The sequence below is a fragment of the Chiloscyllium punctatum genome, chromosome 33 (assembly GCF_047496795.1).
Source record: "Chiloscyllium punctatum isolate Juve2018m chromosome 33, sChiPun1.3, whole genome shotgun sequence".
NCBI lineage: Eukaryota > Metazoa > Chordata > Chondrichthyes > Orectolobiformes > Hemiscylliidae > Chiloscyllium > Chiloscyllium punctatum.
In genome coordinates, this window is record NC_092771.1 from 74402789 (window position 1) to 74546967 (window position 144179).

Consider the following 144179-nt stretch of genomic DNA (forward strand, 5'->3'; position numbering starts at 1 on the left):
AGAGGGTGGCATTGCATCACTTTAAGCACCACAGAGACTGCCAGACCTGCCCCACAAAAAGACACACAGATACACACACGGGAATTGTCAGGGCGCGGCGTGAAGCTCATCTGGTTACTTAAATGAAACGTAAAGAAATGTTCAATTCGCCTCGTAATCTGTTAAAATATGAGCGACAGCTCTGCCAAATTCGACTGTCTAAATAAAAAAACATCAATTTATTTTTTTCACTCTGAAAGTGAACATTTTACATCGAATCTGCACAACGCTCGGACCCTCTTTCTCTTAACTGCTTATTATCCGACTCTAGCTCTATAGCAATATACTGTGTCTGGGTCTGCCATCTTCTCGCATCACAGGTGCTTGTAAGCTCTCAGTTCAGAACAGCATTCCTTCTCTCTTAAAGGTACAGTACACACTTTCAACTACATCACATTATACCCTGATGAATATTGATAAGTGAGACCTATCCTGATTTATTTTGCTCTGTGATTTGTCAATATTTCATTTGCTCTGTCTGGTGTGTGTGAGGACAATTGTTGCTCCATTGACAGCATATTCGACTCTGTCCATAGGAATGTATCAGTATTTCACTTGCTCACACTCGTGTGTGGGGGCAGGATTTCAGTTGTTTCATGAGGACTGTGATGCTATAACAATCTCAATGGTTGTAGATGGCACCGAACCTGGAAGAACTCTGAAGTCTATGGAGGAGAGTGTGGTACTCGAACAGGACAATCACACGTTGATGTAGTGTTCAGGTTTATGGCAGATGGGGATCAATGCAGAGCAGTTTGAGGTGATACACTTTGGTAGGAAAGACAATGAAAGACAGTTTAAAACAGGCTGTGCCATTATTAAGAGGGTGCAGGAGCAGAGGGCGCTGGGTGTATATGAGCACAGATTGTTGAAGATGTCAGGACAAGTGGGGAGTGCAGTAACTATCACAGATTAGTTTCTGTATCTGAGCAGTTTACAGGAGGAGGCGTAGGAGGGAGACTCCGTGCTCCCTTCCTGGGAGGTGGGGGTGTCGATGTGTTGTGAGACCACCCTCCTGCCCACCGGGACTGTGGGGATTCCATTTGTACCAGCTCGACACAAAAGGGAGATGGCATCAGGGCCATGACTTCTAAGTTGTGCCTGGGGGAAACGGAGCCGACAATGGGTTTAAAGTGAGAATTGTCCTTCACTGAACATTGCTCCTTACTCAGTCGGTGGGACATGGATGTTCCAGAATCTCCACACGAAGCATCCCGGCCATCTCCGGCTCCTACCAGGGTCGTCCCCATGTGGCGGGGGGGGGGGGGGGGGGTGTTCAGGGAACGGATATCGGGCACTCCACCAACCACCTTGGCCCTTTCTGTCCTATTGCAGTCTGTTTCTCCTGGAATGGGAGAAGGGGAGGGAGGGAGTGAGGGTGGAAGTGGGTGGTCCTGCTGTTAGTGTTATTGTAGGTGGGGGACATGGGCATGGTGAGGTGTCCGGACGGAGTCAGTCCACAGTGTTGTATCGATGCAGTGTTATTAGTGTGGGGGTGAAATGGAGGGGGGAGAGAGAGAGAGAGAGAGAGCGAGTCAGAGAGAGACAGAGAGAGAGAGAGAGAGAGAGAGAGAAGGTGCTGCATGCGGCAGTGAGTAGTGGACCATGAACATTTTTCGGGATCGGTGCTATAACAGATGTACAGTGAGTCTGAGGGAGCAGAGAAAATACGGTGACACTTATCCTGACAGAGCGGGAAAGGTTATTGATGCTTGTCCCGTGTTGCTGGACATTTCTTCAGACTGCAGATACTCCACTGAGCTGGGTGGGGAGCTCAGACCATGCTCAGTGGGCCTGGTGGTGTCGCCCCCTCTGGGAAGAGAATGGGCCCCCTCTGTACCAGTCCATCCACCAGGACCTCCGTGTCCCTGTTGACAAACCGTGGTGTATTTGTCACTTATTCCCCATGCTTGGGGTAAACTATGGAGGGCAGCTCCAAGCTGAGAAAGCTCAATCGTGTGCCTATTCGGCTTTTAAAGATGACATCAGTGTCAGGGATCCCGGAATATCCAGGGGCATCTGGGTGATGGTGTGTACCTCCAGCCATGAAGGACTCTATTTACAAAACTGTAGAACAAATGCTGATCCAAAACTCTCCATCATCTGACCTCACACCAAGATCACTTTTTCCCATCTTTCCTGGGAAGACAGGCTCATGTTACTGGATGCTATCGAAGTGCCTACATTTCAGCATTCTACAATCTGGGAACACATCCTTCCATGACACTGTCCCTTAGTCTCCACCTCTCTGTCTATTTCCCAAACCCCTCCCAAGTGGTGGTATTTAAACTGATTCCCCCGCCATCTCTCTCTGGCAGTGATGTTCACACCCATAGCACGCCCTTGACATGGCACAATGGAGACATCGAGCTGTAAATGGGTGGGAGCTGCATAACCTGTCACTTCCAGCATGAGCTGCAAGTTTACCCACGCTGGGCAAGGATCTAACACAGTGTTCCTGAGCAATGCACGGTGGTGGTGTACACAGTCCTACAAGCTGGGAGTGTAACTGCTCCTGGGTTACAGATCAATGCAATGGGGTGGGGTACACAATCCTACATGCTGGGAGGGTAACTGCTCCTGGGTTCCAGATCAATGCACTGGGGTGGTGTACATAGTCCTACATGCTGGGAGTGTAACTGCTCCTGGGTTACAGATCAATACACTGGGGTGGTGTACACAGTCCTACATGTTGGGAGGGTAACTGCTCCTGGGTTACAGATCAATGCACCGGGGTGCTGTAAACAGTCCTACATGCTGGTAGGTTAACTGCTCCTGGGTTACAGATCAATGCACCGAGGTGCTATAAACAGTCCTGCATGCCAGAAGGGTAACTGCTCTTGGTTTGCAAATTTATTCACGGGTGATCACTGCACAGATCGCTGTGCTGGTCAGTCATTCGCTTTGAGGTTTGTAGATACTGCAATGATGTGGTCGGTGCAGCTCCCCATTCTGGATGGATATTTGTTTCAGGTTCACAAATTAGTGCCCTGCTGTAGTCTGCATAACTCCCAGTGCTGGAGAGATATCTAGTCCGGGTTTATAGATCAATGCACTGCTGTGGTCTGCACAGCTCTCGGTGCTGGGCAGATATATGGTCTGGGTTTATAGATCAATGCACTGCTGTGGTCTGCACAGTGTTCCACTCTGGACAGATTGCTAGATTGTACTGAGCAGTACATTAGCCTGGACTACACAGTGTTCCAAGGTGAACAGATATCTCCACTGGGTTTATGGTGTCTAGGCTGGTTCTGTGAGGTGGATTGAGAATGTAGTATATCTCACCATTTCAGCTGATCGGGGGATCTCATTCCTGTGATTGGACCCTCCGTCTCTCATCCCATTAATGTTACAGTGTGCCCAAGCACAGTACATCATTTTGGTGGGGTGGGTAACGGGGGAAATGTCATGGACACGTCAAGGGGTTCCCCGGAATGCTCTGTTCCCAACATTCTATAACTGACATTCCCCGGAACGTTCTGTTCCTGAAATTCTATAACTGACATTCCCTGGAACGTTCGGTCCACGACATTCTATAACTGACATTGCCCGGAACGTTCTGTCCCTGACATTCTATAACTGACATTCCCCGGAACGTTCTGTCCCCGACATTCAATAACTGACATTCCCCGGAACGTTCTGTCCCTGACATTGTTTGTGAACGGCCAGACGTCAGTGAATTGAACAAACGATAAGATGCCGAGGGAACAGATCCCGTTCCAGGGAGAAGAGACACTGTTCCGAAGGCCCCTCAGGCAGTTAAAAGGGTGAATATGTTTTCCCTAAGTTTACATTTCTTCACGACACAAGATCGACCACAAATTAGAACAAAATACATGAATTCCCAAACTCCGCTTGTCTTCAGGAAACTGGGAGAGAATCCTTCAGGACAGCAACGTTCCCACCCTCCGTATGAGGAACTGGGAAGGAGTGACCTGTGTCTGCTCTCGAGTGATCGAGTGTGTGGGAATGTTCTAGAAAACATCTGTCCTTATGGATGTGTCTCTGTGTGTTTGGGGAGGGAGGGTTCTTGTTGTTTATGTCACATTTTTCTCAGGAATTCCGACCTTCCCATTTGTAATTCCAGTTCCAATTATTTTAATAAATCCCTGAATACAGTGGCACATTTGAAAATCTCACTGGGTCCCCAATCAAACGGGTCCCTTTCCCTCCAGGCTGATGGATAATGGGTTTGTTTTCCTTCCTCACAGTTAACGTAGTGACCATCTACGTCCTGCTTTATAAAGATTGTGGATTGTCTCCATGTGTCAGACGTTACCTGGGGGCCATGGCAGCGGCGGATCTCCTGGTCATTATCCTCGACGTGATCCTGAGACACATTCCCATTGTTTATGATGAACAGTTTTATTTCCTGAAGAACTCCGTCCCCGTGTGTAATATCCACGCCGTCCTGGTTTATGCAGCCACTGACTGCTCTGTCTGGTTCACCGTCACTTTCACCATTGATCGGTTTGTGGCCATTTGTTGCCAGAAGCTGAAAAGTAAATATTGCAGTGAGAAAACGGCGGCTGTGGTTCTGGGAGCAGTGACTGTGCTGAGCTGTTTAAAGAACATTTCCTGGTATTTTATGCTCAAGGCTCGGTATTGGCTGGTGAACGGCCCCTGGTTTTGTGATGTAACAGACGCTGTTGCATCCTCCAAAGTCTGGGTCACAATCGAGTTCCTCCACCACATTCTAACCCCGTGTGTCCCATTTCTCCTGATTCTGCTGCTCAATATTCTCACCGTCAGACACATTTTAGTGACCAGCAGAGCGCGCAGGAGACTCCGCGCTCACACCAATGGGGACACTCAGTCTGACACTGAAATGAGAAACCGAAAAAAATCCATCATTTTACTGTTTGTGATCTCGGCCAATTTCATCCTCTTATGGTCAATGTTCATGCTGAATTCTATATGGGTGCGGATGTGGGATATTGGGTATCGGTCTGTGAGTCTCCATCCCGTTGTGGGGGCATTGGGCTTCATGCTGCAGCTCCCCAGTTGCTGCACAAACACCGTGATTTATGCCGTGACCCAGACTAAGTTCAGGCAGCAGCTGAAGAATGTGCTGAAATATCCCTTCACCCATATCCACCCATCAATCAAATTCCCTCATTAATCAATCCATCCGGGATTTTCTCATTTCAGTTCAGTGTTTCAGCGATGGAGCAGCCTGTCGCTATGGTAACAGACTGAGGGTAGTGCTGGTTTGTCCATCCTTATCCCACAGGGGGGTTACAGGGAAACATTTCAATGTTTCTCACAACTCAGGGGCCAGTGAGAAAAGGCACCATCCCACTGACTGTATCCATGACTTCCATTTGTAAACAATAAAAATGTTCATTAAAGCGTGCCGAGCAGCAGAGTGACCGATGGTATGTGTCTTTGTGTTGGAGAAGCTGAGCTGGAGAGAGACAGACTCAGCCCCAAGTCCAGGTTCTCAGGGAAGGGGAAGGCACCGCGCCCCGAGCCCAGGAGCTCGGTTTAACTCCCTCTGTCCCCCCACTCCAACCTGGCTTCACCATTCACTCTCCCCTACTCTTTCTCCTCGATTCTCTCTCTCTCTCTCTGTTTCAGCACACACTCTCTTTCTCAACCCTCTCCCTCACACCCCTCTCTCTCTCACACCCCTCCCCAACCACGGTTTCTCCACCTACCTCCACTCTTCCCTCTCCCTTCTCTCTGTCATGCCGTCTTTGTCAACCTCCCACAATTCCATCTCTACCCCATTTTTCCCACCTCCCACATCTCACCCCCAAACGCAGCCTCACTCCCAAACACTCCCAGTCTCTGGGTCAGAGGGAGAGGGAAGGTCCAGGTAGGCAGAGAATGTCCGAGAGAGAGAGAGAGGGAGGGAAGGACAGGAGGGAGAGAGATTCAGTCAGAGGGAAAGAGAGTGTTGTGGGAAGAAAGAGACACCGAGGGAGGTGGAGAGGAAGAAGGGGGAGAGAGAGAGTTAGGGTGAGGGAGAGATTGAGAGAGACACGGGTGGAGATTATGAGAGAGAGGGGCGAAAGAGAGAGTGAGACTGAGAGAGTGGCGATGGAGGGTGCAAAAGAGAGAAAGATACACAGAGAGAGAGGGGTGACGAGAGAGAGAAAGGGGGCAAGAGAGGACATGGAGAGAGAATGAGAGAGCGAGAGAGAGACAGGGTTTGGGAGATGGGGGCATGAGAAAGCAAGATGGCTAGAGAGAGATACACGTGGGAAGAGAGAGAGATAGAGGTGCGAAGAGAGAGAGGGTCGAGAGACGGAGGTGAGAGAGAGAGGGAGAGAGAGAGAGAGAGAGAGAGACTGGATAAGAGAGAGCAAGGGCGATAGAGAGAGAGAGATGGTGAGAGAGAGGAAGGGCACAAAGGAGAGAGGGGTGTGTGAGAGGGCGAGTGAGGGAGGGAGTGGCGAGAGAGAGATGGAGGTGGAGAGAGAGAGAGAGGGAGGGGCTAGGGAAAGGGAGGGGGCGAGAGAGAGAGATGGAGGAGGCGAGAGAGAGAGGGGGGCAAGAGGAAGAGGGAGAGGGCGAGAGAGAGAGGGAGGGGTGCGAGAGAGAGAGAGGGAGGGTGCGAGAGAGAGAGCGAGGGTGGCGAGAGAGAGAGGAGGGGTGAGGGGACGAGGGAGAGAGGGAGGGGGCGAGCGAGAGAGAGGGAGGAGCGAGAGAGAGAGAGGGAGGTGGCGAGAGAGAGCGAGAGGGAGGGGGCGAGAGAGAGAAAGGAAAGGGGCGAGAGAGAGAGCGAGGGTGGCGAGAGAGAGAGGAGGGTGGAGGCGAGAGAGCGAGAGGGATTTGGTGAGAGAGTGAGAGGGAGGGGGCGGGAGGGGGCGAGAGAGAGAGAGGGGCGAGAGAGAGGGATTGGTGAGAAAAAGAGGGAGGGGGCAGAGACAGATGCGAGCGAGAGAGAAGGAGGGCATGAGAGAGAGAGGGTGAAGAGAAAGAGAAAGGGGCGAGAGAGAGTGGGAGTGGGGTGAGACAGAGAGGAAGGGAGAGAGAGAGAGAGACGGAGGGGGAGAGAGTGAGAGAAGGGGCGAGAGGGGGATCGAGAGAGAGAGACAGGGAGGGGGCGAGAGAGAGGGCGAGAAAGAGAGGGGGGGCGAGAGAGCAAGAGAGAGGGGGCGAGAGAGAGAGGGGGACAGGTGCGAGAGAGAGAGGGGTTCGAGACTGAGGAGGGTGAGAGAGTGATGGAGGGAGTGGGAGAGAGGGAGGGGGCGGGAGAGAGACGGAGGGGACGAGGGGTTTGAGAGAGAGGGAGGAGGGCGAGAGAGAGAGGGAGAGGGGGGCAAGACAGAGAGGGGGCCGAGAGAGAGAGGGAGGGGGCGAGAGAGAGAGGGATGGGGCGAGAGAGTTAAAGGGGGCAATAAGAGAGGGAGAGAGAGGGAGGGCCGTGAGAGAGGGAGGGATTCGAGAGAGAGAGTGGAGGTGAGAGACAGAGGGAAGTGTGAGAGAGAGAGAGAAACAGGGAGGGGGGTGAGAGAGAGGGAAATCGAGAGAGAGTAAAGGGGGCTAGAGAGAGAGGGAGGGAGGGGAGAGAGAGGGAGGGTGGGGGCGGGAAAGGGAGAGAGGGAGGGCGGCGAGAGAGAGGGAGGGAGGACGGCGAGAGAGAGAGGGAGGGGACGAGAGAGAGAGGGATGGAGGGGGCGGGCGAGGGAGAGATGGAGGGCGGCGAGAGAGAGAGGGAGAGGGCGAGTGAGAGGGAGTGGCGACAGAGAGAGAGGGTGGGGAGCGCGAGAGAGAGGAGAGGAGTGAGAGAGGGGGTGAGAGAGAGAGTTGGAGGCGAGAGAGAGAGGAGGGGTGAGAGACAGGGTCTAATGAGAGAGGCAGGGGGCGAGAGAGAGAGGGAGGGGCGAGAGAGAGAGGGAGGGGGCATGAGAGAGAGGTAAGGGGCGAGAGAGAGAGGAATGGGGCTATAGAGAATGAGGGAGGGGGCAAGAGAGCGAGAGGGAGGGGGAGAGAAGAGAGAGAGAGGGGGGCAAGAGAGAGAGAGGGAGGGGGTGAGAGAGAGAGGGAGGGTCGAGAGCAGAGTGAGGGTGTGAGAGAGAGCGGGAGGGTGTGAGAGAGAGAGGGGGCGAGAGAGACAGGGAGGGTGGCGACAGAGACAGGGATGGGGCGACAGAGACAGGGAGGGCGGTGCGAGAGAGAGAGGGGAGGGGGCGAGAGAGCGATAGGGATGGGGAGAGAGAGCGAGAGGGAGGAGGCGAGTGAGAGAGAGGGGAGCGAGAGAGAGGGAGAGGGAGAGAGAGAGGGAGAGGGCGAGAGAGAGGGAGGGGCGAGTAAAAGGGGCAGGGGACTGAGAGAGAGGCGAGCGAGAGAGAGGGAGGGGTTGAGAGAGAGAGGGTTGAGAGAAAGAGAAAGGGGGCGAGAGAGTCTGGGAGAGGGGTGAGAGAGAGAGGGAGAGGGACAAGAGAGAGAGGGAGGGGCGAGAGTGAGAGAAGGGGCGAGAGAGAGGGGGCGAAAGAGAGAGATGGAGTGGGGCAAATGAGAGGGGACGAGACAGAGAGGGCGAGAAATAGAGGGAGGGGGCGAGAGAGCAAGAGGGAGGGGGCGAAGAGAGAGAGAGGGAGCGGATGAGAGAGAGAGGGAGGACGCGAGAGAGAGGGACAGGTGCGAGAGAGAGAGGGGTACGAGACTGAGGGGGGTGAGAGAGAAATGGAGGGGGTGAGAGAGAGGGAGGGGGGCGAGAGAGAGAGGGAGGGGCGAGAGAGAGAGGGAGGGGACGGTAGTGAGAGGGAGGGGGGCGTGAGAGAAAGGGGGCGAGAGAGAGGGAGGGGGATAAGACAGAGAGGGGGTGAGAGAGAGAGGAAGGGGGCGAGAGAGAGAGGGAGGGGCTATAGAGAGGGAACGTAGCAAGAGAGAGAGGGATGGGGTGAGATAGAGAAGAGTGGGAGGGCCGCGTGAGAGAGGGGGTCGAGAGAGAGGGGAGGTGAGAGAGAGAGAGGAGGTGTGCGAGAGAGAGAGAGACAAGGACAGGGTGAGAGAGAGGGAAAGCGAGAAAGAGTGACGGCGGCAAGAGAGAGAGAGAGGGAGGGGAGGAGAGCGAGAGGGAGGGGGTGCAGGCGAGGGAGAGAGGGAGGGCGTCGAGAGAGAGAGGGAGGGAACTAGAGAGAGAGGGAGGGTTTGAGAGAGAGATGGATGGAGGGGGCGGGCGAGGGAGAGAGGGAGGGCAGCGAGAGAGAGGGGGGCGGGAGCGTGAGAGAGGGAGGGGGCGACAGAGAGAGAGGGATGGGAGCGCGCGAGAGAGGGGAGGAGTGAGAGGGCGGTGAGCGAGAGTTGAGAGCAAGAGAGAGAGGGAGGGGTGAGAGAGAGAAGGAGGAAGAGAGAGAAAGGGAAGGGGCGAAGAGAAAGGGAAGGGCGAGAGAGAGGGGGAGGGAGGCGAGAGAGAGAGGGAGGGGGCGAGAGAGAGAGAGGGAGGGGGTCGAGAGAGAGAAAGGGAGGGGAGCATGTGAGAGACGAGGGGTGGGAGAAGGGAGCAGAGATGGAGGGAGGGGGCGAGAGAGAGAGAGGGAGTGGGGCGAAAGAGAAAGGGTGGGTGTGAGAGAGAGGTAGGAGGCGGGAGAGAGAAAGGAAAGGGGCGAGAGAGAAAGGGAAGGGCGAGAGAGAGGGGGAGGGAGGCGAGAGAGAGAGGGAGGGGTCGAGAGAGAGGGAGGGAGGGTGGCGAAAGAGACAGGGAGGGTGGCGACAGAGACAGCGAGGGCGGCGACAGAGACAGGGAGGGGGGCGAGAGAGAGAGTGGGAAGGTAGCAAGTGAGAGAGGGATTGGGTGAGAGAGAGGGAGGGGGGCAAGAGAGAGAGGGAGGGATGAGAGAGAGAGAGGGGGGAGAGAGAGAGATAAAGGGGGCGAGAGAGAGAGGGCGAGAGAGGGCGGGCGGCAAGAGAGAGAGAGAGGGGGACGAGAGAGAGAGTGGAGGAGAGAAAGGGAGGGAGGAGTGCGAGAGAGCGAGGGAGGGGGTCGAGAGAGAGGATAGGGGCGAGAGAGGTGGGCAGAGAGTGAGGGAGAGGGCGAGAGAGAGAGAGGGAGGGGGCAAGAGAGAGAAAGGGAAGGGGCGAGAGAGAGGGGGAGGTATGAGAGAGAGAGAGGGAGGGGGGCCAGAGAGACAGGGAGGGTGGCGAGAGAGACAGGGAGAGGGCCACAGAGACAGGGAGGGGGCGACAGAGACAGGGAGGGGGGCGAGAGAGAGAGGAGGGTGAGAGGGGGGCGAGAGAGAGAGAGAGGGAGGGGGGAGAGAGCGAGAGGGATGGTGTGAGTGAGTGAGAGGGAGGGGGCGAGAGAGAGGGGTGGAGGGAGCGAGCGAGAGACGGGGAGGGCGAGAGGGAGGGAGGGGAGTGAGAGAGAGAGGGAGGGGGTGAGAGAGAGGTAGGGGCGAGAAAAGGAGGGAGTGTTGACAGAGAGAGAGATGCGAGTGAGAGAGAGGGAGGGGATGAGAGAGAGAGAGTGTTGAGAGAAAGAGAAAGGGGGCGAGAGAGAGTGAGAGAGGGGTGAGACAGAGAGAGGGAGGAGGGCGAGAGAGAAAAAGCGAAGGGGCGAGAGAGAAAGGGAAGGGCGAGAGTGAGGGGGAGGGAGGCGAGAGAGAGAGGAGGGGGCAAGATAGAGAGGGAGGGGTGAGGGAGAGAGGGGGAGAGAAAGATAAAGGGTGCGAGAGAGAGAGGGTGTCGTGAGAGAGTGGAGGAGAGAAAGGGAGGGAGGAGTGCGAGAGAGCGAGGGGGGGTTCGAGAGAGGGAAAGGGAGGGCAGTGAGAGAGAGAGGAGGGATGAGAGAGGGGGCAGAGAGTGAGGGAGGGGGCGAGAGAGACAGGGAGAGGGCCACAGAGACAGGGAGGGGGGCGAGAGAGAGAGAGGAGGGTTAGAGGGGGGCGAGAGAGAGAGAGGGAAGGGGGAGACAGCGAGAGGGATGGGGTGAGTGAGCGAGAGGGAGGGGGCGAGAGAGAGGGGTGGAGGGGGCGAGCAAGAGAGGGGGTGGGCAAGAGAGAGGGATGGGGAGTGAGTGAGAGAAGGAGGGGGTGAGAGAGCGGTAGTGGCAAGAAAAGGAGGGAGTGTGGACAGAGAGAGAGATGCGAAGAGATGCGAGGGAGGGGATGAGAGAGACAGTGTTGAGAGAAAGAGAAAGGGGGCGAGAGAAAGTGGGAGAGGGGTGAGAGAGAGAGAGGGAGGAGGGCGAGAGAGAGAGAAGGAGGGGGGCGAGAGTGAGAGAAGGGGCGAGAGAGAGAGGAGGGTGAGAGAGAGACAGGGAGGGGTCGAGAGAGAGTGAGTGGGGCAAGAGAGAGAGAGGGAGGGGGCGAGAGAGAGAAAGGGAGTGGGGTGAGAGAGAGGGAGGGTGTAAGAGAGAGTTGGAGGGGTCGAGAGAGGGAGGTGTGTGGGCGAGAGAGTGGGGGCGTAAGAGAGATGGAGGGGGCTAGAGAGAGGTAGGGAGGGGGCGAGAGAGAGAGGGTGGGGGCGGGCGAATGAGAGAGGGAGGGGAGAGAGAGGGCGAGAGAGACAGAGAGAGAGATGGAGGGGCGAGTGAGAGAGGGGAGAAGTGAGAGAGGGTGATGAGAGAGAGAGTTGGGGGTGAGAGAGAGAGAGGAGGGGTGAGAGACGGGGCGACAGAGAGAGGGAGGGGCGAGAGAGAGGGGGGCGAGAGAGAGAGGGAGGGGCGATAGAGAGAGGGAAGGGGCGAGACAGAGAGAGGGATGGGGCGAGAGAGAATGAGAGAGGGGGCGAGAGCGCGATGGGGGCGAGAGAGAGAGAGAGGGATGGGGCGAGAGAGAGAGGGAGGGGGCGAGAGAGACAGGGAGGGGGCGAGAGCGAGAGTGAGGTGCGAGAGAGAGAAGGGAGGGTGTAAGAGAGAGAGAGATAGGCGGTGAGAAAGAGAGAGGGAGGGGGTGAGTGAGTGAGAGGAAGGGAGGCGAGAGAGAGCGAGAGGGACAGGTGCGAGAGAGAAAGAGAGGGGGCGAGAGAAAGATGGGGTCGAGACCGAGGGTGGTGAGAGAGAGATATCGGGGACGAGAGAGACTGGGAGGGGAGAGAGAGAGGGAGGGGGCTAGAGAGAGAGGGAAAGGACCAAGAGAGATAGAGGGAGGGTGGCGAGAGAGAGAGAGAGGAAGGAGGGACAGAGAGGGGGGAGGGGGCGAGAGAAAGAGGAGGGGTGAGAGAGACAGAGGGGGAGAGAGAGAGAGATAAAAGGGCGAGAGAGAGAGGCCGAGAGAGGAAAGGCCGCAAGAGAGAGAGGGGTACGAGAGAGAGAGTGGAGGAGAGAGAGGGAGGGAGGTGTGCGATAGAGCGAAGGAGGGGGTCGAGAGAGAGAAAGGAAGGGGAGCGAGTGAGAGACGAGGGATGGGAGAAGGGGGCAGAGAGAGAGGGAGGGGCGAGAGAGAGAGAGAGGGAGCGTAGCGAGAGAGAGAGAGGGAGAAGGCGAGAGAGAGAAAGGGAAGGGGCGAGAGACAAAGGGAAGGGAGAGACTGAGGGGGAGGGAGGCGAGAGAGAGAGGAGGGGACAAGAGAGAGAGGGAGGGGTGAGGGAGAGAGGGGGAGAGAGAGATAAAGGGTGCGAGAGAGAGAGGGGGTCGTGAGAGAGTGGAGGAGAGAAAGGGAGGGAGGAGTGTGGGAGAGCGAGGGAGGGTGTCGAGAGAGAGAAAGGCAGGGCAGTGAGAGATAGAGGAGTGATGAGAGAGGGGGCAGAGAGTGAGGGAGGGGGCGAGAGAGAGAGAGAGGGAGGGGGCGAGAGAGAGAAACGGAAGGGGTGAGAGTGAAAGGGATGAGGCGAAAAAGAGGGGGAGGGAGGAGAGAGAGAGGGAGGGGGCGAGAGAGACAGGGTGGGTGGCGAGAGAGACAGGGAGAGGGCCACGGAGACAGGGAGGGGGGCGAGAGAGAGAGGAGGGTGAGAGGGGGGGCGAGAGAGAGAGAGGGAGGGGGCAGAGAGCGAGAGGGATGGGGTGAGTGAGCGAGAGGGAGGGGGCGAGAGAGAGGGGTGGAGGGGGCGAGAGAGAAGGGTGGAGGGGGCGAGCGAGAGAGGGGGAGGGCGAGAGAGTGGGAGGGGAGTGAGTGAGAGAGGGAGGGGGTGAGATAGAGGGAGGGGCGAGAAAAGGAGGGAGTGTGGACAGAGAGAGAGATGCGAGTGAGAGAGAGGGAGGGAATGAGAGAGAGAGTGTTGAGGGAAAGAGAAAGGGGGCGAGAGAGAGTGGGAGAGGGGTGAGAGAGAGAGAGGGAGAGGGCGAGAGAGAGAGAGTGAGTGGGGCAAGAGAGAGAGAGAGGGAGGGTGTGAGAGAGAGATGGAGGGGTCGAGAGAGGGAGGTGTGTGGGCGAGAGAGTGGGGGCGTATGAGAGATGGAGGGGGCTAGAGAGAGGTAGGGAGGGGGCGAGAGAGAGGGTGGGGGCGGGCGAATGAGGGGGGGGAGAGAGAGGGCGAGAGAGACAGAGAGAGAGATGGACGGGGCGAGTGAGAGAGGGGAGGAGTGAGAGAGGGGGTTGAGAGAGAGAGTTGGGTGTGAGAGCGAGTGGAGGGGTGAGAGACGGGGGCGAGAGAGAGAGGGAGAGGGCAAGAGAGAGAGAGGGAAGGGGCGAGAAAGAGAGAGGGATGGGGCGAGAGAGAATGAGAGAGGGGGCGAGAGCGCGATGGGGGGACGAGAGAGAGAGAGAGAGAGGGATGGGGCGAGAGAGAGAGGGAGGGGACGCGAGAGACAGGGTGGGGGCGAGAGTGAGGGTGCGAGAGAGAAAGGGGAGGGTGTAAGAGAGAGAGAGAGATAGGCGGTGAGAAAGAGAGGGAGGGGGTGAGTGAGTGAGAGAAAGGGAGGCGAGAGAGAGCGAGAGGGTCAGGTGCGAGAGAGAAAGGGAGGGGGCGAGAGAAAGATGGGGTCGAGACCGAGGGTGGTGAGAGAGAGATATCGGGGACGAGAGAGACTGGGAGGGGAGAGAGAGAGGGAGGGGGCTAGAGAGAGAGGGAAAGGACCGAGAGAGATAGAGGGATGGTGGCGAGAGAGAGAGGAAGGAGGGAGAGAGAGGGGGGAGGGGGCGAGAAAAAGAGGAGGGGTGAGAGAGACAGATGGAAGAGAGAGAGAGATAAAAGGGGCGAGAGAGAGAGAGGGCGAGAGAGGGAAGGCCGCAAGAGAGAGAGGGGGACGAGAGAGAGAGTGGAGGAGAGAGAGAGAGAGGGAGGGAGATGTGCGAGAGAGCGAGGGAGGGGGTAGAGAGAGAGAAAGGGAAGGGGCGAGAGAGAAAAGGAAGGGCGAGAGAGAGGGGGAGGGAGGCGAGAGAGAGAGGAGGGGGGCAAGAGAGAGAGGGAGGGGTGAGGGAGAGAGGGGGGAGAAAGAGATAACGGGCGCGAGAGTGGGAGGGCGAGAGAGGAAATGCCGCAAGAGAAAGAGGGGGTCGAGAGAGAGAGTGGAGGAGAGAAAGGGAGGGAGGAGTGCGAGAGAGTGAGGGAGTGGGTCGAGAGAGAGAAAAAGAGGGCAGTGAGAGAGAGAGGAGGCGTGAGAGAGGGGGCAGAGAGTGAGGGAGGGGGCGAGAGAGAGAGAGAGAGAAAGGTGGCGAGAGAGAGAAAGGGAAGGGGCGATAGTGAAAGGGATGAGGTGAGAAAGAGGGGGAGGGAGGAAAGAGAGAGGGAGGGAGCGAGAGAGACAGGGAGGGTGGCGAGAGAGACAGGGAGAGTGGTGACAGTGTCAGGGAGGGGGCGACAGAGACAGGGAGGAGGGCGAGGGAGAGAAAGAGAGGGGAGGGGGTGAGAGATCGAGAGGAATGTGGTGAGAGAGAGAGAGGGAGGGGGTGAGAGAGAGAGAGGGACGAGAAAAAGAGGGAGTGTGGACAGAGAGAGAGATACGAGTGAGAGACAGGGAGGGGATGAGAGAGAGAGTGTTGAGAGAAAGAGAAAGGGGGCGAGAGAGAGTGGGAGAGGGGTGAGAGAGAGAGAGAGGGAGGAGGGTGAGAGAGAGAGAAGGAGGGGGCGAGAGTGAGAGAAGGGTGGAGAGAGACGGGGGGTGAGAGAGAGACAGGGAGGGGTCGAGAGAGATAGAGTGAGTGGGGCAAGAGAGGGAGAGGGAGGGGACGAGAGAGAGAGGGAGTGGGGTGAGAGAGAGAGGGAGAGCGTAGGAGAGAGAGATGGAGGGGTCGAGACAGGGAGGTGTGTGGGCGAGAGACTGGGGACATAAGAGAGATGAAGGGGGCTAGAGAGAGGTAGGGAGGGGGGCGAGAGAGAGAGGGTATTGGCGGGCGAGTGAGAGAGGGAGGGGGGAGAGAGAGGGGGCAAGAGAGATAGAGAGAGAGAGGGAGGGGGCGAGTGAGAGAGGGAGGGGCGAGAGATGGAGAAGGGCGGGCGACAGAGTGAGAGGGAGGGGAGCGCGAGAGAGAGGGGAGGAGTGACAGAGGGGGGCTGAGAGAGAGAGTTGGGGGTGAGAGAGAGAGGAGGGGTGAGAGACGGGGCGAGAGAGAGGGAGGAGCGAAAGAGGGGGGTCGAGAGAGAGAGGGAGGGGCGAGAGAGAGAGGGAGGGGGCAAGAGAGAGAGGGAAGGGGCGAGACAGGGAGAGGGATGGGGTGAGAGAGAATGACAGAGGGGCGAGGCGCGAGGGGGGGCGAAAGTGAGAGAGAGAGGGATGGGCGAGAGAGAGAGGGCTGGGGCGAGAGAGAGAAGGAGGGGGCGAGAGAGAGTGGGACGGGGCGAGAGAGAGAGTGAGGGTGCGAGAGAGAGAGAGGGGGTGGGTGAGAGAGAGGGGGAGAGACAGAGGGGTGAGAGACAGTGAGGGAGGGGTTTAGAGAGTGAGAGGAAGGGGGCGAGAGAGACAGGGAAGGGGCGAGAGCGAGAGTGAGGGTGTGAGAGAGAGAGGGGGAGGGTGTGAGAGAGAGAGAGGGGGTGAGAGAGTGAGAGGGAGGGAGGCGAGAGAGAGAGGGACAGGTTCGAGAGAGGAAGGGAGGGGGCGAGGGAAAGAGGGGATCGAGACCAAGGGGGGTGAGAGAGAGATGGTGGGGGCGAGAGGGACAGGAAGGGGGCAGAGAGAGAGGGATGGGGCAAGAGAGAGAGGGAGGGGGCTAGAGAGAGAGGGAAGGGAGCGAGAGAGAGAGGGATGGGGCGAGAGAGAGAGGAGGGGTGAGAGAGGTGGTGCAAGAGAGAGGCAGGGGGCAAGAGAGAGAGGGAGGGGGGACAGGGAGAGAGGGGCGAGCGAGAGAGGGGGAGGGGATGAGAGAAAGAGAAACGGAACGAGAAAGAGTGGGATGGGGCGAGAGAGAGAGAGGGACGGGGGCGAGAGAGAGAGAGAGGGGGCAAGAGAGAGAAGGAGGGGTTGAGAGAAAGAGAAAGAGGACGCGAGGGAGTAGGAGGGGGTGATAGAGAGAGGGTGGGGGCGAGAGAGCGCGGGATGGGGCGAGAGAGAGGGAGGGGGCGACGGAGAGATGGAGGGGTCGAGAGAGGGAGGGGGCACGAGATACAGAGGGAGGGGGCGAGATAGGAGAGGGAGTCGAGAGAGAGAGGGAGGGGGCGAGAGAGAGAGGGAGGGGGGCGAGAGAGAGGAACTGGCGAGAGAGAGAGAGGAAGGGGGCGAGAGAGAGGGAGGGGAAAGAGAGAGAGAAGGAGTGGGCAAGAGAGGGAGGGACAGGGTGAGAGAGAGGGAGGGAGGGGGCAAGAGAGAGGGATGGGTGAGAGAGAGAGGGAGGGGGCGAGAGAGAGAGGGAGTGGGCAAGAGAGAGAGGGAGGGGGCAAGAGAGAGATAGGGAAGGTGTGAGAGAAATGGGCGCGAGACAGAGGGAGACGGGGCGAGAGTGAGAGGGAGATGGTGAGGGAGCAAGAGGGTGTGTGCGCAAGAGGGATAGCGAGGGGGCGAGAGAGAGGGGGGCATGAGAGAGGGAGGGAGGGGTCGAGAGAGTGGGAGGGGGGACAGCGAGACAGAGGCGAGAGAGAGAGAGGGAGGATATGAGAGAGAGGGATGAGATGAGACAGAGAGAGGGAGGAGTCAAGAGAAAGAGAAACGGGGCGAGAGAGATGGAGTGGAGGCGAGAGAAAGAGGAGGGGTGAGGGGGGCGAGAGAGAGAGTGAGGGGGTGAGAGAGAGAGGGAGGGGACAAAAGAGAGAGGGAGGGGGTGAGAGAGAGGTGGAGGGGCAAGAGCCGGAGGGAGGGGACGAGAAAGAGAGGATGGGAGCAAAAGAAAGAGCGGGCGAGAGAGAGAGAGAGGGAGGGGGCAAGATAGAGAGGGAGGGGAAAAGTGAGCGAGGGGGCGAGAGAGAAAGGGAAGGGGTGAGAGAGACAGGGAGGGGGGCTAGAGAGAGAGGAGGGTGAGAGAGAGGGGGCACGACAGATAGTCGAGCGGGTGAGAGAGAGAGAGAGAGGGCGAGAGAGTGGGACGGGGCGAGAGAGAGAGGGAGGGAGCGAAAGATAGAGAGTTGGGGTGAAAGAGAGAGGGAGGGGGCGAGAGAGAGAGAGAGAGAGCAGGGCGAGAGCGAGTGGGAGGGGGCAAGAGAGAATGAGAGGGGGCAATAGAGAAAGGGGGACAGAGAGAGAAAGGGAGGGATTGAGAAAAAGAGACAGGCGGTGAGAGAGAGTGGGAGGGGGGTTGAGAGAGAGAGGGAGGGGGTGAGAGAGAGTGAGGGACAGGCGCGAGAGAGAGGGAAGGGGCGAAAGAGTGAGGGATGGGTCGAGAGAGAGAGGGAGGGGCGAGAGAGAGAGAGGGAGGGGGCTAGAGAGAGAGGGAAGGGAGCGAGAGAGAGAGGGATGGGGCGAGAGAGAGAGGGAGGGGGCGAGAGAGAGAGAGGAGGGGTGAGAGAGGTGGTGCAAGAGAGAGGCAGGGGTCGAGAGAGAGAGGGAGGGAGGGGCAGGCGCGGGAGAGAAGGAGGATGGAGAGAGAGAGGGGGAGGTGACGAGAGAGAGAGTGAGGGGGCGAGAGAGCGATAGGGAGTGGGTGAGAGAGGGACGGGGCGAGAGAGAGAGGGAAGGGGCGTGGGAGAGAGGGAGGGGGCGAGAGTGGGAGGTGTGCGGGCGAGAGAGAGAGGGATGGGACGTGAGAGAGATGGTGGGGGCGAGAGAGAGGTAGGGAGGGGGCGACAGAGAGCGAGGGGATAAGAGAGACAGATGGAAGGGCGAGAAATAGAGGGAGGGGGCGAGAGTGAGAGGGAGGGAGGGGGCGAGAGAGAGAGGTAGGGAGGGGGCGAAAGAGAGAGGGTGGGTGCGAGAGAGAGAGAGGGAGGGGCGAGAGAGAGAGGGAGGAGGCGAGAGAGAGAGGGGGGTGCGAGAGAGGGAGGGGCGGGCGAGAGAGAGAGGGGGACGGGCGACAGAGAGAGGGTGGCGGGCGAGAGAGAGAGAGAGGGGAGGGGGGCGAGAGAGAGAGGGGAGGGGGGTGAGAGGGAGAGAGGGAGGTAAGCGAGACAGAGAGGGAGGGGTCGAGAGAGAGAGGAAGGGGGCAAGAGAGAGAGGGGGGGCAAGAGCGATGGGGGCGAGAGAGAGAAAGGGAAGTGGCAAGAGAGACTGGGAGGGGGGCGATAGAGATAGGGAGTGGGCGAGAGAGCGAGGAGGGTGGGAGAGAGGGGGCGAGAGAGAGGGGGAGGTGGCGAGAGAGAGAGGGAGGGCGTGAGAGAGAGGGTGTGGATAGAGAAAGAGAGAGTGGAAGGTGGAAAGAGCGAGAGGGAGAGGGTACGAGAGAGATGCAGGGACAGAGAGAGGGGGCGAGCGAGAGAGAGAGGGAGGCATGAGAGAGAGAGAGGGAGTGGTTGAGAGAAAGAGAAAGGGTGCGAGAGAGAGTGAGAGGGGGTGAGAGAGAAAGGGACGGGACAACAGAGAGAGGGAGGGCATGTGAAAGACAGATGGCGGGGTTGAGAGAAAGATAGGGGCGAGAGAGAGTGGGAGGAGGTGTGAGAGAGAGAGGCAGAGGGCGAGCGGGAGAGATGGAGGGGGGCGCGAGAGAGAGGGAGTGAGCCGAGAGAGAGAGGAAGGGGGCGAGAGAGAGAGTGAGGGGGCGAGAGAGGGGTGGCGAGACAGAGAGAGAGGAGCGAGAGAGAGAGAGGTAGGGGGCGAGAGAACTAGAGGGAGGCTCGAGAGAGGGAGAGGGAGGGGTAAGAGAGAGCGGGAGTGGGGCGAGAGCGAGAGCGAGAGAGAGGGACAGGTGCAAGAGAGAGATAGAGAGGGACAGGTGCGAACGAGAGAGAGGGAGGGGGCGAGAGAGAAAGGGAGGGGCTAGAGAGAGAGGGAAGGGAGTGAGAGCGAGAGGGATGGGGCGAGAGAGAGGGAGGGGGAAGAGAGAGAGGGGTGGGACAGAGAGAGGGGTGGTAGAGAGAGAGGGTGGGAGAGAGAGAGGGGGTGGGTGCGAGCGAGAGAGAGAGAGAGGGAGGGCGGCAAGAGAAGGAGTGGGTCGAGAGAGAAAGTGGAGGAGAGAGAGAGAGGGAGACGGAGGGGTGCGAGAGAGAGTGGGCAGGGGTATGAGAGAGGAGGTGCGAGAGAGAGAGGGAGGGGGCGAGAGAGAGAGGGAGAAGGCAAGAGGAAGAGGGAGGGGCAAGAGAGAGGGGGCAAGAGAGAGAAAGGGAAGTGGGAAGAGGGACAGGGAGGAGGGCCAGAGATATAGGGAGGGGGCGAGAGAGAGAGGAGAGTGAGCGAGAGGGGGCGAGAGGGAGAGAGGGAGTGGGCGACAGAGAGAGGGAAGGGGTGAGAGACAGCGAGAGGGAGTGGGCGAGAGAGAGGGGGGCCGAGAGAGAGGGGGAGAGGGCGAGAGAGAGAGGGAGAGGGCGAGAGAGAGAGGGAGGGCGTGAGAGAGAGAGAGGGAGGGGTCAAGAGAGCGAGAGGGAGGTGGCGAGAGAGTGAGAGGGAGTGGGTGAAAGAGAGGGAGGGGGAGACAGAGAGGGAGGGGGCGAGAGAGAGAGGGAGGGGGGTGAGAGAGAGAGGGAGGGAGTGAGAGAGAGAGGGAGTGTTCGAAAGAGGGAGGTGTATGGGCGAGAGAGTGGGGACGTGAGAGAGATGGAGGGGGCTAGACAGAGGTAGGGAGGTGGGGCGAGAGAGAGAGGGTGGGGGCTGGCGAGTGAGAGAGGGAGGGGGTGAGAGAGAGGGTGCGAGAGAGATAGAGAGAGAGTGAGGGCATGAGAGAGATGGAGGGGGCTAGAGAGAGGAAGGGAGGGGGGCGAGAGAGAGAGGGTGGGGGCTGGCAACAGAGAGAGGGAGGGGGCGAGAGAGAGAGGAGTGGTTTTGAGAGAGAGAGGAATGGAGGCGAGACAGAGAGGGAGGGGGCGAGAGAGAGGGAGGGGGACGAGAGCAAGAAGGAGCTGGGCGAGAGAGAGCGGGAGTGGGCAAGAGAGAGAGGGAGGGGGCAAGAGAGAGAGGGAGGGGGCAAGAGAGAGAGGGGGCGAGAGAGTGAGAGAGGTAGGGTCGAGAGAGAAAGTGAGGTGTTCGAGAGAGAGGGATGGGAGGCGAGAGACAGAGGGACGGAAAAAGAGAGAGAGGGATAGGATGAGAGAGAGTGAGGGGGCGAGAGAGAGAGGGAGAGGCCGAGAGAGAGGGTGTGGCAAGATGAAAGGGAGGGGGCGAGAGAGAGAGGGGTTAAGAGAGAGAGGGGGGACAGAGCGAGGGGGCGAGCGAGAGAGAGAAGAGGGCATGAGAGAGAGAGAGAGGGAGGGATTGAGAGAAAGAGAAAGGGGCGAGAGAGAGTGGGAGGGGTCGAGAGAGAGAGGGAGGGAGCAAGAGAGAGAGGGAGCGGATGAAAAAGACAGTGAGGGAAGGGTTGAGACAAAGCGATAGGGGGCGAGAGAGAGTGGGAGGAAGTGTGTGTGTGAGATAGAGGGGGGCGAGAGAGAGGGTCTTGGGCGAGAGAGAGTGGGGCGAGAGAGAGAGACAATACTCGGGGCGATAGAGAGGCGGGGCGAGAGAGAGAGAAGGCATGAGAGAGAGGAGGGTGCGACAGAGCTAGAGGGAGGGTCGAGAAAGAGAGAGAGGGAGGGAGGGAGAGAGAGAGAAAGGGAGGGGGCTAGATAGAGAGGGAACGGAGCAAGAGAGACAGGGATGGGGCGAGCGAAAGATGGAGGGGGCAAGAGAGAGTGGTGGGACAGTGAGGGGGTAGGAGAGAGAGGGGTGGGAGAGGGGGGAGTGGGCAAATGAGAGAGAGAGAGCGGGAGGACGGCAAGAGAAAGATTGGGTCGAGAGAGAAACTGGAGGTGAGAGAGAGAGGGAGACGGAGGCGTGCGAGAGAGAGAGAGAGAGGGAGGGGTGGGAGAGAGAGGGAAGGGGCAAGAGAGAGAGGGAAGGGTAAGAGAGAGGGGGCTAGGGAGAGAAAGGGAAGGGGCAAGAGAGACAGGGAGGGGGGCGAGAGAGATAGGGAGGGTGCGAGAGAGAGAGGAGGGTGAGAGAGAGGGTAGTGAGAGAGAGAGGGGGAGGGTGTGAGAGAGAGAGGGGGAGGGCGCGAGAGAGAGAGGGAGGGGCGAGAGAGAGAGAAGGAGGGAGCGAGAGAGAGGCGGCGAGAGAAAAGGGAGGTGGCGAGAGAGAGAGGGAGGGGGCAAGAGCGAGAGGGTGGGGGTAAGAGAGAGGGGGGTACAGAGAGAGGGGGCGAGCGAGAGAGAGAGGGAGGGCATGAGAGAGAGATATATGGGTTGAGAGAAAGAGAAAGGGTCCGAGAGAGAAAGGGAGGGACGAGAGCGGAAGGGAGGTTGGGGCGAGAGAGAGAGGGAGGGCTCGAGAGAGAGAGTGAGGGATGCGAGAGAGAGAGGGAAGCAGCGAAAGAGAGAGGGTGTGGGGCGAGAGAGAGAGAAAGGGAAAAAGCAAGAGAGAGAGGGATGGGTGCGAGAGAGAAATGGAGGGGGGCAAGAGAGAGGGGGCGAGACTGAGGGGGTGAGAGGGGGGCGTGAGAGAGGGAGGGGGCGAGAGAGAGGGAGGGGGCGAGAGAGAGAGGGAGTGGGGTGAGAGAAAGAGAGAGAGAGAGAGACGGAGGGACGGAGGGGTCGAGAGAGAGAGAGGGAGGGCGGCGAGAGAGAAAGGGGTATCCAGAGAGAGTGGGGGTGAGCGAGAGAGGGAGGGCTGCGAGAGAGAGGGAGGGAGGGAGGTGAGAGAGAGGGAGGGAGGTGAGAGAGATGGAGGGGTGTGAATAAGAGAGGGAGGGGGCGAGACAGAGAGGGGGGCGAGAGAGAGAGAGAGGAAGGGGGCGAGAGAGAGGGAGTGGGCTAGAGAGAGAGAGGGAGGGGATGAGAGAGAGAGAGCGAGGGAGGGAGCGAGAGAGAAAGGGAAGGGGCGAGAGAGAGTTGGACTTCGGGACAGGAAACAGAGATAAGTGGCGGAGCAGAGGCTGACAGCTAAGTTTGGTGCCCAAAGGGAGGGCCTCAACCGGGACCTTGTGTTCATGTCACATTACAGGTGATCACCATTGCACTACACACGCATACAAATATTCCTACACACACACACTCTCACTTACACATGGATACAGTACACACAGACGGGCACACAGACACCCACACACACCGTTATTAACACACACACTCCCACACTCATGCATGCACCCCCTCACAGGCTTAAGACACTCTGCACTCACTACACACACGAGCACACACACACAGACTTTCTCACACTCACAACCCCCAGCCCAGACAGACACACACACACAGTCAAAGACCCACATGCACACATATTTTGTAGGGTGAATTTGTACTGGCAGAGCTACATTGTATCTTGCTCAAAAATTGCACGAATTTATGTAAAACTCTGTTATTTCAATTTATAGAATAGAATCAATCTTAACACCACAGAGACAGAGAACACAGGGGACCAACACCTTCAACATATTGTCTAGCTATCACTAAAGTTAACAGCTAACCCGAGAATGCAACTTTTTTAAAAAAAGGTTTTGTGATTTACACATGAAAGAAGTGAAACTATCACTGTATTCTAACAGATGAAAGGCTGAAGAGACAATTAATTTCTCAATGTATAATTTCAGTTACATCACACTGCAAACTTTTGCTATAAATTCTGTGTTACGATTGAGCCCTCCAAAATCACCTGATGAAGGAGCGTCTCTCCAAAAGCTAGTGTGCTTCCAATTAAAGCTGTTGGACTATAACCAAGATTCACTGATGTTTCCTCAAGTCATTCGGTGTGCTTCGAAATTCAAACAAAGTGTGCATTTGTTTTTAAAATGTAGCATGGCTGAGAGTATAGCAGAACACTGATGAATGGTGATTCTCAAGCCTTTTGTTTTGTGTGAAAGTTGAAAGTACCTGATTTAGGCTTGCTGTAGGATTCAGTAGGGGTGTTTTGTTATAATTTATTGTGATATGTGGGCATTGCTAGTTGGCCAGTATTTATTACCCTTCCAGAATTGTCCACAGAGTAGTTACGTATCAGTCAACCACTTTGCTGTGGGTCTGAAGTCACGTGGAGAGCAGACCAGATCAGGATCGCAGTTTCCTTCCCTGGAAATCATTATTGAACCAGATGGGATTTGTTTTCTCACAATCTAGAATGAATTCATTGTTTTCATTAGACTCTTAATTCCAGATTTTTTATTTTATTGAATTCGTGGTGGGATGATGACATGAGTTCTGTCACAGAAGGTTTTCCCTCTCGTTTTGCTAATTACTGTGTTGTCACCATCATTGAGGCCGACAGCCCAGGGTAAGTCAGCATACGTGTGCTAGATTGTCTGTTAACATCTAGTTATGTCAGTTTCCTTTGGAAGCTCTTGAGTTGAAACAGTAAGAGCTTAATACTGATGCTAGTTTGATTTCATTGGTCTGTAACTTCGGTCATGTTGCATCTGTCTAAATTGGAGAAAGAATCGGACCAACCTTTCAGTAAAAATAAATGCAATGGAAGATTTCAACAAAGAAAAATCATCTCATACTATTTTTGTCTCCCCAGCTGTATCCCTTTGCCAATCCAGCCTCCCATTTGCTATCCTCAACTGCTCCAAACACTTTTATTTCTCAGCAGCATATTCCAACCTCGAGTGAACCCAGCATTTACTGACCATAAATCTGTCTCTGTAAAGGTACATGTATCATGCCTCATCATCCATAAGTCTCACCAACAGACTTGATAATACCATCCTCTTTTGGTCAGGTGTTTCTCCTTATACTCCATAAATGTGAGCACTTCCAATAGTCTGCTGGTTGTATTCTGGAAAGAGCTCTTATTGTGAAAAGTATCAGCCTGTTCTTAATGACTTTTGCCTCCTAAACTTCTAACTTCTCGAATCTAATTTACACATTTTTGGAAGTCTTTCTTGATAATTCCCTGCCTTACATTATGACTTTTAGTCTAACATCGTCCTCCAATCTCTTGTGGTTTTAAGTTCTCTGACTGATGCACCTCTTCCAGAGTTTACCTAAATCCTGGCCATGTATAGTAGCCTCATTGCAGAATTCCTTTCTAAATCCCATTCTTCTCCTGCCCTTCAAATACATAGCTTTTGCAATATTTTAGTTTCTAGCTTCTTATTTTGGCTTTTCTTCCTCAGTATGTTTCTGACCGTAATTGCAGCATGCATACCGATGCTGACTGCCCAGATAGATGTGCTGTGTGATCGGCCTGTGTGTACGGTGATACTGCAGGTCTGATTCGTTGATGTGTATGGCAACACCGTGGCTGCCAAGAGGTCAGTGTGTTCATTGCGCGAGTGTTTTGTCAGTAGCATCGCAAGTTTGATTAAAGTTGTTGAACAGGGTGTGAGAAGTGTGACCAAGTGTTATGCAGGTTTGCATATATCTCTTCTCCACTAATGTTAGTGGCCAAATTGAGTTTGTTTTTAATGAAACATGTTAACATCCATTGGTTGGATCTTCTCCAGAAACTACGACAGTCCAGAGTGATGTGAGATCAGTATCCGTGCACTGAGGGACGAGCTTAAAAAGCCCTAGACCATCGTGGACAAGCTGAAGAAAGATCAGAAGAAATGTCAAAAGGAGCGATTGAAAGAATAGGAGGCCAGCCTCAACACACAACTAGAGGTGAGATTGAACCCACCACCACGTTGCAGATTTCAGCTGGGGATGTATGGGACATGCGATCTTGAAGAGATTGCAGTTTAGAACATTTCGCATGTTTCCATACTGCGTTCCCAACACCGAATCAGCATCCATCTCATTTAACTAAAAATTGTTGGGGGCTATGAAGTTTTGTTCTTGACATCTTAAGGAAAAGTGATCTAGCAGGTTTCGTTTTTCTGTTTTTTTTTTCTCTCTGCCATTAATAAGAGTTTATATATTCTGCCTAACATTCATTCAAACCTAATTTCTCAAATTCCTCTTCATAGCCTCCACTCTTCCGACTTTCAAGAGATTCCTTTTTCCAATCGGGTATTGTATATTTCTGACCTTATACTTTCTTTTTCCTGACCAATGTCTCACTCTTCTTTAATAAAACCGCTTTGGGGCCTCTTTTTTGTTGAATGCTGCATATATGAATTGCTGCATTGATGAATATTGAGTGCAAGGGTTGGAGTGGAAAATCTGGAATAAATAAACTTGTTTTTGATCACATTCAACCTACTGTGCTTTTTGTTATCCCCTTTAATCTTTCTTATTTTTGTGTTTAATAGATTTTACAGACTGCTAAAATTAGATTTGTTCATTCAGAAATGTATTTGTGGTTTGTCTTGTACAGTTAGCAAAGTCGTGTCATGCCTACTTCTATACATCCCAAAGTTTAATGTCATCTTCTCACCATGTTGCTTTCAGTCGTATGATGGGTTTATTAAGTCGGCCCATGCTGAACTCAGTAAAGATCTTGATGTTGCCAGCTCAAGTTAGACCAAAGTGCAGATTAAAACTCTGTACTCTACTGCTCCTGAGAAGACAAAGATTAAACCGCTCTCTCTCTGCAGAGATACCTTCAGTAATGGATGTTAATTGTATAACCTTATGAAGGGATGCCTCTTTTATACCCTAGTAGAACCCTTTTTTTCCAAATTAGTAGGTGACTAAATGATTCTTTACTTAAGAAGACAAGGACATTTACATTGACTTTACAACCAGAGAAACGTGCCTTTTGGCCCAACAGGCGAGAGTATACTCATAGGAGTATACTCCCACTTTGTCTCATCCCATCAGGGTATCCTTCTGTATGTTTCTCCCTGAGGTACGGATCCAATTTCCCCTTAAACATATTCATGATATTCAACTTAAGCATTCCTGGTACTAGATGTCATGTTGTTCCATTTTGTCACCTTAGTCAGGGGAGAATGTTTTGTTTTGTATTTCTGATTTGATTCATTAATGTTAACTTCTGTTCAGGTCAGCCTCACAAGTGAAAATATTTCTCCTGCATGCAGTTTACGCACCTTCATTTTTAAATTTCTCAAAGAAATCTAGTTTTAAAGTTCTCCACCCTGTTAATATCTTGTCAAGTTAATGGTAGGGCTCTGGGGAGTATTGCTGAAAAAAGAAAGACATCTCGGGGTGCAGGTAAATAGTTCCTTGAAAGTGGAGTTTCAGGCAGAAATAGTGGTGAAGAAATCATTTGGCATGCTTGCCTTCATTGGTCAGAACATTGACTGTAAGAGTTGAGGCAAGTACACAAGTCCCCTGGGCTGAATGGGATTGATCCAAGGGATCTCTGGGAAGATAGGGAAGAGATAGCAGGGTCTTTGGATTTGATATTTGAGTAATCATTATCTACAGGTTTGGTACCAGAGGACTGGAGGATTGCAAATGTTGTTCCCTTCATCAAGAAGGACAGTAGAGATGACCCACTAAATTATAGACGAGTGAGCCTTTCTTCTGTTGCAGGAAATGTGTTTGGAAAGGATTATTAGAGATACGATTTATAATCATCTAGCAAACACTATTTTGATATCACATAGTCAACATTGTTTCATCAAGGGCAGATAGTGTCTCACAAACTTCAATGATTTTTTGACAATGTGACCAAGCATGTATATGAGGTTAGGGTAGTTGACGTGGTATGCATGGACTTCAGTAAAGCCTTTGTTACGGTTCCCCATGGTAGGCTGTTGGAGAAAATGCAGAGACATGGAATTGAGGGTGATTTAGGAGGTTGGATGAGAACCTGGCTTTTTGAAGGAAGGCAGCGAGTGGTGGTTGATGGAAAATATCCAGCCTGGAGTCCGATTACTAGTGGTGTGCCACACGGATCTGTTTTGCAACTACTGCAGTTTGTCATTTTTGTAAATGACTTAGACGCAGGCACAGGTGTATGGATTAGTACATTTGCAGACGACTCTAAAGTCGGTGGTGTAGTGGACAGTGTAGAAGAATGTTCCAAGTTGCAGGGGGACTTGGAAAAACAGTTGAATTGGGCTGAGAGGTGGCAAATGAAGTTAAATACAGCTAAATGTGAGGTGATGCCCTTTGGGAAGAATAACAGGAAGGCAGAGTACTGGGTCAATGGAAATATTCTTGGTAATGTGGGTGCGCAGAGGGATGTTGGAGTCCATTTACATAGATCCCTGAAAGTTGCCACCCAGGTGGATAGTACTGTCAAGAAGGCATAAGATGTGTTGGGTTTCATTCGTAGAGGGGTTGAGTTCCCGAGCCGCAATATCATGCTGCAACTATTCAAAACGCTGATGCGTCCACACTTGAAATATTGTGTGCAGTTCTGGTGCCCATACTTCGGGAAGGATGTGGAAGCATTGGAAAAGGTGCAGAGGAGATTTACCAAGATGGTGCCTCGTCTGGAGGGAAGGTCGTATGAGGAAAGGTTGAGAAACTTGAACCTGTTCTCATTAGCAAGAAGGCTAAGAGGGGATTTGATGGAGACATACAAGTTGATCTGAGACTTAGATAGGGTAAACAGTGAAAGTTTTTTTTTTCCAAGGATGGTGACATCAGTGTGTACAAGGGCCATAACTACAAATTGAGGGGTGATAGATTTAAGACAGTTGTCAGAGGCAGGTTCTTTCCTCAGAGAGTGGTTAGGGCGTGGAATGCATTACCTAATGTAGTTAACTCAGTCACATTAGGTCGATTTAAACAATCCTTTAGTTAAGCACATGGGTGAGTTTGGGATAGTGTAGGGGTCGAGCTGAGAATAGTTCACAGGTCAGCGCAACATCAAGGAACGAAGGGCCTGTTCTGCGCTGTACTGTTCTATGACTATAGTGCTGCAAGAGATTTCTGCTGTCGAAACCAGAGTGAAAGATCTTGTATTGTGGGTTTATGAAATGTTATTGATCTCTACCAAACATGTACGAGTTAGAGCCATTGCAATAATACGATGCTGCCACAGGAGGGGAACAGCTAGATCCATACAAAACCTTCTCACATATTTTAACCTCCAAAACCGAGCGCCTTCCACAAAAGCACCTCTTTCTCCCACCACAACACTTTGCACCACAATCGTGGTATCTGTTTATTCACTCGGAGTGCAACCGTCTGTTCAGGAGCCTTGAGACACTTGGTAAAGTCTAAAACCACCTGAAATTGAGAGCCCCACCACATTGCATGCATTTTCTATTGTTTTAAATCTGTTCCTGACTTTCCTTGTTTATCCTAATGAGCCTGTTCAAAGTTATTATTACACACACCTGCATAACCTGTGAATTGAACCCAGGCCTCTCTGTCCAAGATTCGACGTATTTTCACCGCATCACAAGGCATCGACTTTAACTTTCGTTGTCCCTTAGCCTGTGAGTCACGCCTGAATCAACTCTGCAATTGGGAGGAAGGAGCGGAACTGGAGGACTGAGCAGCGGCCAGTCCTCATACCAGAGTGAGTGAGGAGCGGGGTCAACGCATTCTCGGGGAGTGTACGCTTCAGGATTTGTCAGAAAGCAAACTTTCTTTGCAGGATTGATCATTTCAACTGCATAGTGGAGCATAAATCAATCTGAGATTTTGAGAAATAGTTGAGATGTTAATCTGATAACGTACATGTTTCAAATCTATATTCACAACTCGAGTAAAAACTTCTTTTCAAACTCCCAGAACGATTGGTAATTTACATACCTGGTTATGGTTGATTTGGGCCGAACAGTATATTTGCATGCTAGACATCTCTATGACTATATCTCTAGAGAGAAATTGTTAATGTCTAAGACTTCACCCAAGATTCTTTGCAAATATGAATATTCTCTATAAACTCACCAATAACCTCAGACGCATGCGCGGTTTGATTTCTATGGAGAGCATGCACAGTGTCACATTGATCAGGACAGAGAGAGAGAGAGAGATGGAGCTGCTTTCTCCGGCAGCGGCTGAGATCGGCTTCAGAGAGCGGCGCCCAAAGCCGGTGTGTGGGAGCCTCACTGCGAGAAAGGAGCGGAGAGAATTCACAACTCCCGGATAAAGGTTAAAAAGAACTTGTACGCTCGGGTAAGGAAGTTGCGGTCTCTGATCAGGGTAGTGGCCCTGGCTCACGGTCGCCATTTGTTTGAGGGAAGATGGAGCGCGGGCCTCGGGACCGCCGTCTTGAGAAGGTCAAGGTGTGGGGGGGGGCGGGACTATCGGGGTCTGTCAAAAAATCAGAGGAAAGGAAGACTCATTTTTATGTATTAATTCCACGAACACAGCTTCACTGGGCGGTCCCGCAGGAATATCCTCTCTCAGTCCTGCTGTGATGTTTCACCCAATCAGAACCAGCAGCTCTCCTCCTCTCTCAGCTCCTCTTCTGTCCTTCCTGCTGCATCTGACCCCTGGAACATTGAGCTGCCTGTCCTGTCCCTCCCTAGCTATTGTTTCTGTAATACCTTTGATGTCCCAGTGCCATCTTAGATTAATTCACTTAAGACTTGAATGCACCTGATGGATTTTTCTTAACATCAGCAATTGTTTAAGACTCACTTACAGGTTTTTAATTACATCGTTTTTGAAGCATTTAATTCGCATTCAATCATTTGCAATGATGGGATTTGAACATGTGTCCAGAGAACATTCGCTGAGTTTCTGCATAAATTGCCTCACAAAAATGCCACACAGCCATCACTTCGCGTGCTCGCAGGTTGCTCATTCCAGTGCAATATGAATCAAAACCCTTTCTTCCTGCACAATTGTTTGATACTGACACCTTCCTGCACGCTGGTGATATCACTGAGAATCTCTCCATGTGGTATCCATCATACTGTGGGTCTAATTGCTGCCTCTGTCAGTGCCTCTCGCTCTTGCAGCTACTCCAGATCCTGAGCCAACAGAATTCTCCACTCCAGAGAGATGAGGCTGCACAGGCCAAGGATGAAGAGTTGGAATTTCCAGCTCTCTGTGGGACACAATGCCGTTTGACATGTGTAGCTCTCACTGCATCAGTCTATTTTCCCATTCTGTCCATTCCCCTGTCTCCTGTACTCAGGAAGTTCCTGACTAAATTGACTTCCCAGCTGCTGGGTGGCTCATCCATCACCTCATTGAAGATGATTGGTCAGCCAGAAATAGGAAGGGCAGGAAGATCTGGAGCCTTCAATAAATCCTGCAGCGAGGTAAGATCATTCACAGTGCACAGAGCAGAGAGCAATGAGAGGGCTCCAAATATTGGCTAACAAAACATGACACAGATACAGTGCTGGAGGGGGAGCACAGTACAAACACACACCAGACTCAATCACCACCCCTACTTTAAGTATTGTTGTACTCGGACAGCATCGGGAGTGTCACAGTTATCAATCCAGGCCTGTCCTGTCTTAGTAAGCATCAGTACAACAGAGGGGAAAGCAGTCCTCCCACGAGAGGGTCGGAATGCTGTCTGGGAACATTCTGCTCTGTGTTCCCTCTCCAACACTCTATCTCTGCATGTCTCGTGGATCAGTGACATTAATCATTCTAACGCCAAAAACATTTCCTATCTCTGTCATCTCCTCCTCTCTCACCAATCCGTTCACATATTAGAATTCTGCTCCAGTCCATGCTACCATCCACATCTCTCTAACTTGCTTCAATCTTGACAGCATGTCTTGATAGTCTCTCCTCCAATAACTGGAGACTTGCGGTCTGTTTCTGTGCTGCATGACACTTTGGCTGAACTTGCCCATGCTGCCCAACTTTCCTAAATGTGAAAAGTCACGTTTCCGTGCATTTGGCCCATGACCCTTCAAACCATCTCCTCTTCATGTTCCTACCCAAGTGTCTTTTCCATGTTGTCATTGTACTTATTTTTACCATATCCTCTGGCAGTCCATTCCGTCTTTGCACCATCATCTGCGGAACATGTTCCTCAGCCCCTTCTTTGCTCTCTCACCTCACATTTATACCCTTTAGTTTTGGACTCACTTACCCTTGGCTGTTCACCTTACTTATGGCCCGCACGGTTTTGCAAAGCTGTATAAGGTCACCCCGTAGCCTCCTCTGCCCAGGATAAATATTGATAACAATGTTACAAATATCTCCAACTCGTACTCAATGCTCTGACCCATGAAGTGTACCAAATGCTGCTTTCACCACGCTGTCCACTTGTGATGCCACTTCCAAGCAACAATTTCACTGTACCCCTTGGTCTCTCTCCATTCGATCACACTGGCCATGGCCCGACCATTAACTGTGTTAGTCCTCCCTGGTTTGTCTTAACAAAAATCCAACAGCTGAATTAAATTTCATCTTTCACTCCTTGCATTAGTGGCCCCGTTGATTAAGACCCCTTTCGATAACTGTAATCCCTGCCCACTATCACACTAATCCTGGTATCCACAAACATACTAACAGGGACTCCTATATTTTTATTCACATCGTTTATGTAAATGATCACAACAGTGGTCCCAGCACCAGCCTTTGTGTCAAACTGCTGGTCAGAGGCTTCCAGTCTGAACAACATCCCTCTACCACCACCTTCTGCCTCCCACTGTCATCCCATTTTGTATGCAGATGGCTAGCTGTCCCTGATCTCTTGAGATCCAGCCTTAATAACCAATATATCATGCTCAACCGTTTTCATTCCCTTGCTGAATCGAGAAACGACGTCTGTTGCTCTTCCTTTATCTCTCCCCTTGCTCATTTAGAATCATAGAGATGTACAGCATGGAAACAGACTCTTCTGTCCAACCCGTCCATGCCGACCAGATATCCCAAACCAATCTAATCCTACCTGCTGGCACCTGGCCCATATCCCTCCAAACCTTTCCTATTCATATACCCATCCACATCTTCAACAAACTTAGTTAAGTTTATGAGATATGTTTTCCCATTTCCATGCTGACTGTCCGTGCTCAGTCATTGTCTTTCCAAATGCATGGGTATCCTATCTCTCAGAATGATCTCCAATAGCATACCCACCCTGATGTCTGGCTCATCAGTTTGTTCTTCCCTGGCTTTCCCTTGCATTCCATATCAAATAATGATACAACATTATATTTCCAGTCTTACAGCATGGAAACTGTTCAGCGTCAACTGAATAAAATCTGAAAATAATCCGTCCCACCTGCCTGTTTCTGGATCATATCCCTTCAAACCTTTCCTATTCCTGTACGAATCCAACTGTCTTTTCAACATCTTACTTGACCTGACAATCATCTCTTGTTCAAAAAATTAATTCCACATACAAACCTCCCAATGTGCCACAATTTGCCCCTCATGTCTTTCTTTTTAATGTCTTTCTCTAAACTTAAAAATGTACACCGTTTTGAAATTCCCCTGTCCACGGTAAAAGATAACTATAACTATCTCGCTCATTATTGTATAAACTTTTATCAGGTAGCCTCTCAACATTCAGGCTTGAATGAAAAATTCCAGTCTATCCAGCCCTTCTTTATGACTGATATCTTCCACACCCAGCAGCATCCTGGTACATCTTACCTGAACACACTCCAGCTTAATAATATCCTTCTTATAACTTGGCGACCAGAACTGGACACAGTATTCCAGAAGAGGCCTAACCAATGGTCTGTACAATCTAAACGTGACTTCCCAACTCCTATACCCAAAGGACTAAGCAATGAAACCAAGTATGGCAGCACCTTCATAACCATCCTGCCTCTCCATGTACCTGAACCCCGAGGTGTCTCTGTTTTGCAACATTTATTAAATAGTGTTATTAATTTATTAAATAAGATCTACCCTTGTTTGTTTTACCAATTGCATTATCTCACATTTACTAAGATTGAACTCCATCCAAGTTTTTTCAGCCATTTCACCCATATCCTTAAGATCCCTTTCTAATCTTACCAAACCTCCTTCACTGCCCACTATTCCATCCTCCAGTCTTCCAGCACATCACACACAAGTCGTCACTGTTACAAATATCTTTGAACATCTTGCTGCAATTTCTTCCCAAGCTTCCCAAATGTCCTGAGATAGTATGGATCAGTCCTGGGGATTGATCTACCTTCGGGTTTTACAGCCTGCAGCACCTCCTCTTCTATCATGTGGATTCATTTTAAAACATAGAGTCGTAGAGATGTACAGCGTGGAAACAGACCCTTCGTACTAACTCCTGCATAATGCTTCCAGTCCCATTTGCCAGTTTTTTGCCAAAATCCCTGTAAACCCTTCCTGTTCATAGACCCATCCAGTTGCCTCTTAAATCTGTACCAGCCTCCATTACTTCCTCTGGCAGCTTATTCCATACATGTGCCACCCTCTGTGAACCAGCTGTCTCTTCCGTCCCTTTTAACAGTTCCACTCACACTTTAAAGCTATGCCCTGTTGTTTGGACTCCCGAAGTCGGGGGAAAATGTCTTGACTATTCATCTATCCACGCCCATCATGATTTTAAAAGCCGTTATAAGATAACTCCTCAGCCTCCCATATTCAAGTGAAAATCGCACCAGTTAATTAAGTTTTTCACTGTAGCTCAAACCCTCCAACACTGACAACATCCTTGCTCATTTTTTCTGAACCTTTTCAAGTTCCACAGTATCCTTCCGATGGCACTGAAACCAGAATTGCACACAGTATTCCAGAAGTGGTCAGCCAAACACTGTTTAGTTCCCAGAGCTCTTCTGTCTTTTTCCACAGTAAGTTCCAAAGTGAAGTATTTGTTTCGGATCTTGTGATTTCACACACTGTTGGTTTCGTTGATCATTATGGACACTGGTTTTGTCCCTCGCTATTCTTTTGCTCTTAACACAAGTGTAAACTCTCTTTGGATTCTCGTTCACCTTATCTGCCAAAGCTATCTCATGGCACTTTTTGTATTCCTAATTTCCATTCAAAGTGTATTCGTGCAGCTCCTGTGATCCTCAGGGATTCCCTTGATCCAGCTGGCTCTACCTGACATTTGCCCTCTTCTTCTTGACCAGAGCATGAGCAGTCAGCCAGTGTTTCCTAATTCTGTCAGCATAGAGCTGCACACAAATGGGAACATGCATTTTATCTCCCATATAAAATATTTCCACTTGCTAGACTTCCCTTTACCTGCAAATAGCTTCCCCTTTTAAAAATCAAACTGTCTAATACCATCAAGACTGGTCTTGCTCCATTTTCCAACTTGAACTTGTGGACCAGGCCTGTGATTTACCAAAGCTATTTCCAAACTAATACAATTGTGGTGACTTTCCAAAGGGCTCCCCCACTAACACCTCTGTCCCGTTGCCTACTTTGTTTACCAAGGGGCGGGCAGGTTTAGCCCATTCTCCAGTTGGGCCGTTTACATATTGACTGGGAGTTTCTGGAACGCACTTAATAAATTCTTTCCATCCAAACGTTTACCACGGTCGCAAACCCAGTCCAGGTTTGGAAAGGTTGAAATCCCCTACGTTTACAATCCTCGTATTCTAACAGATATCTGAGATCTCCTGACAGATTTGCTCCATCTCCCACTGACTACCGCTGTAGTACAATTGCCGTACAATCATAGCAAACTGAAGAACTTTTTTTTTCTCTCAGTTCCACTAATATTGTTTAACTGGGCGATTCCGCGTGAGTATTCTCTCTAAATACTGCTGTGATGTTTCCCCCAATCAAACCCAACACCGCTGCTCCTCTTCTGCCTCGTGTTCCATCCTTCCTATAGCATCTATTTAATGGAACAATGAGCTGCTGCCTCTCCATCTGTTGTGCAATTCTACATTATCTATTATATTCCGTTCCCAGGCCCCCATCCGTGCCCTGGGGTCATCGGCCTTAACTGTTGAGGGCCCCACAACCCTGCCAGATTAGTTTAAATCTGTTCAAGCAGCTCCAACAACTCACCCCATCAGGATATGGGTCACCCTCCCGCTCCCAGTTCAGGTGCCTTCCCCACCCGGTCTATCTGTGCTGACACCTTCAGGGATCTATGGACTTGGACACCAAGACCCCTGTGTTCCTCAATACTCCATCAGGACTTCTGTTCATTCTGTCTATTCTTCACTTATCATACCTTCCACAGGATTTGACCTCACACTGAGCAGAAGTAAACTACATCTGAGGTTACACTGCTCAATTTTTCATCTGATTGATTTTAGACTGGAGCCTGAGACCATCCTCCTGACTGTGAACAACACCCTCACCTTTTATGTCATCTGCAAAACCTACTAATGATACCTTCTGCTTTCACATCCAAATCAGTAATGTACATAATAACCAGCAAAGGCTCCTGCACAGGTCCCTGTGGTACACCGGCTGGTGAAAGGCTTCCAAATACAAAAACAGGCCTCCACCAGGTGCGGATCCAATTTGTCAACTTGCCTTGGATCCCATGGGCTCTTCCCTTTTGGACCAGCCTTCCAGGTGGGACATTGTCCAAGACCTTACTGACCTCCATGTAGCCCATATCATCGGCACTCCTCAATATTTTGAGAGGCCATTTCAAAAAAAGTCAACTCAATTCCTGAGGCAGCATGTTACTCTACCAAATCCGTGAAGATGCAGTGAAGTTGATCCCTGCCTTTCCAAGTGTTGATTCATTTTGTCCCTCAGAATTGTTCCCAATAATTTCCCTCCCCCTGTTGTCAGACTCTCTTCTCTGTAATTACCTGGCCTATCCCTTCTGCCCTTCTTGAACAACTGGACCATATTAGCGATCCTCCAGTCATTCTAAACTTCACCTGTGGCCAGCAAAGTATTGAATATACCCATCAGGGCCCCATCAATTTTCTCCCTTCCTTCCCACAGCACCCTGGGATGCATTTCATTGAGCACTGGGGATTCCTCCACCTTTATGCCAGTTAAAACTTTTAATACCTCCTCATGATTGATCTTAACATGTTCCACAACCTCACCATCCCAACTGAAATCACCAGCTACAATGCCATTCTCCTGTGTGAATACAGATGGGAAGTATTCATTGAAGGCCTCCCCTACTTCCTCTGGCTCCATGCACAGATTGTCAATTTGGTGTCTAACAGGCCTCACTGTTTCACTAGTAATCCTCTGACTCTAACTGTACTTATAAAATGTCGTGTGGCTTTTCCATAGCACTGCTTACCAAGGATATTTCATGACCATTGTTTGACCCTCTTTTCTAAGGACCCCCTTGCCCTCTCTATACTTGGAAAGGGCTTCACCTGTGTTTTCTGCACTGTATTTTCTTTATCAAACTCACGATATCACTTAATCAGTATTTACTGAAATTGCTGCCTTTGCCATTCACTCTTCAAGTCACAAACTGGCCATGGATCCTCACTGTATCACTTTAAAATGCTCCCACTTTGCAAATAAAGCCCCAACTGCAGGCATTTCCTCCCAGTCTCTGTTTTTCAGATCCTGTCTAATGATAGCGGTAATGACACGAGACTCGTTATGAAGGGGACAGACAGAATAATATGTGAATGCAGAATCAGGATGGTGTGCTGCCTCCCGGGTAACAGTGTCAATGATGTTTCTGAGCGATTACAGAACATTCTGAAGGTGGAGAGTGAACAGCCAGAGGTCATTGTGCAGATCGGTCCACATGACAGAGGTAGACAAAGGGATGGGGTCCTGTGAAATGAGTATCGGTTGTTAGGTAAGAAGTTAAAAAGCTGACCACAAGGGTAGTGATCTCCAGATTACTCCCAGTGCCACTCACCAGTAGATATAGAAATAGAAAGATAGATCGGATGGATGTGTGGCTGAGGAGCTAATGTACGGGCAAGGGTTTTCAGTTCTTGGATCATTGGGATCTCTTCTGGGTTAGGGGTGTCCTGGAGAAGGGATAGGTTAGACTTGAACTAGAGGGTCACCAGTATCACTGCGGGGAGATTTGGTAGTGTTACTCTGGAAGGTATAGACTAGTTAGCCAGGAGTTTGGAACTCTGAATAAGAGAGGGACAATTGAAAAGTCAGGGGAAAATGCATTAGCCATCAAGAGTAAGTTTCCTATTCAGGACATTCTGGGGCACAGTCAAGGGAGGGATAAGACATTTTGTTTAAAGGGCATTCATTTCAACACACGAGGCGTGGCTGGTAAGGCAGAAGAGCTCAGAGCATGGACTATCTCTGGGGACTGGGATATGATACACATAACAGAAACATGATTGAGGTAAGGGCATGACTGGCAGCTCAATGTCCCACGATACAGAAGCTACAGGCGTGACAGAGGGACAAGTATGTGAGGGGGGAGCTGTTCTTTTGATAAGGAAGGAAATATAAACAGTGCTTAGAGAGGATACTCTTAAGGGGTCATCAAATGAGGATATTTGGTGAGAAGGTAGAAACAAAGAGGGGATGGTCAGTCGACTAGGCTGGTATTCTAAGCCCCCAAAAAACAAGCGAGTACTAGCGGACCAGATGTGTAGAGAGATTGCAGGTACCTATAGAAATAATAGAATAGTACTGTTTGGAGATTTTAACTTCAATTGTATTGACTGGGACACTCAGATGGTAAAAGGCCCCCATCGGGTGGAATTTGTTCAATGTGTCCAAGAAAGTTTTCGAGATCAATATATAGACGGCCCCACTCTACTCAGGCGGGAGCAACACTGGACCGCACCTCAGAAACCGAAGTCGGGCAAGTGATTGAAGTGTGAGTCGAAGAGCACTTTGGGTCCAGTGACCACAACTGTCTTCGTATTAACATAGTTATGGAAGAAGATCACAGATTGAGGTCTTAAACTGGAGCAGGGTCAAGTTTGGGGCCATTAGGCAGGATCGAGCAGGGGTCGATTGAGTGAATTAAAAATCACACAACACCTGGTTATAGCATAACATGTTTATTTCAAAACACTAACTTTCAAAGCGCAGGTGATCATCCTAATAGATAAAATTAACACTAAATGTGTTTGTTATTACATTCCATGGCACTACTACCCTGTTGCTATAAATTCTATGTCTTATGATTGGGCTCACACCCACCTGATAAAGAAGCTGCGCATCTGAAAGCTCTGACATCTGAAACCTCGTGCCTCCAAATAAACCTATTGGACTTGAAGCTGGTGTTGTGTGATTTTTAACTTTGCCCACCCCCGTCCAACACAGGCTCGTCCACATCATGCTCCCATCAACTGGGTGAGTCTGTTTGAAGGAAAAGGCTGGCAAATTGGGGGCTGTTAAAAGTGTGATCTCAAGAATCAAGGGTCAGTGTGTCCTTGTTAGAGTTAATGGAAAAGCTATTAGGTTTAGCGATCCCTGGCTCATGAGGGATATTGAGACTTTGTTCAAGAAAAATGGAAACAGCATACATTGTTTTCAATGTTTCTGTATCAACGTAACCTCTTCCAGTCCTCAAGACGCGATCATTTGCTGGAGACTCGACAATCCCTTCATGACCCTGCAGCACTCCCGATCTGCAGAACCCAATGAGAGCCTGTGACTCTCCCAATTCAGTTCCGACAAGACTCACTGTCTGTGTGACATCATTCTGTACTCAGCACCCACCCTAGCAATGTAAATTCCTCCTTTATCTCTATGCATTTACTCATCTCCATAGCCTTCTTCAGCTATTACACACACATCTGTGTAAATGTCACCCTCCCCTACAAACCCTCCCACTTTGACCAAACTGGAGGAGGTTAGTTATGCTCCCATATCTGTGAAACTCTCTCCAACCAAAATTACTGTCCTTCTGGAAAATCCGTCAGACTCCACACCCTCCATGTCTAAATAATCTGTCGAAGTAAATCTTCCTATATCTATGAACATCTTAAGGCACGACTACCCTCCATATCTCTGTTTTGTCCTCCAGTCTATACAACTCACTTTATCTCTGTCATCTGTTCCATCCACCGCACTCTGAGGAAAAGAAAACCTCTTGCGATCCATCCTGTCTCAACACCCCATGATTTGGTAGACCTCAATCAGGTCCCCAGTCAACCTTTGTCTTTCTAATGATAATAATCCATATCTATTCAAACTTCCTAAATAACTAGCCCGTTCCATACCAGACAGCATCCTGGTGAACCTCCTCTTCACCCTCTCCAAAGTATCCACATCCTTTTAGAAATGAGGTGATCAGAACTTCATGTAATATTCCAAATGTGGTCGAAACAAAGTTCAATACAACTGTAACATGACCTGCCAATTCTTTTACTTAATATCTCATCCAATGAAGGGAAGCATGCAGTATGCCGCATTAACCACTTTACTGGCCTGTGTTGTCAACTTCAAGGAACAATGGACCTGAATACTAAGATCTCTCTGTGCGTAGGATTTCCCCAGGACTTTTCCATTTGGTTTGGTCTTGAATTGGATCTTCTGAAATGCATCACTTTGCATTTGCCTAGATTGGACTCCCCATCTGCCATTTCTCTCCCCATCTCTCCACTGCTGTATTCTCTGACAGTCCCCTTCATTATCTGCTACTCCACCAATCTTAGTGTCATCTGCAAACTTGCTAATTAGGCAAACTATACCTTCTTCCAAATTATTTATGTATATCACAAACAACAGTGGACCCAGCACGGATCCTTGTGGAACAGCACTGGGCACAGTTCCGCATTTTGAGAAATTCATTTTACTATAATCCATGTGCATGTCCAAAAGTGAAGTAAATGTCCCTAATGTAACTATGTCTACCACCAACGCTGGCACTGCATTCCACACACCCACCACTCTCTGCATAATGTACGTACCTCTGACATCTCCCATAAACCTACCTCCAATTACCTTAAAATTATGCCACATCGTAATAGTCATTTTCACAATGGGAAAATTCTCGGGCCACCCACTCTCTGTATGCCTCGCATCATCTCGTACACCTCAATCAAGTCAGCTCTCATCCTTTTCATTCCAATGGGAGAAGCCCTGGCTTCCCCAACATTTCTTCATTAGACATACCCTCCAATCCGGAAACCATCCTGATATACCTCTTCTGCGTCCTCTCCAAAATTTACAAATCTTTCCTATAATGAGGCGACCAGAACATACCACAATATTGCAAGACTGGACTAACCAGGGCTATATGGAGCTGCAGCCTCACATCGCAGGTCTTTAACTCAATCCCCCTGCTAATGAATGCTAAGACATCACCCGCCTTCTTAATACCCTTTCAACACGGCTGGCATATGTGAAGGATCTATGGACATGGATCACAAGATTCTTCTGTTACGCCACACTACCAAGGATCCTGCCTTTAACCTATTAGAGGTTCTCAGCAGAATCCTTCAATCTTAAACCCTACCTTAATTCCGTCCTCACAAAACGCATAAACTGTGAAACGTCTTCCAGTCCCTACAATCTGTGTAACCTCCTTCATTAGCGTGAACCGTCAAAATTATCAAAGCCAATTTTAGGCACTTCAATATTACTAATAACTGCAAAATCCTCCAATCCTTATATTCCTCCCTACATCTGTAACCTCCACTATCCTACAGTACCCTTCTAGGGAATATTACAGAGGAAGGAAGAGTTTTAGAGTCCGGGTCTTGTTACGAGGTAGGAAGGGCTGAAGAACCTGGAGAGTGGTCCAAATATAGGAGGTGATAGGGATCCTGCAAGACGTTAGAAGGAGCGAGATTCATAGAACTTGCAGGATGGGACCGGGAATGGGGTGTAGAACCTGAAGGATATTTTAGTCTGAATGACTGATTTATTTTTGATTAGACTGTTGGGCCGATCTTAATGACCTAATTGTGGAGATGTTTACCAGAATGACTGTGCACAGCTTCAGATTGCCAGGCTGGGAGATGTGAGTTCAGATGTGAATCTGTTTGCACATTCTGCATGTGTGCCTGATACTAACCTGGAGCTGCTCTGATAGAAAGCACTCTCCGTGCATCTGGTGGCCTCCAGATCTACATGACTGACCAGAGCTCACCTCATCAAAAACTTCATTTAGAATGTGCTTTATTTTTTCATTATTTTCAAATAGGAGGTTCGTGAGATGCTGGAATTGGGGATTGCGAAAATGAAACCTTTATCATTGGAAGATGAGAAGTCTTCAAAAATTAGATTACTGCTTTCCAGAGACAGTGTACAGTATTCCTATTAGGGTGGAAGGAAATGCTGGTGTGTGTAGGGTATGCTGGATGACTAGAGAACTAAGCTGTTGGTTAAGAATAAGAAGGAAACATTTGTCAGGTATAGACACGAAAAATCAATTGAATCCTCAGACTATATAGGCAGGAGTAATGTACTTAAGAGGGTTATCAGGAGGGTAAAAAAGGGACACGATATAGCTCTGACAAATAGGGTAAAGGAGAATGCAGAGGGTTCTTATAAATACATAAAGGACAAGAGGGTAAGGCGGGAGAAAATAGGGCCCCTCAAAGGTCAGCAAGGCAGCCTTTGTGTGCAGCCGCAGGAGATGGGGGCGATACTAAACAAGTGTTTACTGTGGCGAAGGAAATGGAAGAGAAGGAATGTGATGAAATAGATGGTGACAATTTGAAAACGTTCAATTTTTAAACAATTTTAAAAGAGGACATGGTGCTGGATGTCTTGAAACACATAAAAGTGGATAAATCCCCATGAACTGATCAGGTGTACCTTAGAACTTTGTGGGAAGCTAGGGAAATGATCGATGGGCGCCTTGCTGAGAAATTTGTATAATCGATCATCACAGGTGAGGTTCTCTAACGTGGTGTCTCTGTATAAGAAAGGTGATCAGGGAAAGCTTGGGAACTATCGACCAGTGAGCCTGACATCAGTAGTTGGTAAAGTGTTGGAGGGAATCCTGTGAGATAGGATTTACATGTATTTGGAAAGGCAAGGAGTGAGTAGGGATTGTCAGCATGGCTTTGTGTGTGGGAAAACATGTCTCAAGCAGTTGATTGCGTTTTTTGAAGAAGTAACAAAAAGGGTTGATGAGAGCCGATCATTGGATGTGATCTATATAGACTTCAGCGAGGCGTTCGAAAACATTCCTCCTGGAAGATCAGTTCGCAAGGATAGGTCTCATGGAATACAGAGAGAACTAGCCATTTGGATAGAGAACTGGCTCGAAGGTTGAAGACAGAGGGTGGTGGCAGACGGTTGCTATTCACACTGGAGGCCGATGGTGTGCCACAAAGATCGGTGCTGGGTCCGCTACTTTTCGGCATTATATAAATGATTTGGACGTGAACGTAGGAGGTACAGTTAATAAGTTTGCAGATTGCACCAATCTTTGAGATATAGTGGACAGTGAAGAAGGTTGCCTCAGATTACAACGGGACTTTGATCAGGTGGGAAAATGGGCTGAGGAGTGACAGATGCAGTTTAATTCAGATAAATGCGAGGTGCTGCATTTTGGGAAAGCATATCTGAGCACGACGTATGCACTTAATGGCAAGGTCCTAGGGAGTGTTGCTGAAAAAAGAGAACTTGGAGTTCATGGCTTCGTGAAAGTTGAGTCGAAGGGAAGCGGATAGTGAAGAGGGTGTTTGGTATGCTTTCCTTTATTGGTCAGATTATTGGGTTCAGGAGTTTGGATGTCATGTTGCAGCTGCACAGCACACTGGTTAGGACACTTTTGGATTATTGCGAGCAAGCATGGTCTTTTTACTATTGGAAAGATGTTGTGAAACTTGATAGTGTTCAGAAAATATTTACAAGGATGTTGCAAGGGTTAGACGATTTGCGCTATCGAGAGAGGCTGAAACGACTGTGACTGTTTTCCCTGGAGCGTCAGAGGCTAAGGGGTGTCTTGCATGACGTTTATAAAATCATGAGGGGCATGGATAGGATAAACAGACAAGGTCTTTTCCATGGGGTGATGGAGACCAGAGCTGGAAGACATAGATTTAGGATGAGATGAAAGATTTAAAAGGGACCCAAGGGGCAACGTTTTCACGCAGAGTGTGGTGTATGTATTGAATGTACTGCCAGAGGAGGTGGTGGAGACTGGTACAATTGCAGCATTCAAAAGACATCTAGATTCGTATATGAATTTAAAAAAAGGATTAGTGGGATATGGGTGAAGTGCTGGCAGATGGGACGAGATTAGGAAAGGATATCTGGTCGGTGTGGACGAGTTGGACCGAAGGGTCCGTTTATGTGCTGTACGTCTCTAGGTCTCTCTGGCTCTAAATGTGTTCCACTGTTCATTTACAGCCTGACATTTCAGCCTGTTTACCCTGTTAACTTTGGTCAGGTCTCTCTCAATATCATGTTACTGATGCTCTGGTGTGCTTTATGGTCATTTTAAAATGCCATAATCTCTTTGAATTCTGGTATAATTTCTTGGAGGATCTCGATGCAATATTACGTATTCACTCAGCTTCATCACCCAACGGTCTATCTGAGACAGTTACATCCCTACCCAGTTGCACAATTATTTATTCAAAGAAACAATGACTAAAACATTCAGAAAGGACCTCGGATAATATCAGTCTTGCCAATGTGTCTGTCCCAGATTATACAAAGATTGAAGTCTCCCAAAATTATCACACCACCTTTGTTACAAAGTGCAATGAATTCCTGTTTAATGCAGGGATGAGTAACGAAATACTGCCAGGTAGCTTAAACACTGTTCTCTTACTTTTGTTTTTGACACTTAGCACCCAGACCTTGCATTTAGGCTGATTCAGCTGCATAATCTGAGGCCAAATGCTTTCTATGTAATACCTTTGTTATCCATTAGTGTCAGGGTTCCCATCTTACTTTTTCATTCTGCCTGAGATCCTGTAAGGTTGTTTACTGTTGAATATTTATGTTCCACCTTTTGTTCACCCTGTAATCACGTCTGTCTGGTGACTAAATCTCATTGTTCTCTGTGTCACAAGTCACCATAATGCAGATAATTTGTCCATTCCAAAAAAACCCCAATATTATAATTTACATTTTCCCACAATGTCCTGTCACAATTTTATTCGTTGGTGTACAGTTTTAGTTCAACTCTGTCCCTTCCTTTTCCTTTCTGCTTATCTTCAGCCACATTCCCATGCTGTTCTGATGCTTCACCTTTTCTCTTTGGATTTGGAAAGCTCCTTTCACCTGAATCCTTTCGCTGCGTCTTCTCAGTCAGTTTAAAGCCCTGTCCATAAACCTACCGACATGATTGGCCAGGACACTGCTTCCAGCTGGGTTAATATTAATGCACTCATGGGATTTTGCGGTCTCTGGCTGGCCAGCATCTCAGGCCCACCCTGACCAACCTTGGTGCTAAGTGGATTGCCAGATTATTTCAGAGGGCATTTGAGAGTCAAACCCATTGCTCTATGTCTAGATTCATATGTAGGCCAGACCAGCAACCTGTAAACATATTTCCTTACATAAAGGGTATGAGGTAGTCAGATGGGTATCCCTGATACCGGCATTAAATTCTGGACGAACAGTCGAGTGAGAGTAACACGAGTCCATTGCATGGCCCACTGATATCTCCATCATCCCTGAGTATTGATCCCAGTCACCTTCTTCGTGATCGTGGTTTGATCGAAATGCCTTCCTGCAATCTTGTGATATCAGTCAGTATCTCCCCATGTGATCTCTGTCACTGTGAGGGTTTAATTGATGCCAGCGACTGCAGCTTTTGCAGCTACTCCAAATCCTGAGACAACAGAACTCTCCACTCCAGGGAGGCGAGGCAGCACAGGCCAGGGATGGAGACTGGGATTTTCCAGATCTCTGTGGTGCTCAGTACCATTCTCCATGTGAAACCCTCGCTGAATCAGTCTAATTTCCCATTCTGTCTATTTCTCTGTCTCCTGTAGGTAATCATGATGTTTCTGACTCAGCAAAATTCCCAATTCCTGTTTCACTCATCACCACATTGAAGATAGTTGGTCAGCCAGAGAGAAGGAGAGTGAGATCTGGAGATTGCAGTAAATCCGGCAACGAGGTAAGATCAGTCATAGTGAGCAGAGCAGAGTGCATTTAAGGGATCGAAGTTTGGTCCAGAAGACATGATATAGATACAGTGTTGAAGCACGAACACAGAGCATGATGGATCCAGGCTCAATACACATTCTCTTGTTTACTTTCATCACTGCTGTACTGAGCCTTCCCATGTCAATATGGGAAGTTGACAGTTATCAATCCAGGCCTGTGCTGTCTTAGTGAGAATCAGTACAACAGAGGGGAAAGCAGGTCTCCTTCAAGGAGATGACACTTAAACCTGGGATCCTTCTGTTCTATATTCCCCCCTCACACTGTCTCTTGTCATGTGAGAGTCATACAGCAAGGAAACATGCCTTTCAGTCCAACTCATTTGCGCCAGTGTCTTGAATGCTTGTACTTCCCAGAAAATTTCCTGTTTCTATAACCTCCACCCTTCCCATATTCCCGGTGTATATTTGAAACCTACTCCAATGCTGACGACTCTCCCTGTGTGTAAATTGCTTCAGTGTCGATATCATGCCCAATTTCTATAATCTCATCCTGCACTCAGTACAATAATCTCTATTTCTGTGGTCTTGCTCAATAATTACAGTGCTTCCGTCTCTGTAAAATCCTCTAGCCTGGACCAAAGTACTCACCTGTATACCTTCCTCAAGCCCCAGGAGAACATGATATCACTTTAACCGTCTGCAGGCCCTATAACACACCTGCCTCCTGGCCACAGCACCACGCGACCACAGTAACCTTCTCACATCCCTACCACGCTCCTTATCAATATAAACACCTCCAAACCCTTTTCAAACCACAACAGCACTCCACATCCCTGTTTGCTCCTCCATTCCCTGCAGCCCTCCCAGCACCTCAAACATTATCTGTTTGTGTAATTCTGCAATTTGGGGCAGCAGGGTGACTCAGTGGTGAGCAGTGGTGCCTCACAGCGCCGCCTCACAGCGCCAGGGACTCAGGTTCGATTCCAGCGTTGGGTGACTGTCTTTGTGGTGTTTGTACATTCTCCCTGCGTCTTTGTGGGTTTCCTCCGGTTGCTCCGGTTCGATCCCACGGTCCAAAGATGTGCAGGTCAGGTGAATCGGCCATTCTAAGTTGCCCCATAATGCTCGTTGCATTGTCAGGGAGACGTGGGTCTGGGTGGGTTACTCTTTGGAGAGTTGGTATGGACATGTTGGGGCGAGGTACCTGTTCCCAAGCCGAAGACAAACTAATCTAAACTCTCCCTCTGCGTTCCATATTTCTGTCCCAAAACATATCCCTCTATCCATAAACAGCCCCAAACCCTTCAAACCTCTGAGTCTCTGTGAACTCCCACCGCTCCAACATCCCTCCTTAACTGTGTAAACTTTTCCAGTCCTGAAACACTCTGAAAATGTGGACATCCTACAATTCTCCCTATCTGCGTAACCCTCTCAGGTCCCTGCAACACCCCCAATCTGTGGAACCAACTCCAATGTTTGTGACTCTCCAGATTAGTTTCTACAAGACTTACTATCTCTTTAACCGTCGCCCGTCGCTGTCACCAGCCCTGCCAATATAAGCTCCTCCAGACGCCCCACCAATCTAATCATCTCCATAACCTTCTCCAGCTCTTACACCCCTATCTGTGTAAACTTTCCACTACCCTACAACCATCCCTAAAGCAGATACCTCCTCCAGTGTGTGCAATGCTCCGTATCTGTGTTAGTGTCTCCAGGCTCTATTGCTGTTCCTGTCTCTGTAAGCTCTGACAGATTGTACAGCTTTCCGGTCCAATTAATTTCCAGAGCCTCCGCATCCGACATCAGCAAATGTTTTCATGAACTACAGCCTTCCATAGCTCTGTTCATACCTCAATTCCATACAACTTCATATTCTGTGAAAATAGCACCATTCCATAAAATTCTCCATGTCTGCGTAACATGGCCTAATCCTACAGTGAGAAGCCTCACTGTCCTTTTGATCACCTCTCGTCCCATCAGATCTCCCTGCATCTTTCCTGACTCCAGTGAATACAGCTTATCCCATGTTATAACTCCTCTAACTCATATGTTGCTTCCGATCTCTGTGATATTTTTCAGTTCCTGCAATTCTCATTCTTTATCTCCGGAGCTTCAAATCCCCCTGATCGATGTAAGGTTATTGATCCCTTCCAGCATGTTTAACACCTGTAGGAGCCTCCAACTCATCAATGCATCCTGTCGCTGTAACCTCCTCGAATACTACAGCTCACTGTCTGTGTATAATCTTCCAGTATCTGCAACCCTGTTGATTTCTGTAATCTCCTCCAGAACAGCACTCCACATCTCTGTGTAACTGATGGGAATGCTGCAAACCTGCCTTCACAGTCCTCACTAACTCTCTGAACTCCTGCAGCCCTACAACCCCCAGTATCTCTGGCTCCTCCAATCCCTACAATTCTCGCTGGCTGTGTGAACTGATCAAGCCCCTTCAACCCTTCCTATCTCACTCACTCATGCAGCTCCAACTTTTGTCCGTGTCCGTGTAATTCCCAGCACCAACAATCCTCCCGGTCTCTATAAACTCATGCAGCTCCAACTACCACACCAATCTGTGTCATCTCCAGTCCGTCCAATTTTTCCTTTCCCTATAAACTCCTGTAGATCTACATACCATCCCATTCTGTCTAATCTCCCGTGCCTATAACCCTCCCTTTCTCCAAAAACTTTTGTAGCTCCAACTACTACTGTGTAATCTCTAGTCCCTATATTCCTCCCGATCTCTGTAGATCCTTCAGAACTGATAACTCTGTAACTCTCCTTGAAATCTTTCAGCCCGACAACCTCTCTAACCACCAACAGTGATTTCAAACCACCCGAACTCTATAACATCCTCCATTCTCTTCAACCCAGCTTTTTTCCATTAGCTTCTCTGGTATCTGTATTCCCCTTCATCTCTGGTCACAGACCCTTGCTCAGGGAACCAATGTCTCAGTACCAAATCTGTAAGAACACAAGAATCTTTGGTATATCAATAAATTTGCCTTTTTTTTCTAAATGTTAACGACTGCAAGTTCAACCTTCTCCACCTCTTCTCATCAATATCCCTCCATTTTGAAGATCAGCCTGGTGAACCTTCTCTGGGGTGCCTTCAATGCAAGAACATTTTCCCTCTAGATAGGGGACAAAACCTGTTCACAGTATTCTCAGTGTGGGCTGACTGGAGTCCTCTACGTTTATTACAAGCCTTCCCTATTTTAATTCTCCATTCGCTTTGAAATCAATGCCAGCATTCCATTTACATTCTCTATGACCTGCTGGTCTTGTGTGCTACCTTTCTGAGATTTATACACAAGGTTACCCACGTTACTTCGTGGCGTAGCTTTCTGCAGTTGATCTGAAACCAAGAGGTGACAGCAATAATCACAAAAGTGCTGGAATGCGTGGTAAACTATATGCCAGAAATACTAACTGCACACTTAGAAACTTATGGAATGAGTGCAGTCCACAAGACCATCATGTATAGGAATAGAATTAGGCCATTCGGTCCATCAGGTCTATTCCACTGTTGGATTTTGGATGAATTGTTTCTTAATCCCTTTCTCTCATTCCCTGTAACTCCTCATTCATCCAGAACTTGCTTATCTCTGAGTTGGATACACTGAATCACTTCGCATCCACAGCCCCATGAGGCAGAGAGTTCCACAGGTCCATCACCCTCTGGATGAATAAATTCTTCCACGTCTCCATTCTGAAGGGTCAGCCCTTCACTCTGAAGTTGTGCCCTTGTCCCCTAGTCTTTCGTACTCGTGGAAACACCCTCCCCATGTCCACTCCATCCAGGCCCCTCAGTAGTCTGTCAGTTTGAATGAGATTCTGTCGCTGCCTCTGAAACTTCATCAAGTGCAGACCCAGAGACCTCACCTGCTCCTTATATGGCACGAATTTCATCACGGAATCTTTCTTGGTAACCCATTTCTCAGACCCCGTCACATCCTTTGTCCAGACGCTGAATGAATAACGTGTAGAGTTTCGTCCCAACACTGACCCCTGCGGAGCTCCCCTCATCACCAGTTCCCATCGTGACAAAGACCCCTTTCTTCACACTCTCTGACTTATGCCAGTCAGAGAAATCCTCTATCCATGCTCAGCATGTTGTTCTGACAGGGAAATTTCATTTTACACCCACTGCTGGATTTATTTTTCTGTCTGGCTGTAAACAGCAGAGTTTCCCCATTACCTTCCCATCTGTAATTCCCTGGAGAAGGTGGTGTGGAGCTGCCTTCCTCACCCAGTGCAGTCCTTTGGGTGTAGGGACAGACACAGTGCTGGGAGGATGGAGCGTGACTTGGAGGGCACCTTGGAAATGCTGGTGTTCCCATGCACCTGGAGCTCCTGTCCTTCCAGAGAATAGTGGTTTCAGGTTTGTGAAATCCTGTTGAAAGGGCCTTCCTGAGTGACCTCAGAGCTGCTTGTAGATCTTTTATTCTTTCATTCATTAATGAACATGAGCTTTGTTGGCTCGGCCATCATTTATTGTTGGTTTTGAATTGTCCCTGAGAAGGTGGTGGTGAGCTGTCTTCATGAGCCACTCCACCAGCCGTTGTAACTATTATCTGTGTACCCTCCAACAGGCGCTACAGGACTCCTCACGTCTGTAACTGCATCCAGACAATGCAGCTCTCCGTTTTATAGATGACATCCTGCCCGACTTATAACTCTTGCAGTTCCTCACAAAATGTCACCTCTTCCATTCCCATCTGTGCTAGAGATCTCTAACATTTCTTTATTCTTGTTTAAATTTTGCTCACCTAAAATCTCTCCCTTTCTAACTTTGTAACCCCTTCAGCTTCTGTATCTCTCCATATACCTGTTATCAATGTCACAACAGGTTTCCTTCCTTAAATCTCTGTTATTACAATGGTTACGTGAACTAAATTTGCACTTTTCATCCTCCTAATCCATCTCAGGACATCCAGCCCCCCACGATCCAATATTTGGAATGCTACCATTCTCTGCACCTCCTCATGTCTTGAGGGTCTTTGAACACCACCAGTGCTCCAAAAGTTTATATTCCCCCCAGTACTGCAAGTATTCTAACTCTGTAACATCCAACAGTCTCCAGTAGCATACAAAACGTGCTGGCTATGAATTTGCATTTGTTGAAAAATGTGTTGCTGGAAAAGCGCAACAGATAAGGCAGCATCCAAGGTGCAGGAGAATCAACGTTTCGGGGCTGAATGGGACTTGGCGTTGGAGAAACAGCAGAGCAGGAGGCTCGAAATCAGCACCGAGTCACAGAGGGAGTGACCGTGTGAGGGAACAACTTGGGGCAGGAGCATGAGGCTCACTCATACCTGCGAGTTACTGGGGCACCAACGTGGGAGGATATAAATCAGCAGTGAGGATCGAGACCTTGTCATAGCTGGGAGTCAAGAGACGGTTACCCTGTGAGGGAACAGACTGGAGTGGGAGCGGGAGAATTACGCATACCTGGGAGTCACAGAAACGGTGCCGCTGTGAGGGAGCAGAGTGGAGTGGGAGCTGGAGGATTACACGTACCTGGGATTCACAGAGACGGTGACCCTGTGAGGGATCAGAGTGTAGTGGGAGCTGGAGGATTACACGTTCCTGAGAGTCACAGAGACAGTGACCCTGTGAGGGAGCAGAGTGAAGTGGGAGCTGGAGGATTACACATCCCTGGGAGTCACAGAGGCGATGACCTTGTGAGGGGGCGGAGTGTAGTGGGAGCTGAATGATTGCACGTATATGGTGATCACAGAGATAACTTTCTGCTGTTGGGAACTGCATGCACTGAGTTTGAAAGAAGTGCAAGAGCTATCACAGAAAAAGGTGTAAGTTCATTGGCTGATAAATACACCGTTATTGGCGACTGTCATTTAATTGCTATAAGTTAGCAAATTTATTTTTTGAACTTCTGAAATAATGGTTGAACTCAGAAATAAGAAGGAGAAGTGAAATTCTCAGCCAATATAATAAATTACTTTCAGTAAGCCACAGTGGAATAAGAGACTTAACCATATTGCTATTTCCAGAATATAAACTTCGTTTTAAGTAATTAACTAAGTTACTCCAGACATGTTGCATTTTAGGACATGGCAGCAAATATTTGTCAGATGGAAAGTGTGTTCTGTTACATTGTGAAGTAATAGCCCCGGCTCGTGTCCGAGATGGACACTGGTTCTTGGACCTCAGACAGGGACGAGAGACTGTATAGGACATCTGTGATGCTGAGAGTTAGGGGGACCGCACGTAAACAGAGTCGATCACTCTGCAGACATGACCGCCTGGAATAATGAAGGGAATGGGGGATTAAGCAATTTAAGAGAAACAGTCAGGGAATACAAGAATATTCTGGTGTCTCCCTCGCAATTCATTTTCCCAGTTTGGAAGCAGATGAAGTTTCGGGCTGCTCAGTGGAGTGCAGTCGGAGCCATGTCTGTAGTACCACAAGCAGCCTGACTGTACAGAAGGGGAGGGAGAAGGAAGGAGCAACAATAGTCACAGGGCAGTCAGGAAAGTGAAGAATGTCTCAGTGTGTCTGTAATTCCAGGATAGCAGGGTTAAGAATGTCACGGTGTCTGCAGGACATTCTTTTGGGGGCCAGTGAGTAGTCAAAAGTCATGTCCATGTTGGTAGGAATGACCTGGGTAGGAAGGGTGAAGTGGTCTGGGAATCAGAATTTAGGGAGCTAGGTGGATGGTTAGCAAGCGGGACCTCAAATGGAGCAATCCCTGGAATAATCGCAGTGCCATTTCCAAGTGAGAACAGAACTCGGAGTTTTAGGTAGATAGGTGTGTGACTGGAACGATGGTGCAGCAAGAAGGGCTTCAGATTCCTGGGACATTGGCACTGTTTCTGGGGAATGCAGCAACTGTGCAACTCGATGGGCTAACGTGACAGAGCTGGGACTGAATTCCTCACGGGGTGTTTGGGAGGGATTGAAAATAACTTGGTGTGTGCTTCAGATCCAAAGAAAAGTAGAAAAGGAACTACTAGGATTCTCAAAATAATGGTATAAGCAGTTGGTGCTAATTTACAACAACAAGTTTAACAGTGGAAGATGGAGTGAGAAAGAAACCCTTCATCTGAGGTACTCTGCGTGGATGTGAATACTCAGAGTCTGCGGAGTGCCAAATGCAGATTCGTGTGTGGAAATCTGATGGACACCGAGAGCTGGCTCGAGAATGTCACGACTGGATGTTAAATATTGGTGGGTATAAAGAATTCCAAAATGATAGAAGGGAAGGGAAAGGATGAAGGTAGAAGTATAGGTTGAGATTAGCGTTAGTTCAGGGGTCCAAGAGAAAGGGGATCCATCCAAGGACAGAATGAATTTGGCTGGAGCTACAGAACAAAAAGTGTAAAATTAAACTGTTAGGCACAGTCTGTCAGCCAGCAACCATTGGAAAGGATGGAGAGAATAAATATGCAGGATCATTTCAGAGCGATGACAATACTACAGATTAGTTATACTGAGAAACTTAATTTATCCAGATATTGACTGGGTAACTGGTGTTGCAGGGTCATGAGGGGCCAGTATCCCCGGATTACAAGTAGGAGAGCGCACTTTAGGAGTATGTGTCCAGCCCAAAAGAGTATGTACTGTTGGACCTGGCCCTTGGGAAAAGGCGGGGCAAGTGGATCCAGTGGCAGTCGGGGAACGTTTTGGGGTGCAGCGATCATTACATTGTAATGTTCAGGATGATGATGGAGAATCATATGCAATAATTGAGTCTGAGAAACATTAGTTGACTATGAGCAGCCTTCAATGGGGCAAGAATGAAGCTGGGAACCTTTCAACAAGGCCAGTGAAGTGGTAGCTTTAAATAGTGTGCCCCAGGTCAGATTGAGCTGCGATTATGGAGATGGGGCTGCAGTGTGACCACGACTGAAGCCTGAATAATCACAGGTTTTCCCCGTTTCTACAGCAAGGATAAATAGGCCAAAACAGTGAAGTAGGATTGTGTATAAAGGATGGGATCAGTAATATTGTGATGCTAATCAATTTACACACTGCTCCTCCCTGCCCTCACTGCTCATCTCTGCGTATTGATCCTATCAGATATTGGCTACCTTTGAAAATTTCAGAAAATACCAGTATTTTTAGAAGATCACTCTGTCCACTGTCTGCATTGGACAAGATGTAATGTTGTTTTTAAAGTCCTAGTTCTGTCTCCCCGGATACTATAGGACTTCAGCTGCAGATCCCGACACTTTTTAAAAATGGTTTGAGAGTTTCTGCCTCTTCTCTACTTCCATGTGTGACTCCCAGATCCCGATCATAAACTGTGTTTTATAACAACTTTCCTCATCATTTCTCTAATATTTCAACCAATTACATTAAATATTTGCCACTGGTCACTGAGCTCTCTAACAGGAACAAGGTATTGTCTCCCTTTCTATCTAGGCTCCTGACAATATGTGTACCCCAATCAAATCTCCTCTCAGCACCCTCCGTTTCAATATTTCCTCAAAACTGTACTTCCACTGTCACCGAGTGAAGAATCTCCTCTGTACTATCTCCAGTCCAATTCCATTCTTCCATGTGATGGGGTGACCAGAACTGCACACCATCTGCAAGCTGTGACTGAGCTCATTATTTATGCAGTTCTAGCATAAGCTTCCTGCTTTGAAATTCTGCCCTTTGGCTGATAGAGGAAATGATGCTATTTGCTACATTCACGAGATTATTTATGTTTCCAGGTACCTTCATTTATCCGCCCATACAGACTATGCTCTCGTTTATTGTACATTCCTCTCTATTGTTGATGTCCCCAAATGCCTTGCTTGCACTTCGCTGGGTTATTTGCTCCATTCAACTGGACCCCACAGTTTCTGTTTTTAAACAGTCTGCCATGGGATCTCTCGTCGATTTCAAGTAAGTCACATGCAGTTACAAGTTACTTCCTCAGACCAATACAGTCAGATTAATTACACATGATCTTCCTTGAACAAATCCAGACAGACTGTCCTAGAGTCCCTGGGACTTGCTCAGTGACCGTTTATCCACTGTCTCAGAATTCCAGCCTCGACCTATTTAGTCAGTCCCTTGCTCCACAATAAACAAAGTTGCAGCATTAGCCGTTCTCCAGGCCTCCAGCACCATCCCTGCATCCAGTGAGGATTGGATAATGTGGGTTACTATAAGGCAGGGGATTTTCCCCGGCTCCTTTTAACAGTCTGGAATATTGTGTTACCCCTTTTTAAGGATTTGAATCTCCTTTGTAATTCTCTGCTCCAAGTTTGTTGCTCCCAGTAATTAACACTGCATCCCTATTTTGATTCAGATAGACAGAGGCCAAACCATCTTATGATTTGGTCAAGTCTCATTTTCGTCAGTTTGTATGGAGGGTTTCTCTCCACAAGGTGATGTGCATTTTCTCATGATACCATCCCCAATCTGCCTCATTAACTACACTCACTGCCCACATGGTTATCTTCTCAGCTGACACTAACACGGTGATTTTCCCATTCGTCATAACAACTGCACACTGCCTGGATATCCCAGAATGCACTACCCTCCCTGCTCCAGGTGCCATTCGTAAAAAGTCATTGCACTCTTAGATTGTCAATGTGAAACAGCCCAGGAGATAGCAGAGGGGTAAAATTGGGGCTTCACTTTGTGGACATGCCCCTGAGGTTCTGGTGAATGACATGTTGTAGGAGAGGGACATTATCTTCCTCCAGGACTGGCATGGGAGGCCATGGCACCGGACCCTGCCAGCTTGGTCCGAGGCTGACCCCTGGGTCAGTGAGGTGTCAGCCTTCTGAGTTAATGTCCAGCAGTTTAAGAAGGAGGTCAGTGATCTTCTCCACTCCACCAGGGTAAGTGCCACCATCTGTACTTTGTGAGATCACCCTCACTCTATCTCTGTTACTGCACCCACCTCCCACCAAGGCTCATGTTCTCCCACTCTCACTGAATGCAGCACTTCTCTTTGACTTTTTCTAACCGCTTCTCTGTCGCTCTGCCCAACTCTGCCTGGTGTCTGTACTGCCGACTAACTCACTCACTCAGAACACCTCGACACCTTTCAGCCAGCTGTGCCAGCACGAACAGCTGTACCAACCATTTCCATTTCCCTTAATACCACTTGTTAATTTTCACATTCCAGAAGGGCCCATCCACAATAGGAAAGAAATAGCCAAGAGAGGCATTGGTCTCCCCAACATTCAGCTCCTTTCCTCCTCGCAGGGGAAGGATCCTGATCCTAACATCCACGAGAGGCTGACTGACCGTGTCCAAGCTCCCGGACTGGGATCTGAGACTCCCCCTGACTGACTGTGCTTGGGCATCGTGACTGAACATGGACAATGATATCAAACTTCCTGCTTTTGTGTCTGTGCTAATCACCAAGACAATAAAGCAGGCGGGTGAGCCTGGTAGCTCTGGCTGAGGGGTAACACTGCTAAAGGCAGGGTAAGGCAATAATTCTGCCAGCATTCAAGTCAGCTCAAAGTGAATGTGTACAAACACGGAGTGAGCAGTCCAGAGGGACAAGCCATGAGCTGGGTGTGTGTCCCTGAGCACAGTGTTCTTGCAGCAGCATTGCAATAAGAGTTGTCAGTGCATCCTGAGCTGCAGCATTGAAATACAGAAGCGTACTGTCAGTGGGTTGGAGATGTGCTGGGATGGCATGGTGAGGCTGGCATGTGACAGATACCAACATTGGAGAGTGTGGAGTACGTGCAGCTTCTGTCAGTGTCGTATCCCCCGAGACATTTTGTCCAAGAGAGAAGGCCAGAGGAGCATGGGGCGAGATGGAGTCACCAGTTACCAGCCTCGGACTTGAAGATATGAAACTGCAAGTTGTTGAGAGATCCACTGAATGTGGCTGTTGTTCATCAGTAATCATCAGTAATCATTCAGTCAACATCTTGCCACTCCCGCACTCAAATCTTGTTTTCAAGAGCAGTCCAGCAGTTGAACAGGCTCTTCATGCCAGCAAGCCCACAGTGACACATGATGCCGTTCTAAAGTTAAAAAGAAAGATTTTGCTCTATGTCATTCTGTGTCCTACACCGTCTATGTCATTCTGTTCCCTACTTACTCATATTTGTGCCAAGATCCCTCTTACACCATGCTATATTAGCTTCTTCTCTTCGATCAGTGCATTTCAGGCACTTGCATATTCTGTCTGGGAAAGCAAAAAATAAACTTGCCGATTATATCTCCTAAACTTTCTCCCTTTTACCTAAAACCTATGGTGCTGAGTAATTGGTAGTTCTATTCTCGGGTGAAAAAAAAAGCTTCTAACTGTATTTCTATCTTTGCCTCTGATAATTTTATAAATATTTATCAGGTAGCCCCATAGCCAATGATGCCTATTTGGAAACAAACCATATTTGTTCAAATTCTCCTTCTGGCTAATACCCTCCAAACCAGATAACATGCTGGTAAACCTTTTCCAAACCCTCTCCAACACTTCCACATCGTTCTGCTGGTGTGGAAACCAGTACTGTACACAATATTCTCAATGTGCTCGAACTAAGTTTCTCTACAGCTGCAATATGACTTGCTAATTTACATACTGTATGCTCCGATGCATGTCTGCAACTTTGCCATCAGCCTTCTTCATCACTCTATCCACCCGTGTTAACACTTTCCAGGAACTGTGGAGCTGTACGCCTAGATTCCTTCGAATGTTGGTGTGGTCAGTAATTTTTCCATCCACTTTGTACTTCTCTCCTGCATTAGACCTTCGAAAACGCATCACGTCACAACTGCCCAGATTAAGTAACATCTGCGTTTTCTCTGTCCAGGTCTGCAGCTGACCTACATCCTGCTGTATTATCTGGTGGAACAGTGTCACAAAAACACTGTTCCACCACTACTCTGTCTTCAATGGCCAAGCAGTTCTCTATCCATCTGACTAACAGTCCGCTGAACCCATTTCACTTCACCTTCTGTCTGAGCCTACCATAAGGAACCACATCAAAGGCCTTGCTAAGGTCCAATCGGCCAACATCCAGTCCCATGCCCACATCAATCGATTTTGTCACTTCCTCATAATAATCAATCCAGTTTGTGAGACATGATCTTCCACACACAACTGTATTAGCTGTTGCTAGTAAGTCCATACTAGAATACTGTTGGAGCTGCACTCATTCAGACAAGTGATTATACCATCATATTCCTGACTTGAACCTTGGAGGTTTGATTAGATTCCCTACAGTGTGGAAACAGGCTCTTCAGCCCAACCAGTCCACACCAACACTCAGAAGTGTTACCCACCCAGACCCATTCTCCTGCACTACATTTAACCCTGACTAATACACCTAACACTGTTGCCAATTTAGTATGGCCAACTCACCTGACCTGCACATCTTTGGACTGTGGGAGGAAACCGGAGCACCTGGAGGAAACCCACGCAGACACGGGGGTATGTGCAAACTCCACACAGACAGTCAGCCAAGACCGGGATTGAACCTTGGACTTTGGTGCTGTGAGGCAGCAGTGCCAAGCACTGGGCTCTTGATAGTTACTCTACAGTGGGAGATAAGCCGGGCCGTGATGGTTACTGTACAGTGGGAGGTATGTCGGGCTGTGATGGTTACTGTACAGTGGGAGATATGTCGGGCTGTGATGGTTACTGTACAGTGGGAGGTATGTCGGGCTGTGATGGTTACTGTACAGTGGGAGGTATGTCAGTCCGTGATGGTTACTGTACCGTGGAGGGTATGTCGGGCCATGATGGTTACTGTACAGTGGGAGGTATGTTGGGCCGTGATAGTTACGGTATGGTGAGAACTATGTCTGGCTGTGAGGTTGCAGACTGTATGAGTTGTGCAGAGTATTATTCTGCTCCTGCCGATGGCCCCCTGCACCTCAAGGATGCATCATCTTTAGTTTCACAATCTGTTTAAAGACTGTACCATTCACTGTCCGGGGGCTACATATCATGGTGAGGGGGGATCTGCAAAATGTGAAGGTAGCCCTTGCTCCCCATAAGGACTGTGCAGTGACCATTCTTACCGAAATATGAAATGGAGAGGTGTATCTGCAGTAGGCAGATTGGTGATGATGTGGTCAATTATATGGTTCCCTTTTATTGATTCCCACATAACCTGGCGCAGAGCAGTCAGCAGCCACAGGATGCAGCATCAATGCTCAGCACTATACTGACTATATACCAAGGAGCTGCCCCCTAAGCCAGGCTATATCCTCTCAGTGGGACAGACCCCACCAGAGAGGATAGTGATGTTGCCTGGTACATAGTCCTGCTCACAGAATCTTGCTTTACAGACTATATCTGATTATTGCTTGATTAGTCCGTGGGAAATATAAAACAGGTCACTTTTACAATTTGTATAATGAAGAGTTAATATCACTTTGTTTCTTACATATTTTAAAATAAACCAAACATCATTATTTTTCAGTTGAATGCAATTGAAGTGAACAATAACTGAATTACCAGAGCACACAGGTAACTATTCCACATTTCAGTGACTGTAGTAAACAGCTGATTGAAGTTCAGATCAGTGAACACACCATCTTGCAGGCAGCATAGCTGTTGGAAATGACTTTGAGGAAAGGCCTGAATTCAGACATACTGTTACTGGACCTCACCATGACCACCAAAACACTGGCCATCTCCAGAATCTGTCCAGTGAGTTTCCAAACTGGAGCTGGGCAGTTACTGACATAATCCCTCACAATGGACTGGTTAGAGATATGCCTGAACAACGGGGAGATTGAGTGGGGAAAACTGGTCAATGGACTAGAGCATGGTGCCGATCGAGAAGCAGTTCAACATTTGTAACAATGACTTGTAAACAAAAATGTCTTGCAAGTATACCACTTCTTGCGTGCCACCTAAACTCTATAATTCTGTACCTTGGACCCGATCTTGAATGAGGGTGTTATAAAGGTGATGGAATCCTGCAGCACATGACATCTTACATTGAATCCTTCATAAACCATATCCAGTGTATGTTAGCCCCACAATGTCAGTATCCAAACAGAATTGTGCAGCTCCATTGATGGACGGCATCATCCGAGCCAAACGACCTTGTGTGTGACTTGAGCTGTGTGTAAATGTTTGCATCATTGTTCTAACCATTAACAGCAAAGTCTCTTTACTGAAGGTCTGACATCCTTTCATAATACCAACTTTTAGATTCTCCAATAAGCATTATATCCCCCATTTATTCCGTTCACTTTTATAACAACATTATGATGAAAACAGTGCACAACTCACAGTAAGGAGCATTGAAATGATAAATCTCATTCCCACACCCAAGACCAAATTATTATTAAGCACAAGGACTTTGAAAATATACAAATATTTTCCCTTGTATTAACATTGTGAACTAATATTCAACTCTCCTGCTCCTCAGATGTTGCCTGAACGGCTGTGCTTTTTCAGAATCACACTTTTTGATTCTGATCTCCAGCATCTGCAGACCTCACTTTCCCCCTGCTAATACTCACTCGTAATCATTTTCGTGGCAACAATATTACTGTGTGTTTAAAAATGTTAGTCAGATATGAGTATATTTTCAATTCCGTCTCTCTATCTCAGAGCTCAGTAATGTGTGATGTGACTGTCAGTGTCAGTGTGATGCTCGGTATGAAGGCCATGCCTCTGAGAGACTGTCCGATTGTTTCAAATAGCATATTCCTTCAGCTGTGTACAATAAATAGGTTACTGCCTGGACCCAACCAGCCAGAGCTCACAAAACCCAAAGTACAGTGTCCAGAATTGGGCAGGACTGGACAATATTGTTCATGTTAAATTATTCATGAAATATGATAAGGCCAGTGTTTATTGCCTGTCGCTTGTTGCCTTTGAGAAGGTAGGGGTGAGCTGTCACATTGACCCGCTGCAGCCCATGTGCTGTAGGTAGACTTACAATACCATTAGGGAGGAAGTTGAAACAGTGACAGTGAAAGAACGGCAATATACTTCCCAATCAGCTCGGTAAATGGCTTGGATTGGAACGTGAACATGGTGGTCCCATGTATCTGCGTCCCTTGTCCTTCTTGATGGTCGGGGGTTCAGAGGTACGTTGTCAGGTGCCTTGGCAAATTTCAGCAGAGCACCGTGTAGATGGCAGACATTACTGCTTCTGAGTGTCAGTGCATGAGGGGTAAAGCTGCACTCACACAGGCAAATGGAGGTATTTAATTACACACACATTCAACATGAGTCTTTTTGATGGGAGACAGGCTTTCCGAAATTTTGAGGTGAGTCATTAGTGGAGGATTTCTTGCCCCTGACATATTCCTGTAGCCAATGAATTAATATGTGTCAAAATGTGGCGCTGGATAAGCAGAACAGGTCAGGCAGCACCTGAGGTACAGGAGAGTCGACGTTTTAGCATAAGCCCTTCACAGGACTGGGTAATGAAATTATATGGTCTGTCCTGTTCTGGTTAACGGTAATCCCCTGGATATTGCTAGGTGGGTGTTCAGTGATATTGGTGGCATTGAACATTAAAGGATATAGTACACTTTTCTATTGTCAGAGGTAATCGTTGTCTGGCATGTGTGTAATGGGAATGGTACTTGTCACTGTTAAGCACGCACCTGCATAGTTCAGGTACCTGTTGCATTTGGACAAGGACTGCTCCAGTGTCTGAGTAAATCACGAATGGTGTTGAACATTGTCCAATCATTGGCAAACATCCACAGTAATGACTTTACTTGAGTAGGGATGGTCATTTATGAAGCAGCTGAAAATTATTGGGCCTAGGGCAGAGAGAACTCTAACAGCTACTGATGCTGTCCCTCTCTCTGAGCTAGGAAGCTTAATTCTAGTTCCACCTGCTCCAAAGGTGTCTAACAACATATGTGAACAGAATAATGTTACAGTATCTTCCCCAAAGAGTTGAGTGAGGACGTGGTTAGCTCAATCAGTTGGACGGCTAGTTTGTAATGCAGATTAATGCCTACAGTGTGGGTTCAGTTCCTGCACTGAATGTGGTGCCTGAAAAGGGCTGTCTTACACAACCTCTCCTTTGCTTGAGGCATGATGACTGCCCAATTAAACTGCTGCTAGTCGCACCTATCTAACAAGCGAACATCCCTATCATCCTGTTGGGGTATGGTGCCCTGCTTTACCATTTCTGGTCTACAGGTTTACCCAGAAACCCCTCCCCTGACACCTGTGGTGGAGCTGAGATGGGTGCTCCACATCCACCTTCCTTTGTACCAGGTATAACTTCAGCCAGTGCAGACGATTCTTATTTGCTCCAGTTTTGCTGTTAATTCAGGATACGACATTTGGTCAAATGCAGTTATGATGATGTTAAGTGCAGTCACTATCACCTCAACTCGAGAATTCAGCAATGTGTTCTCTTGTTGTACATCGTTAAACCAAGACTTCAATGTGCCCAAGGAATGAGAGCCCAAACTGAGCTTCAGCGAGCAGGTTGGTGTTGAGGCAGTACTGCGTGATCCCACTTTTGATGACATCGTCCATCACTTTATTAATGTTGGGAATTACAGCAATGGGGCAGTCATTGATTGTCTGATGGTTTGTCTGTGTGTGTGTACAGGACACACCCTGATAGTTTTCCACATTGTCAGGTAGGTGCCAGTGCTGTATCCCAGCAGGAAAAGCTTGAATGGAATGTTCTCAGGGTCCACAGCCTTTGCATTCCCCATCCCTTCAGCCGTTTGGAGTTACCAATCACAGTGAATAGACTTAGCTGATGACTGCCATCTGGAGAAGACTAAAATAGACGATCCCATCGATACTTTGGTCTGAACATTTTTGTGAATATTTCAGCCTGAGCTTTTCTGTTGTTGTACTGGGCCCTTCCATCGTTGAGGAAGGTGTTATTTGTGGATCCTACTCCTCCAGTGAGTTGTTTGATTGACCACACAATTCACACTGATTGCATGCGTCAGGATTGCAGAGAGTAGGTATGATTTGGTGGTTAGATCTGTCTGTCACTGGCTGTTTACGCTATTTGGTAAGTAAGTGGTCTTGTTTGGTAACGTCACTTCATTGTGAGATGTACCTGGTGCTGCTCTTGATCGGTCCTCCTGTGTTCCTCATAGAACAAGGGTTTAACCCCTGGCCTGATGGTCAGGGTGAAGTGGAGCATATGCCAGGCAGTGACAGTGAAAATTGTGCTAGAGTACAATTCTGCTGCTGTTCGTAATGAGCAGAATCACCTCACACAGGCGAGTGCTGTGTTCTAGATCTCTTTGAAATCTTTACCATTTAGCATGGTGATAATATTTCTCACATGTGCGCTCATGCGTGTGTGCACACACACACGCACACAGACTATTGACAATGTAAAAGTGGGACTTTCTCTGTAGAAATACTGTATGCCCTGTCACCATTCCCAATATGGTCCTCGATCAATGTGTCTGCAGCCAGTAGTTTGGTGCAGATGAGGTCAAGTATGTTTCTGCCTGTCAGTCGTTCCCTCCCGATTCAGTGCAGCCGCAGTCCAGCCGCAATGTCCTTTTGGACCCGACCATCTCGATCAGCAATGCTGTTGCTGAGCCATTCTTGGTGGTGGGGATTGAAATGGCCCACCCAGTATACATTCCCCAGTTCATTCACTCTGTCAGTGCATCCTCCAGGTGTTGTTCAATGTAGAGGGACACTGATCCACCAGCTTAGGCAGTGGAGTCATCAGGAGGTTTCCATTTCAGTGTTTGATCTGACACCATGAGGTTTCGTTATGTCACATTGTTGCTTGGGGAGTCTGTTGAATGCCTCTCCCACATCTCGCCCTCGTCCCCAGACATTAGGAAGGAGGGATTTCCAGTGTCTGCAGTGCTTTTAACTTTTGTCACTATCAATGGAGTGGCCTCTTCTGTACTGTATGACACTCACTCTATTACTCTTGTGATTGGACAGTCCAGGTCTCACTCCTTCAGTTCCTCCAAGTGCCTTGTCTATTCCACAGATTTCTACAATATTTTCTCTATTAAGACATTGCATAATTCCGTTTTTTAAACGATCTACGTGTATCTCTGTATCTTTCCCTGTCATCTCTTCCAGCCTCTACATCCATTTGTATCTCAGTAACCCTCCGTATCTCCACAATCTTTATCTCATACTTCAGCCTCACCTCTCACTGTAAATTCTGCCAGCCCCTGCACCCCTCCCTATCTCGCTAATATCCAGCTGCTAAACCTCTCCCCATATCCTGTGAATGAATTATAAAATATCTCATAAACATGTTCTAGCATGCACAGGACACGCTATCTCTCGACCACCTCCAGCCTTGCTTTCGCACCTCTGTAACATCCCCAGCTTTGCTTTTCTATCACTGTGTCATCTCCAGCCTTGCTTTGCTATCGCTGTAACATCTCCAGCCTTGCTTTCCTCTCTATTTATGACATCGCCAGCCTTGTTTTCCTCTCTAACATCTCCAGCCTTGCTTTCCTCTGTCCCTGTAACGTCTCCAGCCTTGCTTTCCTATCTCTGTAACATCTCCAGCCTTGCTTTCCTCTGTCTGTAACATCTCCAGCCTTGCTTTCCGATCTCTGTAACATCTCCTTCCTTGTTTTCCTCTCTCTGTAACATCTCCAGCCTTGCTTTGCTCTCTGTAACAGCTACAGCCTTGCTTTCCTATCTCTCTGTAATATCTCCAGACTTGCGTTCCTCTCTCCCTGTAACATCTGAAACATTGCTTTCCTATCTCTCTGTAACACCTCCAGCCTTGCTTTCCTATCTCTCTGTAACACCTCCTGCCTTGTTTTCCTCTCTCTGTAGCCTCTCCAGCATTGCGTTCCTCTCTCCCTGTAACATCTCCAGCTTTGTTTTCCTATCTCTGAAACATCTCCAGTCTGGTTTCCTTCACACCTCAGTGAATTGGTTATATATTTGCTCCTGCATTTTCATCTTTCTGGGGCTGTATAAAATATCCCCGGCAGTGTGCCTGTCATTGTTTGAAACATCACCTTGACCCATAATGCCTCATTTGAAGACACATCCAAGATATCGTCCCTCCTTACTGCAGTAACTTCTTTAATTAATAATCCAACACCAGCTCCTCTTTAATACCCTCTCCTGTCCTGCCTATAGTTCGAATACAACAGAATGCTGAGTTGTTAGCCTTGACCTCCCTCAAAAACGCCTCTGTGATGGCAAAAATATTCCACCTCCACGTGTCGACTCATGCCATTGTCACAACAGTCTGTCTGATATTGCTCCCAGCATTAATGTAAGCTGGGATATAACACCTGGAATACTCTATGTATCGGAATTCCTCAATCATTCTCTATTTGTTATCAGGCTGCCCAAACCATGAACCAAAATTGTAACTCTGGGACTTAATGAATATTTGTTGAATTGTAATTTCTTTTTTTTTTAAATGTATTCAGCAAGTGCAACTTTCCAGAACTGAGCAGTCAGCTCCACATACAATGAGTATCTGATGGTTAATTCCCCCCCTCAGTCTGCAGAGGGGACAGCCCTCAGTAATGGAGAAACTGAGGACTGCAGTTGATGGCGATCAGGGTCAAAAAGTGTGGAGCTGGAAATGCACAGCAATTCAGGCAGCATCCAAGGGGCAGGACAGTCGATAGTTCGGGCATGAGCTCTTTATCAGAAAGGGATTGGTGCATCCTTTTTCTTTGATTCCGTGATTCGCAAGACGTTGGGAACCATACTTGCTCAGCAAGGCAGCACTGTATATAGCACTGAAAAGGAAAGCAGTCAATCAATTGGTTGGACAGGGTGTAGACAGGTTGAGGGGAAATACAGACTGATTGAAGTACAAACATAAGGATGGATAAATCCCCTGGGCCAGATGGGGTATACACAAGGTTACTCCAGGAGGTGATGGCAGAGATTGGTGTGACTTTGGTAATAATATATGCGTCTTCACAGTTCACTGGAGTAGTGCCAGATGTTTGGGGGGGGTGACAGATGTTATTCCCTTGTTCATGGAAGGGAATAGGGATAACCCTGGGAATGATAGAACAGACAGTCTTACACCAAGGGAGGGCAAAGTATTGGAGACGATTCTGAGAGACAGGATTTACAATTACTTAAAAAAAAACCATAGTACGATCAGGGGTAGTCAGCATGGCTTTTTGAAGAGCAGGTCATGCCTCACAAAACTTACTGAATTCTTTGAAGATGTGAAAAAAAACATGTTGATGAAGATAGACCAGTAGATGTGGTGAACACGAATTTTAGAAGGTGTTTGATAAGGTTCCCCATTGTGGGCTCAATCAGAAGGTAAGGAGGCATGGGACGCAGGGAAACTTGGCTCTCTGGATATGGGCATGGCTGGCCCATAGAAGACAGAGGGTGGTAGCAGATGGAAAGTATTCAGCCTGGAGCTCAGTGAGCAGTGGCTTTCCACAGGGATCGGTTCTGGGCCTGTGCTCTTTATGATTTTTATAAATGACTTTGATGAGGAAGTGGAATGGTGGGTTAGAAGGTTTGCCGATGACATGAAGGTTGATGGAGTTCTGGATAGTATGGTGGGTTGTTGTAGTGGCTGATAAGTGGCAGATAGAGTTTAACCGTTAAAAGTGTGAATTGATTTAATTTGGAAGGGTTGCACTTGCATACAGGATACAGGGTTAAAGGCATAATTCTTGGCAGTGTGGAGCAACAGAGGGATCTTGGGGTCCATGCCACCGACGTTGATAAGGTTGTTAAAGAGTTGCATGGTGTGTTGGCCTTCATTTTGGGGGTTTGTGTTTAAGAGCGGCTGGGTTAATGCTTAGGTCAATAAAACTGAGGTTCAACCACACTAGGAGCATTATGTTCAGTTCTGGTTGCCTCCATATAGGAAACATGTGGAAGCCTCAGACAGTGTGTAGAGGAGATTTGCCAGTATGCTGCAAGGACTGGAGGACACGTCTTAGGGAGAAAGTTTGAGGGAGCTGGGGCTTTTCTCCCTGGAGCGAAGAAGGACGAGAGGTGACTTGATAGAGGTGTACAAGATGTTGAGAGACATAGAGAGATTGGACAGCCAAAGTCTTTTCCCATGGCAGAAGTGGCTATCAACAAGGGGCATAATTTTAAGGTGATTGGAGAAAGGTTTTGGGAGCTGTCAGAGATAGCTTCTTTACACAGAAAGTGGTGGGGACGGAATGCACCACCAGTGGTGGTAGTAGAGTCAGATACATTAGAGATATTTAAGAAGACTCTTGGATAGGCACATGGAAGTTAGTACATTGAAGATTATGTAGGTTAGTCTAATCTTAGAGTAGGATAAAAGGCTGCCAAAACATTGAGAGCTGAAATGCCTGCACTGTGCTGTACTGTTCTATGTTCCAAGTTTCACTCAGTTTGTGGATTCTCGTCGGTTGGTGAATGTGGGAGGAAGTGAGGCGGGTGAGGGAGTGAGTTGTGTGAGGTCAGGAATCTGGGTTGGGGCGTTAGACCAAGACTTCCAGTTTTGATGTGCTTTGTTACATTCGCCTGAATGTCAGCACAATATTTGAGGTTTCCAAGACCAGATAAAACTCATCAAGTCCATTTATTAAAACGATTCTTGGCTTGCCATTTGCTCCTGGTTTCTTCAGATATATTCTGTTGGATGACCTATAATTAGTATCTGAGCATCCATAGGCATGTACAATGTTATTTTGATCCTGGTTAATGTGAAAGTACCTTTAGTGGATATAGTTTCAGTGGGTTCACTGTGAGATACAAGATGCTGCAATAGACTGTCAATTGTGAACGTTTTCACCCAGTATCTGGTCCAGGGGCAGATGTATGGAATCTGGAGGTAATGCCAGATGTGATCACCATAAGTAACGTGTGCGATGTGATTATGACTCTCCATGTCCATACATCTGCTGCATGGGCCAGGCTCTGAATGATGATGAAGTTATAAGGCATGATTCCAAGTCAGTCATTGGTATCTAGTTTAGACAGCATTTGTACCTACACTGAGAGCAGTGATAACCTGTTGGCTAGTTTCCTTCTGCTCAAGGCGGATCCCAAATGAATCTCCGTCAGAGAATGTTTGAATGACTGCCCTGACCCAGGTTGGAAACTGTCTGGTCAGATTCAGGAGGCAGGCCAGTGTCTCACTCAGTGACACAGGCAGCTGTGAGGTCCAGTAGCACTGTACCCGAATTCAGGCCTTTTGCAATCCACTTTTAATGTCGGTCATGATGCAAAGTAATGGGTTTACTGATCTGAACAATGATCAGGAGTTTGCCATGTTTGTGAATTGGGCAATAATAAGATATGAGCTACAATTTTTCAACTGAACAATAACTGCATTATCTCTGAAAACAATTAAGTTGATGCTGTATTGATGGAATTAAAATATAAAGACGAAAAACCTTTTATCATACAAATGTATGGAATCACATTTTGTTTTGTATTGAAAACGAACATGTCTGGCTATTTTGGTGATCACAATTACACATTAAATCACAGTATTCAAATACGTACATTGTCGCTCTATCATTTACAAAGTGGCTGACCTCTAACTGATTACATATTCAGATTGAACAAATGATTGAAAAATCAAATAGACTTACAACTCTTACACGTTTAAATATAATCAATCGATTTAATTTCTCACCTGAAATATGTGAGCTTCACATATTTACCAACAATTCTATTAGTTTTAAAGTAATGATGGAAAATGATAGACTAGATGTAAATGTTAATGTTCGAAAGTGGAGAAATGCCAATTTTGATGGTATTAGACAATAACTTTCAAAATCCGATGGCAGCAGATGTTCGCAGGGAAAGGTATGGCTGAAAAATGGAAAGCCTTCAGAAAGGAGATAACGAGATTCCAGAGACAATATATTCCTGTTAGGATGAAAGGAAAGGCTGGTAGGTATAGTGTATGCTGAATGACTAATGAAATTGAGGGTCTGGTTCAGAAAAAAAGAGGAAGCATATTACAGGTACAGGCAGGATAGGTCGAGTGAATGCTTAGAAGAGTATAAAAGCAAGAGGAGGATACTAGAGTGGGAAGTCAGGAAATCAAAAAGGGGACATGAGATAGTTTTGGCAAATAGATTTAGGGAGAATCCAAAAGGACTTTACAAATACAATGAGGACAAAAGGGTAAATAGGGAGAGAATAGAGCTCTCAAAGTTCAGCAAGACAGCCTTTGTGTGGAGCTGCAGGGGTTAGGGGTGATACTAGTGAGTATTTTGTATCAGTGTTTACTCAGGAGAAGGACATGAGCGATGTAGATATACAGAGAAATAGATGGTGACATCTTTAAAAATGTTCATATTACAGAGGAGGAAGTACTGATGTCTTGAAATGCATAAAAGTGAATAAATCCCCAGGACCCTATCGATCAGGTGTAACCTAGAACTCTGTGGGAAGCTAAAGATCTGATTGCTGGGAGTCTTGCTCAGATACTTGTACCATTGATAGCCACAGTGAGGTGCCAGAAGACTGGAGGTTGGCGAACGTGGTGCCACTGTTTAAGAAAAGTGGTAAGGACAAGCCAGGGAACTATAGACCACTGAGACTGACGCCAGTGGAGGGCATATTGTTGCAGGGGATCCTGAGGCACAGGATGAACATGTATTTGGAAAGGCAAAGACTGATTAGGGATAGTCAACATGGCTTTGTGTTTGGAAAATGATGTCTCACTAACTTGACTGAATTTTTTGCAGAAGTAACAAAGAGGATCGATGAGAGCAGAGTGGTGGACGTGATCTATATGGACTTCAGTAAGGCATTCCATAAGGTTCCACATGGGAGACTGTTTAGCAACGTTAGATTTCATTGGAGTGCAGGGAGAACCAGCCAGTTGGATACAGAACTAGCTAAAGGTAGAAGACAGAGGATGGTGGTGGAGTGTTGTTTTTCAGATTGGAGGCATGTGACCAGTGGAGTGTCACAAGGATCGGTGCTGGGTCCACTATTTTTTGTCATTTATATAAATGATTTGCATGTGAGTATAAGAGGTATAGTTAGTAAATTTGCTGATGACACCAAAATTGGAGGTGTACTGGACAGTGAAGATTACCTCAGATTACAAGAGGATCTTGATCATATGGGCCAATGGGCTGAGGAGTGGCAGATGGAGTTTAATTTAGATAAATGTGAGATGCTGCATTTTGGGAAAGCAAATCTTAGTAGGACTAATACTCTTAATGGTGATATCCAATGGAGCGTTGCTGAACAAAGAGCCCTTGGAGCGCAGGTTGATTGTTTCTTTAAAGTAGAGGAACAGGTAGGTAGGTTAGTAAAAAAGGCATCTGATATGCTTTCCTTAATTGGTCAGAGCATTGAGTACAGGAGTTGTGAGGTCATGTTGCAGCTGTACAGGACATTGGTTAGGCGACTTTTGGAATATTGCGTGCAATTCTGTTCCCCTTCATCTCGGTAGGATGTTGTGAACCTTGAAAGTGTTCTAAGAAGATATACAAGGATGTTGCCAAGATTGGAGAGTTTGAGCTATAGCTGGTGGTTGAATGGGCTATCGCTATTTTCCGTGGAACGTTGGAGATTGAGGGTTGACCATAAAGAGGTTTATAAAATCATGAGGCCATGATTGGGGAGATAGACAAGGTCTTTTCCCTGGTGTGGGGGAGTCCAGAACTAGAGGGCATAGGTTTAGGTTGAGAAGGAAAAATATAAAAGAGATGCAAGGTGCAACCTTTTCACATAGAGGTATGTTTGTGTATGGAATGAGATGCCAGAGGAAGTGGTGGAAGTTAGTAAAATTGCTGCATTTAGATGGTGTCTGGATAGGTATATGAATTGAAATGATTTCGAGGGATATGGGCTGAGTGCTGGCACGTGGTACTAGATTGGTTTGTGTTATCTGGTCGGCATGGATGGGTTGGACCAAAGGAACTGTTTCCATGCTGTACATCTCTTTGACTCTGTGACTGTAATTTAGAAATGACAATAATTTGATATGTACTGTCAAATAAATGGTTTATATCATTAAATTGTAGCATACAATAGTTGAAATCTTGCTATTTTTAGAATGAATGATAAAGAACAAAGAACATTCCAGCACAGGAACAGACCCTTTGGCCCTCCTAGCCTGTGCTGATCCAGATCCTCCTACTTTCTAAACGTGCCACCGATTTTCTTAGAGAATGTATCCCTCTGCTGCCTGCCCATTCATGTATCTGTCAGATACATCTTAGATAACGCTATTGTACCTGCCCCGATCTCCTCTGCTGGTAACACATTCCAGGCTGCCACCACCATATGTGTAAAGAACTTCCCACATATATCTACCCTAAACCCTTCCCCTCTCACTTTGAACTCATGACGCCTAGTAATTGAATTCCAAAATCTGGGGAAATAGCTTCTTTCTATCCACCCAATCTATCTCTCTCTTGAATTTGTAGATCTCAATCAGCTCTCCCTCAACCTTTGTATATATTATAATTAAAATAATCCTAATCTGCTCAATCTTTCTTCATAACCAGCACCCTCCATACCAGGCAACATCCTGGTGAACCTCCTCTGCACTCTATTCAAAGCATCCACATCCTTTTGTTAACGTGGTGACAAGAAATATCTGCAGTATATCAAATGCGGTGAAACCAAAGTCCTATGCAACTGTAACATGACTTGCCAATGTTTGGACTCAACAGCTGATCCAATGAAGGAAAGCATGCCTTATGTTGCCTTTACCAGTTTACTGACCTGTGTTGCCACCTTCAGGAAACAAACAATGGACCCAGGTCTCACTGTATGTCAATTTTCCCCAAGACTTTTCCGTTTACTGTATTGTTGCTCTTGAACTGGATCTTCCAAAAAGCATCACCTCGCATTTGCATAGTCTGAACTCCATCTGCCATTTCTGTGCCCATCTCTCCAATCTATCTATATTCTGCTGCATTCTCTGGCATTCCCCTTCACTATCTGCTACTCCACCAATCTTGGTGTCATCTGTAAACTTGCTGATCAGGCAACCGATACCTTCCTCCAAATGATTGACATATATCACAAACAACATTGGTCCCAGCACAGATCGCTGTTGCATACCACTGGTCATAGGTCTCGATTTTGAGAAATCCCCTTCCATTACTACTCTCTGTCTCCTGTTGGCCAGCCAGTTCTCTATCCATCTAGATAAAACACCCTGTACCCCATGCAGTATCACCTTCTCCATCAGCCTACCCTGGGGATCCTAATAAATCATCTTTCTCAAGTCCCTTAGTATCTTCTCCAGAAGCTTCCCTACCACTGATCTGAGGCTCGCCGGTCTATAATTACCTGGATTATTCCCGCTATCCTTCTTAAACAAGGAGACAGCATTCGCAATGCTCCAGTCCTCTGGGACCTCATCCATGTGCAAGGATCCTGCAAAGATAATTGTTAAAGCCCCAGTTATTTCCTCACTCACACCCCTCAGTAACCTGTGGTAGATCTCATCCAGACCTGGGAGCTTGTCTACATTTCTACCTTTTAGAATATCCAAAACTTGCTCCCTCTTTTTGTAGACTTGACCCAGAGTACGCAAAGATCTATCCCTAACCTCAACATCCATCATGTCCCTCTCCTTGGTGAACACAGATGCAAAGTACTCGCTCAGATTCTCACCAATTTTCTCTGACTCCATGCATAACTTTCTTCCTTTGTCCTGTGTGGGTCAAACAGTTCTCGAGTTACCCTCTTGTTGCTTATATATGAAACGTAGTTTTTGGGATTTTCCTCAACCCTGTTTGCTACAGATATCTCATGACCACTTTTAGCCCTATTAATTCCTCAATGTTTACTGTGAAATGTGGTTCCTGTAAAGAAGATGAACGTTTGTTCGTGCGAGTGGGAACTCAGACCTTTTCAAAGTGTTTTGTGCCAAAAAATATTTGAAATCTGTCTCAGTGCAAATAAAAAGCAAGAGAAGAAACATCTTGGGAAGAGAAATTTTCAGCCAATGTCCCCCCAAAGTACTTCTGATGTAGAATATAGTAAGGGCTTGTAACTGGGACACAATTTTAACTATGGGTGGTTTGAACATGCAAATTGACTCAATTAATCAACTTGAGAGTGATATCCTCGAATAAAAATTCATGGAGTGTATGAGAGATTATTTCTGAGAGCAGGATGGCATGGAACCAACCAGAGAATGTGCTAATTTAGATTTGATATTATGCAACAAGGAAGGATTAGTGGATGAGCTTTGCCTTGGAAGGAGTAAACACAACATGCTGGAGTTTCACATTCATATTGAAAGAGTGAAGACTGAGTCATACATGAGAGTTTTAGTGTTAGGCAATGGTAATTATACTGGCCTAAGGAAGGATTTGGCCTGCGTGGATGAGTGTGGTGGGGGGGAGGGGGGGAGGTGGGAGAAACGAATAGTCAAAGGCAGGCAGATGAAGAAGATTTGGAAAATAATTAGGGAGATACTGAAGACCGAACAGGGGTTGCATAATGGGGAAAAAAATCCAGATCTTGATAAGAAATTCAAGGATAACGTGAAGGCAAATCCTAGTGCATATCATACTGGACATGTTAGTCACACTATGGAGGATTGGGCAAGTCAGTGGCCTCCTGGTTTTATAACTGAATTCTTATGTGATAAACCCAGATAATGTTCTGGTGACCTGGGTCCAAATCCTGCCACAGGAAGTAGGGGAGCTTCAATTCAAATCTGGAATTAAGAGACTGATAGTGGTTATGAATCGATTGCCAAGAAAAACCCACCTGGTTCACTAGTGTCCTTTAGGGAAGGAAACTGCCACCCTTACTATAGATTCACCACTCTCAGGCTGAAGGCCCTTTTGACCGGGCGGGCCACCTAAAAGAATAATCTTATGATGGGCAATAATGAATTTACCATGGAGTTACAAAAATGAACAATTATTAAAGCATGCTGTGAAATGGACCCCAGCTTTGACTAAAGTCTCTGTGCCAATCCACATGCTGCAGAATCCAGACAGGCTGCAGATACCCACAGACGGTTTGCAATAAACCTGAAACTACAGATCCTGTAATCCTCACCTGAAGTTGGACCTGAATCGGACCATGGAATGTTGCCCTTGAGCCAACCCATGGTTGGGACTGATTGATCAGGGTAAATGAACCTGATCATTCCATTGACAGATTCTCCTTACCTTCCCAAAATGGCGTGAAGACATGGAAGGATAAAATCAACACAAAACCCCACACAGTGCAGTAACTGGAGAATAACCAGGGAAAGAGAAGACACCTCCAAGATCATCAAAACAAGAAGACATCACCAAGTCGAACCTGGTCAACTTCTAGTGGGGTGGTTTGTGATCATCCAATGTTAACTTAAAGCAAAAGATAATGTCTAACGTTTATCATTGCGTTTTAATACGTTTTATTGTTCTAATATTAATTGTGTTCAAAAAGCAACAATTGTTTGTAAGAGTTAACTCGGTTCTTTTGCTGAATATAAGATTTCAATTACACTGTGCACCAGAAACAACACCTTCCTAATTGCTGACTCAACCTACAAGTTTATCTAGAGACAATCCTGAACTGGAACTCGCAACTCTCTTTGCACTTCAGACTTCTGATTTTTCTCTCCATTTACAAAGTAGTCTATGCCTGTATTCTTCCTACTAATGTGCATCACCTCGCACTTTCCCAAGTTGTAGTCCATCTGCCAATTCTTTGCCCACTCTCGTAAAAGTTATTCAGTTTCTCATCAATGATTTGTTCAACACGACTATCTCTGCAGCGTCAATTTCCAGTGCCCCAATATCCACTTCGGCTTCTCTTTTGCCCTTTATATGTCTAAAGAAACTCTTACAGTTGTCCTTTATATCACTGCCTAGCTTAACCTCGTGTTTAATCATCTCCGTCCTTATTTCTTATTTTGTTGCCATCTGTTCATCTTTCAAGCTTCCAAATCTTCTGGTTTCCCACTGCTATTTACTATGTTATCTACTTTCTATTTTCCTTTTACGCTAGCCATGACTGTCCCAGTCATCCATGGTTGCCTCATCCTCGCTGTACAATACATCTTTTACCTCAGGATAAATCTCTGCTGTGACTCCTAAATTGCTCTGAGAAACTCCCACCATTATTGTTCCACTGTCTTTCCTGCTCGACTCCTCTCCCAGTCAATTCTATCCAGCTCCTCCCTTGTGTCTTTGAAGGTGTCTTTAGTTAGCTGTAATATTAACTCTGATTCTACTTTCTCCCTCTCAAATTGAAGAGTAGATTCAATCATAGTATGATCACTGCCTCCGAAGGTTCCTTCACCTTAAGCTTCCTTATCAAGTCTGCCTCACTGCACAGCTCTAAATCCAGTATTGCCCATTCCCTCATTGCTTGCACCATAAGCTGCTCCAAAAAGCCATCTTGTAGTCATTCCACAAATTCCTTTCCTTGCAAACCACTACCACTGATTTTCCCAGTCCATCTGCATATTGAAATCCCCCCAGTCACTGTAACTTTGCCTTTCCTACATATCGTTTCTCTCTCCTCATCTATCATGCACCCCAGCTTCTGACTACGATTTGTCGACCTGTACATAACTCCAACCACGGGTTTTCAACTTTACGCTTCTTCAATTCTGACACCATCTGACTCTATTTTAATTAATGGATCTGAGTGATGCGATTGCAAAACACTTTAGCATTGTCTCAAATTTATACTTTAGACATGAAGTAACAATATTTCATTGTCAATAACTTTGCAATATGGCCACAGTGTATTTCTTTGGCCAAATATTCTGTCTTTATTATGGAAGAATACAAACTTCAGCGTGGGTTTCCTCCGGGTGCTCCGGTTTCCTCCACAGTCCAAAAATGTGCAGTTCAGATGAATTGGCCAAGCTAAATTGCCCGTAGTGTTAGGTGAAGGGGTAAATGTAGGAGAATGGGTCTGGGTGAGTTGCGCTTCGGCGGGTCGGTGTGGACTTGTTGGGCCAAAGGGCCTGTCTTCACACTGTAACTAATCTAAAAAAAACTTGAAACTGTTCGAGAAGGAAGATATGAAGAGGATATGAGTCTATAAGGAGATTAAGGTGGGTCAAGTGAACAGGCAAATATTGGTGTATGGAACATAGTTGGAAAAATGTGTCTGTTCTAAAAGATATTGGTGGGTTGAATGGAAATGGAGTATATTATTTCAGTGAAGAGATTGGCTTTAGGCACAGAGGAACCCGGCACTTGGATTACAAAATAAAAATTTTACGTGTACATCAAATTTTTCGGGAGGTAAGACAAATGTTGAAACTTCCTGAAACAGAATACATTTAAGAGTTGGGACAATTTTGTACAGATTTACAATGTAGTGGTGTAACCACATCGAGAGAGCGATGGCCACAATGATATGAAATGCAATCCAGAGAAGATTCACTCAGCTGACTCTTGTGAGGAGCGTTTATTTCAGGAGGAAATCTTGAAATGACTGGCTCTGGATCTGCTGGGGTTTAGGCGAACAATATGTGGTCTTGCTTAACCTCAAAATATTCCAAGCAGTCTTTCAAGTTGAATTCTAAAACAATATTTCACCTTGTGTGAGAGATTACCATGAGTGGATGGAGAGTAAAACAGAAAAATGTCTCTGTTAAGAAGATGGTGATTTGGTGTCATTCTCTCAGAGTGTTGTGTCTTTGTACAATTCTCTTCCCAGATAGCGATGGAGGATACGGCATTGAATATTCCTAAGGCAGAGGCAGGCAGATTCTTGACTAAGAATGATGCACGAACATTGTAAGGGCAAATGAGGAATGTGTGATTGTGGTCACAATCAGATCATCCACCACCTTATCACAAGGTGGAGTTGTTTTGATTCCTTACTCCTGATGCTAGGTTTTACATTTCTGTTGTCTTTTGATACTGAAAATAAAATAACACAATTCTCACAATTTCAAAGACAGCGACAAACTCTTCAGATCAACAAAATGCCCTTGTTGTTTAATAATTATTCGAAAATCGGATTGACTTTTTATTTCATTTGGGATATTAATGCAGCTATACCGGCATTAATTGCCCTTGAGACGTTCCAGTCCAGTTGATGTTGATCCATCCAAGTGGCTGTTGGGAGGGAGTGCCAGCAGTGCATCTTATGTGCCGGTTTAACTAGGAGTAAATATTACTGGTGAGGAACATCTCGTAGGATAACAGACTGTTTGTCAATACGAATATATGGGAAGGAATTTATTAGTCTTCAGAGAAATAACAACCTTACTCGAGAAATGTATATAATAATGAAGCGAAGTCTGTTTCTTGGTGAACTTAAAATAATGGTGACAAACAGCTGGAATAATGTGGATGCTGTGTTGGACGATTCTTACACTGAGCATGTGAATTATCCTGGATGATTTCAGAGATGGCTGGGCTGTCCGAGGTTGAGTAAGTGCTGATACTCCATGGGATGATTCTTGGTTGTAATCTCACCACTTACTATGCGCAGTTCGTTGGAACAAACCAAGTCCAATTGGTTGCTGCATCTGAATATATCAGACATTTCATGTCTGCCACCACATGGAATCATGTAATAAAGACAAGGCCCGTCCAGTCTGCACCACCCAGTGCTGATACAAGTGTTTTATACTGTTTGTGAGGTTACCTTCCTGAACCATCCTCCCAGGCAATGCATTTTTGACACATACCATGCTCTGGGTTCGAAACAGATTTCACAAATCCTCTGTTAGTATATTCCCTTTGATTTCAAACGTATTTACCATTGTTTTTGACCCTTTGACTAAGGGGAATAGTTGTTGTCTGTTCACTCGTCCCATACCTATCATGCTATAATACACCTCTGTCAGGTTCACCCCTCACCTTTCTCTGCTCCAAAAGCAAATCTAACCTATCTTCATGGCTTGTGTTCTCTCTTGTCTTGTTACATCTTCCAAAGTGCAGCATCTCACACATTTCAGTGTTACCTTTTATCAATCAATTATCTGGTCATCTGAAAATCTGTTTGTACCCTCACGTTGTAACCAACACGTTCCTGCTCACTGTGACCCACCTGGATAATCATTGTGTCATCTACACCATTGTTTATCATCCTCTAACATCCCCCCCCCCCCACATATATACCACATTCTTATCATCTCAGTTTATGAATTTCAGAAACAAGCCTTGATTTTCTTCCTGTTCTACCGATGTTGTTGCAGAAGTGGGAATTCCAGTCTATTGTTTTTCCTATTTTGGTGAATTTACACAGTGAATCAGTTGTGGTCTTTTGTGAGGGAGCCACAAACAGTATTTTGGACATGGAGCTGAATCCTGCTTTTATACTCTGCCCCTCTGCATGTATTATTCATAATGCTTGGACATAATTAATTTTGGACTAGCGTTTGGCACATTGCCCTGCAGCATTTTCATTTTATTTGGACCTGCAGCTTGTTTTTTTACAACATTCGCTGCAATAGTCAGAGCTGAAAGAACTTTTACATCTGCAGGATGGACACAGGCTCATTCATTAATTTTTTTTGAAAGAGCTAGAGCAATGATGATAAAGATTGAATTAAATTCTGAATTATAAACACACTATAGAAGATAATTCACGTTTTCATTTCTACACTGAATTGGAAGCAAGTTAAAAGAACAAACACCCACCGTTCAGAATATCGTTTGAAAAGTGATGTCATGTTGCAATAATGTATTTAGGAAGATCATGCATCAATTTTCTTCTGAATATTGCGAAGACATTTTTCAAACAAACAGTGTTTTTGTCTTATGCACCTGATTCTTTCAACAGATCTGCCCGTATAATTTGAGGTGATATCAGAGTGACTTCCCTTTCAATCGAAGCAGGACTTGACTGAGGGTGGAATCAAGGACCCTGAGCAAAACTGTGATTAATAGGAATTAGAGAACATTCTGCACTGGGAATGGGAACAAGAGAAAAATCAGTCTCTGAAAGGTATCTTCCAAGTTGCATGTCATCCTGACTAGGGACTAATTTGTTGATCCTTCACAAGTATATTTTAAAAATCTTGGAATGCCCCTGCAAACAGATCTGTCTGGATCCGCATCACTTTGGATTGAAGAGGTAAAACAGGGCAACTCTGTGTCATTTATTCCAGAGCCATTGGGGATGACAAATAAACTCTGCCCTTGCTCGTGCCTTCCAAAACCCTTGATGAATATGTATTGTTAAAAAAAACAAAGATATTTTATGTTTTCATAGATATATGGAAACTCTCAGAAAGGTAAGATTATGCTGGATGAGTATCATGCCAGTGACATCAGGAGCATGATAAGACATTGGTAACAATTGGGATCAGTACTTCAATCAGTTACTTTCAGAGTTTTGATCATGTGATGTCATGACCACCGAGTTCAACATTTTCATAATGCATTATGACAATGACAATAAACTATCGGTATTTGGGGAGCTGTCAGGCACATAGTTTTTCATTTTTCATTCAAAAACCATAACCAAATTCTTGAGCGTCAACAGAAATCGCAGCTTTGCTGTTCCCTTTCAGATCACACAAATATCCACTGTCCAGAAGAGTAACTAAGTTGAAAGTGCAGGAAAACATTTGCAGGTTCTGAGCAGAGAGAAACACAATTAACTTTTTGATTCCAATATGAGTTTTTTCAGAAGAGGGTCATATCAGACTTTATATGCTGCCTCTGTTTCTACCTCCAGATCTTGACTCATCTGTGGTGTTTTGTCACTGTTTAGAACACAGAACATAGAACGGTACAGCACAGAGCAGGCCCTTTATCCCACAATGTTGTGCCGACCAGTGATCCTCATGTGAGGTAGACCTAATGTACGAACTCTCAAATTTATGTGACCATACGCATGTGCAGCAGTCTCTTAAATATCCACAATGAACTCACTTCCACAACTGCTGCTGGCAACGCATTCCATGCAACTCTGCATAAAGAACCTACCTCTGACATCTGCTCTATACTTTCCGCCAAACAGCTTAAAACTATGACTCCTCGTGTGAACAATTGCTGCCCTGGGAAAAAGGTTTCTGGCTATCAACTCTATCTATGCCTCTCATTATCTTGTACACTTCAATTAGGTCCCCTCTCCTTTTTTCCAACGAAAAAAGTCCGAGCTCAGTCAACCTCTCTTCGTAAGATAAACCCTCCAGTCCAGGCAGCATCCTGGTAAACATCCTCTGAACCCTCTCCAAAGCATCCACATCTTTCCTATAGTAGGGCGACCAGAACTGGACACAGTATTCCGCAAGTGTGGTCTAACCAAAGTTTTATAGAGCTGCAACAAGATCTCACGTATCTTAAACTCAATCCCCCTGTTAATGAAAGCCAAAACACCATATGCTTTCATAACAACCCTGTCCACCTGGGTGGAAATTTTAAGGGAACTATGTACCTGCACACCAAGATCCCGCTGTTGCTGCACACTGCCAAGAATCCTGCCATTAATCCTTTTCAAGATCGATCTTCCAAAATGCATCACCGCGCACTTATCCAGTTTGAATTCCATCTACCACCTCTCAGCCCATCTCTGCATCCTGGCAATGTCATGCTGCAGCCTACAACAGTCCTATATACTGTCAATGATACCACCAACCTTTGTGTCCTCTGCAAACTTGCTAATCTATCCTTAAACCTCCTCATCCAAGTCATTAATAAAAATTACAAAGAGTAGAGGCCCAAGGACAGAGCCCTGTGGAACACCATTCACCACTGACATCCAGGCAGAATATTTTCCTTCCACTACCACTCGGCTGTCTTCTATCGACCAGCCAATTCTGTATCCAGACAGCTAAATGTCCCTGAATCCCATTCTTCCTAAACTTCTGAACGAGCCTACCATGGGGAACCTTATCAAATGCCTAACTGAAGTCCAGATACACAACATTCACCGCTCGACCGTCATCAACTTGTCGAGTAACATCCTCAAAGAACTCAATAAGATTTGTGAGGCATGACCTGCCCCTCACAAAGCCGTGCTGACTGCAGTTAATCAATGAGGTAAAAACAATGACTGCAGATGCTGGAACCAGATTCTGGATTAGTGGTGCTGGAAGAGCACAGCAGTTCAGGCAGCATCCAAATAGCTTCAAAATCGACGTTTTGGGCAAAAGCCCTTCATATCAAGCCAAGCTCTTGCAGATGGTCATAAATCCTATCCAGCAGAATCCTTTCGAACACCTTGCAGATGACAGACGTGAGGCTGACTGGTCTGTAATTGCTGGCGATTTCCCTATTTCCTTTCTTGAAGAGAGGAATTACATTTGTCTCCCTCCAGTCCTCTGGTACGAATCCGGTGGAGAGTGAGGATGCAAAGATCTTCGCAAGCGGCGAAGCAATCACATTTCTTACTTCCCAGAGCAGCAGAGGACAAATCTGGTCTGGCCCTGGCGAATTGTTAATATTAATGTTTGTCAAAAGTTTCAACTCATCAGCTTCTTCAATCTATCTGTTGCAGCAGGATTACCTGCTCCTCAATGGTTTCATTCACTACAAGGTCCTTTTCTTTCGTAAAGACAGAAGCAAGAAAACTCATTTAGGGCTTCCCCTACCTCATTAGACTCTACCCGCAAGTTCCCTATGCTATTCATGATCGGCCCTACTCTTCCTTTGATCATTCTCTTATTCCTCACATATGTGCAAAATGCCTTTAGATTCTCCCTAATCCTTCCTGCTAAGCCATTTTCCTGCTCCCTCCTGGCTCTCCTCAGACCATTTTCGAGCTCCTTCCTCGCCTGCCTGGAAACTTCTAGAGCTGAGCAAGACCCTTGCTTCCTCCACCTTACGTAAGATGCCTTCTTTCTTTTGACGAGAAGCTCCTCCGCTCTCGTCATCCAAGGTTCCTTTATCTTATCCCTTCTTGCCTGTCTCAGAGGAGCAATTAATGCATCACTCACAATAACTGTTCCTTAAACCGTCTCCAAATGTCTATAGTGCCCTTTCCATGGAACAATTGCTCCCAGTCCATGCTTCGCAACGCAGTCTGATAGTATCATAGTTTCCTTTTCCCCAACTAAATATCCTCCCATTGTGCCTGCTTCTCTCCTTCTACATATCTATGTAGAATATGAGGCAGTTGTGGTCACTATCACCAGAATGCTCTCCCACCACAAGATCTGACACCTGGCCCAGCTCATTGCCGAGCACCAAATCCAAAATGTCCTTTCTCTGCGTCGCCCTGTCAACGTACTGAGTAAGGAAACCCTTCTGAACACACCTTACAAAAACAGCTCCTTCCAAACCATCTGCCGGAAGGAGGTTCCCATCAATATTGGGAAAGTTAGTCACCCATTACAACTACCTTATTCCATTCTCACTTTTCCAAAATCTGCCGACCTATGCTTTCTTCAATCTCCCTGCTTCTATTGGAGGGCCTGTTAAAAACCCCTTATGAAGTGATTACTGACTTATTGTTCCTAATTTCCACCCATACTGACTCAGTAGGCAGACCTTCCTAGATAATGGTAACTTCTGTAGCTGTGAAACCCTCTCTGATTAGCAGTGCTACACCCCCTCCTCTTTCTACCTCTTCCCTATTCTTTTTAAATGTTCTAAACCCTGGAACATCCAGCAACCATTCCTGCCCCTGAGAAACCCACGTCTCTGTTATGGCCGCAACATCATAGTTCTAAGCTCATCACTTTTATTCACATTTTCCCCAGTATTACCGCGCACAGTGAATCCGTTTTGGGGAGGGGGCGGGGACGAGGGAATGGTTAGCATGGTGGTTTCACAGTACCAGGCACACGGATTGGAGGGAGGGAGAGGGAGGCATGGTGTCTCAGTGGTTAGCACGGCTGTCTCTCAGTACCAGGAACCCGGTTTGGGGGGAGGGAGAGGAGGCATGGTGTCTCAGTGGTTAGCGTGGCTGTCTCACAGTACCAGGGACCTGGTTTGGGGCAGGGGGAGGGGGGCATAGTGTCTCAGTGTTTAGTACGGCTGTCACACAGTACCAGGGACCCAGTTTTGGAGGAGGGGGAAAGGAGCATGATGTCTCAGGGGTTAGCATGGCAATCTCACAGTATCAGGGACCCAGTTTTGGGGGGAGGGGGAGGGGATGTTGGGTGTCTCAGTGGTTAGCACGCCTGTCTCACAGTACCAGGGACCCGGTTTAGGTGGGAGGGGGAGGGGGGCATGGAATCTCAGTGGTTAGTACGGCTGTTTCACAGCACCAGCGACCCGGTTTGGGGGGGATGGGGAGGGGGCATAGTATCTCAGTCGTTAGCACGGCTGTCTCACAGTACCTGGGACCCCGTGTGGGGGAGAGGGGGAGGGGGTGCATGGTGTCTCAGTGGTTAAAACGGCTGTCTTACAGTACCTGGGACCCTGTTTGGGGGGGAGTGGGGCATGGTGTCACAGCGGTTAGTATGGCTGTCTCACAGTACTAGGGACCTGGTTTGAGTGGTGGCGGTGGGGAATTGGAACATGGTGTCTCAGTGGGTAACACGGCTGTTTCAAAGTATCAAGGAACCGGTTTGGTGGGGGGTGAGCATGGTGTCTCAGTGGTTAACACGGCTGTTCCACAGTACCAGAGACCCGGTTTAGTGGGGAGGGGGCCATGGTGTCTCAGTGGTTAGCACGACTGTCGCACAGTAACAGGGACCCGGTTTAGCGAGGAGAGGGGCATGATGTTGCAGTGGTGAGCACGGCTGTCTCATAGGACCAGGGACCCGTTTTGGGGGGAGGGGGAGGGGGCATGGTGTCTCAGTGGTGAGCACGGCTGTCTCACATTACCTGGGACCCGGTGTGGGGAGAGGTGGAGGGGGGTATGGTGTGTCAGTGTTTAGCACGGCTGTCTCACTGTGCCTGGGACCCTGTTTGGGGGGGAGGGGGAGGGGGGAAATTGTGTCACAGTGGTTAGTACGGCTGTCTCACAGTAGTAGGGACTCGGTTTGAGGGGTGGGGGTGGGGAATTGGGACATGGTGTCTCAGTGGGTAACACGGCTGTCTCAAAGTACCAAAGAACCGGTTTGTTGGGGGGATGGGCATGGTGTCTCAGTTGTTTACACAGCTGTCTCCCACGCCCCCAAACAACCCACCCTCCAATCCTGGCACTTTCCCCTGCCACCACAGGAACTGTAAAACCTGCGCCCACACTTCCTCCCTCACCTCTATCCAAGGCCCTAAAGGAGCCTTCCACATCTATCAAAGTTTTACCTGCACATCCACTAATATCACTTATTGTATCTGTTGCTCCCGATGCGGTCTCCTCTACATTGGGGAGACTGGGCGCCTCCTAGCAGAGCGCTTTAGGGAACATCTCCGGGATATCCGCACCAATCAACCACACCGCACCGTGGCCCAACATTTCAACTTCCCCTCCCACTCTGCCGAGGACAGGGAGGTCCTGGGCCTCCTTCAACTCCGCTCCCTCACCACCAGACGCCTGGAGGAAGAACGTCTCATCTTCCGCCTCGGAACACTTCAACCCCAGGGCATCAATGTGGACATCAACAGTTTCCTCATTTCCCCTTCCCCCACCTCACCCTAGTTCTAAACTTCCAGCTCAGTAACTGTCCCCATAACTTGTCTGGACTTGTCCGACCTGCCTATCTTCTTTTCCACCTATACACTCCACCCTCTCCTCCTTGACCTATCACCTTCATCCCCTCCCCCACTCACCCATTGTACTCTATGCTACTTTCTCTCCAACGCCACCCTCCTCTAGCTTATCTCTCCACGCTTCAGGCTCACTGCCATTATTCCTGATGAAGGGCTTTTGCCCGAAACGTCGATTTCGAAGCTACTTAGATGCTGCCTGAACTGCTGTGCTCGTCCAGCACCACTAATCCAGAATCTGGTTTCCAGCATCTGCAGTCTATGTTTTTACCACTGTACCATAGACCCGGTTTAGCGGGGAGGGGGCCATGGTGTCTCAGTGGTTAGCACGGAAGTTTCACTGTACCAGGGACCTGGTTTCGGGGGGATGGGGAGGGGGGCATGGTTTGTCAGTGGTTAGCACGGCTGTCTCACAGTAACAGAGACCTGGTTTTGGAGGAGGGGGAGGGGGGCATGGTGTCTCAGTGGTTAGCACGGCTGTCTCACAGTACCAGGGACCTGGTTTTGGGAGAGAGAGAGGGGGCATTGTGTCTCAGTGGTGAGCACGGCTGTCTCATAGGACAAGAGACCCGGTTTTGGGGGAGGGGGAGAGAGGCATGATGTTACTGTGGTGAGCACGGCTGTCTCACAGTACCAGGGACCCGGTTTGGTGGGGAGTGAGAGGGGGTGCATGGTGTCTCAGTGGTGAGCACGGCTGTCTCTCAGGACTAGGGACCCAGTTTGGGGGGGGGGGGGGGGAAGGGGAGACGGACAGGATATCTCAGTGGTTAGCACAGCTGTCTCACAGTACCAGGGAGCCGGTTTGTGGGGTGGGGGAGGGGTGCTGGTGTCTCACTGCCTTTGACATTTTCCAAAACCTTTCTCCAAACACCTTAAAATTATGCTCACCTCGTGACAATCTTTTCCGCCCTGTGAAGAAGTCTCTGGCTATTTACTCTGTCTGTAACGCTCACCAACTTGTTCAGCTCTATCAAGTTACCTCTCATCCTTCTTTACTCCAATGAGAAAAGCCATCGCTCCCTCAACCTTTCTTCATAAGACAAGCCCGCTAGTCCAGGCAGCATTCTGGTAAATCTCCTCTGCACCTGCTCTAAAGCTTCCATATCCTTTCTATAATGAGGTGAGCTGAACATTTCAAATATTGTCTCACCAGAGCTTTATAGACCTGCAGCATAATCTTGCGGCTCTTCAACTCAGTCCCCCTGCTAATGAAAACCAACACACCATACGCCTTCTCAACAGCTCTATCAACTTAGGTGGCAAATGAGAGACCTGGAGACATGGACCCCACGATCCATTTGTTCCTCCACACTGCTATGAATCCTACATTTGACCCAGTAATCTTCATTCAAACTCGACTTCCAAAATGAATCCCTTCACAAAATAGGAAATTGGAACAGAATTAGGCCATTTAGCCCCTTGGATCTGCTCTGCCGTTCGGTCACAGCTAAAATGTTTCTCAGCCACATACTCCTGCCTTCACCAACTGACCATTGATTCCCTTATTCATGAAAAACATACTTGTCTCCATCTTAAAGAAACCCCTGTGTGTGCGGGCGTGTGCATGTGTTTTTGTGTAAGTGTCCATATCTGTATTTATACCTGTTGTGTGTTTAATGTGTCGATGTATGTTTGTGTGCATTTCTGTGACATGATGGCTCTGTGGTTTTTGGGGGGTAAATCCATTGAAATTGAGATAAACCACTACTCCCCTCTTCCACCTCTACGTCTGTCCCTGTTAAGTTTGTAGTCATACAATGTCACCCTCTGCTGGTCTCCCCATGCCACTGCACAATTGTCAGTTTTTTCTCTATCAGAGGACATCAAATACTGTGAATCTCTCACATTGCACGGCTGTTTGGTTTTGCAAATATCTCTGGATGCACAGAACAGTTTTGTCTGATACATAGTTATATTACCATCACCACTGGGCCAGTTTCAGGACTTTTCAATCCTTTCTCACTTACACCTTGTAGGGGTGAATTATCGAATATTTCAATTTAAAGAATTTGTAATAAATTCATCGCATCATCTTACAGATGGTTTGGTCAGAGTTGCTTGGATGCAGTTGCAGTGGAAATACTCTTTAAGGTGTACACTCTGTGTAATGAATGATCTTCAAAGACAAATCACTTTCACATTGCAGAGCAAGCACAGATATTACTTAGGAGCATTCGCCACTCTGAGTGTCCTCAGTCCAATTATGATCCTCCCTATACCCAACTGTGTGTGTGTGTGTGTGTGTGTGTGTGTGTGTGTGTGTGTGTGTGTGTGTGTGTGTGTGTGCATGTGCAGATGGTGCTGTCAGTTTGGATGGTACTATGATCTACCTCCCTGTCCCCACCTCCTAGACTGAATCCCTTATGGTTTTCTCCCTCCACTGCCATCAATGCAGTAGAGTGTGAAGGCCAGCAGAGGCGGACATTGCATCACTTTAAACACCAGAGAGGCTGGCAGATCTGCTGTGCACACGGATACGCACAGAGACACGCAGATACACACATATATAAATATAGATACACAGGCACACATAGAGACTGGTGCAGTCACACAGATACTAAAGCACACAGAGAGAAATGCCAATACACTGATGCACGTGCACACACAGATATCCAGGCATCAGTACAGACACACCACAAACACTGACACACTGACGTTTACACAGACATGCAGAATCTGCCAGTATTTATTTTTCGCGTGGTTACTTCCTCAATATTTCTCTCGATCATGTGTTGTGTGCCAATATTTCTGTTGATCCCTAGGGATTCCTCTGCACCCTCACTATAGCTTCAACATCTTTCCTGGAACAAGGCGACCAGAACTGAACACAATGTTCCAAGTGTGCTGTTACGATACAGTAATGAACCCGTTTGTGAAGTAAAGCAAACAACCAGAAAAGCTTACCTTGCCTTATAATCTGTTAAAGCACCCATCCTCCTCCTCTAACCAAAAACAAAGTACCTGTGCCACAGCTCGGAAAGTTAACGAGTTTTTTTAATCCTAATTTTTTTTCAACAGTCTCTTTGGGAATTTAGACTAGTGGGAATGGAGGTTAGGGCAATTGAATGTTCCTCCTGCAGAATGTGGGAGATAAGGGTCACCACCAGTGTCCCTGCTGACTACATCTGCTGGAAGTGCACCTGACTCCAGCTCCTTGAAAACCGCGTGAGGGAACTGGAGCTGGAGCTGGATGAACTTCGGAACATTCGGGAGGCAGAGGGGGTTATTGAGAGGAGTTACAGGGAGGTAGTCACTCCTAAGGTACAAGAAATAGGCAAATGGGTTACAGTCAGGGGACGGGAAGGGAACCGGCAGGCAGTGCAGGGATCCCCTGTGGCCATTCACCTCAACAATAAATATACCGTTTTGGATACAATGTCGGGGGGGCTTACCAGGGGAAAGCAGTAGGGTAGAGGGCTCTGACACAGCATCTGTCCCTGCTGCTCAGAAGGGAAAGGGGAAGAGGAGCATAGCAGTATTCATTGGGGACTCCATAGTTAGGGGGACAGATAGGAAGTTCTGTGGGGACGAGAGAGACTCACGGTTGGTGTGTTGCCTTCCTGGTGCCAGAGTTCGTGATGTCTCTGATCGTGTTTTTGGGATCCTTAAGGGGGAGAGGGAGCAGCCCCAAGTCGTGGTCCACATAGGCACCAACGACATAGGTAGGAAGAGAGATGGGGATTTAAGGCAGAAATTCGGGGAGGTAGGATGGAAGCTTAGAGCTAGCACGAACAGAGTTGTTGGCTCTGGTTTCTTGCCTGTGCCACGTTCTAGTGAGGCAAGGAATAGGGAGAGAGAGAAGGTGAACATGTGGCTACAGGGATGGTGCAAGAGGGAGGGTTTTGGATTCTTGGATAATTGGGGCTCTTTCTGGGTTGGTAGGACCTCTACAAGCAGGATGGGCTTCATCTGAACCAGAGGGGTACCAATATCCTGGGGTGAGGGGGGTGGTTTTCGCTAAGGCTATTGGGGTGGGTTTAAACTAATCCAGCAGGGGGATGGGAACCAAAATTGTAGTTAGAGTATAAAAAGGGTTGAGTTTAGGGAGGTCCAAAATCAAGTTTCAGGGACGCAAGATGGCACCGGCAAGCAAGTGGTTGGTTTGAAGTGTGTCCACTTCAATGCCAGGAGCACCCGGAATGAGGTGGGTGAACTTGCAGCATGGGTTGGTACCTGGGACTTCAATGTTGTGGCTATTTTGGAGACATGGTTAGAGCAGGGACAGTAATAGTTGTTGCAGGTTCCAGGATTCATATATTTCATTAAGAACAGAGAAGATGTTAAAAGAGGGGGAGGTGTAACATTGTTGGTCAAGGACAGTATTACAGTTGCAGAAAGGATGTTTGGGGACTCGTCAACTGAGGTGGTATGGGCTGAAGTTAGAAACAGGAAAGGAGAGGTCACCCAATTGGGAGTTTTCTATAGGCCTCCGAATAGTTCCAGAGATGTAGAGGAAAGGATAGCAAAGATGATTCTCGATATGGGTGACAGAGACAGGATAGATGTGATTGGGGACTTCAACTTTTGAAATATTGAACGGGAACACTATAGTACGAGTACTATAGAGTGGTCAGATTTTGTCCAGTGTGTGCAGGAGGGCTTCCTGACACGGTATATAGACAGGTCAACAAGGGGCGAAGCCACGTTAGTTTTGATACTGGGTAATGAGCCTGGTCAGGTGTTAGACTTGGAAGGAGGTGAGCACTTTGGTGATAGCAATCACAATTCTGTTACATTTACTTCAGTGATAGAAAGGAATAGGTGTATACACTGGGCAAGAGTTACAGCTGGGGGAAAGGCAATTACAATGCCATTGGGCAAGTTTCAGGAAGCATATGATGGGGAAGGAAACTGCAGGGATGGGCACATTAGAAATTTGGAGCTTATTCAAGGAAAAGCTACTGTGTGTCCTTGATATGTATGTACCTGTCAGTCAGGGAGGAAGCTGTAGACTGCGGGAGCCATGGTTTATGAATGAAGTGGAATCTCTGGTCAAGAGGAAGACGGTGACTTATGTTAGGAAGGAACGTGAAGGCTCAGTTGGGGCGCTTGAGGGTTACAAGTAGCCAGGAAAGACCTAAAGAGAGAGCTGTGCAATGCTTTGCCTGTAAAAGTAGTAGATTCGCCAACTTTAAGTAAATTTAAGTCGTCATTGGACAAGCATATGGACGTACATGGAATAGTGTAAGTTAGATAGGCTTCAGATTGGTATGACAGGTCAGCGCAACATTGAGGGCCGAAGGGCCTGTACTGTGCTGTCGTACTGCGCTATGTTGTATGTTCCCCTACCTCCTCCGACTCCTGGTGCAAGTTCCCTCCACTATCCTGATGAGCCCTACCCTCACTAAATCCATCATCTTGTTCCTCACAAAAGTATAGAACATCTTAAGTTTTACTTTAATCCTACTCACCAAGTCTTTTTCATGCCCGCTTCTCGCTCTCCTGAGATTATTCTTCACTTCCTTCCTGACTACCTTTTAACCCTCTAGAGCCTTGTCTCATCCTTGCCTAGTTAACCCTAAGTCATTTTCCTCCTTCCTCTTGAGATATTCTACATCCATTGATACAATGGAGATATGGAGCTGCAAATGGATTGGAGCTGCACATCCCGTCACTTCCAGCATGGGCTGCAGGTTTCCCCACGCTGGGCAGTGATCTAACACAGTGTGACTGAACAATGCACTGGGGCAGTGTACACAGCTCTACATGCTGGGAGGGTAACTGCTCCTGGTTTACAGATCCATACCCTGGGGTGGCGTACATTGCTATACATGCTGGGAGGGTAAATTTTCCTGATTTACATAACAATTCACTGCTGTTCACTGCATAGCTCCCAGTGCTGGAGAGGCAGTTTACGGACTGGTGTGGTCTGCACAGATTGCTGGGTTGCATTGTGCAGTACACTAGCCTGGTCTGAACACTGCTACATGCTGCCCAGGTATATCATCTGGATTATGGTGTCTGATTCTGTGACGTGGATTTCAGCTGATTTGTCAGCACATTTACTTTATATTCTTATTTTTGTTATTGGACCTAAGAAAGTACTACTCATCCAATTTATCCAATTTGTCTGAGAAGAGCCACGTTTACTGAACTTGTCGATCAAGTAATCATCCAATTATAACATGAATATCCGTCCTTCTATACCTTAACCTGGCCGTTGGTGCTCATATCCCTGGAATCCCGGGGAAATCATTATGAAGCTCAGAAACAATGTGCAAAACGTATGGCTCGTGGTCTCCTGTACGTCCCGGCTGTGGGTCCCATTTGGATCCCTAGTGTATCGAGAGCTGGCATTGCGAAGCTCAGAAACAATGAATTGGTATGTGTCAGACTACTGTTCACTTCCCAGTGTATTCCATGTGGTGCTCCATAGACAGGGGTGTGTGTGCTGGGCTGTTGTTCACGTCCAGGTGTGTTTCATGTGCTAGTCCATAGACAGGGAGGTGAGTGCTGGGCTGTTGTTCACTTCCTGGTGTGTTTCATGTGGTACTCCATGGACAGGGGTGTGTGTTTGACTGTTGCTCACTTCCCTGTGTGTCCCATGTCGTACTCCATGGACAGGGAGGTGTGTGCTGGGCTATTGTTCACTTCCAGGTGTGTACCATGTCGTACTCCATGGACAAGGAGGTGTGTGCTGGGCTATTGTTCGCTTCCCGGTGTGCCCCATGTGGTGATCATTGGACAGGGGTGTGTGTGTGCTGGGCTGCTGTTCACTTCCAGGTCTGCCCCATGTGGTGATCATTGGACAGGGGTGTGTGTGTGCTGGGCTATTGTTACCTCCCCGGTGTGCCCCATGTGGTGCTCCATGTTGGACAGGGATGTGTGTGTGTTTGGCTGCTGTTCACTTCCCGGTGTGCCCCATGTTGGACAGGGGTTCCGGCAGCTTTCGGCATGTATTTGAACCTTGGTCTATTCCTGTCCACTGAACACCTGCGCTTGTCCCTCTCAGATGATTGTGTAGTTAGTAACACAAAGAAACCTCTTGAGTATTGTTGTAAAAGAGCAGGTCTCTAACTTGTAGCTGAGGGGCTTCTGACTGACTCCTGTGATTGAAAAGTTAGTGGAGGTACTGGGGATGGTTTGCTAGAGGTTGTGCTGTGACCCGCCTCAGATATTCAGGGAGACCTGAGGATTTGGTGACTCAACACTGAATGGACCATGGGGACTGTAGCAGAGCCTGCACAGAGAGGAAGATCTGAAACCACGGAGTGAGTGTCCTTGGGGAAAAGGATCTGCTGTATCCACACCGGGTTTTCCAGGAACAGCTTCCCAAGTTACATTTAACTCAGGAGCAAAGTGTGAGGGGATCCTGATTGAACAATGAGCTGGTCACAGAGTGGTGTCACTTCCTTCAACACAATGAGCATCTTCACACCAGGGAGAGGATGGTGCTGCCAGTGGCTGTTAGGGTCACTGTTTCACTCAGCTTCTATGATTACAAACTTTCCAGGCAGGAGTGGGTGACAGATCCATCATCTCCCAATATGCCGACGTCAACATCACCATTTGGAGACGGAGGATATATATGGTGGTTGAGAGCAATGGGGTCCCTGGGAACATTAGGAAGATGGAGCAACACTTCCCGTGTCTGATCGGGTCAGAATGAACCTTCCAGTACACACTGCATCACTAAGTCCTGTAGTATTTTTCGGTTTCAGTAACATACCATTCTTCAGTAACGTACCATTCTTCCTAAAGAAAATGACAGACTATATATTATCTTAAATCCCATTTGCTAAACTTTTATCCATTAACTTCACCTGTCCATATCCAATTACAGACTATCCACCTTCCCTTGATAATTTAATTTCCTGTTTATCTTAGATTAATCGCCATGCATAGTTACAGCACATTTGTTCCACTCCTCCTGAAAATTGATACAGATTGTAAAGAGCTGTGGACCCAGCACTGGTCACTGTGTGACTCCACTGGTGACGTTCTGTCAAACTGACTAAGGTTGATTTTTCCAGAGTGCCTGCTTCCTGTCTGACAACCAGTCCTCTCCCATTTACGTGTAACACATTCGAAGGGCTGAATAAGAATGAGGAACATCAGTTCAGCAATCCAGCCCCTCAGGCCTCTTCCAACATTGAATACAATCTTAGCTGATGTCATTGCGGCTTCAGTTCCACGTTCCTGTCCGATCTCCATATCCCTTCACTTCCTCAATATCCCAGCACCTACTGCACTCTGGGGCAGTGAATTACACAGATTCCCAACCCTGTGACAGAAGTATTTTCTCCTCACCCCTGTTTCATTTCTCCCCCACCTCATCTTAAAACTATGGTTTTAGGATCGTTCGAGATTGTCCCACATGACGAAATATCCACTTCACATCTACATTGTCAATCACCTTTAACAACGTCCAGACCTCCGACATCTCCTCTCATTTTTCTATACTCCAGGCAGTGTTGGCCTGAACTGCTCAATCTCTCTTCAGAGGAAAATCTCCTCATCTCTGGAGTAAATCAAGTAAACCACTTCTGAACTGCCTCCATGGTAAATACATCCCTCCTACAGTCAGGACACCAAGACTGCACACAGTACTCAGTTGCGATTTCACATCTCCCTCCCTTTATAATCCATTGTTTTAGAAATAAATGCCAAAGTTGCACTTGCCTTTCTCATTATCTGCTGTACCTACATCGCAGTATTCTGTACTTTTGGACGCGGACAGCCAGATCCCTCTGTATCTAATCATTCTGAAGTCTCTCTCCATTTGGATAATAATTTGCCTTTCTGCTGCACTGATCCAAACGGATAGACTCATACTTTTCGTTGTTCAGTTTCTTCTGTCAAATGATGCCCCAATCTATCCATATATATTTACTAACTACTTCCGTCTTCATTGCAATTTCTCACCTGAGTTAGAGTCATCTGTTAATTTGGTTGTAACATGTCCTATCCTCTCAAGTATGTAAGACTATAGATTGTAAATAGTAGGGGCCTGGAGACCAAGACATGTGGTTTCCTAAAAGTTGAATTTTGCCAAACAGAAAATGACCCATATTTTTTCCATCTCACTATATGTTGTTGCTTCACCAAGCCAGTATCCAAGCTGATAAATTACTTTTAATCATAAACGATCTTATTCTGCAGATTATTCATTTGTGCAGAGCTATTCAATGCCTTCTGGAAGTCGAAATATTTCATCTCTAGGATCCCCAAGATCCAAATCATGTTGATTCTGATGGTTTGTGGTTTGACTTTGCAAATTTCTTGTCATTAATTCCTGAATGATCAACTTTAACAATATTTCTTAAATTTCAACAGTATTCTCACTACTATATATTTAATCACGAAGATGATCATTCTAAATTTTTAACTCTCTATATCATCTCTTTGTTCGCTCCAATCCTGTAAAATTGGCACATGGCGTTAAATGACCTGCTCTGATTGCTCTGTAAGAGGTCAGAGTCGCTGAATGGACTCATTCTCTTCCTTGTGCACAAAATCGATGGGCTGATGTCTTTCTGGTGTTCCACATCACCATCTCGATGGTCTGCCTGTCCTCCTCCTGTTGATGCGTAAGAGCTGTGAGGGCTTATGCAATGTTCCTGTTGCTGTGTAACAGTTTTAGGGGCTGAAAAAAAAACTTCTTATATTCCTCCATCACAGACTGGAGATACTGAACGGTCTCTCCTGTATCACTGATATAGGACTGAGGGAATGATTGGCCTTCTTCTGTTCCCATACACGAGACTCGTGAGGTAAACTTCTTTCTCCTTTCCCATAAGAAATCTTATAGGTTGCATCCTTCTCCAATTCCCGCGCATCAGGTTCGATGGGACTGAATATCCTCCTGGTATCCCAGTGCGCCAATCTCCAGTCTCTCTTCCAGTTCCTATGTTAGAGATTTGAGGAGGCCGAATAGACTGATCCTATTGCTGCATAACAGGGCACTGATGCTGCACGGCCTACTCTGGGCCCAGGGTTATCGACTCGAGGAGCTGACTGGCCTCCTCCCGTAACTGTATATAGGCTCCAGGGGGCTGAATAGCCTCTTCCTGTTCTGGTGTAACAGGGTCAATGTCCTTCGAGACACTACCTCCTAATAAATGACGGAAGGCGCTGACCAAGAGAGTGCCCATACTCTGAAGCACTCTCGTCTCCACACCTGACGTAGAGACGAACCATTAATATAGACTTTTTCTGTATAAAGTCCTGAAGCTGAAAGTAACAAAAGAGGTCCCTCCCAGATACCTCATATTCCTGGCTCAGCTGCTCAAAATTCATCATGACCTCCCCGTCAAAAAATTCTCCCAAACAGGAAACTCATCTGGACTCCCAGAGCCTAAAGCCAGAATCCATCAATCCCGGCTAGAATTCTATAAATCCTACAATGGGAGTGAAAGCCAAAGTTTTTGTTTTGTAAAGTGCCCTCAACTTGTCCCATCATTCTCCATGCTTTCACTGTGTTAAGGACAATCGGTTTCTGCAATTCTCCATAACAGTCCTCACATTATCCATGAACAACAGATTAATGAGGGGATGTTTTGCCTGGAAGGCCTGGATGTCGAGCCAAATTGACCATGGATCCTGACAAGCCCAATCAGCCACATCGGATAGCAAGGAACTTCGTTGGTATTTCTTAACGTCTGGAAAATCAACACGCCTCCATTCACTGTGGAAGCTGCAATTTGCCCAGCTTAATAAGAGGCCATCTGTGAGACCAGATGAGAGATCAAAGCCAACTGTTAAGCCTCCATAGCGCCTGTCTAGACAGCGTCAAAGGGAGCATTGGCATGGGGTATCATAAACAAGGAAGGACATTCATTGGGACCAGAGCTAACCCAAACAGGATATTGGAAGATTCTGTCTTATCTTCTCTAGCAACTGCACGAAGTTCGCTTTATGTAATTGATCGAAGGCTTGGATGATAAAAATACCTAAACCTCCTTGTGACCATTTGGAAGGGAATCAGATTCCACCCCAAGGTCGGGTACTCTAATAAGACCCCCAACAGGAATGGCCTCCGATTTCATAAAATTGATTTTATACCCTAAGAAAGATCGAAATAAATTAATAATTCATATCAAACAGGACACAGATATCATTGACTTTGTTCGAAAGAGAGGAACGCCATCTGCTTAAAGGGTGGTCCTCTTTCACAACAGAGAAAGTGAGGTCTGCAGATACTGGAGATCAGAGCTGAAAATGTGTTGCTGGAAAAGCGCAGCAGGTCAGGCAGCATCCAAGGAGCAGGAGAATCGACGTTTCAGGCAGGAGCCCTTCTCCTGCTCCTTGGATGCTGCCTGACCTGCTGCATTTTTCCAGCGACACATTTTCAGCTCTTTCACAATGGATCTTCAAAGCCAGCATTTTCGAAAAAATGTTAAAGTCCACATTTAATAAAGATATAGACATGTACAAAGTGCAATCCTCTGGGACTTTCCCTCTCTAGAGAATACGATAAATATTTCCTTCTCTCAGAAAGGATGGGAGGCAGTCCTGACTGTACGAATAATTGTACCGAACCAACATTGGCCCAGCCAGCATGTCTATGAACTCCTTCTAAATCTCACTCTGAAAATCCATCTGGGCCGGGGGCTTTACCACTCTGGAGCTGCCTCACTGTCTCCTGCATCTCTCGGATTATCAGAGGGGAAATATAAAGAGACGCCTGCTCTGAACTTACACCTGGGGGGTCCATGGTCTTAATAAAGAACTCCATCATCGCCAATCAGTCCTCCCAGCCCGCTGACTGGAACAACCCAGAGTAGAACTTCCTGAACGCTGCATTAATTTTTTTTGGGATCGCGGGTGATAATAGCAGCAATCTTCTTTCTGGCTAAGTATGCCTAATATCTACCTGGTTATCACCATGCTCGAATAACTTCTGTTTCGCAAAGGAAATCTCTCTCTTTGCTCTCTGGGCGAGTGCAGAATTCAGAGCAGTCCGGAGGGCTGTAATCTGCTGCAATTAAGTTACAGATGGTCTGACAAAATATGGTGTCTCAGCTGTCTTCAGCCGAGCCTCAAGCATACGCTGCTACTCTCTCTTCTGCCGCTTCTGAGTCACTGAGTAAGAAATAATCAAACCCCTTGGCAGTCTCCCAGAGAACCGTCGGATTACTGGCAATACACAAGTTAATGTTCCAAAAACATTCAAGTTACCCCGAAAAATACTTAATGGATTTGCTATCCTTCAGGAGGAAAGGATCCATGTGCCAGTGCCGTGGGCCTGTCCCATCGCCACTACCCTAGATCTCCATGTACACTGCCACATGATCAGAAATGGCTACGTTCCCAATTCTACAGGACAACACTGAATTTAAAAAGACCAATGGGGCAAACAACATGTCAATCTTAGTATAGCATTTATGTCGGTTAGAAAAAAAGGTGAAGTCCCTATCTTCAGGGTGAAGACATCTTACACATCCACCAACCCAGCTACCTGTTCAGGTCCACCAGCTGCCTGGGTGGCGGGGAAATACCCGCGAGACCCCTCGACATCCTATCCACCTCGGGGTCTATACGTCAATGAAAGTCTCCCCTTAATTGTATGACCTTGTGAGCGCATCTAAGTGAAATTTGAGGGGGTATGTTGGGGGCAATATTATTCAATGTCCAGTATTCCTCTCGATGTATTAAAGCTTTAAGGATCGGAAACCACCCACATTCATTCTTAATTTGGTCAAACAACTGAAGTAGAAGGTTCTTATGAATGACTATAGCTATTCCTCTAGTTGTTGAATTATAGGATAAAAATCACCCCTCTGAACCTTCCCTGCTGGAACGTTAAATGCTCCTTATCGGTTAGATGTGTTTCCTGCAGCAAGGTGACATCAGCCATTTCATTTTCTTCTATATTTTGTCTCTTAATCGATGAATGGCTCCCTTTAACATTCCAGGTGCACCATTTAAACGAGCGGTTATCCATAACCATCCGAAGCAGCCCATGACCCACTGGAAGAAGAACCCCATTCATAGCGCGCCGAGTGAAAGCTGTAAACAGTTCGTATAAACGTGAAAATGTAACGACAAAAGCAACCAAATCAAAACCTCTAACAACTACTTCTACAATCAACCAACATGGAACAGAAATAAGCAGAGACTTTCCCCCTTGCCCACAGGGGACGCTCATACAAACCACTAATCCCCCATGGCTCCTCCTAGCTGAAGCCGCTCCCAACCAAGACAAAACAAAGTTAAAAAACGTTACACGGGTCTTACAACAAGAAAATTCAAAGTGGGCATTCAACCCCATCCCATCCATACCTTCACCCGAGGCAGTCCTGGTGAAACAATATGTAACCACCCCACCTCCCCAACCCCCTTTCCTATTCCATACTAAGAGAGAGAAACGAAAAGCAAATGATCGAAAAAACAAAGGATAATGGGAGGGGAGGAAGAAAGGAAGAGAGAGAAAAAGGAAAAATGGGACCTCCACATACTAAAAAAAACCCAAAATGAGATAAACCAGGCAAAGCCCAGAGAAAACAAAGGGAACATATTTGTCCATATTATTTGAACCAGCAATCTATTTTAATGTGTACAGGAAGTCCGTTGCGTTTTCTAGTGAGTGAAAATTAAACACAGACACTCCATGGCTGAAACGTAATGTTGCTGGATATCTTACCAAGTACAGAATATTCAAATCCCTCAGCCTCCTTTTTGTCTTACCAAAGGCTTGCCTCTTGCGGATCACAGCCGTAAAAGGTCTTAGATCCTTTGTAGATCAGAGCCTATGGATCCTTCCGCAGAGCTCGAGAAGCTTCGAGCACCTGTTTTTCTATAACATGCTGGAGTTGCACAGATTGCATGCAGTGTGGATGAGAGTATATTTGTGTTCTGTACTGTTTCAAAGAATAAGAGGTGATGTGAGGGAAACGTAGAAAATTCATCCACAGCAGACTAACTAATACAACGGCATGGAGAAGTGCCGCAGGCAAAGTTAGGAGGAACCCAAGATGTTCTACAAAAACATCATACTGAAAATAATAACAAGGGAAAAATTAGGACCCATTTCGAAACCAAGGGGGTAATCAGTATGTGAAACTGGGGAACATTGATAGACTGTGACATGAGAGCTTCACATCTGTTTGAGTTAGGTTAAGGAAGATGCAGGTACAGAATTCAAGAAGATGGACTGGGAAGCTCTCGAACAGTTTGATATAAGATGCAAGTTGGGATTGATGGTTTTGGATGATGTAAAGTCCAGATGAGTTGTATCGCAGGATTCTGTTGGAGACAAGAGAGGAAATGTCCTGACCTAAATGTTTCAGTCGAATCTGACCACACAAGGGAGGTGCTAGAGGACTGGAGAACAGCTATGTGGTCCCAAGTTACTGAGCGAGCAGTCCCACAGCGAGCAATGCAGTGCATCAAATTATTTGTGGTATTCATAAATGATGTAAATGTGAATGTGGAGGGGGTGGTGTGGGGTGGGGGCTGAGCGTAATATGTAATTTCGTGTTTGACACAAAGATTGGCCAGGTGGTCGGCAGTGAGGAGGAAGGCCTTATGTTACAGGAAGATACCGGCAGAACGGTCAGATGGTCAGATCATGACAACAAGAAATGGAACCCTGATAAATATGAGGTGATGCACTTTGGAAGAAGGAACCAGACAGGGGAGAATTCAATGAATAGCAGAACACTAGGGAGGTCAGAGGGTTTTCTCCACACATCACTGAATGTGACTGGACAGTATAATAGCCAGTTAAGAAATCACACGGGACTGTAGGCATAGTGTTCATTCATCGAGGTGACATAACATGAGTTAAACATGCCATTGGTTAGGCCATAGATAGAATAGTGTGGGCAGTTCTGGCAGCCACATTACAGCAAGTGTTTTGGTTTCTCAGTAACATCAGAAGCTATTGGGGTCTCCACAGAGTTGGAAGCTTCAGTGGAAATCTCCTGGCTGCAACTCTGTCTAAATTTTCACTTGATTTGATTTCCCTCCTCAATTGGATATCTGCATCTGAGAATCTGTGTCTGACTTTTCCTTTTTGCCAAGTACATGTTTATGGGATATTACTGTATCAGAACACTTAATTATTAGAAGAGTCAAGGCCAACGCCTTCAAATATTTTTGAGGAGCTCTGCTGTCGTCCATAACACGTGACTCCTTCTCTTCCTGTGTAATTGGTTGGAGGCATTAAATGGGCTATCTCTACACTTCTCCAATAATGTCATTGAGCTGAATGACTTCCTCATATTAATATGAAGCTAGCATGAGGCGCTGAATATTCTCCTCGTTTTAACAGTGGAAATGTGCCGTGTCCAGCAGCACTGTTACATGAATGTTACCGATACTTCCAACAACACAAGCCTGAATGTTGTCCAATATCTTGCTGAACATGGATACAGACCAGTTCAGGAGCTGAAGGGACAATTTTTTCCTGAATATTGTGTGATCTTCAGTGAACACCCCCACTTCTAATCTTATGGTGTGAGCAAGACATTTATGAAGCAGCTGAAGAAGTTTGTGCTGAGGAAGCTCCCTTGAGGATCTTTTTGCAGATATGTCCAGGACTGCATGGATTTTTGTATCCAAACCACAATCATTGTGCTTTATACTTTAAATCACTCGAACCAGGGAAGTTTACAACTCATTCCCATTAAGTGCGATCCTGCTCAGGCTCCTTGAGACCATCCTTAGTTAAATGATGCCTTGATGTCAGGGTCGGTCACTCTTCCCTGAGCCCTTGTGTTCACGTCTTTTGCTCATATCAATAGGTCACAGTGTGGGGGCAGGGAGTGCTTTTTGACCAGTCAGAGTTGAGTGCTCTGACACGAATTGGACACGAAAGAGGATATTAGACCTTATGATCTTATTGTGGGAGAAGACCTGCTTGTGGGTGGGGTGGAGGGGGGGGGAGTGGGTGGCTTTTGGATGAATGACATATCCCTGTTTGTGGCCTTCTCACGTTCTATTATTGGGAAGTAGAGGCTGTTATTTTCCTGAAAGCTCTGTCATTGAATATTACCAGATTGTCTGGACCATCTCTGGGTGAAGAATGGGGCTGTAATCAAAGTGAAACTGGGTCTACAACTTGACCAACAAACGAAGCACAAATTGCAGAAAGGGGAAGCTAACTTAGGAGTGATGAAGACCCTCTTTCACACCACTGCCTGGTTTTTCCTATTACACTTTCCAAACCATCCCAAACTGGGTTTGACAGTTTTGAGGGGTTGAATGGTCTCCTCTGTTTCTGTGAAAGGAGTAAGTAGCCTCTAATTGCTCCTGTACAGCAAGTTCGATGGGCTGAATGGAACACAGAAACATGGGACTGTGGGTCATTGGACACTTTGAGCCTTCTCTACCAGGGACTAAGATTGTGGCTGATCAAGTTGTGGTCTCAGCTCCACTTTCCTGTCTGTGTGCTATTATCCAAGAATCACTTCTCTGTCCAATATTTAACTACCTCAGCGTTAAATAAATATAAACAAAGAGACATCTCAAACTTGTGGCGAAGAGAATTCCTACTCGAAATGCCTGTGTAGAATTTATGCTCATCCCTCTTATAGAGTCATAAAGCATGTAAATGTGTAAGTGCTGACCAGATATCCCATTGTGATCGAGTCTGATTTGAGAGCATTTGTCTCATATTCCTCTAAACCTCCTTATTCAAATACCCATCAAGATGCCAGACTCCACCACTTCCTTTGGTAGATAATTTTATAATTCTATATGGATACCTCCCTCTGTATGAAAACATTGCGTCTAAGTTCCCTCTAAAATATTTCCCCTTGTACCTTAAAACGGGACTCCAGTCTGAAAAGCAATCCTCTACCAACCTCTGTCTCCTTCCTTCAATTTAATTTTGTATTCAATTGGCTTGGGTGCGCTGGTTCCCATGTAACCTAACCTTACTAACTTGCCTAATATGCAGAATCTTGTCGAACAACTTGTTCCAGTCTGTATGGAAAACATTTACAATACTGCCTTCATCAATCTGCTTTGTCATCTCTTTAACAAACTCAGTCAAATTCGTACAACACGATTTCTCATGCCAAAAAGCCATGGGGATTATCCCCAGTCAACCCTTGCATTTGAAAATGCATGCAATTGGCTATCCCTCAGAATACCCTCAACAACTCACCCACCACCGATGACAGGCTCACTGGTCCAGAGTGCCTTGGGTTGTTGGGTAACTGTTTTATTTTCTACTAACATTCTTCAATTGGTCACAGCAAATTATCGCTGTAACCAGGTTGATGATATGGCTAATATTATCGGTCTCACATTGGGTAAGGGTCATCCTCAGAAGAGGCCAGGTTGATTTCCTTCATTTGTTAAAATAAAAAATTCATGACGAAAACAAAGTTCCTCAAATTATGATGGAAAGATGAATGTCAAACTGAATAGAAATTTAAAAAATATGTAATTGATATTTCCATTTCTGAAAATACTGAGGAGCACAAACATGTACCATAGACCGTAAATAATTATGATGGACCATAATTATTTATGACCGTAAATAATTAGAGCAGAATAAAATGCCATTTGGCCCATCCAGTCTACTGAGCTACTGATCATGGCTGACATGCTTTTCAAGCCAATTCTCCTGTCTTCTCACAACAAGCCTTGATCCCATCATTAAGCATAATTTATCTCGTTATATCCTAAAGATGCTAATGTGTCTGTGTGTCCATGTGGGTCTGTGTGCATGTATTGTCTCTGTGTATTACCCAGTGTTCTGCCCTGTGCTCCATGTTGGAGAGTGGGGTTTTAGCAGTTTTGAGGCACATCTTTGTAACTTGGTCTGTGCCTATACATTGAATGCCTGTGTTAATCATTCTCTGCTGCTCATGTGCTCATTAACATGAGGAATCCCCACAACAGTTAGTGATTCAGATCAGTCTTCTCACTTGCATTTCACTGACATTTGACTTAACTCTGGTACATTCGTGAAAGTGCTGGGCATGGTTTCCTGGAGGCTATGTATTAAACTGCTGTGGAAATTCAGGAAGACCAGAGGCTTTGGTGATCCAACTCTGGATGAAACATGGTGACTGTAGTTACAGTATCTGGATCTGCAACATGACCAACAAATGGAGCAGAGGCTGCAGAGAGGGGAATCTCTGTAAAGTGGAATGAGGGAATTGCAATCAGATCAGTCATGATTTTGAAGAATGTTGGAGCAGAATTCAATAGCTCGCTCATGCAACTTATTCAGATATTTCTTTTAGTAACAAGCCGATTTCCCTTTTTTCCCAGTGCCCCAGACGGATGGGTAGTGAGTCACCTCCTCCTGTTCCTGGGAAACAGAAATCTGGGGCTTCATTAGCCTCCAGATTTCCTTGTATCCCAGTCTCGAGCAGTTGAGTGACTACCTCCTGTTCCTGTGTCCCAGTATCGAGCAGTTGAGTGACTACCTCCTGTTCCTGTGTCCCAGTATCGAGCAGTTGAGTGACTACCTCCTGTTCCTGTGTCCCAATCTCGAACAGTTGAAAGACTGTCTCCTGACCCTGTGTCCAAGAATCGAGAAGTTGAGTGACTACCTCCTGTTTCTCCCTGTTCCTGAGCAGCAGTTTGAATGTTCTGAATGATGTCACAAGGTTAAGAAAGGACTTGATAACAGGGAATTTCAAACTTTGCGCAGCATTACACAAAGGAATCTAGAAACTTCTCCACCAAACATTTTATGCAGCCCGTCTGTTATTTTATTCCTGCCTCCTTTTATAAAGAGGGTGAAACATATACAACAGTGCAGTGTTCCAACAATACTCCCACATACAGGGAAGACAGATTAAAAAGATTAACAGATTTATAGTCTATCCCTCAGCAACCCTCATCCATTCCATCCAAACCGAGACTGCATAAATCTTTAAACCGTATATTGTAATGAATTTGTACAGTGAATGTCACACTTTAACACTACAGTCACTGACTACAGCCCTGCACCTCTCACCAAGATCTTCTTCAGAAAGCGCATGAGCTGACTGACCACGTGATGCCGATGCAGAATTCCTGTTCTCTCCAAGATATTCCCCTCCCGGTTTGAGATTAATTTCCTTCTAAACGTCGACTACAAATCCCACATTCAGGCTCAGTTTCAAGGCTTGCAGAGCGGATTATATTCCTGCTTTAGCTGAACACAATGAGGATGCATTTGGCAGACAGACGAATCCTGAGGCTGGGATTTACTGTTCAGCTGGTGCCAGAGACGGACTCCCATAACAGTGAACGGGAGCTCGCTTTATAAAGGAAGGGGCACAATTCACTAATTGTGTTGCAGCGAAATTGCGTTTAATAAACACACCTTTACTGGATAACTGCCTCTATATCGAATAGAGGATCAAAATTGATGGACCAACGCGATTACAATCGTTCCTATTTTATATGTTCCTATGTTTAAACATACTAAAGGTTATGAACACTGTGTGTGGAAAACTGAATTGAGGAGTTTTTCACCATGAACTAGAATGGAGGGTGCTCAGTGTGTTGAATGACCTACTCTTTTCCCGATGTTTTGGTGCAGTCTGTGGGAAAGCTCTGTAAATCCTGCCACCGGCTCTCAGATGTTAGGAAGGAGGTCTCTGCAGGGTCAACACAGTAGTATTTCCCGTTCTCAAAATACTGAGGCTGGTGCTCGGTGATCTGTACGGTTTTATCCTTGAAGACCTCAGAGCAGTTTGATACAATAGAGTGTTTTGATTGTCCGTTTCCGAGACCATTGAGGAGTGTTTCACATGTCTGTGTGTCTGGAGTCACGTTTAGGCCAGACCAGGAAAGCACGGGAGATTCACTTCCTGAAAGGACATTGAGGAAGGAAATTGGTGGTTACAATCGACATTGGCTCCAGGTTTTATTTTTATTTTATTTTATTTTTTATTCGATATTTTATTAATTATAACGACCACCAGCTGCCACAGCATTAGTCTGGACTGGATTAGTAATCCAGTGACATTTCCACAACAACACCATCTCCACATGGGGACCACACTGAGCTGGATACTTCTGTGCTGCTTGACAGCTCTGTCATAAAGAACTCCCACCAATGTGAGTATCGTGACGGGACCAATGGCGTGGTAAATGGTCAGACTCTAGTTATTCCCTTGTTATGGAATTGGACATAGCTGAGTAATTTTCCACATTGCCAGGGAGATGTCAGAGTTGGAGCTGGAATGAAACAGCTTCTCCAGGAAGACGGCTTGTTGTGCAGCACAAATCTTCAGTCCCATTGCGGGAATGGGGTCAGGGCCCATTGCCTTTGTCGTATCTATTGTGTTCAGCTGTTTCTTCATGTCACATACAGCAAATCAGATCGATTAAAGACTGGCATCTGTGATTCTGCGGGTAGCATGGTGAGGGTGAGGTGGATCATCAACTCAACACTTCTGGCTGTGTCCGATGCAGATAATACAACCATGTACTTTACACTAATGTAGAGGGCTGTCCCTTGATATAGGATGGCGATATTTATGGTCCTCTCCTCCAGTGAGTTGTTTAATAGTCCATTGACATTTATGTCTGGATGTGACAGCACTGCACAACTTTGATCTGACCTGTTAGTTATGGGATAATTTTGCCCTCTGTATCAGATGTTAGTCCTGCTGTTGCGAATGTAACCAGTCAAGTGCGGTAGCTTTAATGGATTGTCATCAGGTTTAGGTACACATGGTTCTGACTCTATCATGTTCACCCAAACTCGTCGCTGAACCATAGATCAGCTTGATGGTAATGGTAGGCTGAGGGATTATCCTGGGGAAAATGTTACGGATTATTTTTGATTACAATTCTGCTGCTGCTGTGATTGTACCGCACCACATGAATGCCCACTTTGAGCTCCAATGCGTTCAATTCAATTCTCCTGACTATTCCTCAGTTCACACCAAGACCCATTCATCCATCAGCCATTTACTCAGTGTCTTAACCTGTTTTCTGATGTGGTAACACTTCCATTTTCCTATTCTCATTCTGCTCTCCCTGGTGTCACGCCTCCAACTTGTTACTTTACTCAAACCCCTTAACGTTTGCATCCGAATCTTTTTCATTCATCCAATGCCATCTTCTGTGTTTGATGCGAATGTGTTCCCCTCTGTTTCTCTCCCTGACAATGATTAAGAGCTCTGCAGTGTCAGAGATGCCAGCCTTATGTAGATTCAGACCAAGAAATTTGTGCATCTTGCATTGTCAGTCTCTTCCCAGTGCACGGCGCTCTGTGTTGGACAGGGCGTTTGAGCAGCTTTAACACACGCCTGTGGAACTTGTTCAAAAACAGAAATTGCTGACGAAACTCAGCAAGTCTGTCAGCATCTTGTGGAGTGAAAGCAGAGTTAATCTTTCAGGGCCAGTGAACCTTCTACATTAGGTTAGACTATTTACAGTGTGGAAACAGGCCCTTCGGCCCAACAAGTCCACACTGACCCACCAAAGAACAACCCACCCAGACCCCATTCTCCTACATTTACCCTACACCTAACACTACAGGCAATTTAGCTCGGGCAATTCACCTAACTTGCACATTTGTGGACTGTGGGAGGAACCCGGAGCACCCAGAGGAAACCCACACAGGCACGGGAAGAATATGCAAACTCCACACAGACAGTCGCCTGAGGCGGGAATTGAACCCAGGTCTCTGGTGCTGTCAGGCAGCAGTGCTAACCACTGTGCCACCGTGCCACCCACAAAGCTCCCATTTCCTCCAGCCATTTTTGCATTTTCATTTCCAGTATCCATAGTTATTTGTTTAATTGAAAATTTGTTCGGAGCCTAATCACTTTTAGAGAAACTCAACAGGTCTGCTATCATCTGCAGAGACAGAGAAACAGAGTTAGCGTTTCAAGTCCAGTATGACACTTCTTCAGAACTGAAAAGGATTGAAAAATGAGCTTTATAATCCATTGACAGATGTGGAGAGTGCGTTGACGCGTAAAAGAGGGTGTGGCAAAAGACAAACATGCTTTTAGTCGTGAAGAACGAGAAGATCATGTGAAGTAGCCTAATAATTAAAATGTGAATGGGGAAAAGGGGTTATCTGTATTGAGTGAACGATAAAGAAGATTCAACCACCCGGTGGCGGCACGGTGGCACAGTGGTTAGCACTGCTGCCTCACAGCGCCGGAAACCCGGGTTCAATTCCCGCCTCAGGTGACTGACTGTGTGGAGTTTGCACGTTCTCCCCGTGTCTGCGTGGGTTTCTTCCAGGTGCTCCGTTTTCCTCCCACAGTCCAAAGATGTGCAGGTCAGGTGAATTGGCCATGCTAAATTGTCCGTAGCCTGAGGTAAGGGGTCGATGTAGATGTAGATGTAGAGTGGGTACGCTTCGGCGGGGCGGTGTGGACTTGTTGGGCCGAAATAATCTAATCTAATCCAATCTAAACACAAGGTGGTGGGGAGGCCAGGAGGGAGAATGTATGGAAACTGCAGAACAGTTATAATGGGGTCAGACTGTGAATTTGTGAAATTATACATTTGCTCCTACAGGATATAACGTACGAAAGTGTAAAGTGAGTTGTTACTCGTGCTTGGGTTGTGCTTCCTTGGAACATTGCAGCAGCCTAGGGTCGAAATGTTAGCATTTCTGCAAGGTAGGTTATTGAAATGGGAAGCAATGAGAAGGTCAAGATTATTTCCACAGACAGAGTGGGAGTGTTCCTCAAAGCAATCTCTGTTTGGTCTCGCCAATATAGAGTGACTGCATTGTGAGCAGCAATGACAGGAGACCAGATTGAAAGTTTACAAATGAAATGTTGCTTCACGTGGAAGGTATGTTTGAATCCTTGGACAGTGAGGAGGGAAGAGGTGAATGAGCAAGTGTTGTAATTTCTGCAATTGCATGGGAAGGTACAATGGGGGAGTGGGGAAGTGTTCTGGGTGATGGAGGGGACAGAGAGGGAACGGTTCCTGCGAAATATTGACAGTGGGCAGGAGGTGAAGATGTGTTTGATGGTGCTGTCCTGCTGGAGATGGTGGAAATGGCTTAAGATGATTATGTGAACATGAATTCTAGTGCAGGAAGAAGTGTGGACAAAAAGGAATCTATCATTGTTCTGGGATAGAGGGGACGGATTGAGGGCAACACCGTGGGGGATGGGACAGTGACAGATGAAAGCCCTGGCCACCAGAGTTAGGGGATTTCTGGTTTGAAGGAAAATGAGGTCACATTAGACGCAGATCAAAGGAATGTGGCATCATCAAACAGAAATAACAGAGATGAAGAAACTGGGAGAATTGAGTCAGCCTCCGCTGATGATGTGTTCAGCCACATGCAGAAGTTCCCCCTGAATGATTGAAAAGAACCAGGCATCTACATTGAGGATTTCTGCCTCACATCTGGTCTGAAGCGGAATGTGAAAATAGACCCAGAGGAAGGTCAGTGAGTATACATGAGCAGACATTCAAACAGATATCCCAAACCGCTCAGTAATTATTGTTTCTGTTCAAAAAGAAGAATTCGGTACGCAGATGAACCACACATGGTTGACAAAAGCTTTAAAGGATACTATTGATGAGCATTAGTGCAGGGCCAGATTTATAATATTTATTTCAGGGACCATAAGCTGATGTTAGACATGAATTTCAGCTGTGCTTCCTGATTTACCCCGCAGAAAACCCTGCCATTGCTGCTCCATCCTCTTCCCTGCTCATCTCCCCTTCCTGATTCCAGGTTCTTCCTCTCAAATTACAGAGTACATTCTCTCACATTATGGTCCCCAACCCATTTCACCTGAAAGTCTTTGATCAAGTCCACCTACTCTGCTGTCCCATCAAGCTGCGTTTTGTGATGTCACTTTGCTCTGGTCTCAGTGTGGCTCGGCCTCTCCATTCGTGCTGTTTTAAACCCTCCCACTCACATCTCACTCCGGAAAGTTTCATTCTTGGAATAAACCTTATTGAGAAGACCTCTCCCCCTTTGCACTGAATTCACACTGTGATATAAATTTCAAAACGTATACTCAGCCTTCATCTCACACTGCTAAAGGTTGACGCTGACCGTGTGGTACAAGAATTCCCCTTCTTATATGGTTCAGGCCAGAGATGCGCTTTCACTGTAGAGATGATCACATGATTTGGGCAAAGCAATTCACATGTTTGACCTCTTATTGGTACTCGTAACAGTTTCCTGCTGCCTTAGTATTGTAACATGGAGAAAAACAAATCACAGTAGGAAGCTTGGGCTTAGTGTTATTTACCTGACATTTGAATACTGTCTCAAATTTGCAGTGCTTATCTTTAAATGCTTGTTCGTGAAGTTAGTGTCAGATAGTGCGTAGGAGGTTGAGGGATGACATTGTAGAAGTTTATAAAATCATGAGAGGTTTGAATTGAGTGACCAGCCAAGGTCTTTTCCACGGGATGGGGGAGTTCAACCATAGAAGACAGAGGTTTAAGGTGAAAGAGGGGAGATTTGAAATGGACGAAGTGTCAATGTTTTCACACAGAGGGTGATGTGTGGAAATCGAATGAGCTGTTAGAGGAAGAGTGGAAGGTGTAAGTACAGCTACAACATTTAAAACTCATTAGGACAAACATAAGAATAGGAAACGCTTAGAGGCATATGGACAAAATGCAATCAGATGGGACTAGTTTGGAAAACCTGGTCAGCATGGACAAGTTGGACCAAAGGGTCTGTTTGTGCGCTACATGATTGTATGAATCTAGAAAGCGAGGAAAAGGGGAGAAAAGACATGATGCAGTAAATTGGCAAGAAATACAAAATCAAGCAGCATGAGCTTTTCCGATCATATAAAAAAAGTCTAAGATGAGTGTGTGACCTTAGGTGAAACTAAGTAGGAAAGTATACTGAGGATAATTGGAGTGTGTGACTGAAGAATTGGCTACATGGAACAGACAGATAATTTACACCCATGTTTTACATCTTTCCTCACAGGGGAAGGCACAGTAAGTATTTCAATGATATAAACCTAATGATAATAAGAGGGAAGTTCTTGAAACGTCTCGAACAAAAGGAACAAGGATTTTTCTAACAGATAAGACTAAGAGTAGACAGGCCAGCAGTAATTCATAGCTGGTTTTCAAAGAAATGGACACAGTCTTGGGATCATGGCGTCCTCTCTATCAGATGTTAGTTCTGCTGTTTGTTAATGTAAGCAGTAAGTGCGGTAGCTTGAATGGGTTGTAATCAGGTTTAGGTACAGACGGTTCTGACCGTGGCATGTTCACCCACACTCATCACTGAAGCGGAGATCGGCTTCATGCTAATGGTAGACTGAGAGATTATATTGTGGTTGAATACAATTCTACCGCTGCTGATGCTACTACAGCTGCTATGATTTGCCGAATCACATGAACGCCCATTTTGAGCTGCAATATCTGCAATACAATTCTGCCCCCTGTCCTCAATTCGCACGGGGACCCAGTCACCCTTCTCCCCTGTACACAGTGCCCTATACTGGTTCCTGATCTGGGAACGCTTCCATTTTTAAAAATTCTCATCCTGTTTGGGTATCTTCATGATGCCATGCCTCCAATTTGTCGCATTCCTCAAAATCATTTAACGTTTTCACCTGAATTTCTTCCCCACCAGGAATGACATCTTCAGTTTAAAGCGAATGTATTTCCCTCTCTTTCTCTCCACGACCATGATTAAGAGCTCTGTAGTGTCGGTGATGACAGCCTGATGTAGTTGAAAACAAATGACTTTGTATACCTTGCGTTATCATTCACTTCCCGGTGTATGGCGCTTCATGTTGGACAGGGCGTGTGAGCAGCTTTGACACACATGTTTGAGACTTGTTCAAAAACAGAAAGTGCTGAAGACACTGACAAATCTGAAAGCAGCTGTGGAATGAAAGCTGGGTTAATCTTTCGGGTTCTGTGACTGTTCCTCAAAGCACCCAGTCAGTCCAACAATTTTTGTTTTTGTTTCAGATTTCCTGTATCTAATGATCTTTGCTATATTGAAAATGTATTCAGTAACTTTTCATTTTTGAAGGAACTCAGGGGTCTGGCAACATCTGCAGAGAAAGAGAAACAATGTTAATGTTTCAAGTCCAGTGTACATCTTCTTCAGAAGTGTAAAGGATTGGAAAGTGAGCGCTTTAGTATCTTGGCAGAGGTGGGAAAGAGTGTTTGGAGGCTCAGTGTGAAAGACAAATGGGCTTGAAATTGTGGTGAAAGAGACACAGATATATAATGGGTGTAAATTAATGTGCAAATCTTAGAAATTGATTTTCTCTGTTGATTGCAACATAAACAAGTCACGAACTTAGGGAGCCCAGGAGGGAGAGTGTACGGAAAGTGGAGAACAACCATAATGGGTTCAGGCTGTGAATTTGTGGAATTGAATATTAACTCCTACAGACTGTAACGTACCAAAGTGTAAAGTGAGGTGTTACTTGAGCTTGGGTTGTGCTTCATTGGAACATTGCAGCAACCTGCATTTTCTTAGAATCCCTACAGTGTGAAAACAGGCCCTTCGGCCCAACAGGTTTATACTGACCCTCCAAAGAGTATGCGAACCTATCCCATTCTCTACCATAATACTATACATAGACCCTTGACTATTGCACCTAACATCAACATCGGCAATGCAGCATGACCAGTTCATCTAACCTGCAAAACGTTGAACTGTGACAGGAAACTAGAACACCCAGAGGAAATCGATCCCAGTTCCCTGATGCTGTGAGGCAGCAGTGCAAACCACCGTGCCATCCAGGACCGAAATATTATAAGGCCACAACTCTATACGAGCAGAAATGAAGCCATTAGGACCATCAAGTCTGCTCCGCCATTGGATCACGACTGACAGATTTTCAACCCCATTTACCTGCTTCCTCTCAGTAACCTTTGATCCCCTTGTCAATCAAGACCTTATCTGAGTCTGTTTTAAATATACTAAACGGAACATAAGAACATAGAACAGTACAGGACAGAACAGGCCTTTTGGGCCACGATGTTGTCCCAAGATTTAATCCTAATGTAAAATGTAGTAATTTAACCTACACACCCCTCACTCACTGCTATCTATGTGCATGTTCAACAGTCGCTTAAATGTCCCCAATGACTTGGCTTCCACCATCAGAACTGGCAATGCATTCCATGCATTCACAACTCTCTGCGTAAAGAACCTACCTCTGACGTCTCCCTTTTACCTTTCTCCTAATATGTTCAGACTATGACTTCTCGGACTAGTCAATGCTGCCCTGGGGAAAATCTCTGGGTATTGACATTATCTATTCCTCTCATTATTTTGTAAATCTTGATCAGCTCTCCTCTCTCCTCCTTGTCTCCAGAGAGAAAGATCTAAGCTCGTTCAACCTTTCTTCATAAGGCAAGTCCTCCAATCCAGGCAGCATCCTGGTAAACATTCTTTGCACCCTCTCCAAAGCCTCTAAGCTTTCCAATAGTAGGACGTCTACAACTGGACACAATATTCCAAGTGTGGTCTCACCAGGACTTGTATTTCTGCAGCAAAACCTCACGGCTCTTCAACTTGATCCCCCTATTAATGAAAGCCAAAATACCATATGCTTTCTGGACACCCTATCCACTTGGGTGGCAACTTTGAGGGATCTATGCACTTACGCACCCAGGTCCCTCTGTTCCTCCATACTGACAAGAATCCTGTCTTTAATGTTATATTCAGGATTCGAATTTGACCTTCCAAAATGCATTTAACTTTGCATTTATCTAGGTTGAACTCCTTCTGCCATTTCTTAGCCCAGCTCTGCATCCTGTCTATGTCGCGCTGCAGCCTACAGTAGCCCTCTTTACTATCGACGTCACCTCCAACCTTTGTGTCATCAGCAAAGTTGCTAACCCAAACCATAACCTCCTCATCCAAGTCATTTATAAAAACTACAAAGAGCAGAGGCCCAAGAACACAGCCCTGTGAGCTCCATCTCAACACTGTCCTCCAAGCAGAATACTTTCCATCTACAATCACTGTCTGCCTTCTGCCAACCAGCCAATTCTGAATCCAGATAACCAAATCTCTCTGTATCCCATACTTCCTGACTTTATGAATGAACCTTCCATGGGGATCCCTTTCAAATACCTTGCTGAAGTCCACATGCACCACATCCACTGCTCGACCGTCATCGACATGTCTTGTCACTTCCTCAAAGAAATCAATAAGATTTGTGAGGCATTAACTGCCCTTCATGAAGACATGCTGACTGCCTTTAATCACACAATTCTTTGCCAAATAGTCATAAATCCTATCCCTCTGAATTTTTTCCAAACTTTGCTGCCCGCAGACGTAAGACTGACAGGTCTCTAATTGCCATGGATGTCCCTATTACCCTTCTTGCAATAAGGAACAACATTCGCCTCGTTCCAATCCTCTGGTAAGACTCCTGTGAAGAGTGAGGAGGGAAATACCCTCACCAGCGGCTTAGCAACCTCCTTTCTAGCTTCCTGGAGCAGTCTTGGATAAATGACCCAGGACAGGTGTCGGAACTCACGGTGGGAGGGCACTTTGGTGAAAGTGATCACAACTGGCTCAAATGTAGCATAGTCTGGGAGAGTGAAAGGAGCAGTTTCTGAGGGAAGATATGTAATTGTGGAAAAGGAAATTATGATGCTATCAGACAGGAGTTGGGAAGTACAGACTGGGAGCAATTGTCCCACAGAAAGGGCACAGCAGATATGTGGAGACTATTTAAGGAGCAGTTGTTGCGGGTAATACACAAATTGTTCCTCTGAGACTGGTAAGAAGGGGTAAGATTAAGGAACCTTGGATGACGAGAACAGAGGAACGTCTCGTAAAAAGGAAGCAGGCAGCTTACGTAAGATGGATCTAGCACAGCTTTATAGGATTACAGGCTTGCTAGAAAGGAGATCAGAAAAGGACTCAGGCGACCCAAGATGGGGCACGAAATCTTGCCCCATACGTCTGGCCCTGGGGACGTATCCATCTTAATGTTTTCCAAAATAGCAACCACATTAACTTCATCAATCTTGATCTGGTCAAGACTGATCTGGCCCAGCTCCTCTACGTTTCATTTACAAGTTCACTTTCCTTGGTGAAAATCGAAGCAATAAACTCATTTAGGGCTACCCCTATCTGCTCAGACTCCACGCATAAGTTCCTATGCAATCCCTGATCGGCCCTACCTTCTACCTGATTATTCCCTTAATCCTCACGTATGAGAAACATTCCTTTGGATTCTCCCTAATCCTTCATGCCAAGCCTTTTTCGTGCCCCATCTTGGGTCGCCTGAGTCCTTTTCTGATCTCCTTTCTAGAAAGCCTGTAATCCTATAAAGCTGTGCTAGATCCATCTTACGTAAGCTGCCTGCTTCCTTTTTACGAGACGTTCCTCTGTTCTCGTCATCCAAGGTTCCTTAATCTTACCCCTTCTTACCTGTCTCAGAGGGACAAATTTGTGTATTACCCGCAACAACTGCTCCTTAAATAGTCTCCACATATCTGCTGTGCCCTTTCTGTGGGACAATTGCTCCCAGTCTGTACTTCCCAACTCCTGTCTGATAGCATCATAATTTCCTTTTCCACAATTAAATATCTTCCCTCAGAAACTGCTCCTTTCACTCTCCCAGACTATGCTACATGTGAGGCAGTTGTGATCACTTTCACCAAAGTGCCCTCCCACCGTGAGTTCCGACACCTGTCCTGGGTCATTGCCGAGCACCAAATCCAAAATAGCCTCTCCCCTCGTCGGTCTGTCTCCATACTGAGCAAGGAAACCATCTTGATCACACTTGACAGAACCGGCTTCATCCACACCATCTGCACCTTAGGAGGTTCCAGTCGATATTGAAAAAAATGAAATCACCCATAACTATAATCCCGCTACATTTGCATTTTTCCAGAATCTGCCCGCCTATGGGATCTTCAGTCTCTCTACTGTTATTAGGTTGTCTGTAGAAAATCCCCAAATACGGTGACTGTTCCCTTGCTGTACCTAACTTCCACCCATACTGACTCAGTAGACAAACCTTCCTCAACAACCTTCATTTCTATCACTGTGACACACTCTCTGATTAGCAATTCTACACCCCCTCCTCATTTTCCACCGACCCTATACTTTTTTAGATTAGATTAGATTACTTACAGTGTGGAAACAGGCCCTTCGGCCCAACAAGTCCACACCAACACTTCATAGAGCAACCCACCCAAAACCATTCCCATACATTTATCCCTTCATCTAACACTACGGGCATTTTAGCATAGCCAATTCACCTAATCTGCACATCTTTGGATCATGGGAGGAAACCGGAGCACCCGGAGGAAATCCACATGGACAGTTTGCAAAATCCGCAATGACAGTTCCCTGACGTGGGAATTGAACTCGGGTCTCTGGCGCTGTGAGGCAGCAGTGCTAGCAATTGGGCCACCGTGTTTCCCCAAAACATTTTTAAACATTCTAAACCCTGGAAAATCAAGCAGCTTTCCCGGTCCCTGTGAAACCTACGTCTCCGTTATGGCTACAACATCGTTGCCCCAAGTACTGATCCATGCTTTAAGTTCGTCACTCTTATTTCAGACATTCCTTGCATTAAAGCAGATGCACTTTAACCGATCCCTTTGTTTCATCGCGTGAGAAACCTTCCTGATAGATTCAATATATTCTGTCACTGCCTCTCCAACTATCTTTGCATCATCTGCAAATGTAGTCAGAATGCCTTCTGTCCCACCAATCAGATCATTAACCTAGAAAGTGTCATGTTGTTGTCACAGCACTGACTCTTGTGGAACACTGCTAATCACTGGCTGCTATCCTGACAGAGACAATTTTATCCTCACTATGCCTCCTGCCAGAAAGCCAACCTTTTATCCATGCTAGTACTTGGCCTCTGACACCATGGGTCCTTGTCCTACTCTGCAGACTGCTGTGCGATACCATATCAGAGGCTTTTTGGAAGTTCAGATAGATAACTTTCTCTGGTTCAACGCGTCGTTACCTGCTCAAAGAATTCTCATTATCCTGACAGAAATGTAGGTTATTGAAATGGGGAGCAATCAGAAGGAAAGGGTCATTCCTACAGACAAAGTGGAGATGTTCCTCAAAGCAGTTTCTGTTTGGCTCACGAATGTAAAGGAGACTGCACTGTGAGCAGCAATGGCAGGAGACTGGATTGAAAGTATGCAAGTGAAACGCTGCTTTTCCTGGAAGGTGTGTTTAGGGCCTTGGACAGTGAGGAGGGAAGAGGTGAATGGGCAAATGTTGCAGCTTCTGCCTTTAAATGGGAAGGTGCCATGGGGTTGTGGGGAAATGTTCAGAGTGATGGAGTGTGACACAGAAGGAATAGTCCCTGTGAAATACAGACAGCGGACGGGAGGGGAAGATGTGTTTGATGGAGCTGTCCTGCTGGAGGTGGTGGAAGTGGAGGAGGATGATTTTGTGAATGTGGATTCTAGTGCGGTAGGTAATTAGGACAAGGGTTCTATCATTGTTCTGGGAAGGAGGGAAGGGAGTGAGGGCTGAAGTGAGGGTGATGGGACAGTCACACCTGACGACTCAGTACATCAGAGTGAGGGGATTTCTCGTTTGAGAGAAAAGGATGTCATGTAGGGAGCTCCCCACTGGAATGTGGCATCATTGAACAGAAATCACAGAGCCAGAAAAACTGAGAGAATGGAGTCACTCTCCATGTGTTCAGCCACATTACATAGGTTCCTCCTGAATGATTGAAAAGAACCAGGTATTTCAAATGCAGATTTATGTAATATGTCTGGTCAAATACTGAGTGTGGAAATAGACACAGGTGAAGGTCAGCAGATGTGTGGGGGGTGGAGACACATTTAAGCAGGTACCGCTTAATAATGCTCAGCTATTACTGACTCTGGTCAAAAAGAAGCTGATATGAAGATGTTGAGATGAACCACCCATGATGCACAAAGGCTGTGAAGGATACTAATCAATCACAAACTAAAGAATTGGTGAGTTCTAGCGTCGGCCACATTTGGGAAGTTTACTTTTGGAACCAGAAGCAGATTGTATAAAACAAAATACAAAGAAAAATATTTCAAAATTGGCAAGAAATATGAAAAAAAAAACTAACCACAGAGTTTTCCCATCTCGAATAAAAAACGTTCATGATGTATGTGTGAGCCTTGGAAGAAAGGCAGGAAAGACTATGTGGGACACCTGGAGGATGTGACTGGGGAACTGGTTTCAGGGAACAGGCAGAGAATTTAAAACAGTATTTTACATCTTTTCTCTCAGGGAAAGGCACAAAGAGTTTAAATATTATAAGCAAAATTGTAGTCAGATGAAAGTTTTGCACTGTCTCTAACAAAACGTACAAGACTTTTCTCAAACAGAAAAGACAAAGGGTTTAGAGCTCATCAGCAATTCATAGCTGGTTTTTATAGAAGTGCTTACAGAGTGACTGGTGGCACTGCATGAAATATTAGATAACTCGCAGGATTACAGGAGTGTTCCAGTGAAACTGGCGGAACACCAAAGTGGAGCCTGTCTTCAAGAAGAGAGTGAGTTTTCATGTGTTTAGGTTCTCCCTTTGTATGAATAGTGGAGCATATGTGAGAGGATTAATGGCCTCATGATGCACTGTAATCCTGAGTGAGAAGGTACAAACCTGCTCCTTCCTCTGACGCGTTACATGCTGGGGGATGAACATTTTGCTAAAGTTGAATTATTTTGAAAATTATGTGGAACATTGTACAGACGACATCATCCAGAGAATTCTAGAAACTACTCATAAGAACAATTTATAACCATGTGGGGGTATTGCATAGGTGAGAGAGAGAGAGAGAGAGAGAGAGAGAGAGAGAGAAGGTGCTGCATTGCAGTGGTGAGAGTGATGGAGCCTTATTCTGGGGAAGGCGCTAACAGATATACAGTGAGTGTGAGAGAGTAGAAAGAATACGGTGACTCTTATCCTGACAGAGTAGGGAAGGTGCTTTTCCGGTATTAATAAACTTTTTGGTCTGCAGATACTCCACTGAGCTGGGTGGTGTGCTCAGACCATGCTCGGTGCGTCTGGTTGTGCGGCTCTCTCTGGGAAGAGAATGGTCCCTCTCTGTACTAGACTATTCACCAGGACTTCCATACCCCTGTCAACAAGCTGTAGTGTAATTTCCCCTTATCTGCCATACTCGGTAAACTATGCAGGGCAGCTCCAAATTGAGAAAGCTCAGCCGCGTGCCCATTGGCCTTTAAATGATGTCAGCAGTACCAGGAATCACTGAATATCCAGGGGCATCCGGGAGATGGTGTGTACCTCCAGCCATGATGCTTGGGAGAATCGGGTTGGTATTGAATGAGAGAGACACCATGGGGTGGGGTAGATAGTTAATGAGGTGAGTTCGATAAGATAACACCAGGAAACGAGCTCAGCCTCGTGCAGACAATCCCTACGTCACACTCAAGGAAAATGGCACTGAGACAAATTATTGTTCGATTCAGACCAATGAGTCGAAGACTCTTCTGATCCTACTCCCAGTTACAAAGCTGCAGGACAAATGCTTATCCAAAACTCTCCATCATCTTAAGTTATACCAATATCCTGCTCACCCATCATTCCTGGAAACAGTGGCCTATATTGCAAGATGCTATCGAAATGTTTTCATTTCACAATTTTTAAACCTACCATCAGATCTTTCTCTGAAATTCTCTCTCAATCTCCCCCTCTCTTTTAACCAACCTCCTCCCATTTGTTGGTATTTAAACTGATTCCCCCGCCATCTCTCTCTGGCAGTGTCTTGCCACAATGGATATATGGAACTGTAAATGGATGGGAGCTACACATCCTGTCACTTCCAGCATGAGCTGCAAGTTTCTCCACGCTGGGCAGTGATCTAACACAGTATTACTCAGCAATGCAGTGATTGGTGTACACTGCTGTGTATGCTGGGAAGGTAACTGCTCCAGATTAATGTATAAATTCACTGCTATTCACTGCACAGCTCCCCATACAGCACAGATCTCCAGTCCGTGTGTATAGAACAATGCCTTTGTTTGTTCTGCACAGCGCCCTGTTTATGGATTAGTGCACTGTTGGACACATAAGTAGTGAATTGTTGAGCTCTAAACAGTATTCAATCCTGGACGGATTGGTGAGCAGTACACTAGCCTGGTCTACGCAGTACTTCATGCTGAGCAGGTATCTCATCTGGGCTTATACGTGTCCGGGCTGGATCTGAGAGGTGGATTGAGTATCCGATATAATTCCTGACATGATGATCACTCCTCCAGGTCGGCCAATTCCGCTGGTAAATGTGAGGTGATGTGTTTGAGATAGAATTTACTTGGTCAAAATATTCGACATAAAGCAAAACACAATTTATTCGAAGACTGTCGACAAAAGACAACAAAAGGAAGAGGAACTTGAAATAATTTAATTCTGTTGGAAAACTTAGCAGAATAATAGTTTATTTAACTACTATACAGTAACTGCTCCAACATGGTATCATCGAATAAGCACACAAATGTCAAAAAACAAATGCAGGAAACAGATTGTCTGACATGCAGTTCTCCAATCCAGGAGGAAAGAACATCAAAAGACAGTTCCGAGAGAAATCACAGAGACAATGTGTAGCACCTGGGAGAGATTTCCTACCTTCCAATCCTGCTGAGCCACCAGCAATAACTGGTGAAAGGTAAAACTAAGAATCCTGGTTCTGCAAGAGTTTGACCGTCACTCCACAGGACTAGGCCGTGGCTGCAAGAACAGACGGAATGGACTGTATTTACATCGTCTATGGCTCTGTAGGTGTCTCTCAAAAATGTCTAAACTCACCTAAACCGTTTAATGCTGAACAGACCAAAGTCAAAGTTAAACATAAATAAATAAAGCAAAAAGATGCAGCAGGCCTGGTGATCAGACACAGACGGCCTCGGGAGCCCAGCAATTCCTACACTACTAAAACACAGCAGAATCATCCAGCTTGTGAACAGAAAGAATTATGTCTCTCCCTCACATCGATGTTTACAACTGGAGATGTGCCATTAGACCAATAATCATCAATATAAAAATCCCACACACACCAAGTATTATTGTGATATATTTCAGAGTTGCTGTGAAATGGGTTAACTGGAGCTGTTTGTTCAGTTACTGTGATTAATATCAGTCTTCCTGGTTCTAACTGGGTCACTGGAGGATTTCCCTCTTCCATAATTAGTACCTTCTTTCAACTTGTTATGCTATAGTATTCGGCGCCGAGTCAACCTCAACAAGATTGGGATCAGCAGCTGCAGAGAATGAGAGAGATCAGAATCTGAGAACATTAGAATGGGCCAACAATGAATTTAATTTGAGAATATTAGACAGGAATGTTCCAACAATGGATCCGAATCTGAGAACATTAGACTTGAACGTTATAACAGTGGACAGGAGTTTATCTTGGGGTCTTTACCATCTTTCTCGGGATTGGGCATGGTTAGAGTTGCGGATACAAGCCATACTGATGATAATTCAAGCTGGGTACTATCCCATCCTCGCTATTATTGGTGTTCCTAGTAAGTCCACCTCTATCAATTCTATGAATGATGCTGAATATTATTGCTATTCTGGTTGATTATATTTAAGAAATACATAATCTTTCAGTCACAAACGCTACTTCATTCTCATGAATTTCCAAACTACTTACTCATAAACATCTGAGAAGGTAAAAGACTGTTCGGAACCTTCGAGTCCACTTACCGTGAACTGTTTTATGTATCCATATTCACTCTGTCATCAAACATGCCGATGCCCACCTTCATAATATCCCCAATCTCCAGATTTGCCTGCATTCTGTTGCTGACTTCTCCATCACCTACCCCTTCGGTAACGACAGATTTTATGGCTCCAGTTCTCTTCTGACCTCTCCTCCAGTCAAAAATAGTTTGACCACAAACTTGTTCTTGTCTCTACAGTTACTTCACAACAGGGACTCTTAAACAGAATAATAGTGTCACTGACTGTGTAATTCAGAGGCACAGGTTATGACTCTAAACGCATTGTCTGAAATCCTATCACAGCCGATGACTAAATTTAAATTCCAATTTCAAAAATAGGAATGAAGCCTAATTTCACTCATGGCAAGTATAAACCATCAGGATTTTTTTCTTAGTTTTTTCATAACCTTTGGTAAAGAAACCTAACATGTTTGCCCTGTCTGAACTAAGTGTCACCTCAGATCCACAACAGTATGGTTACCTCCATATTGCCTTGACAAATGGCTGCGTGGTCAAGGGCAGTTGGGATGGACAACAAATGCTGTCCTTGCCAGTGATGCTGGCATCCCGCGAAACAACAACATTAAAGGTGACATAACCAAGAAAATGCGGATGCTGGCGATCTGAAATAAAATTCTCCACCGTCTGAAAGAACGTTGGAGAATCTCAGCAGGTATGGCAGTATGTCAGAAAAAAAAACACAAATAGTGTTTCGAGTTCAATGAACCTATCAAAACTGAATGCAACTGAGAAATAATATTATTATATCAGGGATGGTTGGAAGGGTGAGCGGGAGGTTTTTGTTGAGTGGATGATGTCCAGCAAGAGAGAGAAAGTGAGAGTGAAAGAGAGACAGATGGAGAGAGAGAGAAAGGAAAAGCAAGCAAAAGGATTGTTGATGATGGACTGGAAGGAAAACAGAATAGGAAGTTATTCTACCATTTCCCCTTTTCACATATTCCTGAGTATCATATTTATTATGGGATGTCCTTGCTTACCGTGAGTTATGTTCCCTCTATATCTCGTCTCTGAGTGTGGTGATCAATTCCATTAGCAATACTTATAGTCGCTGAGATATAGAGAAACGTAATGTTCAATTGTCAACTGCTTATTTGGAGAGAGGAACTGTTACTGTGCGACTGTGTGGAGATATAAGAGCTTTCTCAGCCAGGAAAAGAAATTGAGGAGCTGAAAAATGTATTGCTGGAAAAGCACAGCAGGTCAGGCAGCATCCAAAGATCAGGAGAATCGACGGTTCAGGCATGAGCCCTTCTTCTGGAATGAGGGAAGTGTGCCAAGCAGGCTAAGATAAAAGGTAGGGAGGAGGGACTTGGGGGAGGGGCATTGGAAATACGATAGGTGGAAAGAGGTTAAAGTGAGGCTAACAGGCCGGAGAGGGGGTGGGGGCGGAGAGGTCAGGAAGAAGATTGCAGGTAAGGAAGGCGGTGCTGATTTCGAGGGTTGAGATTGAGACAAGGTACGGGGGAGGGGAAATGAGGAAGCTGGAGAAATCTGAATTCATCCCTTGTGGTTGGAAGGTTCCCAGGCGGAAGATGAGGCACTCTTTCGCTCATGCCTGAAACGTCGATTCTCCTGATCTTTGGATGCTGCCTGACCTGCTGTGCTTTTCCAGCAACACATTTCTCAGCTCTGATCTCCAGCGTCTGCAGTCCCCACTGTCTCCTAGAGAAACTGAGGAGACCGAGGCATTTTCAATACTGAATGGATGCATTGTAGTTGTGGGGAATTCACTTGCTGTTGTCATCTGGAAAGTCAGTGGAGGCTCTGGGAATGGTGTTCTCAGGATTGTGATGTCAGCTACTGGGTTCATTCAGGGAGCCCCGGTGGTCTGGCGACCCCACTCTGAATACTGCATTTACAGTGTGTCTGGGTCCATGATAAACAAATGGAGCGGAGAGTACAAAGAAGCGAAGCTGTACAAACAGGGAGGAGTGAGGAACTATATTTTCCTCTCTGGGATTTCCAGGAACATTTGTCTCAGCTGCACGCATTCAGGTGTAAGGTGTAAAACCAGCTTGTCTCAAAACTGAGGTGGTCACTGAGCTGTATTGTCTCTTTCAGTATAACCTGTGTTCTCACACCAGTAGCAGGACTGCGCTGACACTCACGATAAATTAAACTGGATTGATTCCGGAACTTTTCAGGCAGCAGTGGGTAATATATCCACCATCTCTGAAGTGCAGTCCTCCAATGTATTCATGAGTTGACTGAAACCGTCTGCCTGCTGAGAGGAATGCATTGGTTCCATCTCCACAGGGGAAGGTACAGAAAATACTTTCCACAAATATTAGGGAACAGAGGGACTGGTAAAAATTGGAAACTGCAGGAAATCAGAATTAATGAAGTGTATGTTATTGAAAATCTATTTGAATTGAAGTTTCATAAGTTGCTGCATCTGATGAGTTACATCTCAGAGTTATTGAGATGAGAACAATGCTTGTGAAATAATTACTGATTATTCTTCAAAGCTAGATAGATTCTGGAAAGGATCCTGCAGACTGGACAGCAGCTATTGTCAACCTAAATATTTAAAACAGGATGGAGAGGGAAAACAGAAAACTAAATAATTTGATGTCAGCTTTGAGAGAAAAAAAATATTGGAACCTTTTATAAGGAACGTGACGACTACACACTTGGAGAATAATGATATGATTTGGTACATTCGGCCTAGATTCAGGAAAGGGAAATGAGCTTTGATAAACCTGTTTGTGGAGATTGTCCGTTGTGACATCGACAGTTGAGAACCAATGGGATTGGAGTATTTGTAATTTTAGAAGACGCTTGACATGTCTGAATACAGGTGAATGGGGAATGTTAGAGTCCATAGGTAGGTAGAGGTGGAATATATACCACTTGGAATAAAATTTGAGAAACGGAGATACGAGAAGCGTAGTGTTTTTCTCTGGACTGAAGGATTGATGGGTGGCAGCAGGATCAGTGTTTGAGCAATAGCTGTTCACAAGGTATAACAATTATTCGGATGTGAACAACAAATGTACATTTTAATTTATTAAATGGTAGAGAGGTTGGCGAGTGCTTTTGTTGAAAAGGACCTGGATGTCCTTGGTAATAAGTCACTGACAGAATTCATATAGGGGCAGGAAGTAAATGATATGTGGCTCTTCAGACAAAATGATTGAAGTACAAAAGTTAGAATATCTTTCCCACTGATCGTGTTTTGTTGAGATAGTATTTAGTGCTTTGTGTAAAGGTTTGGTCTGCTTTATAATCAATGATCTCTTTGTCACCGAGACAGTGCAAAGGAGTTTGACCAGACTAAACACTAGCATGATGTTACCATGAGGAGAGAGTGCAGTAACGATGTGCTTAATCTGTAGCGCTGTGAGAGTATAAGAAGTTGAAGCTTGATGGGTATGGACAGCAACTAATTATGTCCCAAACAGCTGAATGGGGTGACAATGTCATACTTTTCATTGAATGTTTAATTCACGACAGTTTACATGTATCTGCTGAACCATCATGTCGATTGACAGCGAGGTGCAGGCTCTGAATGAACTCTGAGCACTTTAATGTGTTACTGTGTGACACTGCATTGAGTGTCATTTTGTACACAATCCTGTCAGCAGCCAAAATAGCATCATTCTGAAAGAGTTAGTTATTCCCCACCAGTTTCTGACCTCCACAGAGACCATGGGTCTGCCTTCTTGGAGATGGAAGATAACTTGGAGAATGGCTAAAAAATGCTGGCTTCATTCCGACTGCCAGAAAACTCATGTTAAAGTAACACATATGTACCATGAGAAATTAAGCCATGTGGATCAATTTGGAACAGTCTGTCTGTGCAGCCCCTGCTCCATTTGTTTGTGATGTTGGAGCATCTCTGACACTTTCCTGTTCCTGTGTTAGTGGCTTGACAAGCTAAATAGCCTCTTCCTGATACTTTGTAAGTGACTCCAGGTGTGAAATGGTTCTTTCTGATCCCATGTACGTGACATGTGGGAGAAAGCAGATTCGCACCTTGCTGTGCAACACGCAGGAGGGACTGAAAGGGCTATCCTTCTTTTGCCCAGTAGTTTTGATGGGATGAATGACCTCCCCACATTCTCGTGAAACCAGATTGAGCTGCTGAATGAACCTGTCCTTTTACTGTGGAAATGTACTGTGATGTTACATAAATGTTACCCAGACTTAACAACACGGTCTTGAAAGTTGTCCGAGTCTTGCAATACAAGGTCACAGATTGTTTCAAAAGCTGAAGAGGAACAACCTGTCCTGAAAATTTTGTAGTCTTCAGTGCCCCCTCTTCTGCTGGCACAGTGAAGCAGTAGCTAACACTGCTGCCTCATAGCACAAGGGTCCCAGGTTCGATTCCAGCCTTGGGCAACTGTCTGTGTGGAGTTTGCACATTCCCCACTTGTCTGCAGGAGTTTCCTTCGGGTGCTCCGGTTTCCTCTCACAGTTCGAAGATGTGCACGCAGAGTGAATTGGCCATACTAAATTGTCCATCATGTTAGGTGCATTAGTCAGACGGAAATGTGTTTGGGTGGGTTACTCTTTGGAGGGTCGGTGTGGACTGGTTGGGCCGAAGTGCCTGTTTCCACATTGTAGGGAATCTAATCTGCTCAGTTTGGACTCAATGGGCTGAATAGCCTTCTTCCACACTGTAGGGATTCTATGATAACAAACTGGAGATGCCTGGGCTGAGGAAGCTACGCTGAGGATCTCCTGCAGATGTGCCCCACGGTTGAGATGATTGATGCCCATCAATGATAATCATCTTCCCTTGTGCCGTGAATGACTCCAAGCAGTGTAGAGGACATAATTAATTCTCAGTAAGTGTGATTTTGTTCAGGTTCCTTGATGTCATCCTCAGTCAAATACTGCCTTGAATTCAGGGTCAGTCTCTCTGACCTGAGCCCCTGCGTTAACTCTTTTCTTCATATCAATAGGTCATGGTGCAGAAGCAGAGAAGGTCTTCTTCAAACAGAGGGTAGTGAATGTCAGGAACTTTCTTACACAGAGAGTTAGGGGATCTAGATCACTGAAAGGGACCAGTGGTGTCCCGCTGGGATCAGTTCAGTGACCTCTGCTCTCTGTTTTTTTCAAAAATGACTTGGATGTGGGTGTTGAAGAGTTGGCTAGTAAGTTTGCCGATGACACAAAGGTGGTTGGGTGGTACAGAATGTGGAGGGCTATTGTAGGTTGCAATGAGACATCGACAGGATGCAGAGCTGGGCTGAGAAATGGCACATGGAGTTCAAACTGAAGTAATTCACTCTGCAAGCTGGAATGTGAACGCAGAATACATGGTTAAAGGCAGGATTCTTGGCAGTGTGGAGAAACAGAGGGATCCTAGCGTCCGTGTCCACAGATCCCTCAAAGCTGCCACCCAAGTTGATCGGGTTGTTAAGAAGGTGTATGGTATGTTAGCTTTCAGTTGCAGAGGGATTGAGTTTAAGAGCCGCGAGATTTTGCTACAGCTCGATAGAGCCCTGCTCAGACCGCACAGGGAATATTGTGTTCAGTTCTGGTCTCCTCATTATAGGAAGGATAATGAAGCTTTTGAGAGTGTAAAGAGGAGATTTACCAGGATGCTGCCTGGACTAGAAGTCTTACGAAGAAACCGTGAGGGAGTGAGGGCTTTTCTCATTGGAGGAAATATTTAGATGAGAGGTGACTTGATAGAGGTGTGCAAGATGATGAGAGGCAGATAGAGAGTAAATAGCCAGAGACATTTTCCCATGGCAGAAATGTCTATCACTATCTGACATAATTTTAAGCTAATTGGAGGACGTATTAGGGGAGATATCAGAGGTAGATACTTTACACAGAGAGTTTTGGGTGTGTTGAATGCACGACCATTGGTGGTAGGAGAGTCAAATACGTCAGGGAAACTTAAGAGACTCTTGGATAGGCACATGGAACAAAGTGAACAGAAGCATGTAGGTTAGAGTAGGACAAACAACACAATGTCGAGGGCTGAAGGTCCTAACTGCATGCATTCATGTAGAACCTTGAGCTCAAAATCTGCATGAATTCATGTAAAACTCTGTTATCTCACTTTTTAGCTTAGAATCAATCTAAACATCATGGCATAGTCAAAGAACACAGGGGGCCAACACCTTGTTATCACCATTGTTCACAGCTCACCTGAGAATGCAACATTTTTTTTAAAAAATGGTTTTGTGATTTACACATGAAAGAAGTGAAACTGTCACGGTATTCTAACAGATGAAAGGCTTAACAGACAATCAATTTTTCCATGTATAATTTCAGTTACATCACACTGTAAATTTTTGCTATAAATTCTGTGTTACGATCAAGCCGTCCACTATCACCTGATGAAGGAGCGTCGCTCCGAAAGCTAGTGAGCTTCCAATTAAACCTGTTGGACTATAACCTGGTGCCATGTGATTTCTAACTTTGTACACCCCAGTCGAACACCGACATCTCCAAATCAGTACTGTTCTTTGTTCTGTGTTCTATGGAAGTGCTCAAGAAGATTTGGACATTCAGAAGATTTGAGACTTCGAGCAGGTCAGCCTTGATCTTAGTGAAGGGCAAGGCAGGCTTGGGATGTGAATGACCTGCCCCTGTTTCTGATGCTCTCCCATTCTGTTATTGGAATGTTCGTATGTGTTATTTTCCTGGAAGGTCTTTTATGGAATGTTGCAATCAGGGAGACCCATGGATTTTGTGAGCCATCACTGGGTGACATTTGGGGGCTGTATTCACAGTGAATCTGGGTCTACAACATGATCAACAAATGAAGCACAAGATACAGAGAGGGGAGGTTTTGTAAATAAAAATGAGCAACCTCTTCCATATCCAGCCTGGGTCTTCAAATTACATTTTCCAAATCTCCCAAACTGAGTGGGACAGTCTCGAGGGACCGAATTGTTTCCTCTATTTCAGTGCACCATGCCATAACAATAAGTGGACTCTGACTGCTCCTGTCTAGCAGGTTAGAGGGGTTGAATGGAACACAGAAACATGGGACTGAGGAGCAGGAGTGGGTCATTCGAGAATTTGAGCCTTCTCCACCAGACATTAAGATTGTGGCTGATCAGATTGTGGTCTCAGCCTCATCGTCCTGTCTGTGTCCCATTATCCGTGACTCACTTCTCTGTCAAATCTTTAACTAACTCAGCTGTGAATACTTGTAATCAGAGAGGCACCACAAACTTCCGGGGAAGATAATTTCCATTCGAATGGCCCTTTTAGAATTCTTCTTCATCCCGCTGTGAGAATAAGAGAATCATACAGCGTGGAAAAAGATCCTTTTGTCCAATTTGTCCATGCCAATCAGGCATCTTAATCAGATCTCGTCCCACTTGCCAGCATTTGGCCCACATCACATGATCCATTCCCATTTATGTACCTATCCAGTTACATTGTAAACATGTAATTGTACACGCTTTCACTACTTTCTCTGACAGTACACCCACCAGCCTCTGTATGAAAATGTTTCCCCTCAGGTCCCTTCTAAGTCTTTGCCCTGTCACCTTCACTCTATGCCGTCTAGATCTGGACGCCCCTACTCTGGGAAAAAGATCTTGTCCAATCAGACTATCCATGCCCCTCAGGACTTTATTAAACCTCTGTCATGCCACCATTCAGTCTCTGACAGTCCAAGGGGAAAAGCCTCATCCTGTTCATCATCTCTCTGTAGCTCACCCCTCAGGTTCCAGAAAATCTTTGTAAATCTTTTCTGCACCTTTTCAAGCTTAACAACATCCATCCTTTAAAAGAGTCAACTGATATGTACACAGTTTTCTTAAAGTGGCTTCACCTACGTCCTGTACAAGCCCCTCACGCTACCCCTACTCCTATTTTCAATGTTCTGACCGATTAAGGCAAGCATGTCAACCACGTTCCTCACTACTCTACCAACCTAAACTCCACTTTCAAGGAACTATGAATCTTCACCCATAGTTCTCTTTGTTAAGCAACATTTCCCAGGGCACTACCCTGCTTTACCTTACCAAAATGTAAAACCTCACAAATATCTTAACTAAACTCCATCTGCCAGTCCTTGGCTCATTGATGTTCAAGGATCCCGTTATATTCTGAGATAATCTTCTTGACTATCCACTGAACCAATTTGGTTATGTTATCTGTAAACTTACTAACCATGCCTCCGATAATCACATCAAAGTTGTTTATAGCCGTGATAAAAAGCAGTGAGCTCAGCACTGATTCTTTCAGCACACCGCTGGCCACAGGTCTTCAGTTTGGAAAACAATCCATTACCTTCAATTCAAATTTGTATCCAATTGGTTAGCTTTTCCTTGATAACACATAACCTAATTTTAGTAATCTGTCTACGATGGGGAACCTTATTATATGCCTTGCTGAAGTTTGTGTAAAAATTGTACACCACAGTGTATTCTTCAATCTTCTTTGTCATCTCTTCATAATACTCAATCACATTAATTAGACATGATTTCACAAGTCCATATTGACTATCCCTAATCATTCCTTGTCTTTCGAAATAAATGCAAATTCTATCCCTCAGAATCCCCTCCAAGGAACTCCTCGTCTCTGACGTTGGCTGATTGAGTCGATAATTCCCTGTGTTGTTTTGGCTTCCTTCTCCCTTTTCTTGCCCCACTCCCCCACCGACCACAAAAAATAATTATAACTATGTTGGTGATATGGCCAATGATATAGTTCTCAGAGTGTGTCAGGGTCAGTGTTCGGAACAAGTCAGGCAGATTTCTTTAATCTACTAAAACAACATGTCTATGTCCAAAATAAACTATGATGGAAAGAGGAATGACGAGAGGATCTTGCAAGTATGTACAGAGATATTTCCCTTTGAAAAATACTGAGAAACACACACACACACACACACACACAAAGACACACACAGAGATACACACGCACACACAGACAGACAGACAGACAGACAGACAGACAGACACACACACACACACACACACACACACGTATTGTCGATAACAAACTTAAAAGCAAAATATCTGCAAAGTTAACTTGAAAGAACATTGTCCAAATTTGATTCGAACTTATGACCTAAGGAAAAATGAGAGTTTGACCCAAATGCTGTTCTATTTGTCGAGTCATCAAGTCCTAGAGCATGGAGAGAGGCAGAGAGGCCCTTTGGCCCCAAACCCGTCCATGCTGACCCAAATATCAAACCACACTAACCCCATTCCCAGCAGTTGGCCCATAGCATTCTCGTCCTTTCCTGTCCATGTACTTGCCCAAATGCCATTTACGTATCGTTAATATAAATGCTTCAACCACTTCCGTTGGCAGCTCATTCCCTTTGTGTACCACTCTCTGTGTAAAACAGTTTCCATCAGTTTCCCTTTTATTCTTTCCCCTCTGACCTTAAACTGATGCTCTTCCCTCCTTGATTCCCCAACTCTAGGAAAAAAAGGTTGGGTCCATTCACCCTATCCATGTAAACTTCTATAGACCCCTCTCCTGTGCTCTAAAGAAAAATGTCCTCGCTTGTCCAAACTCTCCTTATAATTCATACTGTTGGGTCCTGGCAAAATTTTTGTAAATTCCGTCTGCATACATTCCAAATTAAAAACATCCTTCCGATCGCAATGTGACTAAAACTGAACACAGCACTACAAGTGCAGCCTCACCAACATCCTGTCTAACTGCAACATAACTTCCCAACTGCTCTCCTCCATGTCCTGACCGATGCATGCTCGTGTAGCAAAAGCCTTCTTCACTGCCATGTTTAACTATGACCCCACTTTCAGAGAACAGTGGACCTAAACTCCATGGTCCCTCTGCTCAACTACACTCCTGAAGGTCCTACCAATCACCATGAAACTCCTACCTTGATCTAACGTTGCCAAAATATTCCTCGGCCCACTTCTCCAGTTTGATCAAGGTCCTGCTGCAATTTCTGATATACTTCCTCACTGTCCACGAAACCACCTATTTTAGAGTCATCTTCAAGTTTGCTTGCTGTTAATGCTGGTATAGGGGAAGGGGGGAAGGATGAGATATCCGGAGGGAGTCTGACCACAGTGTTGTATCCATGCAGTGGTATTAGTGTGTGGGGCTATTGCGTCAGTGACAGAAAAAGTGGGGGAAGGAAGGTGCTGAATTCAGCAGTTAGTTTGGTCGTGCTTGAGCCTTATTTGGAGATAGAGTATGAGCCTTGTTCGGAGGTAGGTGTTATAACAGATACACAGTGAGTGTGAGGGAGCAGAAAAATATGTTGACACTTATCCTGGCAAAGTGGGGGGAAAGAATATTGGTGTTGTATTGCTGACCAATTCTTCAGATCATCTCAGCGTTATGGTGAGTCTCCCTGAACGTCTTGTCCAAGTCTATCGCTAATAACACCACAGACCCTTTCCCTCACTTCCCACAGTATCAGTTTGGGTGGATCTTACAAATAGCAAGGTGAAGCAAACATTAGTGTGTTATATATCAAAATCAAATCTGTCACGTCAATACTTTATCACATATGCTATGAAAATTAGGTATGCAAGTATATGCAAGGGGGAGCAATGACACAGTGATATTATCGCTGGGTTCTTCACCGAGAGACCCAGGTAATATTTTGGGGACATGAATTCAAATCCTGCCATGGCAGATGGTGGAATTTGAATTCAATATGTATCTGGAATCAAGGGTTTATGATGACCAGAAATCCATTGGCGATTGTTGGAAAAACTCATCTGGTTCACTGATGTCCTTGAGGGAAGGATACTGCTGTCCCTACCTGGTGTGGCCTGCATGTGACTCCAGACTCAAGGCAACGCTGCTGACTCTTAACTACCCTCTGGCTTGGGCAATAAATACTGGTTATCCAGCGACGCCCTCATCCTGTGAATGAATAACAAATAATCGTGGTGCTGCAATAATAATAGATGGTCTCAAGTTGCACCAAAACTGCAGTGACTACTAATACTGTGAAGATAAACTTCCGTAAGTGTGTATTGGGTAGGTTAAACAGTATGTTGTGAACCAAATTAGAGAGCAGGTTATTTAAGATTTGGTGTTGTATTGTCTGGAGGACTAATTAATAACCTTGCTCTGAAGCAGCTTTGGAGGAATAGTGACATCAATATGTTGCATTTTTACACGGCGTCTGAATACAATATCGAATGTTTGAACATTCTGGTTAAGCATCATGGAAGTTCGGAGGCTAGAGGGTCCAGTACACTCCAGTGAATTGGGGATGTATAATATAACATTCAATGGGAGAAGACAATTGTGAGAGTCATAGAGTCCGACATCACGGAGAAAGGCCCTTCAGCCCAAATTGGTCCATTCCGAACAAAATGTCCATTCACATTAACCCTATTTCCTCGCCCTTGCCCCGTATCCTTCTTATTCTTTCCTATCCGTGTATTTGTCCAAATGCATTTTAAATTTTGTGTATCTACCCACCTCAACCACTTCTGCTGGCATCTCATTCCATGTGCATACCACCCTGTGTGTAAAAGAAATTGCCCCTCAGTTTCCCTTTTACTCTTTCTCCTCGGATCTTAAATTGATGCCCTCTGGTCCGTGGTTGCTCAACCCTGGGGAAAAAGACAGATTGCATTCACTCTATCCATGCTTTTCATGATCTTATACAATTCTATCAGATCCCCCTCTGTCTCATACACTCTAAAGTAAAAACTCCTAGCTTGCCCAACCTCTCACTATATCTCAGACCATTGAGTCTGGGCAACATCCTTGTAAATTTCTTCTGCACTATTTCCAGTATAATAACATCCTTCCCGTAGCAAAGTGAACAATACTTCACATAACACTACCAGCATTGCCTCACCAGCATCCTGTATAACTGCAACATAACTCCCTAATTTCGATACTCATTACTCTGACTGATGACGGCCAGTGTGCCAAATGCTTTTTTCACTGCCCTATCTACCTGTGACTCCACTTTCAGAGAACCTTGAACCTGAATTCCAAGGTCTCTTTGTCTCAATACACTCCTTAAGGCCCTGCCATTCACCATGAAACTCCTACCTTGATTTGACTTTCTAAAATGCAAGAACTTACACTTATCTGTATAAAACTCTATTTGCCATTTCTCGGCCCACTTTCTCACCTGATCAAGGCACTGCTGTAATTTCTGAAATTTCTGATAATCTTCCTCACTGTCCATGATACCGTCTATTTTAGTGTCATCTTGAAACTTATAATTCATGCCTGTACATTCTCGTCTAAATCATAGATGTGTGTAATATGCAAATATATATACAATAAACATGCATACAACAAGCAGTAATAGTCCCAGAACCGACCCCTTAGGCATTCCACTCATCACAGGCCTTCAGCCCGACAAGCATACTTCCACTATTACCCTCTGTTTCCCTACAATGAAGCAAATGTATAATCTGATTTGCCAGCTCTCCCTCAATTCCATATGACCTAAATTTCCACAGCAGCCTACTATGTGGAACCTTACTGAAGGTCTTACTGAAATCCATATACACTACAAATTCCACCATGCACTTGTCAAAGTTACAGGTCATTTCACCAAAGCACTCGAACAAATTATTGAGCCATGATCCCCCATGCACAAAGACATGCTTACTGCTCATACTCACACCCTGCCTTCCCAAAAGCATGTATATCGTCTCTCTCAGAATCTTCTCAAGAAACTTGTCTACTAGAGATATCAGGTTTGCTGGTCTATAGGTCCCAGGTTTTTCTTTGTAGCTCTTCTTGAATAAGGGAACAGCTTCGCTATTCTCCAGTCCTCCGGGACGTCACCCTTTGGCTACCAACCAGGGCCCCCACTATTACTCTTCTGTCCTCCTGCAGTGTTCCTGAATATATCTGGTCAGGACCAGGAGATTTTTAGAAATACTGCATAGTCTGAAAGATATGTCTACTTATTTCAGATGAAAACACCAAAGAGTGAGTAAGTGACTCAATGATGATTAACATAATAAATTAAAGAATAAATTAATCATAGGGAGTGACTTCAGAAGAATTCCAGACATTGTGGAATCCTAAGAATTCACAGAAAATTGCAATCCAGAAAAGGAGGGCCATGAAACTGATCAGGAAATCAAAAAGCGAACATGCATGCAAACAAACAGGAACACAAAGACTGCAAAAATCTATGATCGATATTTCAAAAGAGAAAAAAAACATTGTCAAATGTGGAAATTTGCAATTGGGAGAGACGAGTTTATGATGGATCACAGGGAAATGGCAAAGCAAATGACCAGTTACTAAACATCTGTCTTAATGGAGTAAGATCCAGAAAATCACCCAGAAATATGAAGTGATCGTAAAGGACTTGTGGAAGGAAAGCCATAAAGTCAATTCATATCAGTAACAAGGCAATATTGAACATGCAGCTGGATTGAGCATTGCTAAGCTTGACAAACCAGATGTACTTCATACCAAAATCTTCAGAAATAAATCACAAATAGAAGTATTGATTGCATTGTCGATGACTGCGTTCTATTTTCCTGTACATTCTGCAGAGTCCAGAAGCTGATGTGGATAAATGTACATCAGTAAACGTGATCCAAGCACTATAGATGAATGGTAGGGATCCAAGCATCTACAAAGGGAAGAAGAGACAGTGTGGAGAACTGTTGACAAATTTACTTGATATTTCTCGGGAAACTGTTGGAATCTATTATATAGGATGTGATATTGGATACTTAGACATTAACAGCAACATTGCAGAGACTCAGGATGCATTTCTGAAAGGGAAATCATACTTTACAAACTTTGGAATTGTTTGTAGTTGATTCTTATAGCATAGATAATGGGGATCCAGTAGAATTGGCATATTTTAGATTATCAGAAGGCTTTCTATAAGAACTCACACAGTGAGTTCGAAAATGCAATGATGTGAAGGGTATTTGGAGGAATATATGTAAGTGGAAACCTAAAGTTTGGTTGCCTTCCTTTAAGGGAGTAAGAATATAGATGTAAAGACACGTTGAAGCAGTGTGTTGGTGAGACTGTACCTGGAGTATTGTGCACAGTTTTGGTGACCGAATCTGAGAAAGAATATACTGGCCTCAGAGAAAGTGCAATGGACATTATCTAGACAAATCCCTCAGGTGGCAAGATTGCGTAATGAGGAAACTCGGCCTATGTTCTCTTGAGGTTCAAAGAACCAGCGGTGGGTCACTGTGAACTTTATCAAACTGACAAAACATACGACAAGTTGGAAATTAACAGGATGTTTATCTAGCTGTCTAATCCACATTCAAGGCAAATAATACCAGGATAAGGGACAGACTATTTAAGACTGCAACAAGGAGGAAAGTCTGTGCGTGGAAGGGCCTGACTAACACAGGGGCAAGGTAAGGCGAGATTACGGAGAATCCCCAGATAATCTACCAGTGTGTCATGTGGAGCAGAATAACCAATGAACACGTAGGACTCATTAGTGACTTGCCAAGTTGCATCTAAATCAACTTTAGTCGTAAGAGAAAGAGGGGAGTGGTGAAAGGCTGTTTGTGTGACTGGAGGCTAGTGTCCAATGGTGTACCACAGGCATCAGTGCTGGGTCCCTTATTATTTGTGATTCAGAGGTGCAAGTGTTGGGCAGGGGTGGAAAATCTAAAAATAACGTAACACCAGACCATGGTCTAACAGGTTTATTCGGCAGCACTAGCTTTCGAAACGTAGCTTCTTCATCAACGTGCACAACCACGTGATATAACTGATGTTGAGAGATTTTTAACCTTATTATTTGTGGTATTCATAAATGATGCAGCTGTGAATATGGACGAGGGGTGGGGTGTGTAATAAATAAGTTTCTATTTGATACAAATATTGGCGGGGTGGTTGGCAGTGAGGAGGAAGGCCTTATGTTACGGGTCGATACTGATGGAATGGTCAGATGGGTGGATTAATGTCAGATGGAATGTAACCCTGATAACTATGAGGTGATGCAACTTTGGAAGAAGGAACCAGACAGGGGAGTACTCAATGAATGGCAGCACACTAGAAAGCTCAGAGGGTGCTTCTCCACACATGGCTGAATGTGTCTGCACAGGTTAATACACAATCTGGCAAAGGCTAGGGGAATGTAAACATAGCCTTATACATCGAGGCATAGATTATAAGAACTATGCAGAACTGTGGTGAGGGCAAGATGGAATATTGTGTGTGGGTCTGGGAACAACATTACAAGAAGGATGTGATTGTAGTGGAGGAGGTGCAGAGCAGATTCACCAGGATGTTCCCTGGGATGGAGCATATCAGCTATGGAGAGAGACTGAGGGCCCCCATAGGTTGTTTAGTGTGGAGGAGAGAAGGCTGAGAGGTCTGTGATTCAGAGGGATAGGATTACGAGGTACATGGACAGTGTGGATAGACACCAGCTGTTGCTTTGACTCAGAGGGCCACACTCTTAAAGTGAAGGCTTTGCGGTTTAGTGAAGATTTGGGAATTGTTTTTCAACCAGAGGGTGTTGGGGTCTGGAATGCACTTCTTGAGAGTGGAGTTGTCATGGTAACCTCAAACCATTAGAAACCACATGGTTGTGCACTTCAAATGCTTTAAGATTCACGGCTCCTATCTTGTGTCGGAAAGTGGGCCTAAAGTCGACCGTGCTGTAGTTCTGGTAGTACAGAGTCTGAGCTCCTGTGATTGTATGGCTGTGGAAGGTCAATCATTGAGTAGCTTAAGGTAGGTATTGATGGGTTTCTGAAGATTATCTTAACAAAGTTGTCAATAGAGAACTTGTAATATTTTCTGGAAATATGTCAATGGCAAAATTAAGAGAAAAAAATTGCAGATTTCTTAGAGTCTGATGCCAGATAATTGAGGACCGGGAAATAGCAGAACTGTGGAGCAAATATCTTAGTTATGCCTTCACAGAAGAAAACAAAATAAAAAAGAAAACTTCCTAGCAATACTAGGGAATTTCAGTCTTGTGAGAAAAAGGGAATAGAATGAAAACAGCAACTAAACAGTTTAGAGAAAGTATTGGACTGAAATTAATGGGCATAGACAAAGTCAATCGAGATTTATGACATGGGAATCATATTTGAGAAAGTGGCTTTTCGGAAATTTATGTAGGCGGTATCAATGCCATGCGAGTGGAATCTCAGAAAGATTTTTGAAAAAGCCCCAAGCCTATTGTGCAAATTGGAATCCTATGGGACTGGGGCTAATACATGGTCATAGATTTAGAATGGGAGAGCTGGCAGGAAACAGTGGGTAGGAATGAAACCATGTTTTATTTTTATATGGTCAGCTTGGAGGATATTGTAAGGATCGTGTCTTGGGCTCCAGCTATTCCCAATATCTTTGGGTGAGGGGTGCAAATGCAATATTCCCAAGTCTGCTGACAGCACTAAACGATGTCAGTTTGTGAGTGGATGAGGCGATGTAAAAAGGTTCCAAGGTGATTGAGACAAGTCGAGTGATTGGGCAAATACGTGGAAGATGGAGAGTAATGGGGAGATGAGATGTTGTGTACTTTGATGGGAACAATAGAATGGCAGCCTCACATTTGAAAAATGAGTGTTTGAAAAATGTTGCTGTATAAATGAACTTAAGCTGCATTTTTGTTTATTTCTGCGTAGCCCTCAGAGTCCATGTAGGGCAGTGAGTTGTGAAGCCAGAAGTCAATAGTGGGAATGGCATTGGCACGCTGACAATTGAATATAGGCCCAGCAAGTGGGTAACTGTAACTTTGAAAGGAATCTGGATCTCCCTGTGCACCAGTCACTGAAAGCAATATTGCAGGAGAAGAAAGCAGGAAGGAAGATAAATGCTGTATTCACCTTCATTTCAGGGGGATTTGAGTATAGGAGGAAATGTATCTCACTGCAGCTGTACAGGGCCTTGGCGAGACCCCATCTCGAACATTGTGCAGTATTGTGTGCAGTTTTGGTCTCTTTTCCTGACAGACGACAAACCTGACATTGAGGGAGAGTAGCAAAGGATGACCAGACTGATCTCTAGGATGACAGACTTCTTGTGGGAGCAGAGTTTGGGTCGACTGGACCTGTATTCCATGGGCTTCAGGAAAATGAGTGAAAATCACAGTGAAATATATAACACTCTGACAGGGCGAGACAGATTAGAAGCAGATCAGTAAATCACCTGGCTGGAACGTCTAAAACAAGGGGCCACCATATTAGGTACAGATAGGCCACTTTGCATTGAGATGAAAATAAATGCCTGCACTCGGAGACTGGTGAACCAGGGGTACTCTCTCCCAGATCAGGCTGTGGAAGTCAAGGGGCTGAATATAAATCAGGATTTCTGGAAACTAAAGGGATAGGGAGAGAGCAGGAGTATAGTGTGAAGATAGAAGATCAGCTATTTTTCCAGGTTGTTCTCCAATAACACAATAACTGTGTTCCTGCACAACACTGTGTTGTAGAAAATCGTGCAATATTAATAATGGGGTCTATGGAAAAAAGAGGGTAAGTGGCGAACTCCCAAAAATATCAGTAAAAACCAAAATTTAAATTTAGTCTAACACACAATAGGACAGTCTAAATAAATCTTTAAATTACATGTTGTAATGGAACAGTGCTGTAAATGTAACGCTTTCACGCGACAGTCACTCACTGGTGCACTGTACCTTTCACCACAATCTTCACCAGAAAGCGCGCGGGGGCTGACCGACCATGTGATGCCAATGCCGAATTCCAGTTTTCCCCAAGATTCTCCCCACAGTTTGAAATAGTTCTTTGTAAATATAGACTACAATTCCCAGTTTCAGGCTCAGTTTCAAGGCCTGCAGATTCGATTGAATTCCTGTTGTACCTTTTGTAGATAGAGGGTTTGTGCGTCTGGGTTTGCTGTTCAGCTGGTACCAGCCAAGGAATCGCGTCACAGTAAACGCCAGTTCACTTTATAGAAAAAGGTTCATGAATCGCATTGCAGCCGAATTGTATTTAATCGGCACGTGTTATTGGTGAACTGCCTGTACACAGAATGGAGGCGCACAACTGATGGGCTGAATGGATTACAGCAGTTCTCATTTTATGGTTCACAATGTTTAAACATATTCAGGGATATGTATATTGTATGGGGAAACTGCTTTGAGGAGATGTTCGGCCATTAACTGTAATAGGGAAAGCTCAATGAGTTGTACGATGTACTCCTTTCCCAATGCTTCTGTGCAGTGTGTGGGAAAGCTCCGTAAATATTGTTACAAGCTCTCAGCTTTTAGGAAGGATGTTTCTGCAGGGTCGACAGGATTCTGTTTCCCATTCCCTTTTCTTCTAACGAGGCTGGTGCCGGCTGTTCTCTCCGGTTTATCCTTTAAGACCTCGGAGCAGTTTGATATAATTGAGTGCCTTGCTTGGCCGTTTCAGAGACCATTGAAGAGTGTATCACATGTCTGTGTGTCTGGACACACGTTTAGGCCAGAGCAGGACAGCACGGGAGATTGACTTCCTGAAAGTATATTGGGTAAGGAGATCGACATCTATAATCGACATTGAACACAAGATTATTGTTACTGACACCAGATAATAGATCTCGATATTTTATTAATTGTTTTTAACTTGCACCAGTTGCCAGAGAATTATCCTGGTCTGGATTATCAATCCAATGACAATTCCCCAACAGCACCATCTCCACATGGGGGACTATCGGAAACCACATTGAACCGATTATTTCTGTGCTGTTTGACAGCTCTGTCAAAAATAACCCCAACCAATTTGACAATCGTGATGGGACTGAGGGCGTGGTAATTGTTCCGATTGTAATTATTCCCTTCTTAGGGGATGGGACATTGTTGAGTAATTACCCACATTGCCAGGGAGTTGTCAGAGTTGGAGCTGGAATGAAACAGCTTCCTCAGGAACACGGCTTGTTTTGTATCAAAAGTCCTCAGTCCTATTGCAGGAATGGCATCAGGGCCAAATGCCTTTGTCATATCTACAGTGTCCAGCTGTTGCTTCATATCACGTGCAGTGAATTGAATTGGTTAAGACAGGCATCTGTGCTTCTGAGGGTATCATATTGAGGGTGAGGGTGACTCAACACTTCTGGCTGAGGATGGTGCAGATACTGCATCTTTTACATGGATGCACAGGGCTGTTCCATTATTTGGGATGGGGATATTTGTGGAGTCCTCTCCTCCAGTAAATTGCTTAATGTTCCATTGACTTTTAGGCATCGATTTGACAGGACGACAGAGCTTATATCTCATTTGTTAGTCTTGGAATCATCTCCCTCTCTCTGTATCAGATGTTAGTCCTGCTGTTCGTAGTGTAACCAGTTAAGTGCGGTAGCTTTAATGGATTGTCATCTGGTTTAGGTGCACGTGATTCCGACCCGACCATGTTCACCCACACTCGTCACTGATCCATGAATCGGCTTGATGGAAATGGTAGATGGATGGACTATCCTGGGGGAAAGGTTACAGATTGTCATTGAAATCTACCGCATCAGATGATAACCCAGTTTTAGCTGCAATATCTACAATTTAATTCTACTGACTGCCCCCCAGTTCACACCGAGACCCATTCACCAATCAGCCCTGTATTCAGTGACCTAATCTGGTTTCTATTGCGGAAATACTTCCATTTTCATATTCTCTTTCTGCTGAAATTCTTTTCTTGGTGTCACGCCTCCAATTTGTTACATAAACAATATCCATTTAAGGTAATAATCTGAATATTTTCCTTTCAGTAATGCCATCTTCTGTATGTGAAGTGAATGTGTTTCCTTCTTTTTTTCTCCCTGACCACGAATCAGAGCTCTGCAGTATCAGTGATTCCAGCCTTATGCAGTTTCAGAGTCAAGGAACTTGTCACCATGCGTTACTGTTCAGTTCCCAGTGTATGGCACTCCATGTTGGACAGGATGTTTGAGCATCTTTGATAATATGTCGTTGGAAATTGTTCAAAAACAGACATTGCTGAAGAAATTGCCAACGATGTTGAAGAATGTTTTAGAGTGAATGCAGAGTTAAACTTTCAGGTCCAGTGAACCTTCTATAAAGGCTTTTTATTTTTATTTCTAGTATCCATAATTATTTATTTAATTGAAAAATTGTTCTGCGACTATTCAATTCTGGAGAAACTCAGATGGTCTGTCAACATCTGCAGAGAAAGAGAAACAGAGTTAGAGTTTCCAGTCCAGTGTGAATACAATTGCAAAATGGTCGTTTAGTCCCTTGCCAGATGTAGAGGATGGGTTGCAGGAAAAAGAGGGTGTGGCAAAAGAAAAACGGGCTTTTAGCAGTGGTGAAAGGAAAGATTCTGTATAACGGGTCGAATTTAAGGTGTGAATGGGGGAAAGGGGTTCTCTCTATTGAATGCAAGATAAAAAAAGACACAACCACACAAAGCTATACGGAGGCCTGGAGGGAGAATGTTGACCATGTGGTATATACATCTGGCCACAGATAAGTTTTCACTGTCGTGATCATCACCCCATATAGATAAAGGAATTCAGGTGCTTGACTTCTTATTGGCACGAGTAAGTGTTTCATGCTGCCTTTGTATTGTAACATGGTGAAAAACAAATCACAGTTTGACTTTTCTGCCGAGTGTTGGTTACCTGTCATATTTAATATTGCTTAATTTTGCAGTGCTTATCTTTAAACGCTTGTTCTTCAAGTTAGTATCAGATCCAGTGTGGGATGTTGAGGAATGACATTATAGAAACTTATAAGATGAAGAGAGGTATGGATAGGGTGAATAGTCAAGGTCTTTTCCAAAGGGTAGGGGAATCCAAACATAGAGGGAATAGGTTTAAGGTGAAAGAGGGTAGATTTAAAAGGGACTAAAGGGCAGCTTTTTTACACAGAGGGCGGTGTGGGTACGGAATGAGCTTCCAAAGGAAGAGTGGGAGATGCAAGGACAGCTACAATTTTTAAAACTCATTTGGACAAACATATGAATGGGAAACATTTAGAGGCACATGGACCTAATGAAAACAGATGGGACTAGTATCGTTTGGAAAACTTGGCCAGCATGGACATTTAGAAAAGCTTCACGCAGAGTCAGGGTGGTTTTGTGAAATGGAAATGATATTTTGCCCTGTAAAATCATGCAAAGTATTTCTGGAGATGCCCGAAAATGTAACAAGTGGACTTGATAAAGGGGATCTGGTGGACACGAGGCTTTCCAGAGATTTTCCACAAGGTATTACAAAACAAAAGTTCTTACACAAAACAGAAGCTCCAGGACGTCGGATACTGTATTAACATGGGATGATGATTGATTAACACAGAAATCGGAGAGTCAGGATTAATGGACCTTTATGGTCAAGGTTTATCTGCTGGAGTACCACAAATATCAGTCTGATGGCATCAGTTAATTACAATCTATACTGACAGCCTGAAGGAGGGAGTTGAGTGCAATATACATCCGAGTTTGAGGATGACACTGACAATCAAAAGGTAGGCTGTTATTTAATGGAGAGGACTTCCAGAAAAGGAACAGGAAAGGCAGTGGAGTCTTCCTGTGTCTGAAACATAAAGTCAGCATGCTGGTGCAGCAAGTAACTCGGTTGGTACATTCGACGGTTTCCTGGGTAGGACGGGTTGTGTTATTGAGAATCTCTAAAATGGTGAGGCGATAATTCATTGGGGTTTACATGAATGAGGAGTGATACTGCTGAAACCTACCAGACACAGAAGGGGTTGGAGAAGGTAGAGGTTGAGAAGTTTTTTTCCATTCTTGAGCAAAGTGTCGAACTCGATGATATAGATACCGAATAAGGAACATCGATTTCAATCTGAGATGCAGAGTAATGTCTTCTCTCAGAAGGTAGTGAATGTCTGGAATTCCCCAATCCAGAGAGGTGTGGAGGGATACAAGGAGTCGGCAAGAGAGTGGAGTTGAGCCCTGGAGTAGATCAGCCATGTTCTTATTAAATGACAGGGTTAGCTTGAGGGGCCGATTGACCTACTCCTGTTCCTATTTATTAATTTAATATATTATGCTTTTGTAAAGTAACGGGTTATTTTCATGGAAATCGTGTTGTAAAATGTTGCATTCAGGGAGAGCAGAGGATTTTTTGTTTTAACCCCTGCGTGGGGGGTATCTGCTACCTCTCATCGCCAAGGAGTTGCGTTCAGTTCCAACCTCTAGAAATCCTCTATTTGGATTTTGAACATTCTCCCCATGTCTATGTGGATTTCCTCCCAGTGTTCCAGTTTCCTCCCACAGTCCAAAGATATGCAGCTAAGAGTGGATGAGCCATGCTAAATTTCCCATAGTGCCCAGGGATGTATAATTTAGATTGGTTAGTGATGGGAAATGCAGGGATACATGGATAGAGTAGGGGAGCAGGTCCAGGGGGGGATACTGTTCCGAGAGCCAATGTGCACTTGATGGACGGAATGTCCTGCTTCCACACTGTAGAGATTCTATAAAAATGACAAGAAATTTGGATGATACAAACACCCAGTGGGTATCTATCTGATCCACTCTCCTCTAGGTTTTGTATGTTTCAATAACATCACCTCTGATTCCATCAGTAACCTGTTAAAGCCTTCATAATTTTAGACCCTCATCCCTGGAATACATGTAGTGAAACATCTCCGAACTGCTTCCAATTTAATTATATCCTTTCTCAGGTAAGGAGACAAAAATGACCTCACACACAGTTGAGGTTAACTTTTGTTTTCTCAGTGGTGAGAGTATTTGGAACTCTCTTCCCCGCACAGCTTTGGAAGAAGAGATATTGAATATTTTTGTGGCACAGACAGAAGGTTTATAATTAACAACAGAGTCAAGGATTATCGAGGAATGGGCAGCGATTTGCAGTGTAGGGGAAAATGTAGACAGTGATACAAAATCACACTGCTCCAGACATCCAGGAATATAATGCAAACCAAAATGATAATATTGATAAAATGTTAAGGGGGAATCCAAGATAATGGTGATCCGGAAGGTCTGCTTTGTTGGGCTCTGCATCACAGCACGGGCAAACCCACTCCATCCCAGCAATTTACTTAAAATTCAACCCTAAAAGAGTGATAGAATCTTTACTGATCCCGGTTAGTCAAGTGGTAATGACAAATCATGGGAAAGGATCGAGTCAGTCCCAACAAGTGGGGCATCCATCAGAAGCATCGAGCATGCCTGAGGCTGTAGCTGCAACCCACTCTGCTCATTCCATGGACCCAGTTACTCACCAGGCTTTAGTCACTGAGTTCACCAAGTTATGTGAAATGATTGAAGCTATGATTGAAGAAGGGTTCAGCAGTGGCTAGAACCACTACCATTCTCAGACGCACTCCAAAAACATGAGCAGCAACTTGACAGCCTTGGAAACAAAATGGACGATGTCAAGCGCCGAACTGCATGACAGAGTCTGCGATCAATTCCTCACAAGACAGGATCTTAATTGAACATGATGACGACCTTGAGAACAGGGGCAGGATGAAGAATGTTCACATCGTCGGTCTGCTGGCCCAGACAGCACGTGGTCAGCCAGTGCATATTTTGTGAGAACTGGCTGCAGTGATTCCTTCACTTCGAAACTGAAGAGAGACGGGTGAAAACTGAGACAGTTCATCGGGTTACAGTGCACAGGTCAGGCTCAGACCAGCGCTCTCGCCCTGTCCGCGTGCGGTTACATAGTTATGGGGATAAACAAAGACGAGTGGAAGTTTCCAGAATCCAGGGGAAAGATCCAATGCCTTTAATTCACGGGCTCCAGGATTATGTGCTTTCGGAACGTTTCGGCGGTGGTGATTCAGAAAATTAAAGCGCAGGACAGGCCCTTCGGCCCTGGATATTGTGCTTACCTGTCATACCAATCTGAAACCCACCTAACCTACACTCTTCCAAGTAAGTCCATATGCTTGTCCAATGACGAATTAAATGTACTTAAAGTTGGCGAATCTACTACCGTTGAAGGCAAAGCATTCCATACCTTTACTACTCTCAGAGTAAAGAAACTAACTCTGACATCTGTCCCATATCTATCACCCCTCAATTTAAAGCTATGCCCCCTCATCTTCGCCGTGACCATTCTTGGGCAAAGGCTCACCCTATCTGGCTCTCTGATTATCTTATATGTCTCTATTAAGTCACCTCCCAACCTTCTGCTCTCTAACGTAAACAACCTCAAGTCCCTCAGCCTTTCCTCGTAAAACCTTCCCTCCACACCAGGCAACATCCTAGTAAATCTCCTCTGCACCATTTCCAAAGCTTCCACATCCTTCTTATAGTGTGGTGACCAGAACTGTACACAATATTCCAAGTGCACCCTGTCAGCCTGGGTGGAAACTTTCAAGCATCTGTGTGCCTGGACACCGAGATCTCTCTGCTCATCTTTACACTACAAAGGATCTTAACATTAGCTCAGTACTTTGCATTACGGTTACTCTGACCAAAGTGAATCACCTCACACTTGTCCACATTAAACTCCATTTGCCACCTCTCAGCTCAGCTCTGCAGTTTATCTATGTCTCTCTGTAACCTATAACATCCTTCGTCACTGTCCACAACTCCACCGACTTTCGTGTTATCTGCAAATTTACTAACCCACCCTTGTACACACATCCAGGACGTTTATGAAAATGACGAACAGCAGTGGACCCAACACCGACTAACTTGACTTCAGGATGAACATTTCTCATCAACTACGACCCTCTGTCTTCTTTCAGCAAGCTAATTTACTGATCCGAACTGCTATATCTCCCACAATCCCATTACTCCACAATTTGTACAATACCCTACTGTGGGGAACCTTATTGAACGCCTTGCTGAAATCCATACACACCACATCAACCGGTTTACTTTCATCTACCTGTTTGGTCACCTTCACAAAGAACTCAATAAGGTTCGTGAGCACGACCTACCCTTCACAAAACCGTGCTGACTATCCCTAATAAATGATTATAAATCCTATCTCTTATAATCTTTTCCAAAAATTTACCAACAACTAAAGTAAGGTTCACTGGTCTATAACTACCAGGGTTGTCTCTACTCCTCTTCTTGAACAGGGGAAACACATTTGCTATCCTCCAATCTTCTGGCACTATTCCATTAGAGAGTGATGATTTAAAGATCAATGCCAAAGGCTCGGCAATGTCCTCCCTGGCTTCCCAGAGGATCCTAGGATAAATCCCATCCGGCCCAGGGGACTTACAGACTTTCACACTCTGCAGGATTTCTAATACCTCCTCCTTGTGAACCTCAATCCCAACTAGTCGAATAGCCTGTATCTCAGTAATCTCCTTGACAACATTGTCATTTTCTAGAGTGAATATTGTTGAAAAATATTCATTTAGTGCTTCCCCTAGCCCATCTGACTCCACATACAACTTCCCACTACTATCCTTGATTGGCCCTAATCTTACTCTGGTCATTCTTTTATTCCTTAAATACCTGTAGAAAGCCTTAGGGTTTATCCTGATTCTATCCGCCAACAACTTCTCATGTCTTCTCCTGGCTCTTCTGTGCTCTCCCTTTAGGCCTTTCCTGGCTACCTTGTAACCCTCAAGCGCCCTAAGTGAGCCTTCACATCTCATGCTAAAATAAGCCTTCTTCTTCCTCTTGACCAGAGATTCCATTTCCTTCATAAACTATGGCTCCCTCACTCTACAGCTTCCTCCCTGCCTAACAGGCACATACCTATCTAGGAGACACACGGTAGCTCCACATTTCTTATGTGCCTATCCCCTTCAGTT